Here is a 144,179-nt window from a genome sequence, read left to right on the forward strand (position 1 = left end):
AAAGTACAGTAGTAGTGGTGTTTATGTTTATCCACGTCATGGACCTCAGCAGAGACCTTTCTTCACGTGGCTTCCATCTATTGTGCCACCTTTTCCTTTTAGCTGGCAGGATGCTCCTCAACATCTCCTGTAGGGCCCTCAGCTTTTATCTGGGACTATCTTAATCTCTCCCCCACTTATAAAATATTTTAAACAGTTTTATTCACACATCATACAATCCAACCTAAGTAAAAAAAAATTACTAGTTCCCGGTATAATCACCACAAAAATCTATATGAGGACACTTCCTTTTTTTCTTCAAAGAATCCCACAGCCCGCCCCCATGGCCCTGCTTATTCACATTTAGTTTGGCATGTTGCCTTTATTACATTCAGTGGAAGCACACTGCGATGCCACTGTTAACTAGAGACCTTAGCTTATTGTGTTTTTTCCCCATAAGCCATTCCCCTTTTCAATACCTTGCCATACTAACACTCCTTAGTTTTCCCTCATGCAAAACATTGTTATATTGGTCCATTTAATCACCACCAGTGTCCACACACCTCATTTGTTTTTATTTGCTTACACATTTAGTTTTATTGGAACAAAGCAACTTAGATACTTTTAACATTTAAAACTGAGCATCATCTTTCCTTTCCAGTGAAACAAAAAGGAAATTTAAAAATAACAGGAACAAAATTACAATAGAGAATGTTAATTCCAAATGAGATTCTATAGGTTCTGCTAATTATCCCATCAAGTGGCAGGACTCAATCATCATTAGGAGAGAATATTTTTTAAAAGTGTCACCTTAATCTGAAAGGATGTCTGTTAAACATCACAATTAAACATGACAAAGGAGAATCCATGTTGTCAAAACATCCACTTAACTTACCCAAACACCTCAAACCCACCCTTCGCTGACTTTCTATAATCCCGTTAAAAAAAAACAAATCTTTTTTATTGTATAGTATAACACATATACAAAGCAATGAAAGAAAAATGCAGTAGTTCTCAAAGCACTCTTCAGCAAGTAGTTACAGGACAGAGCCCAGAGTTTGTCATGGGCTACCATACCATCCTCTCATGGTTTTCCTTCTAGGTGCTCCAGAACATAGGAGGCTAGAAGTTTTTATCATCACAATCGACTTCTTTTTCTTTTTTGAGAAAAATAACATATATACAAAAAAACAAATTTCAAAGTACAGCACAACAATTAGTGGTAGAGCAGACCTCAGAGTTTGGTATGGCTTACAATTCCACAATTTAGGTTTTTACCTCTAGTTGCTCTAAGATACCTGAGACTAAAGGAAATACCAATTTAATGATTCAGCAATCATACTCGCTTGTTAAACCCTCCCTTTTCTGTTTAACTCCACCTCACCTTTGATCTTTCTATCCCACTCTTTACGGGTATTTGGACTATGCCCATTCTAACTTTTCCATGTTGGAAGGGGCTGTCGATAATATAGGGTAGGAAGAGAGAACTGGCTGATGTTCTGGAGAGGCTGGACCCTCTAGGTTTCAGGCTATACCCCCATTTTTTAAAACATTTTTTTTCTTTTTTAACAAAAGAGTGTAGACAGATACATTTTGGTAAACGTTAACTGTTCATATTCACATAGAGACAGCATAGTCTCTGAGCCCGATATAATATACAGAGAAAGGAGGAAAAAGCTGCAATCTGCACTCCTTCACAGGACCTTGCACCCTCCGGCTTCCAGCAGACCACAGGGAGCAGAAGGTTTTTCTTTTCCCCAGAGCAGGGTGGTGTTGATTCCATTTAGATTTTGCTGAGACAGGAAGGGATAAAATTGGGTTTGGAACAGAAACGGGTAGAGATTCTTCTCCCACTGGAATCTGCACAAGGTATTTCCCCCAAACAAGTTGAGAACCACGGAGTATGGGAGAGAAAAGAAACCTCAAAAACAGGATGACTGAGCACAAAGGAAAGGAAAACCCTGCAGTAGACACCAGGGGCTGGAGAAAACTAAAGAGGGAGGTTGGACCCGTCAGTCACCTTCTCCGTGTCCCTCCTCTCCCTCCTCACCACCTTCGTGCTTGTCCCCTTCCTCATCAATGTCCTCCAACTCTTGTTCTTCATCACCATCACTGTTCTGGTCTGCCGGCTGCCGGAATGCAGCATACCAGAGACAAAATGGCTTTTAAAAAGGGGAATTTAATAAGTTACTAGTTTATAGTTCTAAAGCCAAGAAAATGTCCCAGTTAAGACAAGTCTATAGAAATGTCCAATCAAAGTCATCCATCCATGGAAAGATACCTTGGTTCAAGAAGACCGATGAAGTTCAGGGTTCCTCTCTCATCTGGACGGGCACATGGCGAACACAGTCAGGGCTTCTCACTCAGCTGGAAGGGCACATGGTGAACATGACATCATCTGCTAGCTTTCTTTCCTGGCTTCCTGTTTCATGAAGCTCCCTGGGAGACATTTTCCTTCTTCATCTCCAAAGGTCCCTGGCTGGTGGACTCTGCTTCTTGTGGCCATGTCGTTCTGCTCTGCTCTTCCTGAATCTCCCATTCTCCAAAATGTTTCCTCTTTTATAGGACTTCAGAAACTAATCAAGACCCATCCAGATGGGTGGAGACATGTCGTCACCTAATCCAGTTTAACAACCACCCTTGATTAAATCATTATCTCCAAGGAGATGATCTGATTACAGTTTCAAACATATAGTAGTGAATAGGGATTACTCTGCCTTTATGAAATGGGATTTAGACTAGAGCATGGCTTTTTCTAGGGGACGTACATCCTTTCAAACCAGCGCAATCATCTTCTCCTCCGTCCCCTCCTTCAGCACCCACACCAGGACCCCAGTAGTACTCGAGTGGATTTGGCAGATGTCACCTGTGAGGACCTTCCTAATGACCTGCGCCTGCATCAGAAGGTCACTAGCCCAGTAAGGGGCTCTCAGGTTCTCCACGCGGCCTCTTCCTGTCGCCTTCATTCTGTGTTTGACTTGAGCATTTCATCAAATCATTTCCAGATTTCCATTTGATTTCAGCCAACTTTGAGGATGAATCACCACTCTCATTCAGATGAAATTCTTTGGAGATAACTTTGTTTTCGAATAAGAATTTTCATAAAAACCTATTCTGGCATAGCCCAAATACCCCTAAAGAGTGGGATAAAGATCAAAAGTGATGGTGCAGTTATACAGAGAAGGGAAGGTTTCACAAGTTAATATAATTGCTCAACATTAAATTGATATTTCTTTTAGTCTCCAGTATCTTAGAGCAGCTAGGAGTAAAAACTGAAAGTTGTGAAGTTGTAACCCATACCAAACTCTGAAATCTGTTCTATAACTAATCGTGGTACTGTGCTTTGAAATTTATTGCTTTTTTAAATAAATGTCATTTTTCACAAAAAAAGGAAAAAAATTGATTGTGATGATAAGAAAATATTTAAGCCCTCTAGCCTCCTATATTCTGGAGCAGCTAGAAGGAAAACTCTGGGAGGATGGTATGGTAGCCCATGACAAACTCTGGGATCTGTCCTGTAACTACTTGTCGAAGAGTGCTTTGAAAACTATTGCTTTTTTCTTCCTTTTCTTTATATATATGTTATATTATACAATAAAAAAAGTTTGAAAAAATCTATTCTATAATCTGATTTACTATTTTTTTTGGTGGGGCACATGGTCTGGGAAACAAACCCGGGTCTCCTGCATGGAAGTTGAGCCTCCGGCCACTGGACCACTGTGCAGCCTGCAACCTGATTTAGCATCTTCAAATTCCGGTACTTCAACTGTTGTATAATGCAGCGCTTCTTCATCCTCCTCCCCAAGCTAGCAGACACTGGTGGATGGTTGGCAAATGTCACCCCAGAATTGGGGATTTTGGTGATCAATTCTGACTCATCCGAAAGAACGATTGGTGGAGTTTATTGCATTTCTGTTCGACTTTCAACATCTCCTCACTGGCGTGTTCATTGAGTCTGTCTACTTCATTTTGTACTTCATCAATATGTTCAACGGTCTCCTGCTGTTGTTTTTCTCCTTTCAGTAAGTCCAGAGCAGCCGATGTTTCCTCTGGCCTGGGGCAGGAAGCAGCTTCCCTTTCTTCATTTGAGACAGGAGTGAAGACTGGCATGTGGAGGCTGGTAACCAGAGCCAAAGAGAAGGTGTTCTAGTCTTCCAGCTGCCAGAACACACTATACCAGAAACGGAATGACTTTTAAAAAGGGGGATTTAATAAGTTGCTAGTTTACAGTTCTAAGGCTGTGCCAATTAAAGAGAATGTGCCAATTAAAGCCAGTCTATTAAAATGTCCAAATTAAGGCACCAACACTCAGGAAAGGCTGATGAAGTTCAGGGTTTCTCTCTCAACTGGAAAGGCACGTGGTGAACATGGGGACGTCTGCTGGCTTTCTCTCCGGGCTTCTTGCTTCATGAAGCTCCCCCAGGGGTGTTCTCCGTCTTCATCTCCAAAGGTCGCTGGCTGGTGGACTCTGGTTCTCATGCTCTCTCTTTTGGACTCTCAAAATGTTTCCTCTTTTAAATGATTCTACTAAACTAATCAAGACCTGGAATGGGCGGAGCCACATCTCCATGGAGGTAATCTAATCAAGCTTCCAATATGCAGTGCTGAACAAGGTTTAAAAGAAATGGTTGCCTCCACAAGATTGGATCAGGATTAAGCCAGGGCTTTTCCAGGGTGCACAAATCCTTTCAAACCAGCATAGAAGGGTTTGCCTGGAAGAAGCTCATAAAATGGACTTGCCCTTATTTTTTGAAAGACAGTTTTGCCAGATACAGATTTCTTATTTGACAGTCTTTTTTCTTTCAGCACTTTAAATATGTCATCCCATTGCTTCTTTTTATTTTTTCTTTTAACATGGGCAGGCACTGGGAATCGAACCTGGGTCTAGGGCATAGCAGGAGAGAACTCTGCCTGCTGAGCCACCGGGCCCACCATCTCATTGCTTCTTGCTTCCATGGTTTCTGATGAGAAATAGGCACTTATTCTTATTGGGGATCCCTTGTACGTGACATGTTGCTTCTCTCTTTGCAAAGGCTTTGGCCTTTTCAGAATTATCATTTACTCTTTTGCATTTGACAGTTTGAATATAATATATGGTGGCATGCATCTATTTGGGTTTATCCTCTTTGGAGTTTGTTGAAATTTGTGGATGTGCTGGGAAAGAGTCATGTCTTTTGTTCAATTCATTAACTTTGGGAAGGTTTCAGCCGTTATTTCTTTGAATATTCTTTCTGATCCTTTCTCTTTCTTCTTCTAGGACTCCCAAAATGCATATATTGGTATGCTTGATCATGTACCCTGGGTTCCTCAAGCTTTGGTCACTTTTTTTTCATACTTTCTTCTTTCTGCTTCTCAGACAGAATGCTTTCAATAGTCTTATCTTCAAGTACGTTGATTCTTTCTTCTACCAGCTCCAATCTAATGTTGAACCCCTCCAGGGAATTTTTAATTTCTGGTACTGTGATCTTCAGCTCTTTTTCTTTGATTATTTCAATCTCTCTACTGATATTGTTTGTTTTCATTATTATTTTTATGATTTCCTTGAGTTCCTTGTCCAAGTTTCCCTTTAGCTCTTTGGGTGAGTGGGCTGAGAGGCAAAGCTGGGTCTCCAACATAGCAGGTGAGCGTTCTACCGCTGAACCACCCATGCACCCTTCTACTGATTTTAAGTAGCTTTTTTCTTGATTCAGCATTTGTCCTGTTACTATTCTTTTAACTGTTTTCTGGGGCTTTGAGAAGGATATTTCTGCCTATTTTTGCTGTTTTTTCAAAGCTTCTCTACATTTTAGGACTTATCTGGTTCAGGGATCCATTGGAGGTTGTAGGTTTCTGGAAAGTTACCCTAGTGCATGGAACCTTTGTAGAATCTTAAATAATGCCCTAGTTGTTCTTTAGGATTGGCAGGAATGGTTTTGGTTGGGGTTTGGCAAGTTATGATTGGTAGCAATGTCTAACTGAAGCTTGTGTAAGAGCTACCTCCAGAGTAGCATCTCGACTCTAATTGAACTCACTCAGCCACTGATACTTTATATGCGATTATTGATCCCATGGTGCCAGGGCCAGGCTCATCCCTGGGAGTCATCTCCCACATCACCAGGGAGACTTTCACCCCTGGATGTCATGTCTCATGTAGGGGGGAAGGCAATGATTTCTCTTGCAGAGTTGGGTTTACTGAAAGTGAGGCCACATCTGTGCAACAAAAGAGGTCCTCCATAAGTAACTCTTAGGCATGTCTGTAGGTAGGCTAAGCTTCTCCACAGCATAAATAGGCTTCCTAAGAGCAAGCTTTGAGATCAAGGGCTTGACCTGTTGATTACAGCGGTTGATTTCTAATAAGGGTATCAAACCCATACAATGGGGAAAGAATAGTCTCTTCAACCAGTAGTGCTCATACATCTGGAAATCCACATGTAAAAGAACGAGTGTGGAGCCCTACTTCTCACCATATAAAAATTAATTCAAAATGGATCAACAATCTAAATATAAAAGCTAATACTATAAAACATAAGAAAACATGAGGAAATATCTTCAGGATCTAGTAATAGGCAATGGGTGTTTAGATTTTAAACTAAAAGCACAAGCAACAAAAGGAAAAAATAGATAAAATGAACTTGATTAAAATTACAAACTTTCTGCATCAAAAGTCAGGAAAGCGAAAAGATGTGGGCTGTGGTATCCCAGGATCCAGCCCCTCCTAAATGGGGATGAAGCCCCAAGCATATAATAGCCTGTTAATGAGGATAAAGGTCAAGAATTATAGAAAACAATGTCCCCGGAGGAAAAAGAATGTGATGACAGACGTAAAGGGATGGGAGCAGAACTGCACTGATTGTGTCTTAGTCTTACACATTAGGTCCTTGAAATGCAGAGGGCCCAGCGTCTCTAGAGCATCTTCTAGTTCTATCTCCCATCCCATATTATCAACAGTCCCTTCCAACGTAAAGAGTTAGAATGGGCATAGCCCAGACATCCCTAGAGAGTGGGAGAAAGATCAAAGTTGATGGTGGAGTTATACAGAGGAGGTAGGGCTTAACAAACAAGTATAACTGCTTAATTATTATACTGATATTTCTTTTGGTCTCCAGTTACTTTAGAGCAGCTAGAAGTAAAAACCTAAAATTGTGGAATTATAACCCTTGCCAAACTCTGAAATCTGTTCTACAACTAATTGTTGCGATGTGCTTTGAAATGTATTGCTTTTTTATATATATGTTATTTTTCACAAGGAAGAAAAAAAGTCTATTGTGTGTAAATGCACAGCTATATGATGATATTGTGAACCACTGATTGTACACTTTGGATCAGTACATAGTATGTGAATATATAATATATATGAAGAAAAAATTTAAAAAGGGATATCTACATAATGCATAAAAATAACCTAAAGGATAACCTCTCATAGCCTCTCGACTCTGAAATCTCTCAGCCCCTGAGACTATTTCGTCTCATTTCTCTCTTCCCCTTTTTGGTCCAGAAGGCTTTCTCAGTCCCGTAACATACTCTGGCTCCCTTGACTGCTGTTGCATGGAATGCTTCCCTGCTCTCCTACTCTTACTCTGATTGGGTCTTTGAGCCTAAAGTGGGTCTCCCGCGGGCAGTGACGTTAAGCACGGGGCGGGAACGGGGTCTAACATGTCAACGCATTACCCAGAGTTCCTAGCCTGTCACTACTGAGGGCACTGGGTTTTTTCCCATTAAATTACCATGTTTATTTATGTCAACACAAAAATACAATAAAACAACTCATAAAAAACCATTTCATCTTCATGTCACATAACTCTTCAGTGAATAGAAGCACTACTGTTAATGTTTTGGCGTTTTCAAGGTCCAGCCTTGGGTCAAAACAGCATTCAGAGAAATACCAGATTCTTCTCTACCTTCCCCAACAGCCACACAAAGGAGGAATCACATTTTCTAGCCGCCCCCGTTCCACTGCTAACACAGGCGATCACAGAAAGCTCCACATACAGTTGAATACTGCGCTGTACATGTGTGGCTGCAGATTCTCCCCAGTCTCTGGGCTCCCCTCTGGAACAGAGGGGTACAGCCCCCTTTCAGGCTTCTAAGGGGACTTTTTTTTTTTTTTTTTAAATACATGGGCAGGCACCGGGAATCAAACCCGGGTCCTCTGGCATGGCAGGCAAGTGTTCTTGCCTGCTGAGCCACCGTGGCCCGCCCTCTAAGGTGATATTTTTAGTAATTTTTTTAATGTGTCAGGGTACTCTGCAAGTTGTCTGATTTACTCGAGTTATTTAAAAACAGAAAAAAAACACAACAGAACGTCTCTGAGTGACATTCACACAAATGTGTACAGATCTCTCTAGCAGAAGTGAAGAGATGTATCAGAGATTACTCTGTGCAATTCCGTGGATAAACATGAAACCTTCATCACACAAAGATCTCCCCACCTAGGAACAGGCTTCCCACTACATTTTTTGTTATTAGTTTTAAACCTAACAACACACAAACACAAATATTCTCAACATATGAACATTTCATACTTGGTGTGCAGTCAACGGCTCACAATATCATCACGGAATCGTGTATTCATTGCCATGATCATTTCTCAGAGCATTTGCATCACTCGGAGGGCACTGCTTTTGATTTGACTCTGTGGGAACAGCCCATATCCTTGGTAGGAGCAGCAGCAGGGAGTTAGAATTCGGGGGTAGCAATCTTTTTAAATTCTTAATGGGCTCATCCTTCCTTTCGACCACATTAAGCAATGGAAATCTGGACCTGTGGTGTGCACTTGTCAACCGAGCTGGCTTTGTCTGCAAATATCCTCATTAAGACAATGCCTTTTGGAACTCAGTTTCACAAGGCAACGCGCTTCGCCTACATCACATGGTTCAGCCATACAGAGCCAAAGCAGAACTCTCTTAAAGGGGAAAATAAATGTTGACCTTTTTTTTTTTTTTTTTAGCTCATCTGGCAGCATCAGGATGAGGAAAAGTCAATACAGATGTTGGATCTCAGCAGGCATTACCAGAGGGGCGCCTTCTTCCTAGCCCATGAGATATTCCTTCTTTCATTAAAAAAAATGTCCAGAAATGTCATTGGTGGGATTTAGTTCAACTAAACCGAGTCAAGCCACACAGCAGGTGTTTGTAGTTTAAGAGACGGTGCAGGCTTGTAGCTTCAACAGCACGCCCTGTACAGAGATGTTACACCTCTGTGCTCTGCGAACATCTCTACTGCTCCAGATAATTAAATCAGACACAGTCTGAGGTCAGCTTGGAAAACCAGACACTAACACTTCATTTCTGCAAAGCAGATCCTTTTGAGTGTCATTTTTGCCAAAAGCTGTGATCAAATTTTGTGACAACTAATGTCAGCAGTCAGTGGTAGTTTCAGAGTGGGCAGGTGCCTACTTCAAAATGACAAATGGGAAAAAACACCCAGAATTTTTGTTTTCAAAGAGGCCTATGTCTACGTAGTTTCCACATTCAGTGTTCCTTCAGGAAAAGTACAATTACAAAATGACAGTTTCACCAATGCCAACACAGGTTGCGTTGATAAGAAATGCTAATCGGGAATGCTATGTGTGTGAGAGATGTACATGGGAACTCTGTACTTTCTGCCTGACCTTCTTATAAACTTACAGCTGCATTAAAAAATTAAAAAAAAATTCTAGCCACAGAGTCAGAGCTGTCTCAGGCTCCCGTGAAAAGCTCTCTGGGAGAAGATAGGCATGCAGGGCTTCTGGCTGCTGTGGGGTGATCCCCTGTGGGGCACGGCCTGCGGGAAATCAGAGGAAAACAAGTCTCTTTTACTGAATTTTTCTTTTTTTGGCATGGGCAGGCACCCAGAATCAAACCCTGGTCTCCAGCATGGCAGGTGAGAACTGTGACCGAGCCACTGTCACACTGCCCACAAGCCTCTCTTTTTTGAGAAAACAGACACAACTCCTCTCCTGGAAGGCATTTCCAGAATTGGGCCTGAAACTGAGCTGTTGTGGCTCTTTAGCAGTTAATGGATGAGAAGCTGTGCCTGGATTTCACAGGCTCCCTCTTTTTTGCCCCTTCAATATCTCGGCATCCAAATCACATTTCTCAGGAAGCATCTTGCTCTCAACAAGCAGATAGCTTTCATGAATCTGAAGATGCATTCTGACTTTTTATTCCAAAAATATCATCCTACTGTGGTGCCCTAACTTTTATAACCTTTCTCCAAAACTACCTAGAGCAAAAATAAGTATTTCTACCCAACTTTCAAATAAGATGCGCCTTCAGCAAACCTCGAAGGACATCCTTTTAGGGACACATGGTGGGGTTTGGGCGGGTGTTTTCTGGGTGAAGGGCCTCGCACACTCCGTGTGGAGCGCGCACGCGGGCAGTCATTCCCCTTCGACGTGACTCATGGGGTGTAGGGCGCTGTCTGCTCAACTACTCCATAACTCCAAAACTGCTCTAAAAGTCCAGTCTGTTAATTAAAGAAAGAGCCACACAGCAGGATTGTAACACATTTTGTGCTGCCCCGTGGCTCTGATCACTACTCCTCCGGGTAGGGGCGGCAGTGAAAGGGCCCAAAGCAGTATGCAAACCTGGTAGATCATTGCCTTCAGTGCACATTCCTGCATGGAGCATTTGGTTATATATAAAAATGCTGGAAAACTTTCAATCCCAAGTGATAGGGAAAAGTTAAAGTCAAAATATGGGGCTGGCATGCGTGGGAGCGGCCCTTCGCTAAGAGGCCGCTGGGGGTGACAGCATGTGCCAGGGGCAGCTGGCAGGGCCCAGTGAGAGGGTCACTGACAAGGCCAGGATGAGGCATCTGTTCCTGGAAGACGAGGCGGATGATCACTCACAACAAACAGCCGATTAGAGAGAAAGAATTTTAATCAACAGGTTAAAAAATTCACATAACTGTGTTGAACATAATACATGCAACAGCAAATTCTGTAGGAATTATTTTCTCTACGTGGGAACATCTCACTTGAGCAAACCTGATACACGGCAGTCTTGACTGATCATTCACTGCTAGAAAGCTTTTCACACAGAATCGTTTTGTACGGTGCACACCCAGGGCATGTTTAAAACAGAGTTTGATCTTTTAAAATTGTTTTGCACATAATTGCAGGGAGAACCGCTATTGGTTAAAATAAGGTATTACCTGTGCTGCAGTTCCACGAGCAGACACTTCAGTTTCTGGTAAGGAAGCTTTTCTCTACATTGTAACAACACCTCATTTCATGAAAGAACAATTCCTGAGGCGTGCGTCTCTAGAGTGTGCACAGTGTAAGGTGAGTGTGTGATAGACGCACAGCACAGCGGCGAGCGGGTGCAGCTCCCACTCATACAGCTTCCTCATTACGAATGTGTCTGCCCCCAAACGCCCCAAGGAGCGTGTGTGGCATGGCCGCTACGGGTACGTGCACACGTGCAGGGACAGGTACGCCGGCACGGCAGTGCGGCCTCTCCTGGCTGGCAGGTACCTGCTCCTGGGCCAGTGCGGCTTCACACCTGGAGCTGGCTCCTGGTTGGCGTCTGTGCTTCTCTTCGGAGAGCATCCTACTGCAAAACCTGGCTTCTTGCTCTGTGCAAACAAGATACAAAAGTCCAAATTCACTCTCTGTAACAATTTCTAAAGTCACTGTTAGAGCCAGGGCAGGTTTCCCAGTGAACTGGAGAGACATTTGTATGGCTATCCCAGCCTCACACCATCCAGTGCCGAGCAGAAATGAAGGAAGAAGCTTTGCCCTGAGCCCTAACACAGCCAAAGAAAGGCTCATGGCAGCATTTTAATTGCCTCCAGAATCCGAGGGACTGCATTTTACGAGCTGTCTAGAAATATTACATAAAGGAAGAGAAGAAACTGATCTATCCGGGCAGGAGGGTGCCTCATTTTTTCCACTCTGCCTAGCTGAGACGCCATGGGAGTTCAATGCCCACATCTGTGCTAGGGAAAAACTAGACTAGAAATGTTAAGAAAATGAAGTAGAGGTAAAAGTGTGGATAGTAACCACCACATTGTACTTATGCGAACCCATCATTACAAGAACAGCCTAACGCGTGTTTCAGCTTGTGGGATGTGGTTTTCTCCACTCATCGAATCCCTGCCACGGGGAGAGGACAGGGTCATTTATCAGTCTTTCAGGACAGAAATCCTCGGATTTGATTCCATTTAAACCTTTCTCAGCATTGCTCTCCAGCTCCTGCCATACCCTGGTGATCTCACATCACGTCCTGGCACTCCTCATGGAGGCTGCCAGCTCAAGGCGGGGACTGTGGCTTCACGGCCTCCAAGGGAGGGACCGTGGCTTCACGGCCTCCAAGGGCCCTGCATGGAGGTTCTCCAGACGACATCAATGGACAAATGAGAGCAGCAGCCAGAGGGCCTGGGGAGACAGCAGGGCTTCACCTGGGGAGCGTGGCCACTCTGCACCGGGCCACCCGCAGTGCTGGCAGCCGTCTGTGGCGGCGAGCCCAAGGGGAGCACCCTCCCCAGGTGTGCTCAGGGCTGCTGAGATGACAGCTCACCAGTTACCTCTCCACTCGTGTTCCTCCCATTTGGAAAGGATGTGCAAGTGCAAATGAGCAAGGTAGGCTCAGTGAGGGATAAACATAAATTCATTTTAACTTATTATTTTTAAAAAGCAAATAATTCACAAATGCTGGTACTGAACAATTGCTGGCGACACTGGATGAAGGCACACCTAACAATGAAGGTGACAACCTACCACGGCTGAGAACACGGCATTAACCACTGATTCACCTGAAATATTGCCATGAAGGTATAAAACAGTAGCAGCCTAGCAAATGTCTGTCAAAATTAAATTCTCAATGGCAAATTTTAGCTCTGGGTGGGCATCCTTTGGCCCCTTGTAGGCTGTGTCGCAGAGTGGTCAGACACTTCTGGTTCAAGACACAAACACCTTGAGCTCAGGCAGAAGCAGGGCCGTGGGGCCCCTAGCCCTCCCAAGCACACTCCGTATGGGAAAACCAAATAAAATTAATTGCTGACATATATGTACATGCATTAGGTGAAATACCTGCATCAGGTGAAATACCTGCATCAGGTGAAATACCTGTATCAGGTGAAATACCTGCATTAGGTGAAATACCTGCATTAGATGAAATACCTGTAGTAGGTGAAATACCTGCATCAGGTGAAATACCTGCATTAGGTGAAATACCTGCATTAGGTGAAATACCTGTAGTAGGTGAAATACCTGCATCAGGTGAAATACCTGCATCAGGTGAAATACCTGCATCAGGTGAAATACCTGCATCAGGTGAAATACCTGTAGTAGGTGAAATACCTGCATCAGGTGAAATACCTGCAGTAGGTGAAATACCTGCACTCTGTCTTTAGTCTCACTCAGATTCAGGGTGGTCGTTGTTGGGTCCGAGGAGATGCCTTTCTCTCTTCCACTTGACTGGGTATAAGAGAAAATGAGCATATTCTCACTAAATTTTCCACTTTAACGTATGATGATATTGAACAGACATTATTTGTGTGATTTTTGTTCACGCATGTTGATTCATTACAATACTCTGGCGCGAAAAGAGAGGTAGTACACAAATAAAAAAAACAAAAAAAAGAAGGGGAGGGAGCTAACACTTATTTAATGGCTACTATATACCAGGCACTTTTTCACACAGTTTCTCATGTAATCCTCACAACAGTCTTATGATGTAGCTATCAGTACCCCTATTTTTCAGAAATGGAATTCCAGGGTGGCTAAGGAACTCAAGGAATATTAAATAGTGATGCGGGAATTTGGACTTACGGCAGACTTGCAAGCTCGTGCTCTCGCCACGCTCACACTGCACACCAGCATCCTTGGTGCTGCGGGACCCGCTGACCCTCCATGGGAAGGAGTGGGCCTCGGTCTACCGCTGCTCAGCCCGGCGCAGCACCCAGCCCCAGGGGGACGTTTCCTGTACCCTGTGCACTAGGAATTAGCTACTACTGTACCAGACATATTTTTATATATAAAAGAATCAAGGATTTTATAGCCATGAGACTCCATGGCACTAAAAAATATCCAAAGGTGGCTGGGTGTTTCTCCTCTGTGTCTCCATTGTATTCTACTCTGTGATGTGACTTCCGGACTCTAAGGTCCCCAAGGTAGGGAGTATTTTTGTTCAGTGTTTTAGTCCCATATCCTGTAGAAGGTCTGGCATGTAGTAGGTATACAATAAAATGTGTTGGATGGATGGATGGATGGATGGATGGATGGATGGATGGATGGATGAGGCAGCCTGTTCTTCTATTCTTGGCTTAAAATTAAAATCACTAATAATTTCTGGTGTCAGATTCCTGCAGTGCCTGCTCTCCGTGGCACTGCCGGGTAAGAGTGACACTGACAGCTAAGGCACTCTTCAGCCTGCTGGAGAGATGTATTACTGGAGAAATGAGAGAAACTGTGTGCCAAAGAGTCAAGTAAAAACTGTTACCTCATTCAATCTTGGGTTTTCATTTTTCATTGTTGAAGAACTGGGATTCTCTGATTTTTTTAAAAAGGTAGGCTGCTTTGGCAGAGTAGAAGCAAATCCCCCCGTTTCCTAGAAGGATTGAATGCAAACAGAGTATTTCTCAACTGATCCATTGCACTTGATCTATTCATAATACTTGACCCAATTAATCTAACTCCCACCTCTGACAGCATTTTTATCTTTAAAAAGTAGAGGGTGAGTTCGGGTGTGGCAGTGGGGAGAACGATCGGGAAGGAGCTGTCCAGGTGTCCTTAGCCTGGACCAGGCTTGGTTCCTCAGCCCCGCAACCAATCTGACGAGCAACAGCTACCAGTTTCCCAGCACCATCTCTTTCTTCTGAAAACCCACACATGCTATGCCAGAGTGTAGTAGAAGATAAGTGGGCCAGGGCCAAAACCTGCTCAGAGATTTCCAGAAGACCTAAGGAAGGGGTCGGAAGTCAAAATAGAAACCCTGCTCGTTCCCCACCCATTTCCCACCCCTTTGTGGGGTCAGTAAACCTTAACCCTTTTTCACACCCCCTCTATGGAGTATTCTGGTAACCAGGAAGTGGAAGTAGGCAGCAGGGTTTTCTTACAGGTGCATCTTCTGTAAACTTTAACTCCTGCATCAAATTATTCTTCTGATACTGCTCATTCCGCTGTTTCCTAGTCTGGCGTGGCTTCTTTTTCTTCTTCTTATACGTCCTCTTCTGATCCAGCTGCCCCAGAAAGCACAGAGAACACAGTCACTGAGGAGCCCACGGCCCTGACCGCCTGCAGGGGGTGCTCTTCCCACTCGACGCCCAAGGCACCGCAGCTAACCCAGTCCGGGCGCTTTTACACGCTGAACTGCAGTTGACATGGAGGATAAACAGTTCAGTAACCTCTCCTCAGAGCCTGCTCCCCATATAACACCCCCAAAGCCCACTACTGTAGACAACACTGCTAGGAATCACAGATTCTTATGTGACTTAGAGTAGGAAACCAGATTATGTATGGCAAAGCCACCAGGTGCCGAGAAGACTCATTATTAGATGTGTAGCTAACAGCGTCACGGGGCAGCAGTGACCACAAGGCGGCTCTAGCAGCTTATGAAGCATGATTAATTTTCCAGGTACCACTGTGTGCTGAAGTTCATCTAATGTTGCTGCAAATCCAGTAAAAGAAATTGCAGGGTCCGGTCTACAATCAAGGCTCCTCCTGAAACAGTCCTAATCTCACCGTATGAAGGAGATATTTCTTAATACAACTAGGAAATCATGTGTAGAGTAACTACAACAACAATTTGGAACCCATGCAAGAAAAAGTCAGTGAACAAATAGGGCAAAAAAATTAGTTAATATACAGAAGTGAAAAAAGTCTATGATTAAATGAAAAAAGAATCATTTTTAAAAATGTACAGGTCATTTTAATAACCTCTACCTCTTAACATGGTTTTCACTGTTAGTTAAAACTATGGAATAAATATGGAATCTGCCTTTGTTTTTCCTAGATTTTTAAAAGCAAATTGTAAAGGATGAAATGAAAAATTCCAGGGCAGGGGGGCCAGTTAGTACACTGTTACTATATGTTCTGACTGGAGAGGAAGTTATAATCTTGCTTGCTCTCTGCAGACCTTAGGGTGGCTGGAAAACCTTACCAAATTACCCAGGAGTTTTGGGATGTTTTTCAGGCTGCTACATGCCTGGGCGGACGAGTCGCTATACTCTCACCTCATCTGCTATGCTCAGCAGATGAACAGGGAGACCATCTGAGAGGGAGCTGTCAGACCCACTGGTGCTGTTTCCAAAAGGAAAGAAAAAAGGGAAATGACGTTACTAATATGCTTATACATATAACATTTACCAGACTAGCCTTATAGGATTCGGATATCTAGCTCGTATTTACCTGCATTGTTTATATTTAATTACTTAAGTATTCTCCACAAACATATTCACTCATTCATTTGTTCATCCCTCCTGAACTCCCATTCCACGCCAAGCAGTGAGTGAGGCCCAGGGAACAAAGATGAATGAGGCAGAGCTCCCGGCACCAAGAGATTCACAATCCATGTGGCCAGATGGGCAAAGCTGTCCCCGACAGATTCTCAATGTGCCCTAGAGGGGATGGGGCTGAGACTTGTTCGCGAGCAGGGCGCTTGTCTCACTCATTCTTGTCTGGCTAACACCCATTAAGAGAGCCAGGAACCTACTAGGTACTCTGCAAATATCTGTTGAATGTATAAATAAATGAATTTAATACCAAAGAATCTGAAGGTCAGAGTCCGAGAGTATTATACTTAGTCTCCTTTCAAATGTGTTGGCCGCACACCTGGGCCAGTGTCAAGCCCTCCCCCACAAACTGTCCCGTCCTCCTTTCTGCAAGGGTGAGAGTGAATGCGGAACCAGGCGGTTCCCCTTCCCTGCCTCGCCTGGCCTCGCTCCAGAGGCCTGCTCTACTTTGCCCCTCGTTGGGGTTTGGTTGGCTAGAACTGCGACAGGGGCTCCATTTGTAAGAGTTCGTCTTAACCACAAAACTCAGATCTCCGGGAAAAGACAGCACCAAAGGCCGAGCCCTTTCGCTCTGCCCACGACCCCTCCTGCCCCTCGGTGTGCAATGCGGCCCTACGGCCTCTCCCTGCAGATCTAACTGCTAATCCCACATTCTCACAAGGCTTTTCGGGTCTGAGGAGAAGACCTCCTTCGTGGCCCCTGGAAAATAATTAGGAAGTGATGATTTTGAGTATTTGTGTTTTAAATACAATTTATTTAAATAAGTATACATAACTTAATTTTAAAGAGTGGCTGTGTCTAACTGGCTCACAAAGCTTCCTGAAAATTTAACAGTCATCCTCACAACCCAGGGGGAGCTTTCTTCCCAAGCGCTCTCAAATCCCCTGCGATCAGGCCTTTGCCTCCGCACCAACGAAAATGCTCCTCTGACTGGTCGCTCAGGCCACTCAGTTCAGTGGAGACTCCCTGTGACCATCTTCCTTGACTTACCCTCAGCATCTGACACACTGCTCCCTCCTTCCTTCTCATGATACTCTCTCTCCTTGAGTCCCAGGGCATAATCCATGAATTCAACAACTCTTTAGTGAGCCCTCCCTCTGTAGTAATACTCTTCCAGGTGCCTAAGATGCAGAGCTGAGCAAATAAAGGCCTCCACCCTTGTGGAACCTACATCGGTGTGTGGGGTGTGTGCAACTACAGTAAACCACAGACAGCCAAGTCATAAATGGTTCCGAAGAAGAGAAGGGGTAAGTGCTATGGAAAAAGGAGAAAGCAGGGCAGGGTAAGGAGGGTGAGGAATGGCAGGAGGGTGAGGAGCACAGCTGAGAGTAGGGAGGGTGGGCTAAAGGAGTCAGCTGGACGGCCATCTGGGTGAAGAGCATTCTAAGCCGGTGAAACTGCTAACGCCCAAGTGCTATGGCAGGACAGGGACTGGCCAGTCTGGGGAAGAGGGAGGAGGGCAGGGTGGCTGGAGCAGAGTGTGGGAAGGTGAGGTAGAGGTGAGAGAGGTGTCAAGTGGCTAGGTCCCATAGTCTTGTAGGCCGCAGTTGAGTCTTTGGCTTTTTATTTGAGTGAATTGGGGAGCCACTGAGGTGTTCTAAACAGAGGAATGACACTATTTGATTTACATTTTAAAAGAATCACTCTCGGGCAGGCCATCGTGGCTCAGTGGCAGAATTCTCCCCTGCCATGCCGGAGACCCAAGTTTGATTCCCAGCGCCTGCCCTTGCCCACCCCCTCCCCCCCACCCCCAAAAAAAGAATCACTCGTTTTTTTTCTTCTTCCTTCTTACTCTCCTTTGCTGGTGCCTATCCATCTCCCTGACCTCTTAATGGTGTGGTGCTTAGGGTTCAGACTTGGATCTCTCTTTGACTTTATCTATACTTATTCCCTTGGGATTTCATCTAGGCTTGGAACTTTAAATCTCCCAATGATGAACTCCAGACGCAAATATCCTATGTCTATTCAATTTCTCCATTTGGATGTCTAATAGACACAAACTTAGCATGCCCAACACCAGACTCCCGATTTCACACACACACACACACACACACACACACCAAAGCTCCTCCCCTTCCTTGAGCTTCCCCATCTCACTTAAAGGTTACTGCATCCAGCCAACTGTGGAGATATCCTCTTTCTCTCATGTCCATACCCAACACATAAGCAAATCCTAATAGTTGTAACTTTAAAAGTGTATCTGGAATCTAACCAATTCAAACCACCAATACCACCACCCCACTCTGATCTAAGCTATGATCACCTTTCATTTACATTACTGCATTAGCCTTCTAGTTAGTCTCTCTGCTTAGACCTTTCCCCTTTACAATCTATTTTACACACAGAAGACACAATGTGTGCCCATCAAGACTAAAATCTAAGTCAGAGCATGGCAGTTCTCTATTCAAAGCATTCCAATGGCTTTCCATTTCCCTTGGAGTAATTGCCAAAACCTTTACAGTGGCATACCAGACATGATACAAACTGCCTGTGCCACTCCCACCACCTTCCAGTGCCTAGAATACAGCATGGCAGAGAACAGGCCCTCAGTACACAGCTGCTGACAAATGAAGTGCACATAAATGTGCCACAAACTCAGAAGTTTGATTTATTCAACTTTTTTTGAAAAATCTAAAACCAACCAAATGACCAAAACCAAAACCCAAACAAAAACATAGAGCAAAGTAAACAACAACAAATGAACACATAAATAAAAGAACTTCTCTTGTTTTTCTTTGCAATGAAGTTTGTTACCTGGATTCAATATCAGACAAAGAGATGTCACTCCAACTTCCTTCTATATCCGTAGCTCGTGCAAGTTCATTGAACTTTTTGTGGATTTCCTGTTGTAATAGTTCTTTAAGCTCTGCTAAACACTGTGTGAACTGAGGGAGTGAAAAAAAGGATTTTTAAAACAATATTTTTATTGGCAGATCTTCACACACATACAGTCCATACATGGTATACAATCAATGGGTCACAATAACATCACATAGTTGTGAATTCATCACCATGATCATTTTTAGGTCATTTGCATCACTCCAGAAAAAGAAATAAAAAGAAAAAAGAAAAATTTATACATCCCATACTCCTTATCCCTCCCTCTCATTGACCACTAGAATTTCAATCTACCCAATTTAGAAAAAAAGGATTTTTGATAATCAATTTATTTATTCATCAAATATTTACTAAGTATATTCTAAAAGACACTTTACTTATTGCTGGGAACACAAAAATGAATAGTCTATAGCCCCTGCAACTAAGGACATGCTAATAGATACATTACGTGAGTCATTTTTTTAAGGGCAGAACATCAACAAGTGTTGCTTTAGCTACTTTTTTCCTGGATAAAGCCTATGATAAACTTCTTTTAAAAAATGGAATGATCTGATTTATTCTATTATTATTTTTGAGTAGCAAGGAAGGAAAAGTTAGAATGTGGTTTGTGCTGTTTTCAAATGGTTGTGTACAGCAGAAAAGCCATGCTCTTTAATCCTCATTCAATATTGCTGGGTGGGATCTTTTTTGATTAAGTTGTTTCCGTGGAGATGTGACCCACGCAATTGTGGGTGGGACCTTTTGATTAGGTGGTTTTCATGGAGATGTGTCTCTACCCATTCAAGGTGGAGTTACTTACCAGAGTCCTTTAAGAAGGAACCATTTTGGAAAAAGCTTCAGAGCCCACACAGCCAGAGACCTTTGGAGATGCAGAAAGAAAATACCCCGCGGAAGCCATTTGAAGAAGTCGGGAGAGAAAGCTAGCAGATATCACCATGTGTCTTCCTAACTGAGAGAGAAACTCTGAACGTCACTGGCTCTTTCTTGAGTCAAAGTATCTGTGCTGATTTGAAAGTACTGTGTACCCTAGAAAAGCCACGTTTTAATCCTGACCCAGTCTTGTGGGGGCAGCCATTTCTTTTAATCCTAATCCAATATTGTTGGGTAGAACTTTTGATGAGATTAACTCCAGAGGGATGTGAAGTGCCCAATTTTGATTAGGTGGAGATGTGACTCCACCCATTCCAGGTGGGTCTTGATCAGCTTACTAAGACCTTTAAAAGGGGCGACATTTTGGAGACACAGACACAGATGTTTGGAAGAGCAGATGCAGACCCTTGGAGGACAGTTGCTTCAGAGCTGACAGAGCCAGCATGAGACCCAGATGTTTAGAGATGCAGGGCCCAGCAGATGTCGCCGCGTTACCTCCCATGAGATGTTAAGCAAGCCAGAAACCAGAAATGTGTCCTGGAGAAGCTAAGTGAAGGTCCACAGATGCCAAGTGAGGAACCCCACAGGAAAAAGGGGCTGAAAGCAATGGGGCCCAGGAGCAAGGGACGAGTACATGCCAGTCACATATCTTCCCAGCTGACAGAGGTGTTCTGGATGGCGTTGGCCTTTCTTGAGTAATGGTAATGCCTTGTTGGTGCCTTAGTTTGGACACTTTCTCGGCACTAGAACTGTAAACTTGTAACTTATGAAATTCCCTTTTTAAAAGCCATTCCATTTCTGGTATATTGCTTTCTACCAGCATTAGCAAATGAAAACAGTATCTTTCCCTGGATGCCTTAGTTTGGACTAAGTTTACTTGCAACTTCATAAATTCCTCTTTTAAAAGCCATTACATTTCTGGTATTTGAATTCTGGTAGCATTAACAAACCAGAACATGGTTGTTCAGCTTTTTGCTACGGCAAGTATGATTTATAGGCCATAATGTGGTCAAATTCTCCTTTCAATATCTTTTATTAGCTACTGCATCCAGGGCGGTGCATGTCGAGTCCTTCCATGGCCAACATTTCTGACGGGACGCGAGAGATGAGTTGGAAACCATGAGTACAAACTCCCTTTTTAAAATGCAATTTTACTGACATATATTCACATACCATATAATCACCAAAAGTATAAAATTGATGGCTCACAGTATCATCAAATAGTGGTAAATTCATAACCACAATCAATTTTAGAACATTTTCATTATCCCCAAAATAAATAAAGTAAAATTAAAAATAAAAATAATACCAAAAACATCCCAAATCCCTTAATCCTCCCATATTTATTTTTTTGTCTTTATTTTCTTACTCAACTACTGATATACTGGATAAAGGGAGTGTCAGTCAAAAGGTTTTCACAATCACATGGACACAGCATAAATGTGACCATTCATGATGATTCATCATGAATAAAGGCTACTGGATTTCAGTTCAACAGTTTCAGGTATTCCTTCTAACTATTCTCATATACTAGAAACTAAAAAGGAGTATTTATATAATGCATTAAGAATAACTTCCAGGATGACCTCTTAATTCTATTTGAAATCTTTTAGCCACTAAAATTTAATTTTGTTTCATTTCATTTCCCCCTTTTGGTCAAGGAAGCTTTCTCAATCCCACGAAGCCAGGGCCAGGCTCATCTCTGGGAGTCATGTCTCACATAGGGGTTAGGTATTGAATATATTTGCTGAGTTGGCTTAGAGAGAGGGGACACATCTGAGTAACAAAAGAGGTTCTCTTGGGGTGACTCTTAGGCATAATTATATGTGGGCTTAGCTTCTCTTTGCAGGATGAGTCTCATAAGGGCAAGCACCTAGATAGTGCATTTGGCCTATTAATTTGGTACCCAGTGCTTGTGAGAATATTGGGAATTCTCCAGGTGGAGAAACTTAATATTTCTACATTTTCCCCTAGTCTCTCAAGGGAACTTTGCAAACTTTTTAAAATTTTCTGCCCAAATTACTCTGTGATGTATCAGGGTAGTACATTAACCTGTACAAAATAGCCAGATCTCATTCCCTATTCAGGATTCCACATAATTACGTTGTTTGAATAAATTAGCCAAAGAAGTTAAATTAGCTAGTTTGCTACGAAAATATAAATTTTGTACAAAATAAGCGTCTCTTCCTTTGGTCTCACAAAGAAGTTGAAGTTTTAAAATACAGTTAATATCACCCTTTACCTTGTATTTTGATTGACCTTAGTCTTAACCAGATCACCTTCATTCACATATCTAATTGGAGTCCAATCTATTCTTCAGCATCTTTAACAGCTGCTGTATAGGGTAATGCTGACTTTCAGAGTGGCGGAACTCTAACTCTGCAGACTTCCTTTTAAGAAGTTGAGTGATGAAGGGATATAGAAATGACTTGCTGGAAAAAAACAAGGCCAAAGGAAACCTTTGCTTGTTTCTTAATACAGGGGTAGCCTGAGAACATCTGCAGTTGAGGGGTAGGAGTAGGATGTCCAGAAAACTGAGGACACAGAAGAGAGGAACATAATTAGTGAGGCCAGATATCAGGGTGCTAATGTAGGGTTGTCAAGTGCACAAAGGGCAAATTTGGTTTCAGAGAAGAGAAAGGACACCTGATTTTCTGAAATCAGAGACAGGGAAGCAGGAACTGGGGCTGCCATGGGTAATCCTAGAAATGAATGAAGGTGTGAAGCAAAGCTTGTGTGCTGGTTTGAAATGATGTATGTACCTTAGAAAAGCCATGTTTCAATCCTAAAACAAGCCTTTCGTAAAGGTTGCCATTTCGTCTAGTCCCTATTCAGTATTGTATGCTTGAAACTGTAATTAAATCATCTCCCCGGAGATGTGATTTAATCAAGACTAGTTGTTAAACTGAATTAGGTGGAGGTGTGTCTCCACCCATTTGGGTGGGTTTTTTTTTTTTTTTTAATTAATTAAAAAAAGAATTAACAAAACAATTAGAAATCATTCCAATCTACATGTACAATCATTTGGGTGGGTTTTGATCAGTTTACTGGACTCCTATAAAAGAGGAGACATTTTGGAGAATAAGAAATTCAGAGAGAGCAGAGGAGAACAATATAGCTGGAGACGTACAGTCTGCTAGCCAGTGACCTTTGGAGATAAAGAAGGAAAATGCCTCCCGGGAAGCTTCATGAAACAGGAAGCCAGGAGAGGGAGCTAGCAGATGACGTCATGTTTGCCATGTGCCCTTCCAGATGAGAGAGAAACCCTGAACTTTGTCGACCTTCTTGAACCAAGGTATCCTTCCCTGGATGCCTTAGACTGGACATTTCTATAGACTTGTTTTAATTGGGACATTTTCTTGGCCTTAGAACCGTAAACTAGCATCTGATTAAATTCCCCTCTTTAAAAGCCATTCCGTTGCTGGTATATTGCATTCCAGCAGCTAGCCAACTAGAACAGTTTGCACAATGGGCTCTAGCCTCCTGCTAAATTATGAGGTCTTACTATTTGCTGAGAGTGTGCAGGCTGGGGGCTTTAATATTTTCTTTAGTAATAAAAACTTCAGAAAAATATTAAGAAGAAAATACAGTTCACCTGTAATACCACTGGGCAGATTTTGGACCCATCTGAAACTGATCACAGCAGTATCACCATATTTCTTAAAACTCCATTTTTTACCTTGGTTTGGTCAGGATCGCAGAAATCCAGAAGTGTGTCACAGACATGATAACCTAGGGATTTCAGATCCTCAGTGGTAAAGTGAGTATCTCTTTTATTGCCTGGAAAGAATCCACAAATATTTCTTATTAAATCCTAATGACCTAATGCAAATCCAATTTATGAATTTCTTTTAAAATACCATCTCTGATTTTAAAACTATGCTTCTAGATGGAGCAACTTGCCTTTTAGTTTTAGTTTGGTGAGAAGAACCTTTGACAAAGATAAAGTTTAAAATCATAATGGCTTTAATTATTGTGGTGTTATTTTGTGGTAGGCACAATGCCAAGTGCTTTATATGCAGTCTCATTAAATAGTACCTATACTGCAAAGCCTAATAAATTTCACATTCATATTTTGGGTATTCAAATTTAGCCTATGTCATGGTCAGGTTCATGTGTCAACTTGGTCAAGTGGTGGTACCTGTTTGTCTGGTTGGGCAAGTGCTGGCCTGTCTGTTGCGATGAGGACATTTCATAGAATTAAATCATGATCACGTCAGCTGCATCCACAGCTGATTCCATTTGTAATCAGTCAAGGGGAATGTCTTCTGCAATGAGTGATGCTCTATCTAATCATTGGAAGCCTTTTAAGGAGGATTCAGAAGAGGCAGGCTTTTTTCCTGCTTCGGCTGGTAAGCCTCTCCTGTGGAGTTCGTCCAGACCTTCCATCAGAATCGTCGGATTCACAGCCTGCCCTGTGGATTTTGGACTCTGCATTCCCGCAGTTACATGAGACACTTTTATAAATTTTATAATTGCGAGTGTTTACTGTCGATTCGGATTCTCTAGAGAACCCTAACTAATACAACTTGGTACCAGGAGTGGTTCTTAAGAAACAGAATCTTAAAATGGGTTTTTATGAATGGTTTTCTACTCTGACTAGACTCAAAGGCACTAAGGACTCTGATTCCCATAATCAGAATGACACTCCCAATCCATGGAGTGAGTTGACAAAAGAGGTAGTCAAAATATCACCATTCAATTCTCCTAATGCTTCACTTGTATGAAGCCAGGCTCTGGGGGATAATGTTTTTGACACCTTTACAGAGTTTTGTGGAAATAAGAGGTATAGAGATGTTGGCTGATTGTTGTTAGATACACTGGATACATTAAGGAGTGAAAGGGATGGGCTTAAGGCTTCAAACGAGAAGTTTAAGTGATGTCTGGCAGATGTAGACGTTTCTATGAGTATCCTGAAGGAAAATCTTATTTCCTGTAGCCACAGACTTGAGATCTCTGAAAATCAGACTCAGAATCTTATTGTTAGAGTAGCAACTTTACAATGTAAACTGAAATCTCAATGTTGCATGGTGTCTGCCATTAAAGTGGGGGCATTGATTGGAAAGGAGTGGGACCCTGAAAAATAGGATGGTGACATATGGATTGATAATGATGTCAGTGGTGAGGTTGAAACCCTAGGTCATGCTGAGTCTTCTCTAGATAACTCTGTAATAGTTTGCCCTGAGGACATAACCGCCCCACCTCCAGTCTGCCTTGAGGAGTTGGCCACCCAACCTCCTTCTGAAGGGATTAGCCCTAGAGTGATTAATCCTGTTTCACCATATGAAACTGCAAATGAATGCCCTGAAGCAAATGGCTAGGAAGATATTTCTAATTCTTTTCATGAACCACCCACACCACCCGTCATTTTCTCCAGACCTATAACTAGACTAAAGTCCCAACAGACCCCTAAAGGTGAGGTACAAAGTATCACACATGAGGAGGCATGTTATACTCCAAAAGAACTGTGTGAGTTTTCCAATTTATATAGACAGAAATCAGGGGAATATGTGTGGCAATGGATTTTAAGGGTTTGGGATAATGGTGGGAGGAATATAAGGCTGGATCAGCGAAATTTATTGATATGGGCCCACTAAGCAGAGATTCTGCATTCAATGTTATAGCTCGAGGGGTCAGAAAAGGTATTAACAGTTTGTTTGGATGGTTGGCTGAAACATGGATCAAAAGGTGGCTGACATTACATGAGGTTGGAATGCTGGAACTCCCCTGGTATAATGTAGATGAGGGGATCCAGAGGTTTAGAGAAATTGGAATGTTAGAATGGATTTATCATGCAAAGCCTGCTCTTACACCCCAGGAATGTCCAGAGGATGCACCTTTTACCAGAACAGTGAGAAATAAATTTGTGAGACTAGCACCATCATCCCTCAAGAGCTCTGTGGTTGCACTTCTCTGTAGGTCAGATATTACTGTAGGAACTGCTGTCACTGAGCTGGAATCCTTAAACACAATGGGGATGTCGGGATCCCGAGTTGGCAGAAGCCAGGTGGCAGCACTTAATCACCAAAGACAGGGTAGACGTGGGTATTATAATAGACAACAAACTCAAAGGAGGCATCAAAATTATATGACACGCAGAGATTTGTGGCATTGGCTAGTAAATCATGGGGTACCTAGAAATATGATAGAAGGGCAGTCTACTAAATTCTTGTTCAAGCTGTATAAACAAAAGAGTTCTAGGTCAAGTGAACAGAAGTCTAACCTGAATTACAAAAACAGAGTCATGGCCCCTTAATCAATTTCCAGACTTGACACAATTTACAGACCCAGAGTCCCTTGAATGAAGGGGAGGCCCGGTCCCTTTGGGGGAGAACCCTTACATGCCACAAATTTATACTGTTAATCTTCCTCCAAGCCTTCCCCAAGGAGACCGACGGCCTTTTACCAGGGTACCTGTGCATTGGGGAAAAGGAAATGATCAGATATTTTGGGGATTATTAGACACTGGTTCAGAAGTGACATCAATTCCAGGGGATCCAAGACGTCACTCTGGTACACCAGTCAGAGTGGGGGCTTATGGAGGCCAGGTGATCAATGGAGTTTTAGCTCAGGTCCATCTCACAGTGGATCCAGTGGGCCCCTGGACCCATTCTGAAGTTACTTCCCCAGTTCCAGAATGTATAATTGGAACAGACATACTGAGCAACTGGCAGAATCCCCACGTTGGTTCTCTAACTCATGCAGTGAGGGCTATTATGGTGGGGAAGGCCAAGCGGAAGCCACTAGAACTGCTCCTACCAAGCAAAATAGTATATCAGAAGCAATACCGGATTCCTGGAGGGATTCTAGAGATTACTGCCACTCTTAAGGACTTGAAGGATGCAGAGGTGGTGATTCCTACCACATCCTCATTCAACTCTACTATTTGGCCTGTGCAGAAAACAGATGGGTCTTAGAGGATGACAGTGGATTATCGTAAGCACAACCAGGTGGTAACTCCAATTGCACCTGGTGTTCCAGATGTTGTATCATTGCTTGGGCAAATCAATACATCTCCTGGTACCTGGTATACAGCTATTGATCTGGCAAATGCTTTTTTCTCAATAGCTGTTAGTAAGGACGAGCAGAAACAGTTTGCTTCAGATGGCAAGGTCAGCAATATACCTTCACTGTCCTACCTCAGGGGTATAGCAACTCTTCAGCCCTATGTCATAATCTTGTCTGCAGGAACCTTGATCGTTTCTCCCTCCCACAAGAAATCCCACTGGTCCATTATATTGATGATATCATGTTGATTGGACCTAGTGAGCAAGAAGTAGCAACTACTGCAGATTTACTGTTAAGACATTTGCATGTCAGAGGATGGGAGATAAATCCAACAAAAATACAGGGACCTTCCACCTCAGTGAAATTTCTAGGTGTCCAGTGGTGTGGGGCATGTCGAGATATCCCTTCTAAGGTGAAGGCTAAGTTGCTGCATCTGGCCCCTCCTATGACCAAAAAAGAGGCACAATGCCTAGTTGGTATCTTAGGATTTTCACGACAACATATTCCTCATTTGGGTGTGCTACTCAAGCCCATTTATTGACTGACCAGAAAAGCTGCTAATTTTGAGCAGGGACCTGAACAAGAAGAGGCTCTGTGACAGGTCCAGCCTGTTGTACAAGCTGCTCTGCCACTTGGGCCATATGATTCAGCAGATCCAATGGTGCTAGAAGTGTCAGTGGCAAATAGAGATGCTGTCTGGAGCCTTTGGCAGGCTCCTATAGGAGACTCACAACACAGACCCTTCAGATTTTGGAGCAAAGTCTTACCATCTGCTGCAGATAATTACCCTCCTTTTGAGAAACAGCTTTTGGCTTGCTACTGGGCCTTAGGAGAGACTGAACGCTTAACCATGGGCCACCAAGTTACCATGAGACCTGAGTTGCCTATCATGAGCTGGGTGTTGTCTGACACATCAAGCCATAAAGTTGGGTGTGCACAGCAGCACTCCATTGTAAAATGGAAATGGTATATACGAGATAGGGCCAGAGAAGGTCCTGAAGGCACAAGTAAGTTACATGAGTAAGTGGCCCAATGTCCATGTCTCCACTCCTGCCACATTACCTTCTCTTTCCAAGACCAGAGCTATGGCCTCTTGGGGAGTTCCTTAAAGTGAATTGACTGAGTTTACAGATGGTTCAGTACGATATGCAGGTACCACCTGAAAGTGGACAGCTGTAGCACTACAACCCTTTCTGGGGTGTCCTTGAAAGAGTAGTGAGTGGTAATCCTCCCAGTGGGCAGAACTTTGAGCAATGCACCTGGTTGTTCATTTTGCTTGGAAGGAAAACTGGTCAGAGGTGTGTTTGTATACTGACTCATGGGCTGTTGCTAATGGTTTGGCTGGATGGTCAGGGACTTGGAAGGACCATAACTGGAAAATTGGTGACAAAGAGGTCTGGGGAAGAAGTATGTGGATAGACATTTCTGAGAGGGTTAAAATCAGAAGATATTTGTGTCCCATGTGAATGCACACTGGAGGGTGACTTCAGCAGAGGAAGGTTTTAATAATCAAGTGGATAAGATGACCTGTTCTGTGGATACCAATCAGCCTCTTTTCCCAGCAACTCCTGTCATTGCCCAATGGGCTCATGAACAAAGTGGTCATGGTGGTAGGGATGGAAGTTATGCATGGGCTCAACAACATGGACTTCCACTCACCAAGGCTGACTTGGCTATAGCCACTGCTGAGTGCCCAATCTTCCAGCAACAGAGACACATACTCAGCCCCCGATATGGCAAAATTCCCCAAGGTGACCAGCCAGTTACCTGGTGGCAAGTTGATTACATTGGACCACTCCCTTCATGGAAGGGGCAGTGATTTGTTCTAACTGGAATAGACACATACTCTGGATATGGGTTTTCTTTCTCTGCACACAATGCTTCTGCCAAAACTACCATCCGTGGGCTTACAGAATGCCTTATCCATTGTCATGGTATTCCACACAGCATTGCTTCTGATCAGGGAACCCACTTCACAGCAAATGAAGTGTGGGAATGGGCACATGCTCATGGAATTCTCTGGTCTTACCATGTTCCCCATCATCCAGAAGCTGCTGAATTGACAGAATGGTGGATTGGCCTTTTGAAAATTCAATTACGGTGCCAAGTAGGTGGCAATACCTTGAAGGGCTGGGGTTATGTTCCCCAGGAAGCTGAATATGCTCTGAGTCAGCATCTGCTGTATGGTGCTGTTTCTTCCATAGCCAGGATCCATGGGTCCAGGATCCAAGGGGTGGAAATGGGAGTGGCACCACTCACTATTACTCCTAATGATCCACTAGGAAAATTTTTGCTTCCTCTCCCTGAGACCCTGAGCTCTCCTGGTCTACAGTTTTAGTTCCAGAAGGGGGAGTGCTTTCTCCAGGAGAAACAACGATTCCATTGAACTAGAATCTCAGACTGCCACCTGGTCACTTTGGGCTACTCATGCCCCTGGATCAACAAGCCAAGAAGGGGGTTACTTTACTGTCTGGGGTGATTGACCCTGACTATCAGGGGGAAATGGAACTGCAACTACACAATGGAGGTAAAGAAGAGTTTTCTCTGGAATATAGGAGATCCCCTAGGGTGTCTCTTAGTACTACCATGCCCTGTGATTAAAATCAATGGAAAACTGCAACAACCCAATCGAGGCAGGACCATCAATGGCTCTGAAACTTCAGGAATGAAGGTTTGGGTCATCCCCCCAGGCAAAGAACCAAGGCCAGCTGAAGTACTTGCTAAGGGTAAAGGGAACATGGAATGGGTAGTGGAAGAAGGTAGTGATAAATATAAACTACGAACACATGATCAGTTACAGAAATGAGGGCTGTTTTGTTCATGTTATACTATTTAAGTTGTAAGATATGAAGTTTAAGAATGAATATTACCCAAGGACTTGCATCCTATTCTGGAGAGATTTAATGTGTTTCCAGTTATATGCAGGACAGTTGAGTATTGTTAGGTGAAAGAAAAAAATGTGTTTTATTGTTTTTATTTAGAAATTAGGTATGGTTTAAGGTGATCTGTATAGCTGCCAAATTGACAAGGGGTGGAATGGCATGGTCAGGTTCATGTGTCAACTTGGCCAAGTGGTGGTACCTGTTTATCTGGTTGGGCAAGTGCTGGCCTGTCTGTTGAGATGAGGATATTTTATAGAATTAAATCATGATCACATCAGCTGCATCCACATCTGATTCCATTTGTATTCAGCCAAGGGGAGTGTCTTCTGCAATGAGTGATGCTTAATCTAATCACCAGAAGCCTTTTAAGGAGGACTCAGAAGAGACAGGCTTTCTTCCTGCTTTGGTCGGCAAGCCTCTCCTGTGGAGTTTGTCCAGACCCTTCATCGGAATCGTCAACTTAACAGCCTGCTCTACAGATTTTGGACTCTGCGTTCCCATGGTTACGTGAGACACTTTTATAAATTTTATATTTGCAAGTGTTTCCACTTGATTCTGATTCTCTAGAGATCCCTAACTAATACAGCCTAAGTCACAGACAAAGAAATCCTCTAAATCAGTAATCTCCCCAACATTCAAAGGGATTTTTTCTCCCCACATGCTTCACTTGAGTTTCCCTTGCCTATGACGTCCAAGGGAGAGCTTACCCAGGGTGGACCCACCAAAAGTAGACTCCATTGTATAGCTGTTTAGGATTCCCATCCGCCACATCACAACTCGTCCTGTTCCTTCTTTGCACTTTTGGACCTTGAAATTACAACTACGAAAAGCAAACTATAAAGAAATCCAAATCTTCTGTTAATCATAGATTGGCAATGTAAGAGAGCTCAGATTCATTAATATGATACAAGAAGAGTTCCTATGGGAGTCTCTATATTAACATCTGTTTGGGAATGCTGGCTTACTCTGGCATTCAAGGCACTAGCCAACCTTTCTAGAGTTATTTTCTACCAATTCTTGGATCTAGTTGGGTTTATTCCAACTGGCTGCATATCTCTCACTCCCACAATCTCTCCTGGATCTCTGTCTCCCTCATGCTAATCATCTTGGCTCAAAGTCCAATATCCTCCATTGTTTTTCGTGACCAACTCAGCCCTATTTCTCATTTGGAGTCTGTACTATACATTTGGCATCTATTCCAATCTATTCTACCCTGCTGAAAATGCTTTACAACTGGAAGTTATCTTACCACCTAGTGATATCAAAATTTTTATGTTCTGTGGAATCTAGGGGTTGTACTGAGAAACCTCAGGTCTTCCCGCCTCAAGGGGATTGGAGGAGGAGGCTGAGTAGGCAGAGTTCTAAGCCTTTTCCTCCTCTTCAAGGATCTCTGCTAAGGGTTGTTCTGCTTTTAATCATTTTATATGCTGGGTTCAGCATGTGATTTCATTTGAAGAAAGAGATCACTGGCAAATACAGACGGATTTAGCAAAAAAAATAAAAAAAAGAAAGAAAGGAAGGAAAGAAGAGGGAGGAAAAGGAAGGAAGGGAGGAAGGAAGGAAGGCAAGGAGGAAGGAAGGAAGAAAGGAAGGAAGAAAGGAAAGCCCAAGTACCCTCTCTTTTTACAAATAAGGGCAGCAGATACGAAATGTCTCATATACCGTTATGTGTGAAAATTTGCAGTATCATTTAAATTCTTTTCTAATTTCAACCTAACTTCTTCCTTCTAATGACAGTTGCAGTTCATGGATTTATTATTTATGATGCTGAAAACCAACGTAGATACTCTGTATATGCTTAACTGTCATAGAGCTGTTATTCAGCCAAGTAGGAAAATTTTTTAAATTGTTCCCATTACCTGTCAATATCTTAGTTATTTGTGGTCCTGTATTACATAAACTGTCTGTGAAGGCTCATATTACATTAGCATTTTGTTTGTCCTTCAATCCCTTCTTGCACTGCCAACCACAGGATTAAAGATGTTGGAAAATTCTACTTACTATGCTTGTGCCCAGGCGAAGTAGCCAGAGCAACTTTTTTAACCATCATCATTGAGATATAATGCACATACCATAAAATTCAATTCACCCATTTAAAGTTCACATTTCACTGGTTCAAGTATATCACAGAGTTCTGTGACCACCACCACAATCTAAGTTCAGAACATTTTTTTAAGATAAATTGGACTCTATCAAAATTAAAAATATTTGTGCATCAAAGAACTTCAAAATATTTGGAAATCACATATTTGTCAAAGGTTTAACATCCAGAATATACAAATAAATCCTTCAACTCAACCACACAAGGTCAAACAATCAAATTACAATTGGGCAATAGACTTGATAGATATTTGTCCAATAAAACACAAAAATGGCCAAAAATCACATAAGATTGTCACCATACTTAGCCACAGGGAAATGCAATCAAACCATAGTGAGTTATCATCTCCCATCCACTAGAATGGTCACTATTAACAAAACACAGAAAATAAGTGATCGAGAGGATATGGAGAAATAGGAACACTGGTTCATTGTTGGTGAGAATGCAAAATGATGCAACCACTGTGAAACACAATCTGGCAGCTCCCTTGAAAGTTTAGAACCACCATATGGCCCAGAAATCCCACACCTATATGTGCATTCCCCAAAACTGAAACCAGGACTCAAACAGACATTTGCACAGAAATGTTCCTTGTAGCACCATTCACAATCGCCAAAAGATGGAAACTGAAATGTCCCTTAATTGATGAATGGATAAGCAAAATGTGGCACATAAACACAATGGAATATAATTCAGCTGCAAAAAGAATGAAGTTCTGATACAATCAACAACATGGGTGAACCTCCAAGACACAGTGGTGAGTGAAACCAGCCATGCACATCAAGGATACATAATATATGATCCCACTGACATGAAATATTAGAATAAGCAAATTCATAGAGTCAGAAACTAGAGTACAGGTTACCAGGGGATGGGGTGGAGGAGAAAATGGGGAGTTAATACTTAATTGGTAAAGAATTTCTGTTTGGGATGACAGGAAATGGATGATGGTGATGTCAGCACAACGTTGTAAATGTAATAAACACTACTGAAATATATATATATATCTGAATATAGTTAAAAGGGGAATTTTTAGATTGTATACATGCTACTAGAATGAAAATTTTAAACATGGCACTGTACCACATAATCAGTAAACTTAATGTAAGTTATAGTTAATAGTATACTTATTCAAATATTGTTTTGTCATTTGTAAGAGAAGTAGCACATTAATATAAAATATTACTAATAGGGAAATTCTGTGTGTGGGCTGGTGGCTGTGGTGGTGGTGTATGGGAACTGTATGTTTATTATACAGCTTCTATAATAAAAAGCTGCAGCTTCATAACAAAGACTGAGGAGCTAGAGAAGCACTGAAGAAAAATTCCATATTACCATAAACTCAACACTCAGAAAGAGCCCTTGTTATTTTGCTAACTGAAACTGATATCATATGTGTATATACTCAGGACTAGACTGCTCTGTTGCACATAAAATTGAGATCATCCTATACTCAATTTTTAAAAATCCTTCTTATTTATTGTTTGTTGTGGTAGTTAGATTCTGGTGTCTACTTGGCTGGGTGAAGGCACCTAGTTCTGTTGCTGTGGACCTGAGCCAATGGCATGTGAACCTCACCTGTTCTTGATTACATCTGCAGTCGGCTAGGAGGCGTGCCTGCTGCAATGAATGATGTTTGATTTAATTGGCTGGTGCTTAAATGAGAGACTCAACGTAGCACAACCCAAGCAGCTCAGCATACCTCACCTCAGCACTCACAGCTCAGCCCAGGACTTTGGAGATGCAGAAAGGAATCACCCTGGGGAAAGTTGTTGGAACCCAGAGGCCTGGCGAGAAGGCCAGCAGAGATCACCCTGTGCCTTCCCACGTAAGAAAAAACCTCAGTCAAAAGTTAGCTGCCTTTCCTCTGAAGAACGAATGAAATAAATCCCCTTTTATTAAAAGCCAATTTGTCTCTGGTGTGTTGCATTCCGGCAGCTAGCAAACTAGAACATCTATCATATCATGGTTATCTCCAAATGTCTTTAGCTAGTGTGTGGTAACATGATTTTTATGGGAGCATAGTGTTCCACTACACAGAATTGCCATAATTTAATTTTTTCCTTATTGTTGGACATACTGATCATTTCCAAGTTTTTTTCTATTATAAATAAGGCCCCAATGAATATACTTATAATCTTTTTATGCTTCCCGACTTATTAACTCAAAATGGATTTCTATTGGTAGAATTGTTGGATTTAGAGCAGTACAGACATTCTCACTCTGTGTGGTCCTGATGTGAATGAATTTCAAATAATGGCACTGTGCAGATAAGGCCTTCCTGTATTTTTAAGGCTATTGACTCATATGGCCACACTGATCTTCCAAAAGCCCTCCAGTTAACATGTCCTCTATCAAGCCATGCCATGCCCTAAAAATATTTCCTAATTTGAGAGGGAAAATCGTGGTATCTGTGAATTTATTTTCCTTTTATTATGAGAAAGGCTTACCTTTTGTCAAGTATTTCTTCTTTTGTGAACTGTAAATTGCTTTAAAGTTTGAACAACCAAAATATCCCATGAAGATGAAATGGAATTTTTATTAAGCTATATATCTCTATAATAATCCCTCTATTCTCTATAAAACTGTCAAATCTGTTGAGTCACCACAGCATAAGATTTAAACCATCCTGGATGATATTAGCAAAGATGGAAGCAGAGAATAAATGGTCTGCAGTAGACAAATGCTGCCAGAATAGCAATAAACAATAAAAGGACTATAACCCCCAATATCTGCTTCAGTTTAATTCAAATTTTTCAAACCCATAAAGTTTGATTGCACTCAGAATTCTAAATCAATCCACTCCTTAGCCATACCATTTTCCATTTCATATGACAATTACTACATTTCATTTTATATTCTAGTTTTAGTAAGAGAAATGTTTTATGTTAATAGTGTATTTATAATATGTAACTTTCCACTATTCATGCAACAAATACCTGTTTGAAATGATGAAATTTGTCATTTAGGAAGGATTTATTTTAAGATGACAGGACACATAGTGCCAAACCAAAACGGTCTTGTAGCTTGAGGGCTCAGCACATAGTAGACACTCAACAATTAACCAGGTCAATGAAAATAAGTGAATAACTAGATGAATTCCATTCCTACTTCCTTAGGATTTTGTCCATATCTCACAAGAAACATAATTTACAGACAATATATTGTACAAGACTTAAGTATTCGGTCTAATGAGTTTTGACAACCATCGTTTAGAACATTTTTATCACCTCCAAAAGAAACCCAATGCCCGTTAGCAGTCACTCCCCTTTCCCCTCCCCCACCAGCCCTAGGAAATCACCAATCTACTTTTGGTTTCTATAGATTTACTTATTCTGGATATTTTAAATAAATAGAGACATACAATATGTGATCATTTGTGACAAGCCTTTTCACTTAGCATAATGTTTGAAGGGTCATCCATTTCATATCAAGTCTCAGTACTTAGTTCCTTTCTCTTTTTTTGCATGCTACATGGTGGGGGTCACATTTCATTCTTTTTGCATATGAGAATCTTATCAATGCAGCACTATTTTCTGATTTTTTTGGTGGTGGGGGAGGGCGGTGAGAATCCAACCTAGGTGTTCCACAAGGCAGCCGAGAATTCTACCAGTGAACTACCCTTGCACTCTCTTAATTTCTTTTTATTGCTAAATAATATCCCATTGTGTGGCTATACCTCATTTTATTTATCCATTTATCAAATGATGGATATAGAAGAATTCATTCTTTTTTTTCAAACTTTTTTATTGTATAGTATAACATTTATGCAAAGCAAAGAAATAAAAAAGCAATAGTTTTCAAAGCACTCTTCATCAAGTAGTAACAGGACAGATCCCAAAGTTGTCATGGGCCACCTTACCATTGTCTCAGATTTTTCCTTCTAGCTGCTCCAGAATTTTTCTTTCTAGTTGCCTCAGAATACAGAAGAATTCTTAAAGACATCTTACTAAACTCTTGAGGTCTAGATTGCTGGGATTTACCCAAGGTAATGAAAAGAGAGACAATGTAGCAAATAAACTACATATAGGAAGCAGTGAATTTCTTTCTCCCTTAGTCAATGGTAAGAAAACTATTTTATGTGCTTACCTTATCTGGAGCATTTTTGCTTAACATTAAAGGAAAGACTCGCTCATGAAGCCAGAACCTGCGATCGTTGTTATTACAGCCATACAGGAAGATATTATTTTTCCGGCTGTGGCCATGGAAGTCACAATACAAGAGAACTTCTCTTTCTTCAAGAAGCCTATGGGAAAAACATGAATGAATGTTTGAATGCATGAATAAAGAAGTCTACAGAGGGGGTAAAGAAAGGACCCAGTGGATACTCAAATGCATGTGAATAATCAAGGCTCTTTTGGAGATCTTCCTTAAGTATGAGTGTTGACACCTCACTAAGAAGATTTCAATTCACAAAGGCCTTCAGTATGTATCTGCTTTAGACGGAACGCCCTTTCTAGATAGCAGTTTACCTTTCTGCGCCCCCACTTCAGTGCTCCACACAAGCCCCTTCCCAACTCTGCGGCCTTGGTCATACGCCTTTCCCTGCTGAAAGGCCTTCCTCTCTGGGGTCTCTGCCTCCCCAAGACCCCTTCTCAGGGACCCTGGGCCCACTCTCAGCTGTTGTTGTAAACATGTCACCAGCATCTCTGGCCCCGCCCGTCAGAGGGACTTGAAAAGGAGTAGTCCTGGTGTGGAAAGGGTCATGTATAAACTATAAGGAGTGGAGGAAGCTTACTGAAAGGAAGGCACCCTGGTGCAGACCTGTGGAGAGAGACTGGGAGACTTTAATTGCAGGGAAGAAAAAGACTTTCTTTGGTTAAAGAAGGCATTAGCTTTCCAGGCTAGAACTCCTTCTCTCCTGATCGCTTGCTGTAGTCTAAAATTAACTGCTTTACTAGAGCTAGCTCAAGGGGCTTCCTATCTTCTGAAATCTATTAAAGAGCCTGCCTAGGATACCTGTCCTGACTACCAAGGGCATTCCCTTTCTCCGTGATGATGATGAAGATGGGGGGATGAGGATGACACAATCATGTGCTGGGTATTATATAAAGCAGACTACCTGGGTTATCTCATTTAGTACTCACAGAAACCATAGAAGGCTCATGTTAACACGGGCATCCCCCTCACGAAGGAGCTGGAGCTCAGAGAGTTTAGATCACTCGGCCAAGGCCACAGGACCAACCAGTAGTAAATCCAGTGTCAAACCCAGGCCTGTTGGACTCCCAAACACACACTCTCGGCCACCTTGCCCACCAGCCTGGCACAGATCCTAACTGCTCACACACAGAGGTTAGAAGGTATGCCTCCACATATTCTCCCAGGCTGTGTTTTCACTTCCAATGAAATGGAGCTCCTGTAAGGTAGGTGCTCTGTTACATCACAGCCCTCAAGTGCTTTTACAGAGAGCTTGAAAGATAGTAAACTGAATTATTTTTCTTTCTCCAGAAGAAACAATATAAGATGATGATAAGGAACTCAGACCTTAGAACCAGACAGCATGTGTTCAAATATCCATTCTGTCACTTTCCAATTGTATGACTTGGGCAAATGATCTTTTCTATGTTTCAATTTCCTCATTACATATAAAATGAGAGTACTGATTGTGTTTACCTCATAGGGCCAATACAAGTATTAATGGGTCGTATATGTCTAGCACTGAGAACAGTGTCTATCCCTTCATATGTAAGCATGAGTAATTGCCAACTACTATTATTATTACACAAGTGCCATCATGGGACCCGTGAACTCCCCTAATCTCTGATCTTTTTCATTCACTCCCTTCACTTATCCATGAAGTCACTCCCATTGAAGTGTCACATGTTCAGTTTCAACCCAAACATAGACATGGCTTAAAGATTTGAAAATGAACAAACCCAAGACTGCAAAGAGAAGGATAGAGACATCGGAGGCACACTCGATTCTTAGTGTCAGAAAAGACTTCACACTGTATCAGAAGAGGGTAGCTGGCATTAGTGCTGACAGCATTCACGGAAAGGTCAACAGATAAAGAATCTCACCTCTTGATCATGTTCCTGGTGTACCAGATGCAAGGGAAAGACTCCTTCAGAACGGTCTTATAATGCCTGTTCAAGTCCCTTCCAGCCAACGAACACCGGTAATTCCCCACAATCACTCCGTCTGGATTTAACATGGGCACAACCTTGAAGACAAACATATCTCTGAGGAGTTGGGCGTCTGGGGAGTTGCTAAGGATAAACTCCAAAAAGCCTTTCATAATCCAGGAGCTATTACTTTCCCCAGGGTGGACTCTTGCACTCAAGACCACGGCTTTCTTTGCAGCGGCCTCTTGAGGGCTTCGGGACGGGTTGGTGATGGTGAGCAGGTAGACAGTATTTCCTGCTAGGCTCCTGCATAAAGTTCGGAGCTTGCAGAACTGAGACTGGATGGGGTTGTTTGCCACGGATAAGAGGTAGCACTGCAGATCAGTGTATGTATAGGGGTAGAAGTGTGCAAAGAAGCAAGTGTCCTGATTGTGTGGAAACTGAATGGTCCATGTGAGACAGTAGAAGGGCTGCTGCCCATCACCCATGTTATTCTTATAGTACTTGATTTCATCTCCTTCTCTCCTCCAGCCAATGTTGTGAGTGTCGGCATCCAATTGGGAGTACATGAGCGGCTTCATTCCTATGGTGTAAAGACTCTTGGGTTTCAGCAAGTTGACAATGGTGAAGCGATAGGTAACTTCTTTCCTGGTGTTCTGAACTCGAAAATAAAACCACTGAGTGTGTTTATTTGTGTAAAGATCAGTTCTTAAGGTGAGTTCATACTCATAGGTGTCTCTGTAAAAGAGAATATTGAAGAAAATTTCTTCAACTGATACACTCCTAGAAAAAAATCTGGGAAAACATTATTTTCCCTGGCAAAAATAGATCTTATTATAACAGAAAAACCTGAGATGTCAATATTTGTTTTCTAGTTTACCTGGTTCTCCAATCCATTTCCTAGGCTAGCAGAAATTTGGGGAAGAAAAGTTTATTGGGGATGGGATAAGAAAAGGCCCAAAACTCACGCTGTGGCACAGCCCTTTTAGGAGTTCTGTGGCTGCCTGGATCTCTCTAGCACCCAGCTGTGGTTCCTAGGAACTTTAATACATTTATCTGAAACACACTGAACAGTAGCTGCATCCTGGAGCCTACCATGTGGAGGAGACCCTCTTGCCTCCTGTGTAATTTTTATTTCTGATCACCAATTGTTTGAAGATGAGGGGGCATCTCTGGAATGCATTCACCTTGTTTAAAAGAAGTAGGACTAAATTGAAGAAGAGGAAATACAATAACCATGTGAAAAGATATCCACCTACTATATAATTAAAGAAATGCAATTAAAATCAAATGTCATTTTCCTTGCTGTCTGCCGTTCCAACACTGGGAAACAGGCTCTCTCATAGACTGCTGATGGCACAGAAGTCATGGTGGAGGGCAACTTGCCAACAACTAATAATACTCAAAGTGCTCAAATCTTCTGAATGAACAATTTTATTTGTAGGACTTTATCCCATAAAATTGCAAACACTTAAAAATGTATAAGGTTCCCGGTCCATGCACTTTCCCCAAAACAAACAAAGAAGCAAAACAAATTAAAAAATGGTGCTGCAATAACAGGATACGCACATGGAAAAGTAATGAAATGTGACCCCGCCACACAGCATACCAAAAAAATGCATATGGATGTGAATTCTATTAATTCATTAAAGCAAAAATTTGTAAACATCTCAATTTCTTATCAGTTGGGGTCTGGTTAAATAAGGTATGGAATATTCGTACAACAGAAAAACACGCACTATTAAACATGAGGCATATCTGTGATATTAACACAGAAACACACCTGAAATTATTAAGTGGACAAAGCAGTTAGCAAAACAGTATGTGTAACATCATCCTGTTTTTATTTTAAAAATATATAATTAGTTTATATCACAGATACACACACAGAGAAAAACTGGGGCATATATACCAGTTACTGCATCTGGGAAGTACGATCATTGGACTTCAACCTTTCATGTTACATACTTTTATAAATACAATTTTTATATGAGTACTAATTTCCCTACAAGCAGAAAGAACAATTTTTATAATTTTTTAATCTGGGAAAAAGATGAATCACAATTATTTCGCTCTTCTTCATCCTCGTAAGCATTTGGTATCACTTTTCCTTTTTAGCAAGCGTTCCTGACTCCAATACAATTTCTAAGACAACTCTCAGGTGCTTCTCCATCATGAACCATTTGGGAAAGGCCTCTCAGTTACTCACACTCTGACAGCTTTCTGCAGGTTCCCACTCTCAAACCTTGACTCAAACAGCAGAGTCTTATCTTCTGGTCCTTGCAACATGACAGCAAGTTCCTTGATAATTCCTCGTTTGCCTCCCACTCTGGAATTGGTGAAATAGGAACCTTCTGTGGGCACTGCAGATAAAAGAGACATATTGAGGCCAGGTTCCAATCAGAGTCTAGTCATTAAACAAATATTAATTGAGCTCCTCTATGTGGTGGGCACTATTCCAGTTAACAAAAATGAATATTCAAATTTTCAGTTGTCCTTGATGGAACTTTTAATTTCTAATAAATATTTCTTGAAGTCCTTTAGTGGGTTAGCGCATTTCCTTTTTTAAAACAAACATGTAGTAAAATATATATAACACAAAATTTGCCATTTAAACTATTTCTAAACTATTTTTAAGTTGCAATTCAGAGGTATTAATTACATTCACCATCACTACTAATTCCAAAACTTTTTTGTCAATCCAAACAGAAACCCCTGAAGCAATAATTCCCTATTCCTCTTTCTTCCCCTTGCCAGTAAATTCTAATCTCTTTTCTTTCTCTAGGAATTCGCCTATTCTAGTTATTTCATATGAGTAAAATCATACAATATTTGTCCTTTGTGTCTGGCTTATTTCACTTATCATAATGTTTTCAAGGTTCATCCACGTTGTAGCATGTCTCAGAACTCCATTCCGTTTTTATGGCTGAATAATAATCCATTGTGTGTATATGTTGCATTTTGTTCACCCATTTGTCTACTGCCGATCACTTGAATTGTTTCAATACTTCGGTTACTGTGAATAATAGGTGTTCTGAACGCTGATGTACAATTATCTGATTGAGCCCATTTTCAGTTCTCTGGGGTAATATATCTGGGAGTGGAATTGCCGGTTCATATGGTAAGTTTATGTTTGTTTGTTTTTCTTATGAATCGCCAGACTGTTTTCCAGGACAGCTGCACTATTTTACATTCCCAACAAAGTACAAAGTTTCCAATTTCTCCACATCCTCATCAATACTTGATATTTTCTGTTATTAACCCTAACTCTAACCCTAACCCTAACCACTGTAGCATGAGGTGATACCTCATCATGGATTTGATTTGCATTTCTCTAATAATTATTTGTGTTTAGCATCTTCTCACATGCTTACTTAGCATTTGTATATCTTCAGAGAAATATCTATTCAAGCCTTCGATCCAATTTTTTAATTGGACTATCTTTGGTTGTTGAGTTGTAGGAGTTCTTTATATGTTCTGGATATTAAATTCTTATCACATGTATTGTTTCCAAATATTTTCTCCCATTCTATAGGTTTTCATTCACTTCCCTGAGAATATTTTTCGGTGCACAAAAGCATTGTTTTTTTTTTTTTTTTGCATAGGTAGGCTCCAGGAATCGAATCAAGGTCTCTGGCATGGCAGATGAGAATTCTGCACATAAGCTTTTTATTTTCATCAAGTTCAAATTACTTATTTTTTCTTTTCCTTCTCATGCTTTTGGTGTTATAGCTAAGAATCCACTGTGAAATCCAAGCTCATGAACATCTATTCCTATGTTTTGGGGCATTTTTTTTTCTGCATCATTATCCTTGACTTCTCAGATACTGCTTGTACCCACTGAAACCCTAATTTAAAAGAGTATTGCTGAAAAATGATATTTTAAATGTACGCCCTTACAATATTTTAGTATATCCTTCTAGATTTAAATATAAGCACAACTTAATGCTTGCATAATGAATCAAGTATTGATTCTTTTTTGGGTAGGGGTGTTAGCAATTTCTTAGATAAAATTCAGTGAGAGTGCTATATGACATCTTAAATTTTAAAAAAATATATATATATATTTTTTAACATAATAATATACAAATATGAACATTCTTACCATATGATCATCCATTCTTGATATATAATCAATAACTCACAATATCATCACATAGTTGTATATTCATCATCATGACCACTTCTTAGAACATTTGCATCAATTCAGAAAAAGAAATAAAAAGAAAAAAGAAATAAATTCATACATACCATACCCTTTACCCCTTCCTTTCACTGATTACTAGCATTGCAATCTACTAAATGTATTTTAACATTTGTTCCCCCTATTATTTATTTTTATTCCAATTGTTTTACTCATCTGTTGGTAAGGTAGATAAAAGGAGCATCAGACACAAGGTTTTCACAATCACACAGTCACAGTGCAAAAGCTATATCACTATACAGTCATCTTCAAGGAACATGGCTACTGGAACACAGCTCTACATTTTCAGGACTTCCCTCCAGCCTCTCCATTATACCTTAACTAAAAAGTGATATCTATATAACACATAAGAATAACCTCCAGGATAACCACTTGACTCTGTTTAAAATCTTTCAGCCACTGACATTTTATTTTGTCTCATTTCTCTCTTCCCCTTTTTGGTTGAGTTTTTCTCAATTCCTTGATGCTGAGTCCTAGCTCATTCTAGGACTTTTGTCCCATGTTGCCAGGAAAGTTTACACCCCTGGGAGTCATGTCCCATGTACAGAGGGGGAGGTCAGTGAGTCTGCTTGTTGTGTTGGCTGAGAGAAAGAGGCCACATCCGAGCAACAAAAGAGGTTCTCTTAGGGGTGACTCTTAGGCCTAATTTTAAGTAGGTTTAGCCTATCCTCTGTGGGGATGTTTCATATGAACAAACCCCAAGATAGAGGGGTCGGCCTATTGCTTTGGTTGTCCCCACTGCTTGTGAGAATATTAGGAATACTTCACATGGGAAAGCTGAATTTTCCCCCTTTCTTGCCATTCCCCCAAGGGGACTTTGCAAATACTTTTTTATTCACTGTCCAAATCACTCGGGGATTTATCGGGACATCACTACGACAAACATACAAGATCTCATGCCCTACTCAAGGTTCCATGTACTTACGGCATTCAATTAAACTGTCCACATAAGTTATATTAGGAAATGCACTAGTCAAAATATAAACTTTGTACCAAATAAACATTTTTTTGCTTTAGTTAAAGCTCCAAAATCTGAATTAACATCTATTTTCAACACCCTGAAGTACTGACATTCCTTTGTTCTTCCTCATGCAAAAACATTTTTAAATTTGTACATTTAGTCACTATCATTACATACTCTAGGCATTCCTAGATTATACCATCTCAGTCTTTACCTTCTGATTTCATCTGTGCCCCCAGTCTTCCTCCCTCTACTATTCTCACATTCAGCTTTATTCAGTGAAGTAACATTATTGTATTACAGTTAGGTATTATTGTGCTATCCACTTCTGAATTTTTACAGTCAGTCCTGTTGCACAATCTGTATCCCTTCAGCTCCAATTACCCAATATCTACCCTATTTCTATCTCTTGATGGCCTCTGTTCTTAACTGAAATTCTCCAAGTTCACTCATCAATGTTAGTTCATATCAGTGAGACCATACAGTATTTGTCCTTTTGTTTCTGGCTAACCTCACTCAGCATAATGTCCTTAAGGTCCATCCATGTTGTTACATACTTGATAATTTTATTCTCTCCTACAGTTGCATAATATTCCATCATGTATATACCACAGCTTGTTTAGCATTCGTCTGTTGATGAACATTTGGGCTGTTACCATCTTTTGGCAATTGTAAATAATGTTGCTATAAACACTGGTGTGCAAATGTCTGTTTGTGTCCTTGCCCTGATGTCCTCTGAGTAGATACCTAGCAATGGTGGGCTGGATCACATGGCAACTCTATACTTAGATTTCTGAGGACCTGTCAAACTGCCTTCCACAGCAGTTGTACCATTTTACATTTCCACCAACAGTGTATAAGTGTGCCTCTTTCTCCACATCCTCTCCAGCACTTGTTGTTTTCTGTTTTATTGATAATGGCCATTCTGGTGGGTGTGAGATGATATCTCATTGTGGTTCTGATTTGCATTTCTCTAATAGCCAGGGAAGTTGCACATCTTTTTATGTGCCTTTTGGCTATTTGTATTTCCTCTTCTGAGAAGTGTCTGCTCATGTCTTTTGCCCATTTTGTAATTGGGTTGTCTGTCTTTTTGTTGTTGAGTTGAACATTCTCTTTATATATTTTGGATACTAGACTTTCATCTGATATATCGTTTCCAAATATTGTCTACCATTGTGTAGGCTGTCTTTTTACTTTCTTGATGAAGTTCTTTGATACATAAAAGTGTTTAATTTTGAGGAGTTCCTATTTCTTTCTTTCTTTCTTCAATGCTCATGCTTTGGATGAAGATCTAGAAAACTGCCTCCTATTATAGGATTTATAAGATATTTCTCTACATTTTCTTCTAAAAGTTTTATGGCCTTAGACCTATGTTTAGGTCTTTGGTCCATTTTCAGTTAATTTTTGTGTAGGGTGTGAGATATGAATCCTCTTTCATTCTTTTGCATATGGATATCCAGTTCTCTAGGCACCATTTATTAAAGAGACTGTTCTGTAATGCAGTCTCTTTAATAAATGAGTTGGTTTGACTGCCTTATCAAAGATCAATTGTCCACAGATGAGAAGGGATATATCTGAACACTCTATTCAATTCCATTGGTCAGTATATCTATCTTTATGCCAGTACCATGCTGTTTTGACCACTGTAGCTTCATAATATGCCTTAAAGTCAGGTAGTGTGAGACTTCCAACTTCATTTTTCTTTCTCAGGGTATTTTTAGCTATTTGGGGGCATGCTGCCCTTCCAGATAAATTTGGTCATTGGTTTTTCTATTTCTGAAAAGTAAGTTTTGGGATTTTAATTGGCATTGTATTGAATCTGTGAATCAATTCAGGTAGAATTGACATCTTAACTATATTTAGTCTTCCAATCTATGAAGACAGTATGCCCTTCCATTTATTTAGGTCTTCTGTCTTTTAGTAATTTCTTGCAGTTTTCTTTGTATAGGTCTTTTGTATTTTTAGTAAAATTTATTCCTAAATATATTATTCTTTTGGTTGCAATTGTAAATGGATTTTTTCTTGATTTCCCCCTCAGATTGTTCAATATTAGTGTACAGAAACACTAAAATTTTTGAGTGTTGATCTTGTAACCTGCCATTTTGCTGTACTCATTTATTAGCTCGAGTAGTTTTGCTGTGGATTTTTTGGGGTTTTCAACATATGTATCATATCATTTGCAAACAGTGAGAGTTTTACTTCTTCCTTTCCAATTCTATGCCTTGCATTTCTTTTTCTTGTCTAATTGCTCTGGCTAGAACCTCCAACACAATGTTGAATAACAGTGGTGATAGTGGACATCCTTGTCTTGTTCCTGATCTTAGGGGGAAAGTTTTCAATTTCTCCCCATTGAGGATGATGTTAGCTGTGTTTTTTTCATATGTTCCCTTTATCTTATTGAGGAAGTTCCCTCCTATTCCTATCCTTTTAAGTGTTTTCAACAAGAAAGGGTGTTGAATTTTGTCAAATGCCTTTTCTGCATCAACTGAGATGATCACGTCGTTTTTCTGCTTTGTTGATATGGTGTATTACATTAATCGATTTTTTCTTATGTTGAACCAACCTTACATACCTGGAATAAATCCTACTTGGTTATGGTGTATAATTCTTATAATGTGCTGTTGGATTAGATTTGTGAGAATTTTGTTGAGGATTTTGCATCTATATTCATTAGAGAGATTGGTCTGTAGTTTTCTTTTCTTGCACTATCTTTGTCTGGCTTTGGTATGAGGATGATGTTGCCTTCATAGAATGAGTTAGGTAGCCTTCCCTCCTCTTCAATTTTTTTGAAGAGTTTGAGCAGGATTGGTGCTAATTCCTTCTTGAACATTTGATAGAATTCACATGTGAAGCCATCTGGTCCTGGATTTTTCTTTCTTGGGAGCTTCTTAATAACTAATTCAATTTCCTTACTTGTGATTAGTTTGTTGAGGTCATCTATTTCTTCTCGAGTTAATGTTGGTTGTTCGTGCCTTTCTAGGAAGTTGTTCATTTCATCTACATTGTCTAGTTTATTAGCATAAAGTTGTTTATAGTATCCTCTCATTACCTCCTTTATTTCTGTGGGGCCAGTGATTATGTTTTCTCTTCCATTTCTGATTTTATTTATTTGCATCCTCTCTCTTCTTCTTTTGTCAACTTCGCTAAGGGGCCATCAATCTTACTGATTTTCTCATAGAACCAACTTCCGGTTTTGTTAATTTTCTTGATTGTTTTCATGTTCTTAATTTCATTTATTTCTGCTCTAATCTTTGCTATTTCCTTCCTTTTGCTTGCTTTGGGGATAGTTCTTTCTCTAGTTCTTCCAAGTGGACAGTTAATTTGTCGATTTTTGCTCTTTCTTCTTTTTTGATATAGGCATTTGGGACAATAAATTTCCCTCTTAGCACTGCCTTTGCTGCATCCCATAAATTTTGATAGGCTGTTTTCATTTTCATTTGCCTCAAGATAGTTACTGTTTTCTCTTGTAATTTCTTCCTTAACCCATTGGTTGTTTAAGAGTGTGTTGTTGAGCTTCCATATATTTGTGAATTTTCTGGTCCTCTGCCTGTTATTGATTTCCAACTTCATTCCTTTATGATCTGAGAAAGTGTTTTGCATGATTTCAATCCTTTAAAATTTATTGAGTCTTGCTTTATGACCCAGCATATGGTCTATCCTTGAGAATGATCCATGAGCACTTGAGAAAAAGATGTATCTGCTGTTGTGGGGTGTCATGCTCTATAAACGTTAAGTCTAGTTCATTTACTGTATTATTCAAATTCTGTTTCTTTATTGATCCTCTGTCTAGATGTTCTGTCCATTGATGATAGCAGGGAATTGAAGTCTCCAACTATTATGGTAGAGTGCCTATTTCCTTTTTCAGTTTGTTCAGTGTTTGCCCCATGTGTTTTGGAGCAATCCAGCTCGGTGCATAAATATTTATGATTGTTCTGTCTTCTTGTTGAATAGTTACTTTTATGAATACATAGTGTCCTTGTCTCTTTTCATTGTTTTACATTTGAAGACTAATTTGTTGGATACTAGTATAGTTACTCCTGCTCTTTTCTGATTGTTGTTTGCATGAAATATCTTTTCCCAACCTTTCACTTTCAACCTATGTTTATCGTTGAGTCTAAGATACATCTCCTGTAGACACCATATAGATGGGTCCTGTTTTTTTAATCCATTCTGCCAGTCTAGATGTCTTTTGATTGGGGAATTTAATCTATTAACATTTAGTGTTATTACTGTAAGGGCAGTACTTTCTTCTACCATTTTGTCTTTTCGATCATATATGTCATACCTACTTTTCTTCTTTTTATCTTTACTGATAGTCTTCATTTCTACACTCTTGTCTTTTTGTATCTGTCTCTAGTGCTCCCTTTAGTGTTTTTTTGCAGAGCTGGTCTCTTGGTCACAAATTCTTTGAGTAATTTTTTGTCTGAATATGTTTTAATTTCCCCCTCATTTTGAAGGGCAATTTTGCTGGATGTAGAATTCTTGGCTGACAGTTTTTCTCTTTTAGTAACTTAAATATATCATACCGCTGTCTTCTCACCTCCATGGTTTCTGCTGAGAAATCTACACATAGTCTTATTGGGCTTCCCTTGTATGTGATAGATTGCTTTTCTCTTGCTGCTTTCAGGATTCTTTTACTTTGACATCTGACAATCTGATTAGTAAGTGTCGTGGAGTACATCTGTTTGGGTCTATTCTGTTTGGGGTATGCTGTACTTCTTGGATCCATAATTTTAAGTTTTTCATAAGAGTTGGGAAATTTTCAGTGATAATTTCCTCCATTAGTTTTTCTCCTCCTGTTTCCTTCTCTTCTCCTTCTGGGACACCCACAACATGTATATTCGTGTGCTTCATCTTGTTATTTGATTCCCTGAGGCTCTGCTTATATTTTCCCATTATTTTCCTTATATTTTCTTTTACTTGTTGTGTTTCAGATGTCCAGTCCTCCAGTTCACTAATCTTATCTTCTGCCTCTTGAAATCTAATATTGTAGGTTTCCATCGTTTTTTTTTCCATCTCTTCTACTGTGCCTTTCATTCTCATAAGTACTGTGATCTGTTTTTTCAGACTTTTGATTTCTTCTTTTTGTTCATTCCTTCTCTTCTTTATATCCTCCCTCAATGCACTGATTTGGTTTTTGATAAGATTTTGCATGTCTGTTCAAAAATACTGAATTAATTGTTTCAACTCCTGTATATCATTTGAATTATTCATTTGTTCCTTTGACTGGGCCATATCTTCAATTTTCCTCAGATGATTCACTATTTTTTGCTGGTGTTTAGGCATTTAAATTCCTTAAAGTTTATCCTGGAGATTGTTTTCACTTTTTTTTACCTAGGATTTTCTTGCTGGATGACTTTGTTGTCTGTCTGTTCTTTGACATTCAGTTCAACTTATTCCAGACTTCTAGCTTAGGTTTTGTTTAACAGATCAGACTTTTTCAGTTCTTGTTTCTTGCCCTGCCTGTATGGTGCCTTTCCCTCACCTTAGGAGGGTCTACTTAGGTATTATAGACCCTAGCCAGATTTTCCCAGACCAAACTGGCCTCCTGTCAGGAGGAAAGAGTCACCTGCATCAGTTTTCCCTGTGGGTGAGAAACAGCAGGTTGGTAGATTTTCCTATGAAGTTTTTCCTATCTTGCCTGGTATGTGGCGCTTGTCTGCCTGCAGGTCCCACCAGTTAAAGGTGCTGCAGTGCCTTTAACTTCAGCAGGCTCTCCCTGCTGGGGGTGGTTGAGACAGAGGAGAGGTTGTATGCTGGCTTTAATCACTTCACTTTTCCAGACCCTGGCGTCTGACTTCCTTGAGGGAGGATTCCACCTGAGCTGGGCCCCACCCCACTCCTGGGGAAGGCACAGGCTCCAGACATACACTCAAATAAGCTTAATTCTGCCCATGCCTGGGGCAGCTGGCACCTGAGAAGCCTTGCAGTTGTATCCAAAAAGTAGTCAAGCTGTTGAAACAGCCACAGGAAAAAAAAAGAAAAATCCTTTTTAGAGTAGGACCCCCATTCCTCAGGTTTGCTAATCAAGAGCTTAAGTTGGTATGTTGCGAAGTGGTGTGTGTTTCTCAGACCTCTTCGCTGCTGAGCCAGTCTGCAGTCAGTATGTCCACCAGGAATAACAACAAGCTGCCCAACAATCTGCCGCAGTTGCAGAATCTGATCAAGCGGGACCCACCGGCTTACATCGAGGAGTTTCTGCAGCAATACAATCACTACAAATCCAATGTGGAGATTTTCAAATTACAACCAAATAAACCCAGCAAAGAACTGGCAGAGCTAGTGATGTTTATGGCACAGATTGGTCACTGCTACCCAGAACATCTGCGTAACTTTCCTCAAGATCTGAAAGATCTGCTCTCTTACAATCACACTGTCTTGGATCCAGATCTTCGAATGACATTTTGCAAAGCTTTGATCTTACTGAGAAATAAGAATCTCATCAATCCATCAAGTTTACTAGAACTTTTCTTTGAACTTCTGCGTTGCCATGATAAACTTCTGCGAAAGACTTTGTACACTCATATTGTGACTGATATCAAGAATATAAATGCAAAACACAAGAACAATAAAGTGAATATAGTATTACAGAATTTCATGTACACCATGTTAAGAGACAGCAATGCAACTGCAGCCAAAATATCTTTGGATGTGATGATTGAACTCTACAAGAAATATCTGGAATGATGCCAAAACTGTTAATGTTATCACAACTGCATGTTTCTCCAAAATCACCAAGATATTAGTTGCTGCTTTGACATTTTTCCTAGGGAAAGATGAAGAGGAGAAAAAGGACAGTGACTCAGAATCCGAAGATGAAGGACCAACAGCAAGAGACCTGCTAGTGCAGTATGCCACAGGGAAGAAAAGCTCCAAACACAAGAAAAGGTTGGAAAAAGCAATGAAAGTGCTCAAGAAACAAAAGAAGAAGAAAAAGCCAGAAGTGTTTAACTTTTCGGCTATTCATTTGATTCATGATCCCCAGGATTTTGCAGAAAAATTACTCAAGCAACTAGAGACCTCTAAGGAGAGGTTTGAAGTGAAGATGATGCTCACGAACCTTATCTCGAGATTGGTGGGAATTCATGAGCTTTTTCTCTTTAACTTCTATCCCTTTGTGCAGAGGTTTCTGCAGCCCCACCAAAGAGAAGTAACAAAGATCCTTCTGTTTGCTGCACAAGCATCTCATCACCTGGTACCCCCAGAGATCATTCAGTCATTGCTCATGACTGTGGCCAACAATTTTGTTTCTGACAAGAACTCTGGCGAAGTCATGACAGTTGGAATCAATGCTATAAAAGAGATAACAGCTCGATGTCCTCTAGCCATGAATGAAGAACTTCTCCAAGACCTGGCCCAGTATAAAACACACAAAGATAAGAATGTGATGATGTCTGCTAGAACTTTGATTCAACTCTTCCGAACACTAAATCCTCAGATGTTGCAAAAGAAATTCCGGGGTAAGCCTACAAGAAGCCTCAGTTGAAGCAAGGGTTCAAGAATATGGAGAATTAGATACTAAAGATTACATTCCAGGAGCGGAAGTTCTGGAAGTTGAGAAAGAGGAAGAGAATGCTGAAAATGATGAAGATGGGTGGGAAAGTGCCAGTCTCAGTGAGGAGGAGGAGGAGGCTGACGGTGAGTGGTGGACGTCCACCACTCTTCTGATGAAGAACAGCAAGAAATTTCCAAGAAGCTGAATAGCATGCCGATGGAAGAGCAGAAAGCCAAAGCTGCAGCCGTCAGTACTAGTCGGGTTTTAACTCAGGAAGACTTCCAGAAAATCCGCATGGCTCAAATGAAGAAAGAACTCAGTGCTGCTCCTGGGAAAGCTGAAAAGAGGAAATATATTGAAATAGACAGTGATGAGACGCCCAGGGGCGAGTTACTTTCACTTCGGGACATTGAGCGCCTTCATAAAAAGCCAAAGTCTGACAAGGAGACAAGACTAGCAACCGCAATGGCTGGTAAGACAGACCGAAAAGACTGTGAGGAAGAAAACCAAAATGAACCCATTTTCCAGTTCCACAAATAAAGAGAAGAAGAAACAGAAGAACTTCATGATGATGCGGTATAGCCAGAATGTCCGATCAAAAAATAAACGTTCCTTCAGAGAAAAACAGATGGCCTTACGAGATGCACTTTTGAAAAAGAGAAAAAGAATGAAGTAACTGCCAAGCAACTTTTCCATTCCCAGAAAAATGCTGTTTTTGTTTCACTATTCTGAAAACTAGTAAATCAAGAATGTTTGTTTACATTAAAAAAGTGCAGAAGCTTTTGGAAACTATAGTATTTTAGAAACTATAGTATATTTAATAGTAGTTTGACATTTTTATTTTTAATTTATGGCAGGAATGTTTAAAATGTAAGCAGTAGCAATATTGTAAAATCATTTCTTTAGCATCCATGCAAAAAAATTAGTGAGTGCCTACTGTGTTACTGTGGGCAAAAGTGAATGAGCCATAACCCCTTCACTCAAGGCATTCATAGCCTAGTGGGAGGCAGTGTGTATATGTGTGTTTAGAGTACAATGTAAATAGTTCTCTAGTAGAGATAGGTTCATGTTTCTGTGGGGTCATAGAGGCCTTACAAATCGACCCTGTGGGGGATGGGGTTTAAGAAAAAAAAAAAAAGTTGGTATGTTGCTCTGTGTATATCCAGGTCCTATGTGCCCCCTCCTTTCTTTCAGGGCCTAGACCCTTTCAAGTATTATTTACTGTCTGATCCAAAAAACCTCTACTGTTTTGTTTTCTTTATTCTTTTTCTGTCAGCCCTGCCCTCTCTGCGCCAGGGCAAAAACCAGCAACCCTTTGACTTGAGGTTCAGCTGAGCTGGGGGCCTATATTTAGTAGTCAGAATTTTAAAATTAATTTCATAATTGGAGCTTGGTTGTACTCAGCCCCTGCTGGTAAAGTCTCTTTCCTTTCCCCGCTTGGAAACAGCCTGTGGGGGAGGGGCGCCAGCCTCAGTGGCTTGGGGAACTCATGGGTCTGGGTGTGATCGCAGCTGGTCCAGCTTGTTCAGACTGGGGTATGCTGTGTGTCCAGTCACTCATGTGGCCCCAGAAATTGTTCTGTACTGTTTCTGGCTATTTATTCGCTGCTCTGGAGGACGAACTAAATCCCAATCCTCACTAAGCCGCCATCTTGACTGACATCTTTAGTTTTTGCAGTTACTTTCATAAAACTATTTTAAGATTTCATAGTTTCCCCAAAGAATTCACTTTGACCCACAGTATTCATATCCGTGTCCAGAAAAGTGATTTTGTCATATTTTGTTGATTTTTTTTTAACTGATGAAAAATGTCTAGAACATCATTTAACAATGAACTTTCAATAATATATGTCAAGCAGTTCTTCAACATCCATCAGCTTCATAAAATACTGCTTCTCTTGTAAGGATTACAATTTCACTTTGTAGTTAATCTTTATTGTAGTTGCATTATATTGTCAGATGTCAACAATGTCCATCAATCAGCAAGTGACCGACACCAACAAAGGTGAAGCAGGATTCAAGCTAGCATTAAACAAATAGTAACATTTGGGGTCTACTTTTATAGGTAGTCAGTTCATTAGTGAATATGCTCAGATGATGACTTTTGCTTCTGTATGCAAATAATCACGTGGACAATAACTGAGAGCAAGGGAGAAAGCAAGCACATAAAGAGCTCAGTGAAAGAAAAAAACAAGCAGCAGTGGAACTAGGAGCAGAAACAGAAGCAAGAGCATACGTAATCTGATTAAAAACTGAGGCCCCATACAGTTCAACCTCTTCGTGTAGTTGCAATTAAAGCACAGGCAAGCAACCGAAAAGTATAGGAATTGTAGTATTTTCTTGATATTCTCAAATACAATAAAGAAGATCAAATTCAAAACCCACACCTCCATTTCACAAAAAGTCTCTTTCCTTTTCCCCCCAATTTTCTCATAGCATGTACTTGCACTGGAGCCCTTAAACTGACTATTTTAGTTTCCTAGGCCATTCAAATCAAACACCATGAAATGGTTCGGGTTAAACAATGGGAATGTATTTGTTCATGGTTTTGAGGCTGGGAAATATCCAAATCAAGGCATCATCAAGGTGATTCTTTTCCCCCAAGACCAGCTGCCAATGATCCTCGGCTCCTCTGTCACATGGCAAGGCACATGGCAGTGTCTGCTGGTCTATCCCTTCTCTTCCAAGTTTCTTTGATTTCAGCTTCTTGCTTGCATGGCTTTCTCTGTCTGAATTTCATTCCACTCATAAGGACTTCAGTAATAGGATTAAGACCCATCCTAATTGGGGTGGGCCACACCTTAACTGAAGCAGCTTCATCTAAAACTCCCATTTACAATGGGTTCACACCTGTAGGAATTGATTAACTTTAAGGACATATTTTTCTGGATTATGCACAGCTTCAAACTAGCACACTGACAAACTCCTGAATTCCCCTTGAAGTCTCATCTTCCCAGATTATTGTTTCCTCATTCCTCCAATAGTGTGGGGCTCAACTCTCCTTGTTAAATCCAAGGACAGGAAGATCAAAGCAGCTGCCGTAATTGTGTCTGACAGGACAATTCACAAAAGCTGCCGTATCAGGAGAATGAGTTCTATCATCTTTCAACCCGAGGGTTTCCTCCTTTACAATAATAACTCTGAATAGAACAGATGTACAGTGTGGATTCTTGGTCATCAGGTTAATTGAAAATGACTACAACAGGTCAAGAAGAAGTAAAACAGGCTTATACTACTCAAGAATTTCTTGAGGTTGCAGGGACAGTATATATTTTTTATTTACACCCAAGCCCATCTACTTATAACTTTGTACATTGTTCAGTGTCTCCTAAACCACTCTTCAGACATCCCATAGGGTGGAGTGAGGTAGATTATGAGTTGCTTCACCTTATTTACTTTATTTGCATGTGGCTTTTCCACTGTAATATTATTCACATGAGGAGAGCTCCTAATCACTGCAGTGGGGAGGAGCAAGTGCAATTACATTCCAGTTGGTCTCTCAGCTATAAATGGCTCTTCTTATAGGGTGGGGATATAAACATCTCAGACCCTTCCTCCCATTCCTGTTGTTATCCAGGAGTTGCCCTTAACTTCACTCATTTAACAGATTTCATTTATACTAACTACACTTGGTACATATCCCTTCTCCAATAAAATTTCCTTTCTGATAATTTTCATTTAAACAGAGATTGATTCATTTTTTATGTTTTGTCTTAATTTTCTTCCTCATCTGTTCATACCCTGGATAAAAGGAGTGCTGTGCCAGTTTGAAAGTATTATGTACCCCAGAAAAGTCATGTTTTAATCCTGATCCAATCTTGTAGGGGCAGTTGTTTCTTTTAATCCTGATTCAACACTGTAGTTGGAAGCATTTTTTTTATTAGATTGTCTCCATGGAGATGTGACACACTCAATTGTGGGTGTGATCTTGTGATTAGATGGAGATGTGACTCCATCCATTCCAGGTGGGTCTTGATCAGTTTATTGGGATCCTTTAAAAGAGGAAACACTTTGGAGAGTCAGAAATGACAGAGCCTACAGAAACTTCAGAGTAGAGCTGACATAAATGCCGACACTTGGAGAACAGATACTTGATGTCTGGAGATGCCTGGAGCCCAGAAGACATTGCCATGAGTTGTCGAGTAAGTCAGAACCTGGAGAAAGCCAAGAGAAGCCAAGAGAAGCAAATTGAGGAACCCCCACAGGAACAGAGGCTAAAAGCAATGGAGCCCAGGAATAAGGGACCAGCAGATCCAGCCATGTGACTTCCCAGAGGTGTTCCTGACCCATGGGCCTTCCTTGAATGAAGGGAACCTCTTCTTGGTGCCTTAATTTGGACACTTTCACTTCCTTAGAACTGTAAACTTGCAACTTGTTAAATTCCCCTTTACAAAAGCTGCTCCAGTTCTGGTATATTGCAACCCGGCAGTTTTCAAACTAACACAAGTGTCAATCACAAGGTTTTCATAAGCACACAGTCACACCATAAGAGCTATATAATTAAAAATTGAAAACGGGTATCTATATAATGGGTAAGAATAACCTCTACAATGCTCTCTCGATTCTATTTGAAATCTCTCAAGCACTGAAATTTTATTTTGTTTCATTTCTCTTTCCCCTTTTGGTTAAGAAGTCTTTCTCAATCCCATGATGCCAAGTCCCAGCTCATCCTGGGAGTTCTGACCCATGATTCCAGGGAGATTTACTCTCCTGGAGTCATGTCCTACATAAATGGGAGAGCAGTGAGTTTACCTGCAGAATTGGATTAGAGAGAGAGGCTACACTGAGCAACAAAAGAGGTTCTCTGGGGGTGACCCTTAAGCTTAATTATAAATTGGCTTAGCTTTTCCTTTGCAGGAATAAGTTGCATAAGGAATAAAGTGGGAGGAGGTTTAATATTTTCCCTCCATACCTCAAGAGGACTTCACAATTACTTTTAAATTTTCTGCCCAAATTACCTGGAATATATCAGGGTATCACTCTAACCTGTACAATACAACAAGATCTTACTTCCTATTCAAGGTTCCATGTAATTATGGTATTCAAATAAACAGACTATACAACCTAAATTTAGACAGTTTGCTACAGAAAGCTAAATTTTGCACCAAATAGACACCTCTTCCTTTGGTCTCACACAGAAGCTGAAGTTTTGAAATATAGTCAATATCATCCTTTACTCTGTAGTCCGATTTACCTTAGTCCTAATCAGATTAACTTCATCGGTATCTCTAATTGAAGTCTGATCTCTTTTCAGCTTTTTAAATAGCTGCTAAATGGGGTAATGATGACTTTCATAACTGCAGAACTCCACATTTTCTCTACAATTTGTATCTTTATTTTTAAACAATTTTATTCACACACCATTCAGTTCATCCTAAGTAAATAATCATTGGTTCTTGGTATAATCATACAGTTATGCATTCACTAACACAATCAATATGAGGACATTTTCATTTCTTTCTAAAAGAAAGAAAAAGAGAGAAAAGAATGAAAAATAAAAAATAAGAGAAAAAAGAGAAACACCACCATCACCAAGAATCCCATATCCCTTCCCTATATCCCCCTCTTATTGAAATTGAGCTTTGGTATATTGCCTTTATTACATTCAATGGAAGCACATTACAATGTTTCTGTTAACTATAGACCCTAGTTTGCATTGATTGTATTTTTTCCATATTCCATCTCATTTTCAACACCTTGTGCTGTGGACATTTATTTTGTTCTCCATCAAGTAAAGACATTCCTTTATTTGTACATTTAGTCCACATCATTGTTCACTCTAGGTTTTGCTAAGTTTTACAGTCCCAGGCTTTATCTTCCATCTTTTCTTCTGGTGTCATACATGCTCCTAGCCTTCAACCATATTCACACTCAGCTTTGTTCAGTATACTTACAATATCGTGCTACCATCAGATAATATTGTGCCATCCATTTCTGGCTCTTTACAATCAATCCTATTGAATATTCTGTTTTCCTTTGGTATCCAATGCCCAATCTCTACCTTCTATCTCCCAATACCCTGTGTTCTCAACTTTAACTCTCAAAATTCACTCATTGATATTAGTTCATATTAGTGAGACCATTCAGTATTTGTCCTTTAGTTTCTGGCTAATTTACTCAACATAATGTCCTCAGTGCACATCCACATTCTTGCATATGTCATGCTAATCTTCACTTCTACACTCTTCTCTTTTCCTATCTGCCTGTAGTACTCCCTTTAGCATTTCTTATACAGCAGGTCTCCTGTTCACAAACTCTCTCAGTGTCTGTTTGTCTGACAATATTTTTTCAAGTCATTTTCTTTAATTATCTTTTTAATTATTTTTGATATATATATTATATATTCACATACTATGAAATCATCCAAAGTGTACAATCAATGGTTTGCAATATCTGATAATATTTTAAACTCTAATTCTTGAAGTACTGTTTTGCCAGAAATTGAATTCTTAGTTGGCAGTTTTTTGCTTTCAGAATCTTAAATGTATCATACTACTGCCTTCTTGCCTCCATGGTTTCTGCTGAGAAACCACACACAGAATTATCGAGCTTCCCTTATATGTGATGGACTGCTTTTCTCTTGCTGTTTTCAGAATTCTCTCTTGTCTTCGACATTTGACAATCTGATTAGTTGAGTGTCTTGGAGTAGGTCTATTCAGACCTATTCTATTTGGGGTACATCATGTTTCTTGGATCTGTAATTTATGTCTTTCATAAGAGTTAGGAAATTTTCAGTGATAATTTCCTCCATGATTCTTTCTGCCCCCTTTCCCTTCTCTTCTCCTTCTGGAACACCCATAACACAAATATCCATGTACTTCATATAGTCATTCCCTGAGACCCTACTCATATTTTTCCATTCTTTTCCTTATCTGTTCTTTTGTGTGTAGGATTTTAGAAGTCCTGTCCTCTAGTTCACCAATCCTTTCTTCTGACTCTTCTAATCTGCTGCTGTAGGTCTCCATTGTGTTTCATCACCTCTTCTCGTGCCTTTCATTTCCATAAATTCTGCCATTTGTTTTTTCAAGTTTTTGAGTACGTATACAGTGAGCATCAGACGATTTCAGTAATGACAAAGGGTGTCATTCTTGGCAGCTTTCCACCTCTCCATGCATGCTCCTCCCCCACCCCCCTTTTACCAGCTGATCATCCTGCAATAATTGATTCAACATTTACCTCCCTTCCTGGAGGTTATTATTTCATTCTTTGGCTCACTGTTCTTTAACATTAAACTCCCCTTCCTTCTATCTTAAATATTACTATTACCACATGCTCCACATCCTCACCAACACTTGTCTTTTTTCTAGTGGGTGTGAAGTGATATCTCACTGTAGTTTTAATTTGTAATTCCCTAATGACTAATAATGTGAGCATCTTTTCATGTGCTTACTAGCCATCTGTATGTCTTTGGCAAAAAGCCTATTCAAATCTTTTGTCCACATTTAATTGGGCTGTTCATCTTTTTATTTTTTGGGTGCATGGACTGGGAATAAAATGCGGTCTCTTGCATGGCAGGCAACATCTTCTTGAGTTGAAGGATCTGCAAATATTTTTTTGGAGTCTCTGGTTTGTCTATTCATTTTTAAAATGGTGTCTTTTAAGACTAAAAATTATTTGGATGGAGTCAACTTTACCAATTCTTTTTTGTGGAACACATTTTTGGAGTTGTATCTTAAAACTCTTTGCCTAATGCAAAATGATGTTTTCTCCTAAAAGTTTTATAGTTTTAGCTCTTACATTTAGGCTCATAATCTGCTTTTTAATTTAATTAATTGAAAAACTTTTTAATTGTATTATACATATACAAAGCAAAGAAAGAGAAAAGCAATAGTTTCCGAAGCACTCTTCAACAAGTAGCTACAGGACAGATCCCAGAGTTTGTCATAGGCTACCATATGATCCTCTCAGATTTTTCCTTCAAGCTGCTCCAGAATATAGGAAGCTAAAAGGAATAAATATTTTATCATCACAACTGACTTTTTTTGTGAAAAATAACATATATACAAAAAAGCAAATTTCAAAGCACAGCACAACAATTAGTTGTAGAATATATTTCAGAGTTTGGCATGGGCTACAATTCCACAATTTTAGGTTTTTACTTCTAGCTGCTCTATGATACTAGACACTAAAACAGATATCAATGTAATGGTTCAGCATTCGTATTCATTTGTTAAATCTTATCTTCTCTGTATAACTCCACCATCACCTTTAATCTTTCTATCCCTCTCTTTAGGGGTGTTTGGGCTATGGCCATTCTACCTTTTTCATGCTAGAAGGGTCTGTCACTAATATGGGGTAGGTAGATGGAATTATCTGATGTTCTGGAGAGGCTGGGCCCTCTAGGTTTCAGAACTTATCTGGTCCAGTGACCCAGCTGGAGGTTGTAGGTTTCTGGAAAGTTACTCTAGTGCACAGAACCCTTGTGGAATCTTATATATTGCCCTAGGTGTTCTTTAGGATTGGCCGTAATCGTCCTGTTTGGGGTCTGGCAGATTATGACAGGTAGCAATATCTAACTGAAGCTTGCATAACAGCAACCCTTCAGAATAGCCTCTTGACTCTATTTGAACTCTCTTTGCCACTGATACTTTATTAGTTATACTTCTTTCCCCCCTTATTGTGAGGATGGTATTGTTGATCCCATGGTGCCAGGACTGGACTCATCCCTGGGAGTCATCTTCCACACTGCCAGGGAGACTTTCACTCCTGGATGTCATGTCCCATGTAGGTGGGGAGGGCAATGATTTCACTTGCAGAGTTGGGCTTACAGAGTGAGGCTGCATCTGAGCAACAAAAGAGGCCCTCCAGAAGTAACTCTTAGGCATGCCTACAGGTAAGCTAAGCTTCTCTACTATCTACATAAGTTTCACAAGAGCAAGTCTCACGATCAAGAGCTTGGCCTACTGATTTGGGTGTCCCTAAAGTTTGACACAGTATTAGGGGATTCCCTGATAGTGAAGTTTAATAGTTCCATATTTTTTCTCCCATCCCTCAAGGGACTTTGCCAGTACTTCTTGATTATCTGCTTAATATACTCCAAGATGTATCCAGGCATTACAATAAGCTATACAGGATTAAAGGACCTCTTTCTTATTCTGCGCTTCCTGTGTTTCAACTGTTCAAATGAGCTATACAGATAGGTTGAATTAAATTATGTGCTACAGAAAATCCAGTTTTCAGACCAAGTAAATCTTTCTTCCATTGTTTGAAAGAGTATGTGCAGTTCTAAAATATAGACAATGTCTTTCTTATCTGTTTTCTGAATTAATGAACCCCAACCTGATTGGCTTTGTTCTTATTTCTAAATACCAGGTTATGTAACAGTCTCTCAAAATACAAGGAATAGGGCCAGCCATGGTGGCTCAGCAGGCAAGAATGCTTGCCTGCCATGCCAGAGGACCCAGGTTCGATTTCCGGTGCCTGCCCATGTAAAAAAAACAAAAAAATTGGGAAAAAAATCCAAGGAATAATAATTACCACTCCAGACTAAATGTGTCTGCTATAAGAGCTTACAATCTAGGCCCCTGTATTCTTATAAACATTTTTCTAAAAGATATACCGTTTTCAATTAATTTTTATTTATTTACTTATTGTGTTAGGTAATGGTATAATTTTTTTTTGGCATATGATATCCAATTGTCTCAGCAACATCTGTGGAAAATGGTATCATTTCCTCATTACATTGGCTTGACATCTTTGTATATAACAATACATATACGGATTGACATAAACGCAAGGGTTTACTTCTCAACTCTCAGTTCTGTTTCATCATTATATGCGTCTTTCTTTATGCCAGGATCACACTGTCTTGATTTACTGTAGCTTTGTGGTAAGTTTTAAAGAGTGAGAAGTGTGAGTCCACTTGGGTTTTCCTTCTTTTGCAAAACGAGTTTTGGGACATCTGCATGTCGATTTAAAGTTGAGGTCAATCTGTCAATTTCTATAAAAAAGCCTGCTGAGATTTTGAAAGGACTGTGCTGAATCATTAGATAAATTTGGGAAGAACTGTATCTTAACAACTGAGTCCTCCAATTCATGAACAGGGAAATCTTCCCATTTATTTAGATCTTTTAAAATCTTAAATAGCTCTGTTTTCTCTCAGCAGTATTTCTCAGTTTTCAGTGTTCAAGTTTCATTATCTTTATTGCCAAGCATTTTATTTTTTGATGCACATATGAATGAAGTTTACTTAATTTCATTTTCAGATTGCCAATTGTTAGTGTATAGAATAAATAACATTATTTTTTGTATATTGTATATTACAATTTTGCTGAACTCATTCATTGAGTTTTTTTTCTATAAAAATACTAGTAGATTTTTGTGGATTTTGCAGAATTTTCTATATATAAGATCATGTCACCATGAACTAAGTTTCAGGTCTTCCTTTTCAATATGAATGCCTTTTGTTTTTTCCTGCCTGGCTGCACTGGCTACTACTTTCATCATAATGTTTAATAGAAGTAGTAACAACAGACAACCTTGCCTTTTACTGATATTAGTGGGAAAATATTTATTCTTTCACTAAAAAATTAGCTGTAGGTTTTTTTTATTAATTAAAAAAAGAATTAACAAAACAATTAGAAATCATTCCATTCTACATGTACAATCAGTAATTCTTAATAACATCACATAGTTGCATATTCATCATTTCTTAGTACATTTGCATCGATTTAGAAAAAGAAATAAAAAGACCACAGAATAAGAATTAAAACAATAATAGAAAGAAAAAAAAAAACAAAAAACCTGTACCTCACATGCAGCTTCATTCAATGTTTTAACATAATTGCATTACAATTGGGTAGTATTGTGCTGTCCATTTCTGAGTTTTTATATCCAGTCCCGTTGTACAGTCTGTATCCCTTCAGCTCCAATTACCCCTTCTCTTTTTTTTTTTTTAATTAATGGAAAAAAAGAAATTAACCAAACATTTAGAAATCATACCGTTCTACATATGCAATCAGTAATTCTTAACATCATCACATAGATGCATGATCATCATTTCTTAGTACATTTGCATCGGTTTAGAAGAACTAGCAACATAACCGAAAAAGATATAGAATGTTGATATAGAGAAAAAAATAAAAGAAATAATAATAAAATCAAAACAAAACAAAGCAAAAACCTATAGCTCGGATGCAGCTTCATTCAGTGTTTTAACATGATTACTTTACAATTAGGTATTATTGTGCTGTCCATTTTTGCGTTTTTGTATCTAGTCCTGTTAACACTGTCTGTATCCCTTCAACTCCAATTGGCCATTATCTTACCCTGTTTCTACCTCCTGCTAGACTCTGTTACCAATGACATATTCCAAATTTATTCTCGAATGTCTGTTCACATCAGTGGGACCATACAGTATTTGTCCTTTAGTTTTTGGCTAGACTCACTCAGCATAATGTTCTCTAGGTCCATCCACGTTATTACATGCTTCATAAGTTTATCCTGTCTTAAAGCTGTATAATATTCCATCATATGTATATACCACAGTTCGTTTAGCCACTCTTCTGCTGATGGAGATTTCGGCTGTTTCCATCTCTTTGCAATTGTAAATAACGCTGCTATAAACATTGGTGTGCAAATGTCCGTTTGTGTCTTTGCCCTTAAGTCCTTTGAGTAGATTCCCAGCAATGGTATTGCTGGGTCGTATGGCAATTCTATATTCAGCTTTTTGAGGAACCGCCAAACTGCCTTCCACAGTGGTTGCACCATTTGACATTCCCACCAACAATGGATAAGTGTGCCTCTTTCTCCGCATCCTCTCCAGCACTTGTCATTTCTTGTTTTGTTGATAATGGCCATTCTGGTGGGTGTGAGATGATATCTCATTGTGGTTTTGATTTGCATTTCTCTAATGGCCAGGGACATTGAGCATCTCTTCATGTGCCTTTTGGCCATTTGTATTTCCTCTTCTGATAGGTGTCTGTTCAAGTCTTTTTCGCATTTTGTAATTGGGTTGGCTGTCTTTTTGTTGTTGAGATGAACAATCTCTTTATAAATTCTGGATACTAGACCTTTATCTGATATATCATTTCCAAATATTGTCTCCCATTGTGTAGGCTGTCTTTCTACTTTCTTGATGAAGTTCTTTGATGCACAAAAGTGTTTAATTTTGAGGAGCTCCCATTTATTTATTTCCTTCTTCAGTGCTCTTGCTTTAGGTGTAAGGTCCATAAAACCGCCTCCAGTTGTAAGATCCATAAGATATCTCCCGACATTTTCCTCTAACTGTTCTATGGTCTTAGACCTAATGTTTAGATCTTTGATCCATTTTGAGTTAACTTTTGTATAGGGTGTGAGAGAGGGGTCTTCTTTCATTCTTTTGCATATGGATATCCAGTTCTCTAGGCACCATTTATTGAAGAGACTGTTCTGTCCCAGGTGAGTTGGCTTGACTGCCGTATCAAAGATCAAATGTCCATAGATGAGAGGGTCTATATCTGAGCACTCTATTCGATTCCATTGGTCGATATATCTATCTTTATGCCAATACCATGCTGTTTTGACCACTGTGGCTTCATAATATGCCTTAAAGTCCGGCATCGCGAGACCTCCAGCTTCGTTTTTTTTCCTCAAGATGTTTTTAGCAATTTGGGGCACCCTGCCCTTTCAGATAAATTTGCTTATTGGTTTTTCTATTTCTGAAAAATAAGTTCTTGGGATTTTGATTGGTATTGCATTGAATCTGTAAATCAATTTAGGTAGGATTGACATCTTAACTATATTTAGTCTTCCAATCCATGAACACGGTATGCCCTTCCATCTATTTAGGTCTTCTGTGATTTCTTTTAACAGTTTTTTGTAGTTTTCTTTATATAGGTTTTTTGTCTCTTTAGTTAAATTTATTCCTAGGTATTTTATTCTTTTAGTTGCGATTGTAAATGGGATTCGTTTCTTGATTTCCCCCTCAGCTTGTTCATTACTAGTGTATAGAAATGCTACAGATTTTTGAATGTTGATCTTGTAGCCTGCTACTTTGCTGTACTCATTTATTAGCCCTAGTAGTTTTGTTGTGGATTTTTCTGGGTTTTCGACGTATAGTATCATATCGTCTGCAAACAGTGATAGTTTTACTTCTTCCTTTCCAATTTTGATGCCTTGTATTTCTTTTTCTTGTCTAATTGCTCTGGCTAGAACCTCCAACACAATGTTGAATAACAGTGGTGATAGTGGACATCCTTGTCTTGTTCCTGATCTTAGGGGGAAAGTTTTCAATTTTTCCCCATTGAGGATGATATTAGCTGTGGGTTTTTCATATATTCCCTCTATCATTTTAAGGAAGTTCCCTTGTATTCCTATCTGTTGAAGTGTTTTCAACAGGAAAGGATGTTGAATCTTGTCAAATGCCTTCTCTGCATCAATTGAGATGATCATGTGATTTTTCTGCTTTGATTTGTTGATATGGTGTATTACATTAATTGATTTTCTTATGTTGAACCATCCTTGCATACCTGGGATGAATCCTACTTGGTCATGATGCATAATTCTTTTAATGTGTTGTTGGATACGATTTGCTAGAATTTTATTGAGGATTTTTGCATCTATATTCATTAGAGAGATTGGTCTGTAGTTTTCTTTTTTTGTAATATCTTTGCCTGGTTTTGGTATGAGGGTGATGTTGGCTTCATAGAATGAATTAGGTAGTTTTCCCTCCACTTCGATTTTTTTGAAGAGTTTGAGGAGAATTGGTACTAATTCTTTCTGGAACGTTTGGTAGAATTCACATGTGAAGCCATCTGGTCCTGGACTTTTCTTTTTAGGAAGCTTTTGAATGACTAATTCAATTTCTTTACTTGTGATTGGTTTGTTGAGGTCATCTATTTCTTCTTGAGTCAAAGTTGGTTGTTCATGTCTTTCCAGGAACCCGTCCATTTCCTCTAAATTGTTGTATTTATTAGCGTAAAGTTGTTCATAGTATCCTGTTATTACCTCCTTTATTTCTGTGAGGTCAGTAGTTATGTCTCCTCTTCCATTTCTGATCTTATTTATTTGCATCCTCTCTCTTCTTCTTTTTGTCAATCTTGATAAGGGCCCATCAATCTTATTGATTTTCTCATAGAACCAACTTCTGGTCTTATTGATTTTCTCTATTGTTTTCATGTTTTCAATTTCATTTATTTGTGCTCTGATCTTTGTTATTTCTTTCCTTTTGCTTGCTTTGGGATTAGTTTGCTGTTCTTTCTCCAGTTCTTCCAAGTGGACAGTTAATTCCTGCATTTTTGCCTCTTCTTCTTTTCTGATATAGGCATTTAGGGCAATAAATTTCCCTCTTAGCACTGCCTTTGCTGCATCCCATAAGTTTTGATATGTTGTGTTTTCATTTTCATTTGCCTCGAGGTATTTACTAATTTCTCTTGCAATTTCTTCTTTGACCCACTCGTTGTTTAAGAGTGTGTTGTTGAGCCTCCACGTATTTGTGAATTTTCTGGCATTCCACCTATTATTGATTTCCAACTTCATTCCTTTATGATCCGAGAAAGTGTTGTGTATGATTTCAATCTTTTTAAATTTGTTAAGACTTGCTTTGTGACCCAGCATATGGTCTATCTTTGAGAATGATCCATGAGCACTTGAGAAAAAGGTGTACCCTGCTGTTGTGGGATTTAATGTCCTATAAATGTCTGTTAAGTCTAGCTCCTTTATAGTAATATTCAGATTCTCTATTTCTTTATTGATCCTCTGTCTAGATGTTCTGTCCATTGATGAGAGTGGGGAATTGAAGTCTCCAACTATTATGGTATTTGTGTCTATTTCCCTTTTCAGTGTTTGCAGTGTATTCCTCACATATTTTGGGGCATTCTGGTTCGGTGCATAAATATTTATGATTGTTATGTCTTCTTGTTGAATTGTTCCTTTTATTAGTATATAGTGTCCTTCTTTGTCTCTTTAAACTGTTTTACATTTGAAGTCTAACTTGTTGGATATTAGTATAGCCACTCCTGCTATTTTCTGGTTGTTATTTGCATGAAATATCTTTTCCCAACCTTTCACTTTCAACCTATGTTTATCTTTGGGTCTAAGATGTGTTTCCTGTAGACAGCATATAGAAGGATCCTGGTTTTTAATCCATTCTGCCATTCTATGTCTTTTGATTGGGGAATTCAGTCCATTAACATTTAGTGTTATTACTGTTTGGATAATATTTTCCTCTACCATTTTGCCTTTTGTATTATATATATCATATCTGACTTTCCTTCTTTCTACACTCTTCTCCATACCTCTCTCTTCGGTCTTTTCGGTTCTGACTCTAGTGCTCCCTTTAATATTTCTTGCAGAGCTGGTCTCTTGGTCACAAATTCTCTCAGTGACTTTTTGTCAGAGAATGTTTTAATTTCTCCCTCATTTTTGAAGGACAATTTTGCTGGATATAGGAGTCTTGGTTGGCAGTTTTTTCTCTTTTAGTAATTTAAATATATCATCCCACTGTCTTCTAGCTTCCATGGTTTCTGCTGAGAAATCTACACATAGTCTTATTGGGTTTCCCTTGTATGTGATGGATTGTTTTTCTCTTGCTGCTTTCAAGATCCTCTCTTTCTCTTTGACCTCTGACATTCTAACTAGTAAGTGTCTTGGAGAACGCCTATTTGGGTCTAATCTCTTTGGGGTGCTCTGCACTTCTTGGATCTGTAATTTTAGGTCTTTCATAAAAGTTGGGAAATTTTCAGTGAAAATTTCTTCCATTAGTTTTTCTCCTCCTTTTCCCTTCTCTTCTCCTTCTGGGACACCCACAACACGCATATTTGTGCGGTTCATATTGTCCTTGAGTTCCCTGATACCCTGTTCAAATTTTTCCATTGTTTTCCCAATAGTTTCTGTTTGTTTTTGGAATTCAGATGTTCCATCCTCCAAATCACTAATTCTATCTTCTGTCTCTTTGAATCTATCATTGTAGGTATCCATTGTTTTTTCTATCTTTTCTACTTTGTCCTTCACTTCCATAAGTTCTGTGATTTGTCTTTTCAGTTTTTCTATTTCTTCTTTATGTTCAGCCCATGTCTTCTTCATGTCCTCCCTCAATTTATCGATTTCATTTTTGAAGAGGTTTTCCATTTCTGTTCGTATATTCAGCATTAGTTGTCTCAGCTCCTGTATCTCATTTGAACTATTGGTTTGTTCCTTTGACTGGGCCATATTTTCAATTATTTGAGCGTGATCCATTATCTTCTGTTGGCGTCTGCGCATTTAGACAGATTTCCCTGGGTATTGGATCCAAAAGTTTGGAAGATTTTTCTGTGAAATCTCTGGGTTCTGTTTTTCTCATCCTGCCCAGTAGGTGGCACTCGTGGCACACGTTTGTCTGCGGGTCCCACCAGTAAAAGGTGCTGTTGCACCTTTAACTTTGGAAAACTCTCGCTGTCCGGGAGGTTCGCTAGCCGAAGCGGCTTGAGCCGGCCCGGGGTCCGAATGCGGGGAGGGTTGCAGTCCGCCACAGCCCAGGAAAGCGCCCGTCCGAATTTCCTAGTTGGCCCGGGGCGACAAGCGTGGCGGGAGGGAGCCAGCGGCAGAGGCCTGCCCGGGAGAGTGAACGTTCCCGGGGAGTCACGGGTTTGGAAGGGGCCTCCCCCACCCGTCACCGTTCTCCGCGGCCTGGGGATTTCCGATCCAATTCTCTCAGTTGGTCTGGGGGGGCGCGCATGGTGTGTGCGCCAGCCGCCGCGGTTTCAGGGGACCGCCTCTCCAATTCTCCCAGCCGGCCCGGGAAGGGGGAAGGGAGTAACTCCGGCCGCTTGCCTCCCCGCCCGGTGAAGCCCGCATGCTTCGGCGATCTCACCCGAGCGGCTTCTCTCAGCCAGCCAGCCGTTCCAGGATGGGGTACGCTGTCTTTTTTATCTCTGTTGTGGCTTTGGGAGCTGTTCTGTGTCGTTTCTACTCCCCTAGTAGCTGTCCTGGAGAAGAAACTAAGATCCGTGCGTCTTACTAAGCCGCCATCTTCTCCGGAAGCTGTAGGTTTTTTATAGATGCTCTTTATCAGTTTAAAGAAGTTCCTTCTATTCCTGTGTTTGTTAACAATTTTTGTTATGAATGGTGTCTCATTTTGATGAATGCTTTTTCTCCATCACGTGCTTTTTGCCCTTTATTATATTAAAATAGTATATAACATAATTGGTTTTTAGATGTTAAGGCAATCTTTTTTTTTAATAACAAATAATGTTAATAGAGACTTAATTCGAAACATGCATTTTTACAGAAAAAGAAACTGAATACTTCTTGGCATAAAAAAAGTCACTTTAGCTGATAAACCAGTGTTTTAAATAGTCCCCCCCACCACCACAAATATATCTCCGCCTTTTCTGGGTAAGGCTAAAAAGGCCATACACGTTGCCCCTGGGGCAACCCTCTGGGTACTGCTTTATATTCAGAGACACACACAGAGTACATCACCACCACCACCTAGCCCTCCAAAAAATAAGTATTTACTATTGTCTTTTACAAAAAGTACAAGTTCAAGAGTCCATTAAGAAAAGTACAACATCCTAAAAAGATCTTTCTTCATCTCTTGAATTCAAAGTAGCCATTTAAAGGTGTTTTTGTTTATTGACAAAACAAAACATACAAACAGGACATTCCTACCATACGAACATTCCATACTTGGTGTATAATCAATGGCTCAAATATTATCACATAGTCGTGTATTCATCACCATGATCATTTCTTAGAATATTTGCATCACTCCAGAAAAAGAAATAAAAGAAAAAAGAAAAAACTCACACATACCACACCCCTTACCCCTCCCTCCCATTGATTACAGTATTTCCACCTACCTAGTATATTTTAACCTTTGTTCCCCTATTTTTTTCTATACCCCTTTCAGTGATCACTAGTTTTCAATCTACTCAATTTATTTTAACATTTGTTCCCCGTATTATTTATTTTTAATCCATATTTTTTACTCATGTGTCCATACCATAGATAAAAAGAACATCAGACACAAGGTTCTCAGAATCACACAGTCACATTGTGAAAGCTGTATCATTATACAATCACCTTCAAGAAACATGGCTACTGGAACACAGCTCTACAGTTTCAATGTTAAGCTAATCTTATATTCCAAGAATAATACCATTTGGTCATGGTATGTAATTTTTTTTTATATTACTGAATTAGGTTTTGTTGAGGAATTTCACATCTATATTTATGAGGACTATTGGCCTGTAGTTTTCTTTTCTTGTGACATCTGTGTGTAGCTTTGTATCACGATAATATTGGCCTCAAAAAAGAATTGGGATTACATTTCTTCCTCCTTGTCTTCTTTGTTTGTGAAGGACTGGTATTATTTCTTCTTTAAATGTTTGATTGAATTTACAAGCCAAGTCATTTAGTCCTGGATTTTGTTTGTGAGAATACTTTTAACTATTAACTCAATTTCTTGCTATAATCCACCAAGATATTTTATTTATTTCTGAGTCACTTTTGGTAGTTTGTGTCTTTCTAGGAATTTGTCCATTTCATCTAAATCTATGCTGGCATAGTTGTTCATAGCATTACTTTATAATCCTTTTGATTTTTCTAGGGTTGGTGGTTATATACCTTCTTTTATATTCCAGATTTTGATGATTTGTGTCTCCTTTTTTTTCTTGGATTAAGGTTTTGTCAATTTTATTAAAGTTTCCAGAAGACCAACTTCTGGTTTGATTTTCTCTATTATTTTACTGTTTTCTATTTAACTGATGTCTATTCTTACGTTTATTTAATTTCCTTCCTTCTGCTAGCTTTGCGTTTAATTTGCTCTTATTTTCTGTTTTTTTTTCTTTACAATAAAAGATTAGGTAAATTTATTTAAGATCTTTCTTCTCTTCAAACATGGGCATTTAAAGCCATAAATTTCCCCAGAGTGCTTTAGTTATATACCATAAATTTCAATATATTGCGATCTTATTTCCATTCAGTTCAAAGTCTTTTCTAAATTTTTTCTTTAATCCATAGGTTATTTAGAAATGCGTTGTTCAATTTCCAAATATTTGTGAATTTCCTAGACTTTATTCTATTGTTAATTTCTAATCTTATTTTGTTGTGGGTTGGAGAATATACTTTATACAACTCAGTCAATTTAAATTAATTAAGATTTGCTTAATGACCTGGTATATGGTCTGTGTCAAGTCTGAAGGATTTGCGTACCTTGAAAAAGCAATGTCTTAATCCTGAACAATCTTGTGAGAAGAACGGTTTCTTCTAATCCCTATTCAGTACTATAGGTTGGAAACTGGATTAAGTTATCTTCACAGAGATGTGACTCAGTCAGCTATGGGTATTAAACTTGATTAGATGGAGACATGTCTCCACCCATTTTATGTGGGTCTTGTTAGTTCACTGGAATTCCATAAAAGAAGCATTTTGGAGAACGCTTCAGAACACTGCAGAACCGTGAAGCAGAGAGTCCACCAGCCAGCGACTTTTGGAGATGAATAAGGAAAACACCTTATGGGGAGCTGGAAACACAAGCTAGTTGTGTTCGCCATGTGCCTTCAGAGAAACCCTGAACATCATCAGGCTTCTTGATTCAAGGTATCTTACCCTGGATGCCTTAGATTGGACATTTCTATAGACTTGCTTTAATTGGGACATTTTTATGGCCTTAGAACGGTAAACTTGTAACTTATTAAATTTCCCTTTAAAAAAAAGGCATTCCATTTCTGGTATATTGCATTCTGGCAACTAGCAAACTACAACCTGCTCTATCTTGGAGAATCTTCCATGTGCTCTTAAAAAGAATGTGTACTTCTTTGATAAAAGATAGAGTGTTCTACATATTTTTATAAAATACATGCATTCTATCCCCAGGAAGCTTGCAACCAATTGCAGGAAACCACCAAGTAAATGACAGACATGCAATACAACATATTTTCTCCTCCTCTATGCAAGAGGTGGAGAAAAGAAAAGCAAGCTCCCCAAAGATGGTCCAACATTTGATTTTCAGGAAAGGGAAGAACAAGGGAGAGGCTGTCAATGAACTTAAGACATTAAGAAAAATGTACTGCATTTTAAAAAACTAGTGAAGTTTTTTAAAGTTGAATGGTCATGAATATCAGGGCTCCCACTCAGTTTGGTCTGGAAAATAGAGTTAATCACTCAATTATGAACTATCCATTTGTTATAACTTGTCATGAGTAATCACTCACTGTTCAGTGTAATGACAATACCTGAATATAATTCATAGACAACTGTGCCTTTTTCCTCTCCTACAATTTCGGGTACCTTTTCATTCCCTGTAGGTTGATAGAAATATTCTGCATGAGGAGGAACCCACTCTGAAAGAAGACACACATACAAAAAAAAAGAAAGAAAGAAAGAATAAAAAGACATGATGAGAACTGATATAAAATTAAAATCCTAACTATTCAAAAGCACAGTCTGGCTGTATTAATACCCAAATTCCCACCCTGAGTTTCTAGTTTATTTTTAAAGTTAATTACGCCTTGATTCTTTCTATTAAGAATATGAGAAAACTTTTAACAAAAAGCATATACAACAAAATAATAAAATCTAAAAAGAAAACTGAAAAATAAGCTAAGGAAAAAATGCCACCAAAAAGGTCAACATAGTTGCTGCAACAGCTTTTCAAAATTTAGTCCTAAGCTTCCTTAAAGTCAGGAAAGTAGGGTCAGCTAAAATTTTTTATTACTATAGAGAAGCAAGTATATCCAATTGTTCCAGAGGAAACAAGCACTGAATTCTGACAGAGATTCCCAACATCACTATAAGCAGAGTGGATACTGAAGGGAGCCGAGGGCATATAAAGATACAACTTAGTAAAAGATGATGTCAATTTCCTTTTTCTTAAAGGGATGGGGAGTGATGCGACTTTGAGAATTTGGTTCAAACAATAAGGTACTTGTTATTAAGATTCCTTGAAATTAAAAAAAAAATTATAAATAAAAGATCTGGTGGCTTAGTGGATTATTATGACAACAACTTTAATATTATATTCTAGTTTCCCACTCTCCCCCCACCACTCTTTTCTATATCCTTGGGACCCAGTCCTAAACCTCACTGTCTACTATGACAGAATAGCAAAAGCCTATCGTCTGGGCAGATCAACTTGTACTTTCATCTAAAATCTATAAAGGAATCCTCAGTCACTGTCAACTCAACATGCTCCTATGCATTTCCAAACGTCCTAAAAGCAGTTCTGTCCTTTAGGTGAGAACACTGAGCCCTTCCCTACATTTTCAGCATCATTTCTTTTCTTTCATGCTCTATGGAATACCTTTATTTGACCCAACTCTTTAATTGAATCACTTCTAACTCATCCTTCAGACCTCAGCTTGCATGTCAGCACCTCTTAGAAGCCCTCCCTGACGTTCCAGACTGGGCTAGGGATTCTCAGACAGATAAAACTCTAGGCAATTGTCCAGTTATTTCTCTAACTTTCCTACTAGTCTTAGAGCTCAGGCTACCTCCATCTTTCTCATCACATTATCTCTAGCACTAGGCATTGAACTTAGCATATGATAAATGCTTAATAAATATTTATTAATGATTAATTATAAAAGGGGACTTAGAAAATAAGAAATACTCAGTTGTTTATCTACCACAATCTAGAGACATAATGTTTGGTAGGCATAAGTATTCCAGTAACTGGAAAAGTCCCCATTTTTCCATGCAATTTACTCTTGCCAATGCTGTATAAAATGGGTGTCAAAGATTGTGCTTGCACTAAGAGTTCATACCTATTACCAGCAATGTCATAAAAAAAGCTTCCACCATTTTATAAAAAGTTCGAATAAACTTGAACTATAATTAAAAACAGTAAAAATCATTTTCCAAAACTTCCAAGACTGGCATCTATTTATGGTCTTCACTAATTATACCAAGGCTGATAAAAATACAACTCTTACAACGCTCAACCAAACCTATTAACACTGCTATGGGAATAATCTAGAAGACAGAGATATTTATATATTTTGGTTTCTAGGAAGGTGTCTCCTCATCTCTATAAACTCAGAAGCATTTTAGCTTACACACTGGCCTCCTTGGAGTCTGATGACTGCATACTGGTTTCCCAGAGCGCAATCATTTCAGAATGAGCTAACACATGCTGAATCTGTCCTGCCTCATCCTTCAGCAGGCAGGACTCAGAGGTCTCATGACAGAGCCCACCAGAAGAGAAAGAGCACAGCACATAGGTCACGTTACCGATGTGATGAATGTTTTCCTTGATGACCTCACATTCTATTGGCCATCTTGGAGCCTGAAGTGGCCCGCTGCTAGAGATAAAGGCAAAAAGATCTTGTGGTTCTCGAAGACGTGGGTTTACTCCACCCAACTCATCATAAAGAAGCTGTCTGCTCTTAAGAAGTGGTGAATTCAGCATAAGTGAATCTGCCAAAGAGAAAAGGAGTAAGTAAAAAGCTTTCTTTTCCTCTTTGAGGATTTACTGCTGAACTAGAACAACTGAGTAATTTTAAGTGCTGCATTGTAATATTAGCACAGACATACTAATCCTATGATGTGTTTCTCTTTCAAGAAGATTAGTCCAGAATGGCAAATTCAACGTTATCAAAATTTAAGTTAAAATTCTGTGTACTCTAATGATTGAAAGGTGTTGTATAGACCCATGTGTTCCACCAATTAACACTACAAATATTAATAAGTTCTTGCACGAATTACTGCAAACGTATGAATCTTGTACAGACGGTGGGGTATAGGGGGAAATCTGCTGCTGCATCCTATGAGCTATGTTTAACAGGAAAACATCAACAGTACTGCAGCAATACCAGACGTACATAATGGGGGGAGGAATAAGAGTGAAGGGGAGGTTTGGATTTTCTGTTTGGTGAGGATGTATTTATTGGTTATCTTTCTCTTGAAAACAATGAAATTACCTAAAATTGAGAGTGTTGATGGACTGCTGATTTTGGACATTAAAAACGATGCCCAGTGAATGGAGGTGCCTGTAGGATGCACTGACTGAGGAGTAGATTGGCGCATGTTGGTGTATACATATGTTAGAATATTGTGCTGCTACAAAAAGGAACAAAGTTGTGAGGCATGCAACACTGTGAATGAACCTGTGGGATATTTGGTGAGGCAAAATAAGCCAGAAACAAAAGAGCAAATACTGTATGGTCTCATTTAGAAAATGCTTTTAAGAAAACAGGGGTCTAGGTTGTAAACTCTTATAAATCACATTTAGTCTGGGATGGTAATTGTTATTTCTGGATTTTGAGCAGCTGTTTTACATATCTAATATATGCATAACCTGGCACTTAGAGATAAAACAAAGCCGATGAAGTCTGGATTAAGGTAATTCAGAACACAGGGGTAAGGAAGATATTGTCTATATTTTAGAACCTTATCTACTTTTTGAGAACAAAGGAAAAAAGGTTTATTTTGTCCAGAGCCAAACTTTTCTGTAGCATGTAATCTAACTCAAATCCTCTGGATGGCTAATTTGAAATCCAAACACAGGGAGCTCAGAATAAGAATGAGGGCCTTTAATCCCATATAGCCTAATGTAATACCTGGATACATCCCAGGGTATACCAAGCAGATAATCAAAAAGTATTGGCAAAGTCCTTTCAGGGACGGGAAAAACAATATGGAACTATTAAACTTTACAACCGGGGAAAACCCTGATACTGTGTCAAACATTAGGGACATTCAAATCAATAGGCCACGCCCTTGATTTTGAGACTTGTTCTTATGAAGCGTATGTATATAGCAGAGAAGCTTAGCCTACCTATAGATACGCCTCAGAGTTACTTCTGGAGGACCTCTGTTGTTGCTCAGACACGGCCTCTCTCTCTCTAAGCCCAACTCTGCAAGTGAAAACACTGTCCCCCCCGCTACAGGAACACAACATCCAAGGGTGAAAGTCTCTCTGGTGGCGTGGGAAAGGACTCCTGGGGATGATCCTGGCCCTGGCACGTGGGATCAACAATGCCATCGTGACCAAATTGGGAAAAGAAGTGTAACTAATAAGATATCAGTGGCAGAGAGAGTTCAAATAGAGTCGAGAGGCTACTCTGGAGGTCGCTCTTAAGCAAGCTTCAGTCAGACATTGCTAACTATCATAGCTTGCCAAACCCCAACCAAAATCATTCCAGCCAATCCTACAGAATACCCAGAGTGTTATATAAGATTCTCCAAAGGCTCCATGCACTAGCATAATTTTCCAGAAACCTACAACCTCCAAATGGGTCCCTGGACCAGATAAGACCTGAAATGCAGAGGGACCAGCCTCTCCAGAACATCAACAAGATCCATTCCCCTATCCCATATTACTGACAGCTCCTTTCAATGAGAAAAAGTTATAATGGGCATGGCCCAAATACCCCTAAAGAGTAGGAGAAAGATTAAAAGTTTAACAAATGAGTATGATTGCTGAATCATTATATTGATATTTCTTTTAGTCTCCAGTATTTTAGAACAGTAAGAAACCTAAAATTGTGGAACTGTAAACCATACCAAACTCTGAAACCTGTTCTAATGTGCTTTGAAATGTAGTGCTTTTTTTGTATATATGTTATTTTCATAAAAAGGAAAAAAAAGTCAAATGTGATCATAAATGCACAGCTATATGATGACATTGTGAGCCATTAATTATACACCTTGAATTATTATGCAGTATGTGAATATACAGCATATATTAATAAAAAATAAATAATTAAAAAATTCTGCGTACTCTACTGAACATTTAAATGTAAAGTTATAGTAAAATAGAGGAAGTTTTTTTTTTAATTAAAATTAATGGGTCCAAGATATTTTAACAGTGGGTCACAAATGAATACAAGGTTACTTAATGTGTTTTGCTATTTTTCTTTTGAGAGGCAAGAGAGGGAACTTTCAATTCACTCAACAGTTTAGAAAAATGTACATAAAACTTTATTAACTACAGAAAGACAATCTACAAATTAAACTTCCGGTCCATAAAGTAACCATTCAAAGGACAGAGAGACTTGACAAAACAAGGAGAATAGGAAGGGGACAGACAGAGGAGGAGAGGAGTAGATGAGATGAAAGAGGAAGTCCTTGGGAAAGACAGAATTAAAAAAAAAAAAAAAGGGAAGGAAAGTAAGACTTTTATGGGAAGAAACAAGGAGGAAAATGAGAGAAGGAGCCAAAGGCTGAAGGCCCCATTGGTTCTCATCAGCTGTAAATACTAGGCTGTCTGGTAACATCGGCTGTGGTGGGGAGAGCAGGGGGCGAAGACATGCTTCCAAGAAAGAGTGAGTGTTCTGGTCTAGACAGTCACGGGATGTCTCTGTGTGTCTGTGCACAGCTGAAGCTAAATAGACAGGTCCTAGGAAGAGGAAGGAGGCAGCTTGCCAACCGGGTTTTTGTCTTTCCTTTTTTCTGTCCACTTTTCCCCCACCCCTTTCCACCTCCATTTATGCCCCTGCAATTCTATCTAAATCTTCTCCCCACGGTTTCACAAAAAAGAGGAAAAAGGCAATAAACATTTGGAAGGAGGATTAAGCAGCTCAATCGCACTCATAACTAAAGAAATGTAAATAAAAATGACAAGAAGATAGATACCAGTTTTTCACCTAATCCGCGCTTTCCCACTTCTCCTGGCAAAGGTCTGAGTAACAGGCTGGCAAGAGGGCAAAGCGGCACAACCTTTCTGGACAGCAATTCGGCAGCGCCTATTAGGATTCAAAATCACAAGCCTTTGATCCAGTAACCCCGTGGCTAAGAATTTTTCCTTTCAGATTTTCTCACTAAAGTTCATCAAGAGAGATATACAAACATGCTCACTGCAGCAATGCTCAAAGTAACAGAGAGTGGAAATAGCCAAAGCATCTACCAAAAGGGGAGTTATAATAATTATAATACATTAAGGAGATGAAACTCTACAGGTGCCTTTCAAAAGAAATAGATCTTTTTGTGTTCATATGGAAAGGATCTCTATGATAAATTAAGCAAAAATACCAAAGCAAAAAAGAGCATGTATAGATTCCCCTGTGAGGAATAGACAGATGCGTACGAGGATATATTATCCTCAACTCTCCCCTTTTTTTCCTGAAGGGATTTATAAGAACAGTGGTTATATTAGGGGTGGACACGGAGGCTATAAGTTTTCATTTTATGCCTTTTCCATACCATTTGGATTTTCTAACCTTATACACAAGTTCTTTTTTTTTTTTTTCCCTATAAACAAACATTTTAACCCATTCTTTTTTCTTTAGTACTACTCTGGTGAAAAGCTTAATAAATGCTTAACTAGAAAGATAAAAAATCTTCCTCATTCCAATGATCAACACAGAAAAAAAAAAGATGTCAGATTATCAATTATACTCTGACTGAAACTCATTCACACTGTTGCATTACCTCTACCAGTTGTGTTTTCATTTTACATGTTTTATTATATAAGGACTGTTCTTATTAATGGCATTTTGAGGACCAGCAAAGGGGGTGGGAGAAGACGGGGTGGGGGTGGGGGGCGGTCAGGCTGCTCCTGAGCGGCACCACCCTTGGTCAGTGTGCTCCGCCCTGACTGTCCACTCCCTCCCAGGAGCTCCAGCACAGAGGGGAAGGCCTCTGGGCACTGGCGTGCACAGACACACATAACAGCACAACACATATTTGGAAATGGAGCTGCTATAGAGGCTAAACAACATTTTTTTCACAGATTCTGACCTCCTAGTACAGTCAATTAACATTCCCAACAGCTTCTAAGAGAGCGTGTTCCCCTGTACGCTGGTATAACACTAGGCAGAATTAAAAAAAAACTTTTGTCCAAATCTCATATTTTACAAAGTGATACCCTGACATTTTGATTTGCATCTTTAATTAGCAGTGAAGTTGAACATCTTTTCATAAGCTAGTGACCATCTGTTTTTTGTTTTTTTTTCTATGAACAGCTTGCTCATGTCTTTTACCCATTTTTCTATTTGGTTATCTTTTACTTACTGATTTGTAAGAGCTGTCATATGTTAAAGAAGTTATATATGGGCTGTAAAATTTTTCCTTTTCAGTTGTCTTCTTTTTAATGGTACTTTTTCTGTACAGAAGCTTAATTTTTGCTGTAAAAATCATCAGTACTATACTTGATGGCCTTTGGATCTTGTGACATTCAAGGATTTTAAGTAGAAAAGGTACACAATCAGATTTGCTTATGAAAAAGAACACAGCTAGGTGGTACATGGATTTGGGGGTGGGGGGCAGTGAGGAACAAGGGGAGAAGCCAGGATACAAATCAGGAGGCTCTTTCAGTAGAAACATGATGGTAGTTTGGACTTGAGGAGGGGCAGAGGTCAAATGTGGAGAAAGAGAACCGTGTTGATGTTTGGTTAGATGTGGGCTGAGGGACAAATTGAGCATTCCTACCCTTGAGTTCGGAGGAAACCTGTATCCTTGCCATAAGTTATTTTTGTTTAAGCTAGCTGTAATCAGTTTCCACTAATCTCATGCAAACAGCCTTAACAAATATATCCATCAATGTGTGTGAAGGATCAATGTGCTATTCTTTACCACAGATTCTTAATGAATTTTCCATAATTTCAAGAAAGATAATCCACAGTGTAGAGTATTTTCATTTAAACCTACCATCTAAAATCCAAGGTGGAACTTGGGAGAATGTGTGAGTGATGGCCAGGGCTGCTCCCAGGTTCTTCCCGTGCCAGGTCGCATTTCCCTGGGAGCTGGGAAGCTGCATGCAGCAGGGACAGTTCTAGAGGTCACATATACTGAAGATTACTCACAGAGAAGCTTCTCCTTTGGCAGGGGGTCCGATATCAAATCATCTCTTTCCCCCAAAGAGCGATTCAACAGGAATCGAGGGTTATCCTTCCCAACACGCTGGAGCGTAGCAGAGCTCGGTAAAGCGCCTCTCTGAGCTAAGAACAGGCAGTGTCATTAAGACTGCTGGAGGGCTGGCCCACCGCCTTTGACATGTAGGTCAGTACTGAAACTACACCTACCCACACCACAACTTCTCTCATCACCCACCCCCACCACAGCCTTCACAAGCAAAAACTCCCACTTTTCAAAGAGTGTTCACACTTCGAATATTCCAGTCCAAATGAGTTGAACCTAATTATCCCCATTTTGTGGCTGAAGAAACAGAAGGGTGAGGAGGCTTCAGAAACAGCATGGCTTAGTTGAAAGAAAAGGGTTGGGGAGCTAGAAGGATCTGGTGGCTCTCAAGGGTGCCAAGAGAGCAGATGCTGGTGGAGACAGGAGCTTTGCTGCCCAGGCCACTTGGTTCTGAGGGTACCTGCTGAATCCGGCAAGCTGGCAATTCAGGTTTCAACACATTAATAATCACTTAGAAGATGAAATAGTAAGGAAGTTTAACAAGGTCAAGCAATACGATGAACATAAAAACTCCATTTTATTTCTATACCAGCAACAAAGTTAGTATCAAATTGTAAAAAGATACCACTTATGACAGCATATAAATTTGAAGCACTATGGAAAAAGTATAAATCTTTATTGGGAGACATTAAAGAAAATCTAAATAAACAGAGAAAATATTCGTATAGTGGTGGACCCAGTATTGGGAAATGATCATTTCTAGTGAAATTTCCTCTATAGATTAAAATCCATTCCAATAATTTTGTAAAACATCACAGGCCAATTTTTTTTCTTGTCTTTTAAAGACAAAGCAGGTGTGCAAGGGTAGTTTAGTGGTAGAATTCTCGCCTGCCACGCAGGAGATCTGGGTTCAATTCCCGGTCCATGCACTTCCCAAAGAAACAAAGAAGCAAAACAACAAATGAAAAGCCAAACAAACAAAAATTCAACAAATGGTGCTGCAATAAGGGGATACTCACATGGAAAAAGAATGAAATGTGACCCCTGCCATACAGCATACAAAAAAAAAAAAGACAGCAAGGTGAGAAGACATGCCTTTCTAATAGCAAGACTGTGTTAATGCCATATAGTAATTAAGAGATGGTGATTTTGGTGCAGGGATAGATAAACAGACCAATGGAAAAGATTACTCATAACATTCAACATGGGTGGCATAGCACATTAATGGGGAAAATAAGTACTTTTTACTAATGGTGCTGGAAAAATTAGTTAGGCAGAAGAAGGAAATTAAATTGAATCCCAATCTCATATGATACAGAAAAGTCAATTCTAGGTAGACCAAATACTTAAATGTGAAAGGTGAAACAAAAAAGCTTTTAAAATATAGGAAAACATTTTCATAATCTTGGAGTAAGGATAAAAAAGGAAAAATTAATAAAGTCAATTACATTAAGAACCTCTAGTCAACAAGAAACCATAAATGGACTGGTAAAATGAACTACACAGTCAGAGATATTTACAACATGTATGATCAACAAACAACTAGTATCCAGAATAAATGATGAAACTCTTATGAATCAATAAGAAAAAGACAAAGAATCAAATAGAAAAATGGGTCACAGACTCGAAAAGGCATTGCACAAAAGAGGATTTTCATAGTCAAAAAATATGTCCAATCTTATCAGAAATTAGGGAAATGCACATACAAACTACAATGAGATATCAATAATACCCATCAGGTTGAAAAATTTACAAGTCTGATAATACCAAGTGTTGACAGGAATGGTAGACAACGTAAACCCTCTTACTGGTGGGAATGGAGATTGATACGACCATGTTAGAAAAAACTCAGATGCTTGTGGTAGATTGTATTATGCACCCCAATTCAGATACGTTCTCAATCTTAATCCACATTCTTATAGGTATGAATCCATTGTAAAGAAGAGCTCTTGAAGATACTATTATAAATTAAGGTGTGGCCCATCTAAATAAGGGTAAATTACTGGAGTCTGTATAAAAAGAACTGGGAAGTCACATAAGCTAGAAAGGAGATGGCATAGCTCTGTAACAGGAGAGCCAAGGAACCCTAAGGATTGCCAGTAGTCAGCAACAGACTGCTAGTTTTTGGGCAGAAAGAAGCCTTAGCAATATGATTTTGAACTTCCTCCAGCTGCAAAATGATAAGCCAACAAATTCCCATTGTTTAAACCAACCTATTATTTGTGCAGCCTGGCAAACTAACATAGTGTTATTTGGTAAAGTTGAAAATGCACAGGCTCTGTGTATGATACAGCAATTCCATCCTAATTACAAACCCTAAAGAAAGTCCTGCACATGTTCCCCAAGAGACATGAATGTCACAGCAACCAGTCGTGTGCTAGAACTAGATCATACCAGCATGTGAGAGTCAACCATTAAAGTTTTAGGATTTTGTCAGCCGGTTGTTAATCTGTTATTTTACTACATTTTATTACTATCTAGGCTCTTGAGGTTATCGATGTCTACTGTAGCTATAAAATGGAAACACTAGATAATAGTGTTTTACTGCATATCTCTTCCAAATTCTGTGTTCAGTAACTTCATGTGGTATGGTAATTTGAAACTGTTATGTACTCTAGAAAAGACCATACTCTTTAAATCCATTCCTGTGGGTACAGCTTTTGATTAGGTTATTTCAACTGAGATGTGAACCACTCCATTCAAGGCAGGTCTTAATCCCCTTACAGGAGTTCTTTAGAAGAGGATAAAGGACAAACAGAAAAGACCGAGAGAGCTTGGAGAAGCCCCAGAAGAGACAAGGACACCTACACAGAAGCTAGAAAAGAAGCCACTAACGCCGAAAGCTCAAAGCAATGAAACCCAAGAGAGAAGGGCCAGCTGACATGGACCATGTACCTTCCCATGTAACAGAGGTGGTCCCAGATGCTGGCAGCACTTTTTCAGAGAAGGCACGGTCCTGTTATTGCCTTAATTTGGACATTTTCATGGCCTTACAACTGTAAATTTGTAAGCCAATAAATCCTCACTGTAAAAGTCAACCCATTTTTGATATATTTCATTCTGGCAGCTTTAGCAAATTGAAACAGGTGGTAGCTTAAAACTGACCAAGGTGGGAGAATTTACACCATGAAAATCAGTCAAAGCTACTAATCAGAGCATTTTCCCTCTGAAGAGCTAGTATCCCACTGACTGCAACATTGTTCATAAAGCCCCAAACCGGAAACAAATCAAACCTCCAACACCAATGAAAGAGAGAAATAAAATTGTGGTATAGCCATACAAGCGTACACTCTAAGCAGTGAAAATGTATGAACTACAGCTATAAATAAAAACATGAACAATCTACAGATATAATGTTGAGCATTGCCTGAATTTGTAGCACATTTGTAAGAAGGCAAAACTAGAAAGTATTTAAATGCAGAAAGCAAGGAATTAGTTAACTGAGAAAAAGTGAGGGAGAGGTATATGATGGGAAGAGGCCCACGGGTAGGATTCTGAACGTGATATTTTATTTTCTACCTGAGTGCTGGTTACTACTTGGAAAGCCAGTACTGTTTAAACTGCATATGTATGTTTTCAACACTGTTCTGTATGCGTGTGATATTTTCCACACTTTAAAAAGAAAAAAAATATGCTACCCGGTTGTCAAAAGCTCTGATCTAGGACAGTGGGGTTTTTAACTTTTTTTAAGAATTACATTTTAGAAGAATACATGAAGAGTTGATAATTTTTTCCCCAATTTATTACCTTGAAATGAAAAAAAAAGACAACTTGTGTTTGAAGGCTTGTTTAGATGAACACTTAGAGTCATAACACCCATGATTTCTCTACCTTGTTTACCTAGTTTTTGGCAACATTAAACAGGATATCAGAAGCCCTGAATTCAATTCCAACTTGGCCAAGAAACTGAGGCAAGCCATTTAATTATTTCTTGCCTTGGCCTATTCAAGCGCAAAACAGGCGAACTCTCCCAAGTACGCAATTAATGAAACAGTTTACTGAGCGGTGCTAGATGAGAACGTGGTTAGTACCTTTAAAATAGCCGTAGTACCGGAGGTGATGGTACATAAAGTCCTCATAGGGGTCAGGAAGGGCCTGTGAAGGGAGGAGTACCGAGTCAGGAGAGTCTTTCCGAAGACCACGGGAAGACTTTTCACGGTGGCTGCACAGGCCCTGGCGAACACGACGTACCTTACAACTGCCGTACGCCGAGCGCTGACACACTTGCCTGCCCGCTAGGCTACCTTTGGGGTCCGCGTCTCCAGCAGAAGAAGGTGCCTCGGGCGCCAGCACTGAGCTCCTGCGGGACGGCTGCAAAGGGGTGGGGCCAGCCTCCGGCCTCGGCTCCGTCTCCAGGCCCGGGAACATGTCACTCCGGCATGCTGCGCTGAAGGCCGTCAACGACACGGGCCCTGCCCGACTCCGGATCGACGGCCGACTACGCACTGGCAGCTGGGGGACCAGGGGACAGCTGCGGAGGCCGCGGCCACCCGCGCCCCGCCCTCGGCCCCGCCCTCGGCCCCGCCCCCGCCCTCGGCCCCGCCCCGTCCCTCCGCCCCTCACCCCGCCCCACTCCTGGGCCCTCCGCCCCTCCCCTCGGCCCCGCCCCGCCCCAGCCCCTCCCCGCCGACCGCGGGCGCAGCGCACCGGGTCTCCTCGCCTCCTCTTCCTTCGCGGGTCCCATGCGTCCGTGCTGAGGAGGCGGGCGCGCACCACCAGGTCGCCGCAGGAGAGGGAGAGAAGTTGGGGTGGGCGAGAAGTCGTCTCAGGGGGGTGAGAAGGGCCAGGGCTCGGGGTGGGCGCTGACAGCGGGAATCCGGGACTTGGAGGTTCCCGGCTGCGGGGTGGTGGCGAGGGGCCGAGGACGGGGCTCGAGCGCCCCACACCGGGCCGACGCGGCAGCCGAGGAGCCGCGGCAGAGCGCACAGCGAAGCGCGCGGAGAACACGCCGGCGGACCGCGGCCCTGGGCGAAGCCCGGTAGCCTAGCAACGGCGGGGCGGAAGCGGGGGGCGGGGCAGCCCGCGCTTCCGGCGGCCTCAGGCCCCGCCCCCGGGCGTTCGGATTGGCCCAGGCCTGAAGGCCGGGCTTAGCTATTAGGTCCGGTCACGACTGTGCTGGGCTTCCGCGCCCCGCGGCCGCGTTGAAAATCACCGTCTCCGCCAGGAAGAGACTGTCAAGTCAGCAAATAAAAACCAGACTTTTTCTTTTCAGAGCGATGAAGATGTTTTATTTTTTCAATTTTGTTGAGATATGTTCGCACACCCCAGTCGGAGTATGCGCTGGCTCACGTGGTCTTCATGACTCCACGACAGAAATAATAAATAAAACCTCAATTGTCCCTTCCCTCTTCTACCCCCATTGGTGACCCAGAGTATTGGTGTTAGTACATTTGTTACTGTTGAAAATATTAAAATATTACTATTGCCTATAGTCCAGTTAAAAATAGTGTTTTTATCTCATATATATATTTTTTACATTTGTATAGCGGTTCATGGGAGAACTTATTTACATACATGACTTTAAAGAACCACTATCACATTCACCTATGCCACCGTTTCTTATAATCCCAAGAATGAGCTACAATCACACCTCTTTTCATTCGTACACGTTTAAGTGCAACCTCGTTTACGATTCCGTACATCCTAGGCAACTGCTCACTCTTCTCTAGCTTCTGTCTCTCTCTCTCGGTACCCTATATTCTACATCCCCCATGCGTGTCTTTATTATATTACTCATTTAACCACAGACTGGATAAAGGGAGGTATCAGTTACAGGATTTTTACGATCATATAGTCACAATATAAAAGCTACGGTTATTTTCAGATATATGGGCAAAGACCGATCCAAATTCTTCATACTGAAAGGGTGTCAACATTATGGGATAGAGTGCAACTGGTTAATATTCTTGGAGAGACCAATACCTCTAGGTTTCAGGTTGTCTGGGATATGGACAATCTGAAGATTTTAAGTTTCTGAAAAAAAGTTAACGTAAAGTAAAACTTTTGTGGAGTCTTAGAACCCAGGGAATATTGCTGTAAAGCCACATGTTTTGATGTATCAAATCGGCATATATTAAAACAGTGTTGTATTCTGAAGATGATCTGGATAGGACTACGGTATACCAGAAGACTGGGTAAAGGATAATCTTAGTATTTTAAAACTTCAACTTCTGTGTGAGACCAAAGGGAGAGAGGTTTATTTGCTGTAAAATTTATATTTTGGGAAGTGCATTACCTTATTTAACTTGTATGGTCAGTTTAGTTAACACCTTAAGTACGTGGAATCTTTAATAGGGCATGAGATTTTGTTGGTTTGTCCAGCTCAGTGTGATGCCCAGAGTGATCTGGACAGTGAATAAAGAAGTATTTGCAAAGTCCTCTTGGAATGGGGAGAAAGGAAATATTCAACTTTCCCATTTGGAGAATTTCTGATATTCTCTCAAGCAGTGGGGAGAACCAAATCAATAGGCTGAGCCCTCAATCTTGGGATTCGCCTTTATGAGACTTATCCCTGCAAAGGATAGGCTAAGCCTACTTAAAATTAGGCCCAAGAGTCACCCCCAAAGAACCTCTTTTGTTGCTCAGGTGTAGCCTCTCTCTCTCAACCAACATGACAAAGCAAATACACCACCCTCCCCCTCCCTACGTGGGACACAACTCCCAGGGGTGTGGACCTTCCTGGCAATGTGGAACAGAAATCCTAGGATGAGCTGGGACTCAGCACCAAGGGATTGAGAAAACCTTCTCGACCAAAAGGGGGAAGAGAGAAATGAGTAAAAATAGTCAGTGGCCCAGAGATTTCAAACAGAATCAAGAGGTTATCCTGGTATAGTTTACGGTGTATTGGAGAGGCTGGAGGGAAGTACTTGAAACTGCAGAGCTATGTTCCAGTAGCCTTGATTCTCGAAGATGATTGTATAATGATATAGCTTTTACAATGTGACTGTATGATTGTGAAAACCTTGTGTCTGATGCTTCTTTTATCTAGGGTATGGACAAATGAGTAAACAATATGGATAAAAAATAGGGGGTCAAAAACTAAAATACAGTAGATGGAAATACTAGTGGTCAATGAAAGGGAGGGGTAAGGGCATGGTATGTATGAGTTTTCTTTTTTTACTTCTTTTTCTGTAGTGATACAAATTTTCAAAAAACATGATCATGGTGATGAACACACATTCATCATACAGACTGGGTAAAGGGAGGTATTGTAAGCCACTGATTGTACACCATGTATGTTAAGAATGTATGCTGTTTTATCAATAAAAATATTATGAATAGGGTGATCATATGGTAAGAATGTTCGTTTGTTATGTCTAAAAAAATTAAAAAAAAACGAACTAAAGAAGTTCTATTCTCGGAGGATAGTGAGAAAGGCAGTGGTGTTGTGCAGAAATTCTACAAGTTAGGCAGTTAAGGAGAAAGCTTTCAAAGCTAGTTGATAGCTTTAAATTCATGTGCAAATATTTATGGAATTAATCAGAACAACTTATGTAGAAAAACTGTCACTCCAATATTAACATAATAGTAAATAAAATCCAAGCACTGCTATACATGATGCTGGTCAGATAAAAATTTTAAATTTATGCACAAAAATATCCTGAATAAAATTAAAACTTGTCTCGGGGTAACTTTATATGAATGTAATTATAAGCATACATCACTCATTCACAGGAAAAAATGTATAAAGCACATCCCCCCCTAAATGTTAACAATATTACATCACTCCAGGATTTAATGGTAGAGGCCTGTCACTCCCCAGACTTAAGATCCTGTTGGTCTTCTTTTTACTGACAGCTGTTTTCCAGTGTTTGCACATGATTTGCACTGTATTTGAGTATTATTTAACTTCATTAATGAAATGACTTCAAGTAAGTCAAGGTTACATAACCACAGGGTAATGAGGTTAAAATAGCAAAAGGACAACCAATCAGAAGTATAAAAAAAGCTTTATTAGTGAATATATACAAATTTACAACATCAGAAACTGGAGAAATACAAACAACTTTAAAACACAATTTGCCTTTTCTTCAGTTTAAAGTGACTTTTACCTGATTGCGATACAAGAGAAAGTACAGAACAGTAAACTGCTTTTTAAAATACTGGAAATTTATGGAGAATACATTTACACATAGAAGGGAGGTGAATTTTGGAATAGGATAAGACAATGAAGACACATTAATACATACAGGGGCTCCTGTTTCATCTACTGCCACACATTTCAGGGGAAAATTCTCAAAATCAAGGACATGAACACCTGTGGCTCCTGCCTTATTTAATTTTAAATATGCCACCTAGTTTGGAAATGACTGAGCTCTCAGTTCTAGAATTTGTGAGAAAGTACTACTGTAGAGTGTGGCCATTTGTCAGCACAGGGAAATAACCTGACAGACTCCAGGACTTCAGGGCTGGCAGTAAAAGTCAAGAAAAGATCCCAATTAAGGAAGAACTGCCTTCTTAATTGCACTTGTTTTAAGGAGAAGTTAATGAGAGTGTGCCACACTAAGAACTAAATTCTCTTCTATTAGGGAAAGCCTTCACTTTTCTCACCAAATCTTCTACAGAGGTGTCATTCTTATGACCCACATGTTCAAAATTGATGAGGTTAATATAGCCCAACATGCTGAGCTTGCCATGGTGAAAGGAAAGGCTGTCAGGTTAAAGCAATTTCAGTCACCTCACCCTTTAGTGAAACAGAAAAATTGTACTTCACGAACATGAAAATTTTGTACGTGTATGCTCTTGGTCCAGGAAATGCTTATCTTCTCTCCTATAACATTTATAGTTTATAGTAAGACTCTGAAATGAATAAAAAAACACAAATATTGAAAATAAAAAAATAATTTAAAAATTATGTATTTGGAGCCATTTTCCTTCTTTTCAGTCTTGCTCGCCAATCCTCAGGAAGGGCTTCAAAATTAGCATTTCTTTCTGCCATGCCACTGTGAAAACAACAAACAGATTACTTCAATGAAAAAAAAAAGCACAAAACTTCATTTCCCAGCAAATAAGAACCTGTTAATTGAAACGAAATTTTATCACATTTATGTTCACAAAAATGTGAAGTTTTAAAGCCAAATAAATTCAAGCACATAACATACTTTCTATAATTTTACGTATGTTTAAAGTGTACACAGATATATATATATGTAAGATTATGCACCTCCAGTCACCATTAAAGGCTTACTGAATGTAAACTAAAAAGCTTTTACTAAAAGCTTTTCTTAGCCCACAGGAATTATAATTTTTCAAGGAAGGATATATTTTAACTCTCAATATACGATAATGGATCCCTGGACCCAATTTTAGTTTTTGAGTAGTTCTATTTATAAGGATTGATATTTCAAGACTTACTCAATCATTAAAAAAGATTAAAATGCATTCTGTCTTGCAATTATCAGAATGTGTGTATTATATACATTTATAAATCTAAGATAATCTAAGATACGTTACAGGATCTTTATGGTCCTTGCCCCCTCCCCCAAATATCACAAAACAGATAGTTATTTCATCATCATAGCAATTTTTAAATCATTACTCGTTAACTCCAAACTACACTAAAAAAGACTGGAATAATAAAAAAGAATAAAATAATTGCCAGCAAAAATGATGCAAAAGTGAAATCACCACTAATATACCACTCCTCAGTTTTCTTACTGTGTTGCCTAGAATATGACATCACCGTTCAAGGAAGTAAAACAAACAAAAACAAAAAACACATGCACCAGAAGATAAATGCATAGAGAAAGATAGTAAAGATTCTACAGACTATGAGTGTTAAGAGATGATATCCCAGGGGAGACTTCTGGGCCAAGATGGTGGCTTAGCAATGCGTGCATTTTAGTTCGTCCTCCAAAACAACTACCAAATAACCAGAAAGAGTACAGAACAGCTCCAGGGGCCATGTCGGTGACTGGACACACAGCATACACCAGTCTGGACCAGCTGGACTGGCTGTGAGCGCCCCCAGAACCATGAGATCCCCAAGCAGTAGCAGCCGGTGCCCCTCCCTCACAGGCTGCTTCCCAGTGGGGAAAGGAAAGGACTTTACCAGCAGCAGGGACTGGGCACAATCAAACGCCAATTGTGGAACTAATTAACAAATTCTGACTACTAAAAATAGGCCCCCAGCTCAGGTGAACCTGGTCAAAGCAGAGGTCATTCATTTTTGCCCCGGCGCCAAGGGGGCATGGCTGACGAAAAAAGAAAAGAAACAGAGGTTTTTGTGGCTGTGTTTCTACACAGGCTTGACTGCCTTTGGATACAGCGGGAGGACTTCTCAGGCTTCAACTGCCCCAGGCACAGGCAGAAACAAGCTTGTTTGAGGGCTTGTCTGGAGCGTGTGCCTTCCCCAGGGGAGGGGTGAAGCCCAACTCAGGTGGCATCCCTCCCTCGAGGAATTCAGACCCCAGGACTTGGTAATTTGAAGCCATTAAAACCAGCAGGGAGAGTCTGCTGAAGTTAAAGGTACCACATCACCTTATGCTGGTGGGCCCTGCAGTCAGACAAGCACCACATACTGGGCAGGATAAGAAAAAGAGAGCCCAGAGACTGCACAGGAAAGTCTTTCAACCTGCTGGTCTCACCCTCAGGGAAAACCGACGAAGGTGACTCTTTCCCCCTGATAGGAGGCCAGTTTGGTCTGGGAAAATCCAGCTGGAGTCTATAATACCTATGTAGACCCTCCTAAGTGTGTGTGGGGGGAAAGGCACCACACAAGCAGGACAAGAAACAAGAAAACAAGAACTAAAAAATTCTCCTCTGTTAAACAAAACTTTAGCTAGAGGTCCAGAAAAAGCTGAACTGAATGTCAAAGAACAGATAGACAACAAATTCATCCAGGAAGAAAACCCTAGGTAATAGAAGTGAAAGCAATCTCCAGAATAAACTAATTAAGGTAATTAAATGCCTAGATGCCAATAAAAAATAACAAATCACACTAGGAAAACTGAAGATACGGCCCAGTCAAAGGAACAAACCAACAATTCAAATGAGATACAGGAGCTGAAACAATTAATTCAGAATATACGAACAGACATGGAAAACCTCATCAAAAACCAAATTATGAATTGAGGGAGGATATAAAGAAGACAAGGAATGAACAAAAAGAAGAAATCGAAAGTCTGAAAAAACAAATCACAGAACTTACGGGAATGAAAGGCACAGCAGAAGACAAAAAACAAAAACAAAAACAATGGAAACCTACAATGGCAGATTTCGAGAGGCAAAACATAGGATTAGTGAACTGGAGGACGGAACATCTGAAATCCAACAAGAAAAAGAAAATATAGGGAAAAAAACAGGAAAAATATGAGCAGGGAATCAGGGAATTGAAAGACAATATGAAGTGCACGAATATACATGTTGTGGGTGTCCCAGAGGAGAAGAGAAGGGAAAATGAGGAGAATAACTAATGGAGAAAATTATCACTGAAAATTTCCCAACTCTTATGAAAGACTTCAAAGTTACAGATCCAAGAAGTGCAGCGTACCCCAAAAAGAATAGATCCAAACACACGTACTCCAAGACATTTACAAATCAGAATGTCAGAGGTCAAAGAGAAAGAGAGAATCTTGAAAGCAGCAAGAGAAAAGCAATCCATCATGTACAAGGGAAGCCCAATAAGACCATGCATAGATTTCTCAGCAGAAACCATGGAGACGAGAAGACAGTGGGATGATATATTTAAATTATTAAAAGAGAAAAACTGCCAACCAAGAATTCTATATCCAGCAAAATTGTCCTTCAAAAATAAGGGAGAAATTAAAACATTTTCAGACAAAAAATTACTGAATTTGTGACCAAGAGACCAGCTGTGCAAGAAACACTAAATGGAGCACTAGAGACAGATATGAAGACAGAAGAGAGAAGTGTGGAGAAGAGTGCAGAAAGGAAGACTATAAGTAAAAAGAAGGAAAAGCAGATATGACATATAAAATCCAGAAGGCAAAATAATAGAAGAAAGTACTACCCGTGCAGTAATAACATTAAATGTTAAAGGATTAAACTCCCCATTCAAAAGACATAGACTGGCAGAATGGATTTAAAAACAGGACCCATCTATACACTGTCTCTACTCAAAGGACATGAGAGCAAGGACACAAACGGACATTTGCACACCAATGTTTATAGCAGCATTATTTACAATTGCAAAAAGATGGCCAAAGCCAAAATGTCCATCAACAGACAAGTGGCTAAACAAACCATGACATTTACATACGATGGAGTATTATGCAGCTGTAAGACAGAATAAAGTTATGAAGTATGTAACAACATGGATGGACCTTAAGGACATTATGCTGAGTGAGATTAGCCAAAAACAAAAGGGCAAATACTGTATGGTCTCACTGATATGAACTGACATTAGTGAATAAACTTGGAATATTTCGTTGGTAACAGAGACCATCAGGAGATAGAAACAGGGTAAGATATTGGGTAATTGGAGCTGAAGGGATACAGACTGTGCAACAGGACTGTACATAAAAACTCAGAAATGGACAGCACAATACTACCTAACTGCAATACAAATATGTTAAAACACTGAATGAAGCTGAATGTGAGAATGATAGATTGTTCTTCTATCAATCTAGAAGGGCTGGGGGCATAAATGAAATCACAAAGAAAGACAATAAAGACTGAGATGGTATAATCTAGGAATGCCTAGAGTATATAATGATAGTGACTAAATGTACAAATTTAAAAAATGTTTTTGCATGAGGAAGAACAAAGGAATGCCATTACTGCAGGGTGCAGGAGCCAAGGGTTAAAACAAGACCTGCAGGTTTTGTTGGGAGCAGTTGGCCTCAGGATGGCGGCAATAAACTGTGGAGATTGTTATGTAGAGCAGTCTGGGAGGAAGAGAATGTTTACCCCAAATGGTTATGAAGAACACTGAAAGATAAGAACTTTGTTCCCTCAGGAAATGCATGCATGCCTATTGACATCCTGTGGTATATAACCAGGATCTGGTTAAGAATACAGTTGTCTGATGTCTGATGTAGAGTTAAGCTTCAGACCCCCTGAACCCATTTGTGTCTGTCTTTCTTTTCTTCCTTTCTTTCTCTCTTTCTCATCATTCCTTAATATCCTTCGAGCTCTGTTTCAACAGGAAGCAACAGCAGGGTGCTGAAAATAGATGGTAATTAATATTTTAAAATTTCAACTTATGTGTGAGACTAAAGCAAAAAAGGTTTATTTGGTACAAAATTTATATTTTGACTAGTGCATTTCCTAATATACCTTATGTAGACAGCTTAACTGAACAGCATAAGTACATGGAACCTTGGGTAGGACATGAGATTTTGTTGGTTTGTCCAGAGTGATGCCCCGATGAATCCCATAATGATTTGATCAGTGAGTGGAAAAGTATTTGCAAAGTCTCCTTCGGAGAATGGTGAGAACAGGGGAAAATTCAACCTCCCCAAGTTGAATTCTTGATATTCTCACAAGCAGTGTGGACAACCAAAGCTACAGGCTGAGCCCCCAGACTTGGGGTTTGTTCATATGAAACTTAATCCCACAAAGGATAGGTCAAGCCTCCTTAAAATTAGGCCTCAGAGTCACCCCCAAGAGAACCTCTTTTGTTGCTCAGATGTGACCTCTCTCTCCAGCCAACACAGCAAGCAAACTCACCACCCTTCCCCTGTCTATGTGGGACATGACTCCCAGGGGTGTGGATCTTCCTGGCAACGAAGGACAGAAATCCCAGAACCAGCTGAGACTCAGCATTAAGGGACTGAGAACACCTTCTTGACCAAAAGGGGACAGAGCGAAATGAGACAAAGTGTCAATGGCTGAGAGATTCCCAACAGAGTCGAGAAGTTATCCTGGAGGTTATTCTTACGCATTAAGTAGATATCACCTTGTTGTTCAAGATGTAATAAGAGGCTGGAGGGAACTGCCTGAAAATGTCGAGTTAGGTTCCAGTAGCCATGTTTCTTGAGGATGATTGTATAATGATATAGCTTTCACAATGTGACTGTGTGGTTGTGAAAACCTTGTGTCTGATGCTCCTTTTATCTACCTTGTCAATAGATGAGTAGAACATATGGAATAAAAATGAACAATAGGGGGAACAAATGTTAAAATTAGTTTGAAATGCTAGTGATCAATGAAAGGGAAGGGTAAGGGATATGGTATGTATAATTTTTTTGTCTGTTTTCGTTTTATTTTTGTGTTGTGTTTTTCTGAATCGATGCAAATGTTCTAAGAAATGATCGTGATGAATATGCAATTGTGTGATGATATTGTGAATTACTGATTATATATGTAGAACAGAATGATCATATGTTAACAATGTTAGTGTTTCTTTATTGTAATATATTTTAATTTAAAAACTAATTAAAAAAAAAAGAGATGATATCCCAGCTGAATTTCCTGAAATTCAAGACTGATGATTGAACAATATATTTCTAAGTACAAAAAGGAAATAATAGGATTCTAATTCAAAGTACTATACTTTGAAGATGCAAATGCAAGAACTAGAAGTAATGTTAGAACCTATTAGAGATGAATTTGAAATCTTGCATCAGCATTTATTTTTCTATTTTATTCATGATAGTCAATGATTAGTTAGTTGCATTCGAGCAATGTTGCCCAATTCAGTATGCATAAGTTACCTTCAAAACTAGGAAAATACGCAAAAACTTGGGTTTACTGTGTTTAAATTCCTACTAAAATTCCTAATCAAGTGTCCGTCTTTTCCTTTTTTCTTACTTTTGCAAATTATTTGTAAAATAAATTAAAAATATGAAGAAAAAAAAGTCTCTCGGATCTAGATGGTCAATGGTGATGATTATATTTCCTGGTACAGGGTTAAGACAGCTCTTTGCCAAAGAACAACAATCAGTGGGAGAAAATATTGTAACAGTGATATTTCTGATTTTAAAAAGGGTAGACACTGATTTTTATAGGAAAATAAGCATTACGAATTAAAATTTTTTATAGATAATAGTTTATCAAGAACAGCAAAAATTAAGGATTTTAATGCTAAGAATATGACTATTTTAAAACCACAACAATGACAACCCATCCTGATCTGTCATCTCTTTTCTTTACCTGACCAGTTGCTGCTGTTTCCACTCTTCAATTCGTTTCTGTGTGGTGGATTCCCGGTCCTCTTCACTGGAACTAGAGTTCTCCTCTTCATCTAACTCACGCTGGATACTCTGCCACTTTTTTACCAGAGACGGCATTTTTGTTTTACTCTTCTTTGCCTATAACAATAGATAAAGGTCAGAGGGAACATAAAATAAGGAAAGTAGAAAGATTCAGTCTTCCACACTGGAGATCCTAAGTTCTAAGGAGTAAAGTGGACTTTAAAATTCAAAGAACAGAAAAACAAAAAATGAATCTCATTCTAAGAAATTTTTGCCAAAATCAAAAAGCTTCATCAAAATTCTAAAGAACTATAAATGTGATGTTTTAGGAATTTAGGTCAGACAATTTCCTTGAGCCTTTCTATTCTGTTACCTTTAGCTCATCTCCTTCAAATTACAGCATTTCTTTTCAAACTTTAAACATATACGGTATTCCAATCATGTGATAAAGAGATCTGAGAAACAGTGATCCAGTCCTTTTAAAAAAAGTGACAAAATCAATGGCAAGTACTAAAAATAAAGAAACAATGAGTTCTTTCTTTTGGGTCTCAATAGTCCATAATAAACATACACTTTTACCCTTTTTTTTTTGCACGGGCAGGCACCAGGAATCAAACCCGGGTCTCTGGCGTGGTAGGCAAAAACTCTGCCACTGTGGCCCACCCTAAACATACACTTTTGTAGTTAGGTAGCTTTGCAGCCTATCACAAAAATATGTGACAGCTGCAAAACTGGAACTATATAAAAACTTTAGAGGAAGTATGTTACTGCTTTTTCACTCTGCACTTACTGTTGCCTCTTCCACGCAATCTCCAGTATATGCAACGTGGCTTGCTTGTTTCACTAGCTCCAGGCCTCTGAGCAGTCCCTTTAGCAGAGGCCTTCCCCGACTACCTTATCTGAGAGCACCATCTCTCCAAGACCTCTCTGTTCTCTTACAGTACTTATTTTCATCACCGCCCTAAAAAGAATGCAGCATATATTTATTTGCCTATCTATCAACTCCTCACCCCAACAGGGAAGCACTAGTGAAGTAGACATTTTGTCTGGCTCCCCGCTGAATCCCAAGCTTCTAGGGAGAACACCTGACACACAGTATGCATTCCAAATACACTTCTTGGTATCTGTTACCATTTACATGAAATTTGACAGCCACACATTAGACACTGATAAGACCAATTTTTATCCTTGGTTGCTGAAGAGCAGCAGGGCTCTGTGCTTGAAGATATGACCAGGTTACACTGTATGACAAGCAGGAGTTGTAACTGAGTCTTGTGCTTATGTGGGTGTCATGGTCAGGTTCATGTGTCAACTTGGCCAAGTGGTGGTACCTGTTTGTCTGGTTGGGCAAGTGCTGGCCTGTCTGTTGTGATGAGGACATTTCATAGAATTAAATCATGACCACACCAGCTGTATCCACAGCTGATTCCATTTGTAATCAGTAAAGGGGATTGTCTCCTGCAATGAGCGGCGCTTAATCTAATCAGTGGAAGCCTTTTAAGGAGGATTCAGAAGAGACAGGTTCTCTTCCTGCTTCGGCAGGGAGACTCTCCTGTGGAATTTGTTCAGACCCTCCACCAGAACCATCAGCTTCACAGCCTGCCCTACAGATTTTAGACTTTGCATTTCCATGGTCAGGTGAGATGCTTTTATAAATTTAATATTTATGAATATTTCCTGTTGATTCTGTTTCTCTAGAAAACCTTAACTAATGCAACTTGGTACCAGGAGTGGGGTAATATTGACTGTCATGGCTTGAGAGCTCTAACTCTGAGTCTCAGGTGTCACATAAATTCCCAAAGTTTCAGGTAGCGACTAGGTATGCACAAGTAGCTCAGTATTTCAGAATTTAGAAATAATAGTTACAGATCCAGAATAGATGTGAATGCTGTAAGAGCTTACAATCTAGGACCCTTTATAACAGGTCCCAACTTGATAACCCATGCTCTTGACTTCAGTTCTCTGAGTTTGTATAATACAGTTAGTCCATATGAGTGAGGGAGGCATAACATTATTAGTCTTTTTGTTTCTGACATTTCATTCAGGATACTGTCCTCAAGTTTCATTCACCTAGTTGCATGTCTCACAACCATATTTCTTCTTGCAGCCACTCAGTAGTCCATTGTATACATATACCACAGTTCCCCTTTCCATCCCTCAGTCGTTATATCCTTAGGCACTTTCATCCATTATAAACTGCATACACTGCCAATGTAAACACTAGTGTGCAAATGTACATTTATGTGCCCATTCTCAGTTCTTCCAGGTATATACCTAGCAACAGTGTTGCAAGATCACATGGCAAACCTATACCTAGCCTCCTGTGGAACCACCATACTACCCTCAAGAAGAGTTGTGGGTCTCAGCTTGCCTACCAACAGTGAATAGGTCCATTGTTTCTTCCACAAAACTCTGTAAAGGTGTCAAAAATATCACTCCACAGAGACTGGCTTCATACAAGCGAAGCATTAGAAGAAATCGAATAGTGATATCTTGACTATCTCTTTTGCCAACTCACTCCATGGACTAGCACCGTTATTCTGATTATGGGAATCAGAGTCCTTAGTGCCTCTGAGTCCAGTCAGAGTAGAAAACCAGTCATAAAAACTCATTTTTAAGATTCTGTTTCTTAAGAACCACTCCTAGTACCACGTTGCATTAGTTAGTTGCATTGTATCATTGCTTGAGCAAATCAATACATCCCCTGGTACCTGGAATGCAGCTACTGATCTGGCAAATGCTTTTCTCTCAATAGCTATTAATAAAGACCACCAGAAACAGTTTGCTTTCAGCTGGCAAGGTCAGCAATATACTTTCACTGTCCTACCCCAGGGGTATATCAACTCTCCAGCTCTATGTCATAATCTTGTCACAGGGACCTTGATCATTTCTCCCTCCCACAAGACATCACGCTGGTCCATTATATATTGATGATTTCATGTTGATTGGACCTAGTAAGCAAGAAGTAGCAACTACTCTAGATTTATTGGTAAGGCATTTGCGTGTCAGAGGATGGGAGATAAATCCAACAAAAATACAGGGGCCTTCCACCTCAGTGAAATTTCTAGGCGTCCAGAGGTGTGGGGCATGTCGAGATATCCCTTTGAGGGTGAAGGATAAGTTACTGCATCTGGCCCCTCCTATGACCAAAAAAGATGCACAACGCCTAGTTAGTCTCTTTGGATTTTGGTGACAACATATTCCTCATTTGGGTGTGCTACTCAAGCCCATTTATCGAGTGACCAGAAAAGCTGCTAATTTTGAGCAGGGACTTGAACAAGAGGAGGCTCTGTGACAGGTCCAGCCTGCTGTACAAGCTGCTCTGCCACTTGGACCATATGATCCAGCAGATCCAATGGTGCTGGAAGTGTCAGTGGCAAATAGAGATGCTGTCTGGAGCCTTTGGCAGGCCCCCATAGGAGACTCACAACACAGACCCTTCAGATTTTGGAGTAAAGTCTTACCATCTGCTGCAGATAATTACCCTCCTTTATGAGAAACAGGTTTTGGCCTGCTACTGGGCCTTAGGAGAGACTGAACGCTTAACCATGGGCCACCAAGTTACCATGAGATTTGAGTTGCCTATCACGAGCTGGGTGTTGTCTGACCCACCAAGCCATAAAGCTGGGTGTGTGCAGCAGCACCCTATTGTAAAATGCAAATGGTATATACGAGATAGAGCCAGAGCAAGTTCTGAAGGCAGAAGTAAGTTACATGAAGAAGTGGCCCAAATGTCCATGGTCTCCACTCTTGCCACATTACCTTCTCTTTCCAGGACCAGACCTATGGCCTCTTGGGGAGTTCCTTACAGTGAATTACAGTAACTGGAATAGACACATACTCTGGATATGGGTTTGCTTTTCCTGCATGCAATGCTTCTGCCAAAACTACCATCCGTGGGCTTACAGAATGCCTTATCCATCATCATGGTATTCCACACAGCACTGCTTCTGATCAAGGAACACACTTCACAGCAAATAAAGTGTTGGGACTGAGGAAGAGAAAACTCGGACCTGGTTTACAGATGGTTCAGCACAATATGCAGGTACCACCCAAAAGTGGACAGCTGTAGCACTACAACCCCTTTCTGAGGTGTCCTTGAAGGACAGTGGTGAGGGGAAATCCTCCCAGTGGGCAGAACTTCAAGCAGTGCATCTGGTTGTTCATTTTGCTTGGAAGGAAAACTGGCCAGAAGTGCGTTTGTATACTGACTCATGCTAATGGTTTCGATGGATGGTCAGGGACTTGGCAAGGTCATAATTGGAAGACTGGTGAAAAAGAGATCTAGGAAAGAAGTATGTGGATAGATCTTTCTGAGTAGGCTAAAAAACGTGAACATATTTGTGTCCCATGTGAATGTGCACCAGAGGGTGACTTCAGCAGAGGAAGGTTTTAAAAATCAAGTGGATAAGATTACCCATTCTATGGATACCAGACAGCCTCTTTCCCCAGCAACTCCCGTCATTGCCCAATGGGCTCATGAACAAAGTGGTCATGGTGGTAGGGATGGAGGTTATGCATGGGCTCAGCAACATGGACTTCCACTCACCAAGGCTGACCTGACTACAGCCACTGCTGAGTGCCCAATCTGCCAGCAGCAGAGACCTACACTCAGCCCCTGATATGGCACCATTCCTCGAGGTGACCAGTCAGCTACATTGGTGGCAGGTTGATTACACTGGACCACTCCCTTCATGGAAGGGGCAGTGATTTGTTCTAACTGGAATAGACACATACTCTGGATATGGGTTTGCTTTTCCTGCATGCAATGCTTCTGCCAAAACTACCATCTGTGGGCTTATAGAATGCCTCATCCATCATCATGGTATTCCACACAGCACTGCTTCTGATCAAGGAACACACTTCACAGCAAATAAAGTGTGGGAATGGGCACATGCTCATGGAATTCTCTGGTCTTACCATGTTCCCCATCATCCAGAAGCTGCTGGATTGATAGAACCATGGAACGGCCTTTTGAAAACTCAATTATCTTGAAAGGCTGGGGTAATGTTCTCCAGGAAGCTGTATTTGCTCTGAATCAGCATCCACTGTTATGGTGCTGTTTCTCCTATATCAGCATCCATGGGTCCAGGAACCAAGGGGTGGAAATGGGAGTGGCACCACCAACTATTACCCCTAGTGATCCACTAGGAAAATTTTTGCTTCCTTTCCCTGTGACCCTGAGCTCTGCTAGGCTGCTGGTCAAAATGGGAAGTGCTTTCATCAGGAGAAACAACAATGATTCCATTGAACTGGATTCTAAGACTGCCACCTGGTCACGCTGGACTACTTATGTCATTGGATTAACAAACCAAGAAGAGGATTACATTATTGTCTGGGGTGACTGATCCTGACTATCGGGGGGGGGGGGGGCAGGGGACTGCAACTACACAATGGAGGTAAATAAGAGTTTTCTTAGAATATAGGAGATCCTGCTAGAGCGTCTTTTAGTACTACCATGTCCTGTGATTAAAATCAATGGAAAACTGCAACAACTGAATCCAAGCAGGACTACCAATGGCTCTGAAACTTCTGGAATGAAGGTTTGGGTCACCACACCAGGCAAAGAACCACGGCCAGCTGAAATGCTTGCTGAGGGTAAAGGGAACATGGAATGGGTAGTGGAAGAAGGTAGTGATCTTCGACCACGATATCAGTTACAGAAACGAGGACTGTAATGCTGTTTTGTTCATGTTATATTATTTAAGTTGTAAGTATCAAGTTTAAGAATGAATATTACCCAAGAATTTGCACCCTATTCTGGAGAGATTTAATGTGTTTCTGGTTATATGCAGGACAGTTGAGTGTTGGCAGGTGAGGAAAAAAATGTCTTTTTTTTTTTTCTATTTAGAAATAAGGTATGGTTTAAGGTGATGAGTATACCTGCCAAGTTGACAAGGGGTGGACTGTCAGGGTCAAGTTCATGTGTCAACTTGGCCAATTAGTGGTACCTGTTCGTCTGCTTGGGCAAGTGGTGGCTTGTCTGTTGTGATGAGGACATTTCATAGAATTAAATCATGATCATGTCAGCTGCATCCACAGCTGATTCCATTTGTAATAAGCTAAAGGGGGGGTGTCTTCTGCAACGAGTGATGCTTAATCTAATCACTGGAAGCGTTTTAAGGAGGATTCAGAAGAGACAGCTAAGCTTTCTTTCTGCTTCGGTCAGCGAGACTCTCCTGTGGAGTTTATCTAGACAGACAACTGTCAGCTTCACAGAATCGTCAGATTCACAGCCCGCCCTGAGGATTTTGGACTCTGACATTCCCATGGTTATGTGAGACACTTATAAATTTAATATTTACGAATGTTTCCTATTGATTCTGTTTCTCTAGAGAACCCTAACTAACGCAGTGGGCAACCAAATGTTCGTTCTACTTGAACTTCAGACAAACAGATTTTGTGCATGAGGCCCCCAAAGATCTGAGAAAAAAAGAGTTCAGTCTTTTTATATTATTTGATTCCCTGCTTGATACCATTTTCACTGTCACTGAAAGTTAATTTTCTGGGGAGATGAATGCCTGCTATTCTGCTCAGTCGTACCTTCAGCTCTGCATGCCCTCCCACATTCCATTCTGTCATTTTATCTGCAGCACAACTTGAACCACTGCATACACACTCCTCAGACAAACCCTAGCACAGCTCATTCTGGGTTAGCCTGACACCAACTGAGCAAAAATAAAAAGGACTAATAATGGCCGCGTGAACATGGAGGGCTCACTGGAGTATAATAGCTCCTTTAACACCTGCAAACAAATGGTTAAAATCACACCTAAATTCAGTCAACGCTGTTTCACTGTGACTTTCTGTAGAGTTAGAATTTTTAGCACATTTGTGTGATTCCTATCATGGAAAAACCATTTATGTTCAGAAGTTATGTATTAGGAGTCTTATTACATTTGAAATTTTTACTAGGAGAACAGTGAAGTCAGAGGAATAAAGAGTGAATAGCTAGAAACTCTTCCTAGTAAGCTGCAGAAGAAACTCTGGGGGAAAAACTTAAAATATATATTGGTCCCAAATAATACATTAGCGGTATTAAGGGTATATTTTATATTCCTTCAAAAAGGCCTTTAACACATAGTTTTCAGATACCTGGTATGCAGAAATGATGTGTTATCTCAGCACTCTGGAGTTTCAAAACTATTATTTATGAGCAGTAAGAACTTTTACTGGAATAAAAATTATATGTTGTCCAGGGGTGAAAGCCTCCCAGGGAGTTCGGGAGATGACTCCCAGGGATGAGTCCAGCCCTGGCACCATGAGATCAACAATTTCATCCTGACCAAAATGGGGGGAAAAAGGTTAATAAATTATTAGCGGCTAAGAAACCTACAACCTCCAGTTTGGTCCCTGGTCCAGATAAGTCCTGAAACCTAGAGGGCTCGGCCTTTCCAGGACATCAGACAGTTTCATCTCCCTACCCTATATTAAATCACAGCACCTTCTAATATAAAAAATTTAGAATTGCCATAGCCCAAACACCCTAATGAGAGGTATGGAACAATCAAAGGTGATGGGGGAATTATACATAGAAGATAAGACTTAAATGAATATGACTGCTGAATCATTAAACTGGTATCTCTTTTAGTCTCCAGTACTTCAGAGCAGCTAGAAGTAAAAACCTAAAACTGTGGAATTGTAACCCATGTCAAACTTTGAAATCTGTTCTACAACTAATTGTGGTGTTGTGCTTTGAAATTTATAGCTTTTTTGTATACGTTCTTTCTCACCAAAAAAAAAGTAGATTGTGAGGATAAAAAAATATATTCTGGAGCAGGTAGAAAGAAAAATCTGAGAGGATGGTATGTAGCCCATGACAAACTCTGGGATCTGTCCTGTAACTACCTGTTGAAAAGTGGTTTGAAAACTATTGCTTTTTTTCTATGCTTTGTATATATGTTATATTACACCATAAAAAAGTTTCAAAAAATCACTTATCGAATGAAGGGACGAGGGGAATCTCTTTCTACATAGCAGCACATGTAAAGGCATGGAACTGTTCAACAGAATGGTAGGCGCAGGAGAACTGTATATGCAACTGTAGGCATTCCAACAACAATCTGTTCAGAATATTGTTCTAAATATCATTCCTGATTTTTATAACATTTAATTCACTGCCAGATAATTTTTGGAACCACCATATCAAAAACATCTCTTCTTTTTTGTGATCAAAGAAATACAGGGACTTAGGTCTAAGGCCATAAAACAGTTAGAGGAAAATGTAGGGAGATATCTTATGAAACTTACAATTGGAGGTGGTTTTATGGACCTTAAACCTAAAGCAAGAGCACTGAAGAAGGAAATAAATAAATGGGAGCTCCTCAAAATTAAACACTTTTGTGCATCAAAGAACTTCATCAAGAAAGTAGAAAGACAGCCTACACAATGGGAGACAATATTTGGAAACGACATATCAGATAAAGGTCTAGTATCCAGAATTTATAAAGAGATTGTTCAACTCAACAACAAAAAGACAGCCAACCCAATTACAAAATGGGAAAAAGACTTGAACAGACACCTACCAGAAGAAGAAATACGGATGGCCAAGAGGCACATGAAGAGATACTCAATGTCCCTGGCCATTAGAGAAATGCAAATCAAAACCACAATGAGATATCATCTCACACCCACCAGAATGGCCATTATCAACAAAACAAAAAATGACAAGTGCTGGAGAGGATGCGGAGAAAGAGGCACACTTATCCACTGTTGGTGGGAATGTCAAATGGTGCAACCACTGTGGAAGGCAGTTTGGCGGTTCCTCAAAAAACTGAATATAGAATTGCCATACGACCCAGCAATACCATTGCTAGGTATCTACTCAAAGGACTTAAGGGCAAAGACACAAACGGACATTTGCACACCAATGTTTATAGCAGCGTTATTTACAATTGCAAAGAGATGGAAACAGCCAAAATGTCCATCAACAGACGAGTGGCTAAACATACTGTGGTATATACAGACGATGGAATATTATGCAGCTTTAAGACAGAATAAACTTATGAAGCATGTAATAACATGGATGGACCTAGAGAACATTATGCTGAGTGAGTCTAGCCAAAAACTAAAGGACAAATACTGTATGGTCCCACTGATGTGAACCGACATTCGAGAATAAACTTGGAATATGTCATTGGTAACAGAGACCAGCAGGAGTTAGAAACAGGGTAAGATAATGGGTAATTGGAGCTGAAGGGATACAGACTGTGCAACAGGATTAGATACAAAAACTCAAAAATGGACAGCACAATAATACCTAATTGTAATGTAATTATGTTAAAACACCGAATGAAGCTGCATCTGAGCTATAGTTTTTTTTTGTTTGTTTGTGTCTTTTTTTAATTATTATTTTTATTTTTTTCTCTATATTAACATTCTATATCTTTTTCTGGTGTTTTGCTAGTTCTTTTCCTAAATCGATGCAAATGTACTAAGAAACGATGATCATGCATCTATGTGATGATGTTAAGAATTACTGATTGCATATGTAGAATGGTATGATTTCTAAATGTTGGGTTAATTTCTTTTTTTCTGTTAATTAATAATAAAAAAAAAATGAATACAGTCTACTGATACTTCTTTTAGTCTCTAGTATCTTAGAGTAGCCAGAAGGAAAACTTAAAATTGTGGAGTTGTAACCCATACCAAACCCTGAAATCTGTTCTATAACTAAAAATTGTTGTGGTATGCTTTGAAATTTTTTTTTTTAATATGTTATTTTTCCACAATCAAAAAAAAAATACAGCCTTGAGACCGTGTGATACCAACAAATGTAATAAAATAGGCAAATCAGGAGTTTCAGGAGAGGAGAGGGGAGAAAGAATATTTGGATAAATAATGCTCAAAAATTTCCAAAATTTGGGTGCATGGGTGGTTCAGTGGTAGAATGTTTGCCCGCCATGCAGGAGACCCAGGTTCAATTCCTGGCCCATGTACCAAAAAAACCAAACCAAGACAAAAAACCTTCCCAAATTTGATGAAAGACATGGAATCTCAACAAACTCCAAGAAGGATCAACATAAAGAGACCCACACCAAGACACATAATCAAACTGTGAAAAACAAAAACAAAGAGTATCTTGGGAGCAAGTAGAAATAAATGACTGTTACTACAAGGGAGTCACAATAAGATTTAACTGCCAATTTTTCATCAGAAACCCCTCTAGGCCAGAAGGCAATGTGAAGGTGCTAAAAGAAAAATTTGGCAACCAAGAATTCTGCATTAGGCAAAACTACCCTCCAAAAATGAAAAAGAAATTAAGACATTTCTGGATTAATTGCTAGTAGACCTGTCTGAAAAGAAATGCTAAAGGGGATCCTTCGGGCTGAAATGAAACACTCAACAGTAACTCAAAGCCATAGAAAGAAATAAAGAACTCCAGTAAAGATAACTGCACAGGTAAATATAAAAGCCAGAATTATTAGTGTGTAACTTTTTGTTTCTCATATAATTAAAATCAGAAACACGTAAAATAATAATTGTACATCTATGTTAGCAGGCATACAATAAATGAAGATGTAATTCGTGACAATAACAAGATGGGGTGGGAAGGAGCTATATAGTAGCAGTTTCATATGCTTAGTGACACACTAAGTTGGTATCAGTTCAAATCACATTGTTATAAACCAGTATGTTAAGTGTAACCCCATGGTAATGACTACAAAAAATAACTAAAAATCATACATAAAAAAAAAATTAAACACAACAGGCAATAATGGAGGATAATAAGGAACAAAAAAGTATAAACGTACAGAAAATAGCAAAATGGCAAAAATAAATCCTTCCTTAACACTAATTACTTTAAATGTAAATAGTTAAACTTGTCACTCAAAAAGCTGAAATTGGCAGAATGAATAAAAAACACCTGATCCAACTATACGCTGCCTATAAGAGACTCATTTTTTAGATCCAACAACGTAAAAAGGTGGAAAGTGAAATGATGGGAAATGGTTTTGCATGTGAACAGTAACCAAGAGAGCCAGGTGACCATACTAAAATCAAGACAGAATAGTCTATAAGCCACAATTATTATGAGATAATGAAGATTATTATATGTTGATAGAGAGTCAATTCATCAAGAAGCTATAACAATTATCAATATACACACACCTAACAAAAAAAGTACGTAAATTTATAAAGTAAATTTTGAAAGAATTAAAGGGAGAAACAGTTTTATAATAATAGAGACTTTAAAAAACTTTAATACATCACATTCAATCATAGAATATCCAGAATGAAGATCAATAAGGAAATAGAAGACTTAAGCAAAGCTATAAAATCCACTAGACGCAACAGACATATACGGAACACTTCATCCAACATCAGTAGAAAATACATCCTTCAAACCCACATGGAACATTCTCCAGGACAGACTATGCGTTAGGCCACAAAAGAAGTCTCAATAAATTAAAAATATTGAAATCATGCATAGTATCTTCTCCAACCACAACAGAAGGAAGCCAGAAATCAGTAACGGAAGGGAGACTAAAAAATTCAGTTATCTGGAAACTAACCACACACTCTTAAATAACCAATGGGCCAAAGAAATGAGAAAACACTTGGAGATGAATGAAAAGGAAAACACAGAACTTATGTGATACAGCAGAAGCAGCGCTCAGAGGGAATGTTATAGCTGTAAATGCCTACTTTAAGAAAGAAGAAAACTTTATACCTCAATGAATAGAAAAATAAGAGCAAATGAAACCCAAAGCTAGTGGAAGGACATAATAGATTAGAATGTAGATAAACAAAATGGAAAATAGGAAAATGATTTAAAAACCACATCAACAAAACCCACAAACCTTTAGCTGGATTGACTAAGAAAAAGAGTGAAAAGACTCACTAGCTAAAATTACAAATGAAGGTGGGACATTTTAAAATTAAAAATAAGAGATTTTCTATACCTTATCTTTTTTCCCTTTTTTGGTCTTCTCTGGTGGTGGCATTTTGGGAGCTGGTGGTGGTGGCGGTGGAGGAGGAGGAGGAGGTGGTGGTTCTATGATGGTGGTAGTAGCAGGGACAGCACCTCGGGCTGGGACTGGCTGCAGTGTGGGAGCAGTCACTCCAATGGGGACAGAACATTCAGAATAGCTCATAATTGCAGGTGCTGCTGCAAGTCCTAAGAAATTTGACTGTAGGCCCATTCCTCTGGCCTGATGTCCAATTCCTGTTGCTGGATGGCTAACTGATATTGTCTGGTGTCCAATTCCTGTAGGCTGGTGACCAATTCCCGTCACCTGGTGACCTAACAAAGACACAGTATAAAATGATACTACAGCCAGCCTCTCCAAGAACATTGGCTGGGTCCACCCCCCCTTCCCAATATGAAAAAGCTGGAAAAGGCAGAGCCCAAATACCCCTAAAGATCGGGAGAAGGATCATAGGAAGAGGAGTTAGAAAAGATAGCATTTAACAGATGAGTACGACTGCTGAATCATTATACTGATAGTTCTTTCAGTGTTCAGTGTCTTAGAGCAGCTAGAAGGAAAAACCTGGAAGTGTAACCCAAACCAAACTCTGTAATCTTTTCTATAGCTACTTGTTACAATGTACTTTGAAATGTATTGCTTTTTTGTATATGTGTTATATTTCATAATAACAAATATTTAAAAAATGATATATAAAAAGGACACTATCACAAGGTCAGAAAAAGAAGGAAAAGCGAATTGGGGTTTGCATCACCTACAAAATCATTCCAATACAACCTTTCCTCAAAAAAATAAAGCACATTTGGCTGGTAGAAAATATCGATCACCGAATACGTTAGCATTTAGGTACTTATGAGATTAAAATTGCTGATGCATGTAAATACAAAGAAAAAAAAAAAGATGTGGAAGGATACGTGCCTGTTAACAGTGGTTTTTAGTAACTGAAAGAAATACATGTAAAGAGATGTTGCAATCAAAAGCCTTTAACATTTTTCCAATTTATAAGTCCTAATACTGGACACAAAAATATAATACATTGAGAAAAACACTTTAATCATGATGCTTACCTGTAGTTATAGTTGACTGGGTATAGAGGACAGGAGAACTGCCAATGGTAGCTGATCTCTGAACTACTGCGGTACTAATTTCTGCAGCTTTTCTCTTCACTGCTTTAGTTGAAGGAGAACTGGAGATGCTAGAATCAACTGAACTCTGAAACACAAACATTCTGGTTAGTGACTAAAAGCCCTGGTTTAAACATCTTCTACAACAAAAGATGATGTCAGTCATGCTCTGATCCCCTGAAAACTCTTTACCAAATGGTGTCACTCACCTGGCTAGTCACAACTGCAGGCTGTCCAGATGTCAGAGGAGTGTCCTCCTCTGTTCCAGGGGCAGGAGGCTCCTCACTTCCCTCATCTTCCATCTCTACCTCCTGGATCTCACTATCTTCTACAGGAGGAGGTGGGGGGGGGTGGAGGAGGAGGGGACTCAGGGGGCGGAGGTGGGGGTGGTGGCATTTCCAAGGGTAATGGAGGTTGAAGCACCGGCATGTTTGACTGAAGGAGGGTCCAAAATGGAGTAAGTGGCATGAGCGATGAAGAAGAAACTTGGCCAGAAAAGGACTCTTTACAAAGAGAACCTATGAAAACAGAGAGGAGTCAGGGAAAAAGCAAAACAAAAACTAAGAAATGTTCAATTGATCAGTGAAACAAATACCAACAGAATGGGAACCTAATACAGTGTGTACGAAACAGTTTCAAACAACAGAGACTGGCTCCCTTTCCCCTAACAAAATTTCATGCACAGGTAGGTACCTACTCTACACTGATGCCATAGCTAAATTCAGAAATGACTCCCACAGAAGGATGGAATCTCTTTTATGAGCTTCATGGTGAACACTCCTCCCAAGCTGTTCTATACAAGTCTTGTTCTCTGGGCACAAATTTTGGATGAGATGCACATCAACTCAATGAGAAGTTTGAGAGGTCATCTTTCAAACATCCAGTTTAAACATATACAACTAGAAGACAAAACTCTGGGGTCGTTTTTATTTCAAAAGTGAAAGGGTGAATGAATGATGTCCTTTTGTAGTATCAATTCCATGTACTTTATTTCTTAGTGAACTAGATAAGTGATTGCGGATGATGCAGAGAAGTACCCATTCAAAACACACAAATTTCACTCATTTTAATTAATTTGGATCACTAACTTTTAGAAAAACCATTTGTAAGGAGCTACGGTCACTCTTATCACTCCTTCACTTCACACCCTTGTGTGAATTACATTTATTTGCTAAATCACAGAAACACAAATGGGGGGGTAATTTTTATTTTGCAATGAGAAAAGTGAAATTTAGGAGGACAAATTTTCAAGGTAAATGAAACCTATGGCACACACATATAACGTGTGTGAAGATGCAGAGGAGTTTAAATTGTAGTTGGGACATTTGAATTTAAGTTAAGAAATCCGGGCTAGTCTGAAAAGCTACATGATCAGCTTTCTTCAAATTCTGCAAAAACCAGTTATCTGTTGCCCTTTCCCTGGTAGGAACAGCTTAAAAGATTAGAGAAAATAGGAGGATATACTTACTTGTAGCCTTCCCCAGCCCTCTTTATCGTCAATAGGGAAGTTTCACAATATTTGGGACTATTAGATATATATCTCAGGAATGCTGAATGGGATTTTCTCCCTAAAAATCATAGAATTTAGGAGTAGAAGAGACATGAGAAATCGCCTAGTTTAACCCCCTCATTTTAAAGGTAATGAAACCCAGGAGGGAACTGACTTGCCCAACCACTATTAATGGCCAGGCCAAGGCCAGAGGCTAGGTCTCACTGCTAATCTAGTGCTTTTCATTTTACCAGTATGTTCTGGTGAAAGATCAGGAGTCCAAGAGCTTTAGAAATCACAGTCAAATAAATCTCATCTCTCATGGAATAGAGATCCAGATGTAGTCACCTGTTAAATTTCATGGTCAAAAATGGTGGATTAAATAAGGGGTCAGTTATAAAAGACTCTACAGTAAGGAGAAGGCCTTTTACAGTTCAAAGTAAAGCACACTGGTATTGAAAAAAAGTAAAGCCAAAGTGAACAAGAACCATTTAGCTTTTATAAGCTTTTATATGGAACAGATAAATGAAACATTGTATAAAAGACTTTAAGAACATGACTCACATGGTTACCTTAACTATTTTGAGAAATTGCTTAATGCTAAGGAAAAGGGCGCTGAAAAAAATTCACCAGAAAACAAGAATGCAGCTTTCCAGCTGTAAAACTTCAAACTCATTATATTTTTATATTTGGCCATATCTAATCTGAATTTATATACTAAGTTTTAGATAAGTCTGCATATGGCCAGGCAGTCAGATTATATACTACATCAAGATTATTTCAGAACTGTAGTAAAACAGTGAGGATTAACAAAGCACTAAACTTCTTTCCACTAAACCAACCACAATATATGGCAGGTAAATAAATATGTCGGGTTTTCTATATTAGTAGGTTTCTCATCTAGCAGCATAATGCAACATCAATAAATTTATGGTAGTGACAGGCTACTACTATGCAGAGGAAGTCAAGGTAATACAGTAGGTTTGAGGTTAACTAATGTGGTTTACAATCTTTAGCAAAGCTAATGAGAATTAATCTTTGTGTAAATATGGTGTTAGCTAGATATGATAAATTTAGCAGCAAGCAAGAGACACTTTCAGAGTTAATACTTGAATCATAAGCATAAACCCGTCTTAATATTGATAATTATCTCCTTTAGCTTAAAAACAAAAACCTTTAAGACATCCTAGTTTGAATATTCATTACATCGTATTAAAATCATGTTTCTCCTTATTTCTAAATTTAACCTGGTTGGTATTTTTGCCATTTAAGACTATTTAAGTCTGAAGTCTGAGTAGAGATTAAAATGGCACACACAGCTTTCCTCATACGCTAAAAGGCGAAAAACTACAAGCTTAGCTTAGTTTTAGTTTAGTTTAGAAAACAATGTGGGGATACAAATTTTGAATTCTTCTACAATCTTTTTTTCCCTATTTATATGCAATTTTCCCATATCGTTTTCCTATATTCCTCCAAAGAGAAAAGTTATCATTTGATGTTTTGACTCGAGGCCAATTTACAAGTCATCAAACAAACAGTCCTATAGATAGATTAAACAAACAAAAAAGAGCAGCTCGGATCCTGAGGAGGCTAAATATAGAGCTGCCATATGATCTGGCAATCCCACCACTAGGTATATACTCAGAAGAACTGAAAGGAGGGACTTGAACAGACATCTGCACACTGATGTTCACAGCATTATTTATAATTGCCAAAAGATGGAAATAACCCAGGTGCTCATTAACAAGTAAATGAAAAAAAAAGAGGTGGTATAAACATACAGTGAAATATTAGGCAGCTCTAGTAAGAAATTAAGTCATGATGCATGTAAATACATAGAAGAACCCTGAGGAAACTACGTTGAGTGGAGTCAAGACAAAAAGGACAAATATTGTAATGACCTCATTAATATGAACTAGCACTCATGGTGTTAATAGCTAGAACACAGGTCACCAGAATGAGGGCAGAGGACAGGGTGCTGTTGCTTAATTGGTGCAGAGTATGTAAAAAGGCTGACTGTAAATGTTTGGAAATGGAGGTGACGGGAACACATTATAGTAGGCAGTGATATGTGGGTGCGGCTATGGTTGAAAGGGAAAGAGTTGGAAGGAAAGCCAAACCATGAAACTGCGACTGCATAACAAAGTGAACCCTCTTCAGGTGAAACTGTTCTAGGATTGTGGCAATGAATAAACAAGTCTGTGACTACGAGAAGACACTGACTGCACACTTGAAATGGACTGTACTGAGATTTATCTCAATAAAATTGCTTTAATACAAGGGGAGGCTAAATTTAATCTAACTGATGAAAGCCCAACTAGACAAATATGTTGGGTATTTTACAATAGCACCCATCTTTAGAGACATATTACATAAAAAAAATGAATATAGATTAAAAATGATTTAGAAAAATGAATAGAATTTTTGAAACTCTTCCGCTCTACACAGTGTTTTGAGCTTGAACAGAGGGGCTCTTCATAGATTTTAGCCACTACTGGGCTAAAAGCATGCGTGTATATACACATACATAAACTCTCCTTAAAGGTTTAAAGTAGTGGTCAGTATTGCTCTTAAGTCCCAAAGAGCTACATGATTTGAATTTTATTTAGATCAAGTTTATTGTGCGGTTTCAGGGGCTTTCAATAAGAAGGTTTAAGAATATTAGCTAAACAGTGACTTTTTCCTACATCACAACTACTTTTAAGAAAAGCGTGTTGTAGATAGGAATGTCTCAACGTCTTCCTTTTAACAGACAGTACCAACTGTGTGTGTCATCAACAAAGGGATAAAATAGCTTAATACTTAATCCCTAAGTGTTCACAGTACCACTAAAAAAATTAAGAGTTGGTAATTTTAGAATATTCAGCTTTGGAACAGAGGAGAAAAGAAAAAAAGGCATTACTGCTATTCATCAGACGGTGGCGAGATGTGGACTCACCTCCAAATCTCTTCAGTCCACTAAAAGCAAACAAACAAACCAACCAAAAAACCCAACCCATTATTACGTCTATCACTGCTACCAAAAGGGGGAAAAAGTATTCAAAAGAAAATCTCTTTATGAAAAAGAGACGTGAAATACGCAGTAACTTGAAAATATACTTACGAAATGTGGAGCAGTGTAAAACCACACTTTTGCTATGTTCTAAATTATCACAGAGGTCATATACATTTAGGGTGACCTGATGAAGATTTCTAGGTCATTTAAGAAGTTAACAGAATTATTTGGTACATTATCAAAGTTCTTCTACTGGGATCTGGGAGCCAGTAGAGTATAAAGCAACATTTTTGATAGGCAGAGAACAAAAGAATTCAGCTCTTCACTCCCCGTTATTAACAAATTTCACATCTCCAAAGGCCTGTTCAGAAACCACTCCATAGACCCTTGCCTTCATATACCATTACTTTAACAAATAGCTACCAGTTTTTGAGATCAAAATGTTGTTAATCATAACCTTGACAGTATTTCATTTTTCACTTTGTCAAGGAGGAAAAAATTTTTCTTCCGTATATACATGAATGTACAAAATAGCCTCTAGCTTCTGTGTAAAAGCTAAACACTTCAGAATTACTTATCAAATTCTTAGACACCCATAATGTGGCAGTCAAGTTTTGGCTCTTCTGAAGAGCTATCAAATCCTCAGAAGTAAAGGAGGAGTTATGAAAACCCTACTTAAAAATACAAATGTGCATAACTAAATCGAGTATCTCTACAATACCTTAAATGGAATAAGCCATCCTATATCTGATTGTTTTATATTTATATTGTTGGTAATTTTTAATAATCAATTATTTGAGTCTCAAAGAAGAGTGGTCCTAGTTTGGGAGCATTTCTTCAGATCATTCTGATTTGTGAAAACCATACTTAAGCAGAGCAAAAAAATGAGATTGGAATAGCAATAGACTAAGTGTCCTATAGAAATGCAGAACAAATTTCATACTATCACTCCACGCAGGTATGGGCAATTCACCTATTTAGTTCCTTAGGAATGATCACTATTCCTGTTCATAGACACGCACAGCTTTGCATGTAGCAGAATAGAAAAGTTACAGGATGGTATTTTAAAGTACATATTGGCTCATCATCCCATTTTTGAGCAGTCTGATAGGACAATAGTATGCTGGTTACCAATCAGTTGTTAATCAGTTGTAGTGTTAGTTTCTTTCTAAACTTTCTTTCTAAACTAACTAGTGTTAGTTTCTTTCAGTATAATTCATGCAATTCATTTTTCAAAAACCTTTTTTAGGTCAAGCCACTCTTTTTCAGTCAGAAGCCTCTGTTGTTTAGAAGCTTCTCACGATATAAATTTATACATGTCTTTTTTTCTCCAATATCATTTCTCTCCATTAGGTCATAGGGCAAATTGTCCCACCTGTGGAATTGTCGGAGGCTTCTGCAGAATTGGAGTCGGCGCCACTTTTGTCTTTCAGAATCTGTTTAGGAAGAGCCTCGTCTTTATTTTCTTGTGCTTGGCTTTCTTCCTCTTCCTCCTCGCCGTCGGGGAACTCCCACTGAGACGCGCCCGAGTGCTCGTTTACATAGAAATACCGTCTATGATCCCTAAATTACAAGAAAGAAAACACACGTTTTAAGACCCATTCTCCTATAAAGACACTTCCGTTTGGTCCTGTCCCAGGACAGCAGTCTGCTCTCACAGGGACGAACCTCTTCTTAATGGACTGCTATTCACAAAGGCAACAAAGAGCTTTGACAACTGAGAATGGAGAGCCAAGGATAATTCAAAGCTATTTGCACTGCCAGCAGCTCTGTGAATACAGCCCTGAGCCCTCTAATTCCAACAGATGACTTAGAAAACATCTCTCTCTTTTTTTTTTTTTTTTGCCAATGCTTTACAGGGTTTCAAGTTTCATTAATGAAGGGACTCAGTCGCCTAGAACACTAATTTCCCTTCCAAAGAAGAGAACAATGAAGTTTGTGAAAGGTGAATCTTCCCCTCTTGGACCGTGGAATTCACAATTCATACTCTTGATATCAAACACAGTGAAAGCTAAAGAGAGGGAGAGGATCTGGGAGCTGAAAAATAAAAGAGCAAAGATTTCAAATAACGAAAAAAAAAAATCAAGAAAAGCCAAATATAAAAAGAAATGTTTTCATCTGACCTGCCGGCAGAAGATAGTAATCTTGTTCTTCATTCACATCTTCAGCCACGAAGTTTTCCTTAACTTCACCGAGGTTAATCAGGAGTAGTTGCTTCCAGAGGTCCTGTAAAGCGCACAGAGCTCTCGCATGCGCTTAACCCCAAGCCCGCCCTACTCCGTGCAACAACACTCTGGAGAGTAAAAACCAGCTTTGTCCAATCTTGGGAAAAAATCCGTTACATGGAACACTTTAAACATTGCTTTTGTTTCTCCAATGTGTGGCTGGCCCAAACTCTGTAAGTGCTTGTGGTGCTGTGCTGCCCAGCACCGCTAACTGCAGCCGCTCTCAGTCTCCAGACAGGCTGTCACGTCGTCAGGTGGTGGTGATCACAAATCATGTCTGAGATGTCAAAGGTGAAAGGTGAAAAGGGGAGAAGAGTGCGTACCTGTCCCAGTGGCAGGACCAGCCTTTAGGAGTGGCGTTTATTTCATACTGTTTTAGTTGTTCTGCTGCATCCTGAAGTTTTCGTTTAAGGTAGTTTCCATTAAGAGCCCCTTCCCGCCAGTCTGCAATCCGAGTCTAGAATTAACAAAGAAACAAATAAGTTAAAGACTTATTATTTTGTCAGGAAACATAGTGGAAAGGGACACACAAGTCTTCTGTTAATACTGTATTGCTATATTCTGACAGAAAGTGGGTGGACTAAAGAGAAAAAGAAGTCATATTTTAATTTCATGAAGTGATCTTGTTTGTGCTGCATAGTTATAAAGATGAGACTGGGCCCCAGTATGTTTTTGCACTGCCAACAATCCACTATCCACGAAAATAAGTATACTTCCCCCCCATCATGGACCATATTTTACTTTCTTTGGGGGGGGGATGGTGTGTTGACTATTCATTTTAGTACTGTCAGTTTCACACAGCAGTTTCTTACCTAATTCTTCTCTGCCATTTTGTAATGTATATAGTTTACAAGTAGGACTCGAAGCTTTCCTTTTTGCATAGATTCACAATGCTTTTTAACACTTTTAAAGCACTTTCAATTTTATATGGTCTTGTTTACTGATTACAAATAGAATTTTAATTTGTTAGAAAATCTATATTAAAATATACGTTTACTGAAGATGGTATCATCATTATATACAAACTCCCAGTATTTTGTCTTGGCTAATATATAACTTTATGCCCCAGGTTGGTGCTTCAAATATATATCAAGGTTAAAAATTAAAATTTAGAATTAAAATCGAAACAAGACATATACCTCACATCACAGCATTTTAATCAAACATTGACTATTCATACCCAAAATGGCTAAATTACCTCAGTCTGTAAGAGTAGCACATGAAAGTTGGAGATGGACTGTCTATTAATGCCTAGAAATTCAAATTTACTGGTCAGGGTATTTGCCAGTTCTCCAATCTGAAACTTTAATACAGGAAAGAAAAAAAAGATAAACAAAAAACAGAATCAGTATTATGTGAAACCTTTCATTTATTGTCACAGACACTAAAAATATGAGCCTGTCTTTAAATAGCCTTCCTCAAACATCTGCATTTGAAACAGCTAATGCATACAAAAAACAAATTTTAATTTATACCAAGTAATTCACAAAACAAAGTGATAATGATAGAAGGGCTATAGGAACCAAATTCAGATCTACTCAAGCCATCATAATGCATTCTAGCAAAACATGGAACTCAATGGTCAAAAACAGATTCTGATCAATGTAACTCACAATACTGTCCTTTAACCATTACTAATACAAGCCATACGCTGAAGCCTGAAATAAAATTAATTCTCTTAGTCCCTCCTACAAGATTGTACACTAGCTAGTAAGTGGATAAACTACCAGCAGTTCAAAAGAATATGCTAATTGGCTTTACCAACAGACTGCCCTTAAGTAGTCACATTATTTACTTGGACCAGTTATCCCCATAAGATTAGGCTAGAAATGCAACTGGAACCAAATTTGTCTGTGCGTAAAGACAAGTAGCTCATGCAGGAATTAAAATTGAGACTGAGTTTCTTTAGAACTTTCATTGAAACTAGTGAAGCCTGTTTGATAAGTTATTGTGTTTCAATGAAGAAAACCTGAAAGAAAGCAATTAATTCAAACATTTATAATATATTTTTTGACAATTTCTGGCCATTCAAGCCAGTCTGAGACTTCCTTATTTTGGCCTCAAATCTGCCCTATTCCTAATCAAGTAAATGGCTTATGTTCAGAAATAGTAAAAAGTTTTTACTACTTAATATGAAAAGAAAGCATTTTTATGGTTGGCCAATTTTTAATTTATCAAGTGTCAATAATACACATACTTTCAAATCCTGTTCTTCTTCTACTTTAGGTGCTGTTTGTGCTTTTATTTTCTCTGTGGATTCTTCTACTTCTACCTCTTTATCTGAATTCTCATCCGTTCTTTCTGAATTTTCAGCACCAATTACTGCAAAAAAGAAAACATGAAATTAAATCAAAGGACCAACTCAAAGTCCCAAGTGTTTTCTTTTTCCCGTAGCAGTTACTGAAAACAGTAATCAGTTTTCTCTCCTTTGCCTCTTTTCTCCTTAGGTGTTACAGAATAACTCTTTGACTTACTGTTCACATAAAACAAACCTGACAACATATCACGAGAAATCTTATACTGTAGTAATACTTTAAAATGCTCATTTACTTCTGTATGCAGAAGTGTTTTACGCGTACTTTAAAAAGTTGTGTATTCAAGGTTTGAGATTTAATAAAATTAATAACTTGTACTATTTCAAAAAAATATGTATCAGGATATTTACAATAGCAGTTTTATTATGAAATATCTTTAAAAAATGTTAACACTCAAGTAACAACAGTTTAACAGAAAAATATTCCTAGCCGCCCTGAAGCTCCTGTGCTTGTCTGTCCTCACCATCGCCATTCACCTGCACCTCAAGCCCAGAACCTTCATCCTGACAACCAGCCATGACACTGCTTCTGTGTCTGTACATGGGTCAATCTTTTCTTTTGGGGGGTGGGGGTGGTAAGTGGGGGGTACAAGGTCTGGGAAGTGAACCCAGGTCTCTGGCACAAAACGTGAGCATTCTACCAGGGAACCACCGTGCACCCTGCATATGGATAGATTTTTAAGCACAATATTTTTGCCTATATTCTAACTTGTATACATAGAACATTAATGTATACATTCTGTGACTTTTTTCCTTCAATATCATGTTTTTGAGACTAATTCATATTGATGCATGTAACTATGGTTCATTCATTTTTTACCGAATACACCACAATCTATCCATTCTACCTGTGATGGACATTTGGGTGGCTAGCAATTTTGTTTTGTTTTTTTTTTAGTATAAAGTGTTATTTTTAACACTGTTTAAAAGGAAAAACTCAAACAAGGATGTTTGCATTCATTAGTACTTATGCTTTCATTTTTTCTTTAAATTGTGACCTATGAGGTATCTTCTTCTAGGTATACTCAAGTAAGGTTTGGGGCCCAAATCTTAATTTCATTTGGAGTCCTCTGAAGCAGACTGGAGAAATGAAGCATGGCGTCTACTACCTGACCCTGAACGAAGATAACCTGTATTCCCTTGATGGCCTAAACCATCTACCAACCCAACCAGAGGATGGAAAACTTGTTCACAGAAAGAAACGAGGCTTGCTTAACAACTAGAGAAAGAGAGCAAAGGAGAGCCCATGGTGCTTATAAAGGCAATTACTGTGGCAAGCAATACAAAAAGGAGTGGGGTATGATTATTTTCTGCTTGTGAGGGAGAAGTAATCCTCTCAGTTGCGAATACATGACCCAATGAAAGCCAGTCTCTAACACTTATTCCTCCTCTAGAGACTGAACAAGGAAAAGGCGGAGAGATGTGAAGAAAACTTCCTTCCCAGCACTTCCTCAAAAGGATCAAAGTGCTACTTTCTTCTGTTTTGCTGAAGGGGTAAAAAAAAACCCTTCTACAGCTTTCAACTTCAAGTTTAATGGAAAGCACAAATTACCAGTTTCTCCATTTTCTGGAGTCTCTCGTCCAGTTTTGCTAGAACTCCGGCTGGTGGATTCTGGACTGGTAGCTCGAACAAACATCTTCCATTTTCCTCTTTTAGACATAAGTCTACGCATTCCATCTTGAGATGCTGGCTGGCTAATATCAGAACGTGGACTAGACCCTGACACACTACCATCTCCTTCCTCCAAGGCTCGCAACTCTGCCTACAAAGAATATGACAATAAAATTAAATTTCATTAACTGCTTATCAACATTAAAGTGACTAGCAGAAATGGTAGCCATGATTATGTTCTTGCAATTTAAATCCCCTGAAGGAAGTTGTTCTTTCTTAATACATTTGTCCATCAGAGCTGAGCATTATTGCTCCATATTCTGTTACTACTCAATAAACGTTTACTCATGATTACAGTATCAATTTGAAGGGGATTTGTGGTCCAGAGATGCACAAAGAGACAAATTTTTCGATGTGTACCAACAGAATAAGAGAAAGCTTAGTTAGCTATTCTCTCTCTACAGCTTTACTTTGATATTATCAAATATTGAAAAGTTTTAAGGAGATATCACTGTCTCAATACTGTCAAGATTTTGCATATGGATTTCTGGGAAGACAGTGAAATAGGATAGGCTAAGTTCACCCATGTTCTGTGGAACAATTAGAGAAGTAACAGAAAAATGACTGAGACAGGGTGTGAGTGACCAGAAAGGACTTCAACAAGATATAGGGAGATCCTGGATGAAAAAAGCAGAGAAATTGGGAGGCAGAGAACAGGGCAAGTGTGCTCAGTTGTGATTCCACCAGCTGCAGGCAGAGGCGTGCAGGGAGAGTGGTTCTTAAGGAGCAGGGCTAGCCCCTGCAGTTAGCTTGGCAGCTCTTTTCTTTCAGCTCCACAGGTGGGACTTGCCATTGGGAGCATGGAAGTCAGCAGACTTGTTTGCCTATACTGAGTCTGATGCCAGACAGGCTGCTGTGGAGCCTGGTTTGTGGCAGACACTGAGGGGACCCCTTTTGGGAGGAGGGGGAAATGCAGAGTAGAGATGGTCTGACAAAATTGGCTGGCAAAAGAGACTCGTCGATTTCCGGATCTTGCTTTCCTTTCCCCACGGAGGGCTGAACCCTCAAGCATGCATGAGCAGGGAGACACAGCCTGAAGCCCTCAGGTGTTCACAGATAGAGAGGTGCACTTGAGGAAGTGAGCTGGCTACGCCACACCACCAGGCTTTCCTGGGTTGGCTGAGGGCAGGGGCACTTGAAATAATAGTCCCATAGCTCAAGGTCATCCCAAGCAGGAGCCTGGCAACCATCAGACCCATCAGACCCACAAGTGGATTTTCCACATTACATACTGCCCACCCTCAGCCCTGGGGTATGCAGCTTTCAGCATATATCAAGACTAGCGGCCTTGGCTGGAATGGCACCAGGTCTCCATCCTGCTCAGCTAGCTGTAGCAACTGAGGAGAGGCAGGCCATAGGGGAAAAGGAGGCCCCCAGTGTGTGATGTGCTGGGAAGACACAGAAAGTGCAGTTTGGAAAACTGCCTAACTCTCAACAGATCTTGAAGTAGAGCTGCAGCTCCTGCATGAAAACTGGGTCTTGGTTTGACAGGGAATTACAGACAAACCAAGAGCAAAAGGAGACCTTCAATGCAAACCCAAGCAAAAACAAAATCTTAGACGAATAATGGAAATCAACTTCCAAAATAACCTCATCAAGATAATCAAACGCCCTGAAGCCAACAGAAAATCACAAAGCACATGAAGATGCAAGGAAATATGGCCCAGCCAAATGACCAAATTAAAATCTGGCAGAGACGCTGAATTTGGAACAACTGATCAAAGTCATTCATATAAATCTCTTAAATAAATTCAAAGTGTTGGCTAATGACATAAAGATAACAAGAAGACACTAAAAGAGCATAAAGAAGAACCTGAAAGAATAAACAAATAATGGATTTCACTGAGATGAAAGATACTGTAGAACAAATTAAAAATATATGAGACACACAAAAGATTTGAAGAGGCAGAAGAAAGAATAAGTGAACTAGAGGACAGAACAATTCAAGCACACAAAGAAACAAATGGAAAAGAAGATGGAAAAACTGGAATTGGATCTCAGGGAAATAATGGACAACACGAATTACACAAATGTAACAATCATAAGAAGAAAAAAGGGCTAGGAAGGCTAGTTGAGATAATTTAAAAGCTTATAAAAGACATAAATATGCAAATCAAAGAAGACCAACAAACCCAAATAGAATAAATGCAACTAGATCCACTCAAGACACATAATAATCAAACTCTCAAACACTGAAGAGAAGCAGAAAGAGAAAAAACAATTTACCATACCACATACAACAGAAACCACATAAGACCAAGTTCAGACTACTGAACAGGCACCATGGAGGTGAGAAGCAGTGACATGAGAAAGAGGAAGACTTCCAGCCAAGAATTCTTTATCCAGCAAAGCTGCCCTTCAAAGGTGAGGAAGAGATTAGTATCTTCAGAGATAAACGCTCAGAGAACTAGTCCACAAGAGACCTGCCCTATAAGAAATACTAAAGGGAGTCCTGCAGGCTAGGTAAAAAGGAAGAGGGAGGTTTGGAGGAGGGCACAGAATATCAGCAAGAGTAATCTAAAGCATAAAAAGAGAGAGGGAATAAATCTGACAAAAACCAAAGGATAAGATGGTAGATTTAAGAACTGTCTTTACAGTAATAACTCTGAATGTTAAAGGACTAAATTCAGCAATTAAAAGATACAGGGTGACAGTAAGGATTAAAAAATATGATCCATCTATTTGCTACCTACAAGAGGCTCATCTTAGACCCAAGGATACAAATAAGTTGAAAGTGAAACGATAGAAAGAGATGTTCCATGAAGGCTGTCACCAAAGAAAGCAGTAGCAGCTACACTAATCACAGGCAAAATAGATTTTAAATGTAAAGATGCCATAGGAGACAAGGAAGGACTCTACCTATTACTAAAAGGGATAACTCATCAAGAGGAAATAACAATCATCAGTGCTTATGTTTCCAATCAAGGTGTTCCAAGTACATGAGGCAGACACTCGCAAAACTGAAGGGAGTGATAGATGTTTCGACAATAATAGTGGGAGACTTCAGACCACTCTCCTCTATAAAGTGAAGAACCAGACAGAAGATCAATATGGAAACAGAGAACCTAAAAATGTGATAGACGAATTAGACCCAACTGATAAATACATGTCATTATATCCCAAAACAGCAGGATATTCATTCTTCTCTAGTGATCATGGAATGTTCTCCAGGATACACTAGGGCACAAACAGGTCTTAATAAATTAAAAATGATTGAAATTATTCAAAACACGTTCTCTGACCACAATGGAATGAAACCGAAAATCAATAATCACCAAAGAACCAAAACTTTCACAAATATATGGAGATTAAATAACACACTCAGACAATCAGTAGGTCAAAGAAGAAATTCCTAGAGAAACTGCTAAATATTTGGAGACGAATGAAAATGAGAATACACAACATACCCAAACTTTAAGGGTGTGGCAAAGGCAGTGCTGAGCGGGAAATTTACTGCTCAAAATACCTATATTAAAAAAGAAGAAACAGCAAAAACTGACTCACTGCTCACCTGGAAGAACTAGAGAAAGAAAAGCAAACTAACCCCAAAGCAAAGAGAAGAGAAAGCAAAGATTAAAGCAGAAATAAATGAACAGGAAAACAACAACAACAACAAAAAAACAGTAGTAAGAATAAATAAAACCAAAAGTCAGTTATTTGAAAAAAAATCAGTAAAACTGATGGTCTCCTTCTAGACAAAGGAAAGAAGGAGAGGATGCAAATAAAATCAGAGATGAGACGGGGTCACTATCATGGACTGAAGAAATAAAAAAATCATAAGAGGACTGATATGAACAACTATATGTCAACGATTAAGACAATGAAGGAAAAAATTCCAATTAAAATAGCAACTAAAAGAATAAGGTATTTAGGAATAAACTTAACTAGGAATATAAAGGACTTGTACACAGAAAACTAAAAAACATTGTGAAAAGAAATCAAAGAAGATCTAAACAGGTGAAAAGTCATTTCATGCTCATGAACAGAAAGGTTAAATATTGCTAAGATGGCAATTCTACCAAATTGATCTACAGAATCAACACAATACCAACGCAAAACTTACTTTGAAGACTTGGCAAAGCTAGTTATCAAATTTATTTAGAAGGGAAAGAAACCTCACTCAAACAGCCAAACATATTCCAAAAAAGGATTCTGAGGATTAACACTTGCCAATTTTAAAGTTTATTATAAAGCCACAGTGGTCAAAACGGCATGGTTCCAGCCCAAAGACAGACACGTTGATCAATGAACTAAGAGTGCAGAAATAGACCGCTAAATCTATGGTCAACTGATCGTCAACACGGCCCCCAAATCCACTAAATTGAGACAGAATAGTCTTTTCAATAAATAGACCTGAGAGAACTGGGTATCAATAGCCAAAACAATGAAAGAGGACCCCTTACCTTACACCCTATACAAAAATGAACTCAGTGGATCAAAGACCTAAATGTAAGAGCTCCATAAAACTCCTAGAAGGAAATAAAGGGAAATATCTTCAAGACCTAGTCATAGGAGGTAGTTTCTTAAAATTTATACACAAAACTCAAGCAGTGACAGAACAATGCTGATCTGATTAGGACTTAAACCAAATCAAAATATAGGGTAAAGGATGACACAGTGTCTGTGTTTTAGAGCTTCATCTACTATATGAGGCCAAAGGAAGAGGGCTTTATTTTATCCAAAACCTAATCTAATTCAAATTGTCTGGACAGCTCATTTAAACAACCCAAATACACTGAGCCCAGAATGAGAAAATGAGAATGAGGGTTTATAATTCTGTATAGCTTAATGTAATTCTTCAACATATCCCAAAATATGTTGGGCAGATTCATCATTGTTAAAGTTCCTCGAAGGATGGGAGGAAAAACATGGAACTATTAAACTTTTCCACCTGGGAAATACCACATACTCTCTCAAACATTAGGGACTCCCGAGTCAATGCACCAAGTCCTTGACCTTGATGCTTGCTCTTACAAACCTTTTCTCTGTTTAAGCCTACCTGTAACTATAGCCTAAGAGTTACCTTCAGAGAATCTGGTTGTTTTTGCCCAGATGTGGCCTTCTAAGTCATACTCTGCAAGGAAAATCATTACTCTCCTCCCTATGTGGGATATGATGTCCAGGGGTGGGAGTCTCCCTGGCAACATGGGACATGATTCCCAGGGATGAGCCTGGCCCTGACATGGTGCAATTGACAACACCTTCCTGAACAAAAGGCAGAAAAGAAATGTAACAAAATAAGGTATCAGTAGCTAAGGGAGTACAAACAGTGTTGAGAGGCTCTTCTGGAGGCTACTCTTATGCAAGCTTCAGCTAGATATTGCTAATTGCCAAGGTTAGCCAACCCCCAAACATCACATTCCTGTTAACCCTAAAGAACATCCAGGGCGCTGAGATCCAACAAAAGTTGCACGCGCTAAGCTTTTCAGAAACCTAGGCCAGAAAAAATTTGAAACCCAGATGTATCAGTCTCTCAAGAACATCAATCAGCGCCATCCCTCCATCCTGTATTGTTGACACCCTCTTCCAACAAGAAAAATGTGAGCATCGGCATAACCCAAATATCCCTCAAGACTGTGAGAAGGATCAAAGAAGAAGGGTTATAGCAGAGAAATTAGAATTTAATGAATGAGCATGACTACTCAATCAGTATATTGATATTTCTTTTCATTCTTCAGTGTCCTGGAGCACAGCAGGAAAAACCCAGTCTAGGAAAAACCTGAAATTGTGGAACTGTAAACCATATCAAATGTGAAAATGTGCTCCATAACTAATTCTTAAAATGTACTTTGAAATTTATTGTTTTGTATATATATTTTACAATACTTTTAGTTAAAAAAAAAAAAAGATTCTGCATTATATTAAAGGTCCTTTTAAGGCAACAGCAGATGCAACAGTTTGAGGAGGGAGGGTGTCAGAAAATAGGTACAAACTAAATCCTTAAGCAGGAATGCTTCCTGTGGACCGTTTTTAAAAGGGAAGCACATGACATTTTAGGTTCTTCTTAGTTCTGTTATCTTGCAAGGTCCACCTGTTATCCAAAGAAGGCCAAAGCTGATCAATGGACGTTAACTTGCAGTTCAAGGGTTGGGTTAAAAATTGAGTTGTCAGAAGAATTTACAAATGTTGACTGGTTAAGAAGCTAAATCAGTTTCATTACTCACTCACTGCAGCTACTCTTAAATCAGAACAATGTCAGTCTTTTTTGGTTAACTGCCAAAAGCATCACCAGGGAGCAGAACCACAAAACTCTGTAGATAAAGGTTTTTATGGCAGAACTTAAAAATTCTCTGCCAAAGGGGCCAAAACCAAAATTCCGATGATGGTTTTAAGCTGAACATGATGACCGCTGAGTATGACAGTACCAAGGGGGGAAAAGTGTACTTCAACTCCTACTACATCTTCAAAAACTTACCTTTTTCCTTTCCAAAACTAGCTCCAGCTCAAGGGTATCTTGTTCTTCTTCCTCCTCACTTTCTCCAGACTGAACCACACTGCACAGATCCTCCTGAGAAGGGTCTTCTATACTGTCCATCATAATCTCCTGTGGCTTTACTGTTGTTACTGCTTCTTCCACTGCTGTACTTGTTTCCTTTACTTCTGAAAGGGGCTCTACTTCTTTACAAATTACTTTTCTTCTCCATCTTTCTTCTTCCTCTTTTATTCCCTCAGGTAATAAAGGAGCAATCAGGGATGCTGCTACCCCTTTCTTCTCCTCTTCGTTATTTGCAAGAGCCTGAATTCCTTCGTTTACTTCCTGTAAAGAATAAAATAATTTAATTTCACGTAATTTGCAAAGAAATCTTGCCTGTATTTAATTCAATTGCTTGGGTTAACACTGGCTGAATTTTTCATTCACTGACGTGCTCCCACTTTACTCCCAATGGATTAGTATGTATGCTTCTACCATTTTGCTCGCACGTACGTGCACACTGGACACATTGTTAGTTATGAAGGCAGCAGCTGAACCACAGCCTAGCTCTGGGTAGGATTCAAATATTTCCTCCCTCTGTTCTTAAGAGTTAAATGGCAGACTAGTAAGAAGCAAGAGACAAGCTCAAATAAGACCATAGTTCAACACATGACTGGATAAATTGTCACCTTCTTCACCGAAGAAAATAACTTCACAGGTATGCTGTGAACGTGGTTTAGAGGAAAGTGAAATGCTTCGAAAATGAAATGTGTGATTATATATAGTGATTTCTCCTATCGGCATTATTTGTCCTACCTCCATTCTGGAGTTGTAAAGATTAAATTGTTCTAAAAATATTCTGACACACAAAAAAATTTTCACATAAAAATTCAAGATAAATTAAAATTCAAGACAAGGTTTCTGAAGAATAAAATTTACTTAACTTACTAGGGATGCTATAGAAACACTTAAGTTTCACTAATAATAGTTTTTAACTTTAAGGCAGCTAACCTTTTTATTTTAAATATCTTAGGCAGAATCCCTAAATAATAGGGCTATTCTACTCAGGTAGAGACGGGGATCCAGAAACTGCCTGCTATGATGGAAGGGGCCTCTACAGTACCTAAAATTCCAAAAGAATCACTGGACTAGAGAACTGCTGTAAATGCCAAGTGAAACTTTAAGAAACAGAATTTATCCAATTTTACATTTGTGTCCTAAAATATCAACAAAAGGTTGTACTGCCAGTGCTCAAAGTTAATATTCAAGTTCTGTGGTTCTGAAAATGTGGTAAGTTGAAACACTGACCTTTTTAACTTCTCGCTTGGCTGTGACTGGTCCACTTTTACTATTGGAAACAGAAATAGTTTTCTCTTTAGTATATACATCTGTGTTTACCACAAAACCAGCTTCAGCACCTGTTATAGAACTAAAAACACATACATAATTAGCAAGAGAAAGAGCAAATATTCTCAGCAAAAGAATAATTTTCTTCTAGGTAATTTTACTTTCAATTTTCATTCTTACCTGGGCTGGTAATGTTGTAATCCCTGCACTTGGGTAGCAAGATACTGGGGTAACTCCCAAGTAACTTCATTTGTTTGTGTGTTCCAGTAATAATAGCATCCTGTGTTCTCATCCCAGACTTCTTGCCAATCTCCCATTTCAATTCCAACTAGAAGAAAACAAAACAAGATCTAAGAAAGACAAAACCCTTTATTCACAATTCAGACCTCATACTCCAACTTTAAGCCCACAAAAATCAAACACAGGATTTTTCAACTTTGGCACTATTAACATTTTTGGCTAAACTGTTGTGAGAGCCTGTCCTGTGCATCGTAAGATGTTCAGCTGCACCTCTACTCATCAGATGCCAGTAGTATTGTTCCAGTTATGAAAATCAAAAATGTCTCTAGATACTACCAAATAACCCTTTGGGAACACTCCTTTACATTGAAAACCACTGAGCTAATACCAAACATTATGTTCTCAATAGACACTGAGTCACTTTTGCATATAGGGTTAAAGATAATCTATTCTGAATCCCGAAATACTTTTAAAGCAACAAACAGCTCTCATTATTTACCTGGCAGCATCTGCCATTGGTTAGAAGGACAAGAAATTACTTTTCAAAAGACAAAGCATTTCAGGGCATGCCATGGTGGCTCAGCAGGCAGAGTTATCGCCTGCCACGCCGGAGGCCCAGATTTGATTCCTGGTGCCTGCCCATGCAAAAAGAAAGCTGAAATGCTTTATCTTTTATCTTTTGGAATCTCAATGCCCAGAATACCTTCAAGGATTACACTTTAGTTTTCTTTAAAAGAAAACTAAGGAAAAAGAAAAACCTAAGAAACAAGCTTACCTCCTGCCAGTGAACACTGAGTGTTGTACTGCCACCCTGAGGTCTGGGCTGAGTCTGTTCCATTTGATGCAGTGGAACCAAGAGCAGATGTTGCTGATTCTTTGGGCTCTGGTCGAGGTGGAGTTGGAGGTGGAGCAGAAGCTCCTACAGGTGCTGCAGGCTGAGGGGCTGTTATGGCATCAATCTCCTTTTCAATGAAAACAGTAGCACGTCCATTAATTACATCAAACCCAGAAATGCAGGGACATGGTGATTATTAAAAAAATATCTTTTACATTCAGTTCTCTCAAGTTCTCAATCTACCAATTATATGAGTTCCTTATACCCTTCCATTCTCTATTCTTCCTTTTCTTATAATCTTTACAAAAACGGAATAGAGAGGAATAAAGATAGAAAGGAAGGGGGGAAAAGGCAGGATGGAAACATCGACACTGAAAAGGATGCTTTCCAATAACTACAATCCCAAACAAAAGCACCACTGACCGCTAAGAAGTTGGCCAATGTACTGTCAATATCAGATGACTGGTTTCCATTGGCCTCTTTTGATGGTGCTGGTTTTTCTGCAATATCACTCTCATCATCGTCACTGTCAGCATATGCACCAAGTAAGCAGAGTCCGCCTAGAAACAAAAAGGTAAACATATTGGTGACAATAAAGTCAATATGCCCAAGGAAGCACAGAAAAGAAAACAGAACATGGTTCTTTCACTAAAGAATTTACTTGCAGAATATAACAAAACCTCTAAGCTAATCACTGCTGAACTACCTCAGAGAGGTATAAATTACCACACTACATAGTTAGAGCTAATAAAAAAACGAATTCACATAGCTACCTGACATCCTCCCCAAAATGCATGCTCAATTATTCAACGTCATTCTCTCTCTTGCCTGCTGAGCCACTGTGGCCCGCACAAGTGTGCCCTTCTTAATGTTGCTATGCCATTTCCTTTCGGATCACGTGGTTACGTTACTCTAATGTTATAATTAAACCTCTCTCTATAACTTCATTATGATAGTTACATGAAATGTTATCTAGTTAGACTTTTCAACTACTATTAATAAGACTAAATTTCACCGTGACTGGGAATGTCTATGATCTCAGTAAATACCTGGTAAGTGAACTTATTTATCAGGAAGTAAAATCTTTCTTTGTTTTCTTTCATAAATTTCATAAATGAACTAATGGGCTCACCTAAAATTAAATATAAATTGTTCCATACAACAAACAATGCTTCAGTCACTTGATCTTGCCTTCACCATTTTTTACTATACGGTTAAGTTCTCATACTAAGTAAATTTCCAAAATACTATTTTATACTGACTAGAATGATTTTTAAGGACACATTTCTTTATTTGGCAGTGTTTCAATTTCCCTAATTTTCTGAATAAGATGTATTAAATCTGAGGAAAATTTTCCGTATGGGAAAAACCTGCATTTTAGTATTCAGCATTGACATTTTCTGGGGAATTTATAATTTCGTATTAAAAATACTTCTAGTTTAGAGACAATCATAGATACAATCATCTAGATCATTGACCTTAATTCTGTTACCTTTGGTGAAAGGTTCCAACCAATGAGCTGCATGTAATTTTATTAGAACACAGCACCAGGGCAGAAATTTTTGTTTTGTTCACAGCTCTATTTCTGGTGCACAGAAAAGTAGCGAGCACATAGGAGGTGCTCAATAAATCTGTTTGAGTGAAACAACCCCAGGAATTCCTCTCACTTGCCTATGAAACCATTCTGAATTTCTTGTCTCTCTCTTGTTTCTCCATGCAGGGGTACTTTCCTCAGGCTCAGAATGGGTTTCAGAGGCAACAAGTTTAGGTCCATATATTCTTTTTACCATCATCTCAGAACTTTTCATAGTATATATACGAAACCATTAGCAAGGTAAATGAAAATGATTAAACCTAGTATTTGTGGAAAATCAGCATACTTCATACCGTTAGAGATATCATAAACTCTTAAGAACAATCTGTTAGTTAACATGTACCATGAGCTCCTTCACATGACTTTTAACTAGATAATCCCCTCTCAGAGCATATGATCCCAGGAAATAACTCAAAATTTTTTTGTGCAAAGCTTCTAACAGCATTATTTAAATAACTGAAAGGTGGAAATAACTCAAATACTCCCACGTAGAGTACTGGCAAAACAAACTACTGCATAGTAACTGATGAAATACTATTTTATCATGAATTCGTCTATTACAGGATGACATGAAATAACAATAAGGAGATAAAAAATAATACTAAAGGAATAAAAGCAAGATAAGAGCAAAGATATAAAATGCATGAACATTCTAGATATACCCATGAATTTAGTGGATCAACTGCAGATAATTCTTAACACTGTAAAGCTTGTTACACAGATGAAATTTAAAATTTAGTTAACATGGATAAGGAAACATTTTGTGTTTAGAACACTGAAAACAAATATTTACAATATTATGTAAAATTACTTAATCTTAGAAAATTTTTAAAAGTGCTCTATATAAACATGCCCTAGACAACTGAGATTCGTTGTCATGTGTGGAAACCAAAGGAAGCAAGGCTATTCTCCAGAGTCACAGTTGTCAGCAGTTTTTTGGAATGGGGCTGCCTCCTCAAATCTCAGTATGCTTTCTTAACCACTTGGAAATCAACTAATTACAGCAGGTTATAAAACTATTTCTTAGATTACCTTCCAAAGATGCTTCTAGAACATAGTAACTGTATTCTTATACTTCTAGCAAACATCTTAAACATTTTGGGTCATAGACTATTAACAACCAATATAATAAAAGCTAAAGACCATCTCCTGAAAAAGACATTTGAGTGTACAATTTCAAAAAAAAAAATTGAGTGTACACTCACCTGTGGCCCCTTCTTTCCAGAAGATGCTTAACAAATACTGCTGACTATTGTAGTAGTCTATTGATCTATTTTAATAGAGTTTATTCTGAATGTTCCCTTAGATAATTTCACATGCATACACCCTAATATTTTTCAGCATAAAGGTACGAGATATGTTTGCTCTACTATACTACAAAACATACTTTGACAACTCAACGTTTTTATTTCATCTCTCCAAAGCTTCCGTCATTATTCCAGAAAGAAATCTGGCATGTTTCTAGTATAAAATCCTTTAACAAAAATCACCTTAAGAAGAAAAAACAAGACTAAACAATCAAGTCTTAATTATCTACCCTAACAGCTAAATATAGTCAAGCAAATAATGGAAACGATGATTTCCTTTGGTTTTTGTCTGATACGCTTTCATTATACAACTGGGGGAGTAAGAAACGAGTAAAGCTAATACACAGCGGAGGATGGAGTCACACTGAATGAGAACACTTCTGTTCACAAGGTATACAAATGTCTAAAGAGCTGACTGAGGCAATCAGGGAAATTCTTCCTAGGAAAGACTATTTGCCTTACACAATTCTTAGAAAGCTCAAAGGAAATAATACACATAGTTGGTAAACACAAGATGGTATTATGAGTAGTTATGCAATTTTTCTCACAACTAAGTTTATTAGCTTTACTAAATCAACACATTGGGTTTTTCTTTTTATAAAAAGTGGCAAACCAGGGGTGGAGAGAGAAGCACCTAATAATATAATCATCAAATAATCAAGTATTTCAAACTGAAAGAACAAAATTACTACTAACTATAAAGTATTTAAGTGTAAAACACATTTTAATCTTTCAAGATAAAGTAGAGAAAAAACAACATTTTGGCTCTGTACACCAGAACTTTACATACATTATTCAATTTAATCGTCATTGTAACTCAAGGCCATCAGATTGAGATCTAGTAAAATGAAGAACTGTCCTAAGGTAGAGCAATGATTTGAACGCTACAAAACCACCATTGCAAATGTTCTTTCAGCGCCACAAACACATGATAGGAACCATTCAAGGTACTTTAGATAAGGGATAAAATAAGACAGGTCAGTGATCTTAAGGAACACCAGCCAAGTGGGAAGCCAAAAAACGAATTACAAAATGGGGGCAGAAGAAAGAAACGTACTTTCAGTTTGTTTTTTTTTTTGCACAGGGAGGCACCTGAACTGAACCTGGGTGGCAAGAACACTGCCTGCTGAGCCACAGTGGCCTGCCTCACAACGTACTTTTGAGTGGAGAACAAGAACAAATTTTGCACTGGTCAAAGTGGATATACCAAACAAGCCCAAGCCCTCAGAAAGTATATTTCTTCCAGAAAATGGGAATTTAAAATAAGTTAGCAACACTGAAAGATTCAACAAAACATTCTAGTAAAGATGGAAAACAAATCTAACCTGTTGCTTTAACAGCTGTGGGTCTGGTGGTCATGACTGGTTTTGGAGGAGTCTGAGCAACGCTGGGAATCTCCACCACCACTTCCTGTTCATCTGCATTTTAGAAATGAGCAAAGAAATGACAATCAAAAGATGGACCAGCCAACATACTAGAGGTAACACAAGCCTAAACTGTGTCAATTGAAACTCATTGACACAAATACTTGAGAGATGATAATCATAGGATAGTTAGATCTTCCAACTACCTATGTACTTTAAAAACTGAACAATGTATATAAAATTTAAAATTTTTAATATCTCTGTAGCATATTTTAAGGTAGTTTCATTTGAAAATCAACACAGCTCTATAATCCCACATCTAAATATAAACCTTAGATAAGCTCTCAAATGTACAAGCAGGTAGGGTATTCACTGCAGCACTGCCCCAAAATAACCTAAATTAAATGTCCTATCAACAGTGGAATGACTGAACTGGTGTATTTTTCAGACCATGGAACATGACATAGTTCAATTAAACAAAGCAGAAATAGTATGAACACACATCACGAAAATAAATTCCCACAAAAGGACCTGTACGGTCTGATACCAATTACAAAAAATCCTATAGTATAAAAATAGGTAAAACAGACAGAAGAGTATACACACCAACTTAAGGATATTTTGAGAAAATTGGGAAGAACTGATATTTGGGTAGTGGATGGATTTAGCTCTGTAAAGTTTCATGCCTTTAAATAGAAAAAAGAGCTAGTACAACGTTATGAAAATACTTCACACCACTGAGTTTTATACTTGCCATGGTTAAACGGGAAATGTTACGTTGTATATACGTTCTGACAATGAAATAAAAAAAGAGAGGCAAAAACGGCAAAACGCTAACATTGGCTCAACCCGGGATCAGGCCCGTATCTACGCGCGCGTTCTCGCACGTGAAAGCCCTCAGGCGCAGGCAGAGTCCTTCCCTCCCGCAGGTCCCCAGCGGGTCCCGACCGCAGAGCCCGGCAGGGTCTGCACGGGGTCAGCCGCCCAGGCCCCGAGCGAGCGCGGATTCCCGCCGCGCCAGGCCCGGGGCAGAGGAACAGGGCTGGCCATTCTAACGACGTCTCCCTTCACAAAGCCGGGGAAGAGGTCTCGCAGGAAAAGTCGGGGGTGGCTGTCGCGGGGCCTAGAGAATGCCCACACCGTCCACCACCCTGTGAATGGAGGCCTGGGCCGTGGTCGGACTTCCAGCGCTCCGGGTCCAACCCAGCAACGGGGACGGCGCCCCGGGCCTCGGCGCGCTCCCTCCACGGCCCGGGTCTCGGCCCCCTCCCTCCACGGCCCGGGTCTCGGCCCCCTCCCTCCACGGCCCGGGTCTCGGCCCCCTCCCTCCACGGCCCGGGTCTCGGCCGCCTCCCTCCACGGCCCGGGTCTCGGCCCCCTCCCTCCACGGCCCGGGTCTCGGCCCCCTCCCTCCACGGCCCGGGTCTCGGCCCCCTCCCTCCACGGCCCGGGCCTCGGCTCCCTCCCTCCACGGCCCGGGTCTCGGCTCCCTCCCTCCACGGCCCGGGCCTCGGCGCGCTCTCTCCTGCCCTCCCTCCGTCCCTCCACGGCCCGGGTCTCGGCCCCCTCCCTCCACGGCCCGGGTCTCGGCCGCCTCCCTCCACGGTCCGGGCCTCAGGCTCCCTCCCTCCACGGCCCGGGTCTCGGCCCCCTCCCTCCACGGTCCGGGCCTCGGCCGCCTCCCTCCACGGCCCGGGTCTCGGCTCCCTCCCTCCACGGCCCGGGTCTCGGCCCCCTCCCTCCACGGTCCGGGTCTCGGCTCCCTCCCTCCACGGTCCGGGCCTCGGCGCGCTCTCTCCTGCCCTCCCTCCGTCCCTCCAAGGCCCGGGCCTCGGCTTCCTCCCTCCACGGCCCGGGCCTCGGCGCGCTCGCTCCCGCCTCCCCCAGGCCGCACGCACGCAGGCCCGAGAAGCGCCGCCGCCCACCCGGGCTTCTCTGCTTCCCAGCGTCCCGCCGGACGGCCTAGGCGGCCTAGGCCGCAAGCCCCGAGCTCGAGTTTCGCACGCCTCGACTGGGGCGGGGCTCCTCGCGCACCCTCACCTTCCGAAGCCGCGTCGTCCGAAGCGGCGGCAGCGGGCACCGAGGTCGGCGGCGCTGCCGGGACGGGCTGGCTGGGGGTCGCAGCCGTCGAGTCCGGCTCGGTGTCCGGCTCCGGCTCCGGGTCCCGCCCGGGCGTGCTGCTCCGAGGCCCCGGCGGGGAGAGCTGCAGGATGGGCCTGCGGCCGGGCACCGCCCGGGACTTCTTCCCCATCGCGAGCTTGAGCGCGAGCAGCCGGCGGCGGGCAGCAGGGGGCGGCGCGTGGCCACTTTTCACACGCCACGACCCGCCTCCCGCGAGCCGCCGCTTCTAACTGGCGGAGCGCGCCGCGCGCAAGCGCCTTGTTGCGTGGCGCGCGGAAGACCCCGCCTCCCCCGGGTGGGGGGGCGGGCTTTACCCACGGCGCTAGGCGATTGGCTATTTCCACACAGAGACGGGGCGGGTATCCAATGGGAGAGGAAAAAGGCGACCGTCGCGCCAATAGTACGGAAGGGCTCGTCTGCGGCCCAACGCCCGGCCTTCGTCGGTTTCCACCCTCCCCGGCTGTGGCCGAGTCCTTTATCTGCCCTGTGGGCCTCCATTTTGTGGCCGAGTCTGGTGGTCGGATATGTGTCTGTAGTGTGTGCTCTCAAAGGCTGTGCGCTTCCCTTGCCCGCCGCCAGGTCTCGCCCTGATTTCCGTGGCCTACTTTGTGGTCCGTGCGGTGACTTAGGCTACCGGGTCTTGCACGCTTTAGTAAATTCTGAGGACACAAAGAGGACGCCGCCGGTGCCCCTCACGGCTTGGAAGCCAGTCCGCCGACGCCCGAGCGCCGCGCGGTAACAGCGTCCAGCCTGGGGGCCGCGCCAGCTGTCGGCACGCCCGCCTCCCACGGCGGGGACGGGCGGACACGCCGCGCCTGAACCGCCCCTGGAGGAGGTGCTCGTCTGCTACCCGCGTGCAGCTCAGGGAGAAACCCGCGGCCTCCCTGGCGCACCGCGCAGGCGCAGTCGCAGCGCCTGTGCCAGGCCGAGCGGCCCCGCGCGAGCCCCCGAGCGGCCGTGTCCAGCGGGGCGCCTTGCCCGCGCTCTGCGAACGCTCCCCAGGCCAGGAACGCAGCGACCTGTCTGTTCCGTTCTCTGTAGGTGCCGTGCCTGCAGCACTCTCTGGAAACAGAAGTACTCAGGAAATGCTCTGAGTTTTGATTCAAGTATATGAATATACATAAACTTGAAATAAGGAGCAGTGTTGGTTTCTTTTCCTTACTCGAGGGGTATCTGGTTTAGGGTGTCCCGAGATTTCTGCAGACTTGAGTACAAGCAGATGGGGATTTGCTTCTGGAAGCGGGCAGCGGCCTCCTGGTTTGGTTTGGACCCTGGAAGGGGCAGTAGAGAATGTGGTCGTCCGCAGGCGCCCGGAAGGGCACCGCTCTGGACTCCGAGCCTGGCTACAGCGCCTCGGACGGATGACTGCTTAACATCCCTAAACTTGTTTCTGCAACTGTCAGGTGTTAGTGACTAGGTCCACAGGGCCGTTGTGAAGCATAAATTAGACTGCGGTGTTTTTTTGCGTGGGCAGGCACCAGAACCGAACCGGTGCTCGGGCGGGACCTCCGCCGCGGAGCCGCCATCGCGCCGCCCTAGATGGCAGCTCCAAGCTCTGTGTTGAGCCTGGAACAAAATAGCCACTCATTATTTGGTAGCTTTTCTTTATTCCTATTAGCAGTGAACTTTTTGTTTACACTATAATCCAGATCCTATTATGAAACTGGCTGGACCCGAACTGGCACCAGGAACTTAACTTCAATGCATAGAAATGTGAAAAGCTGCGTTTCCTGGGGAAACCTTACATTTCTGAAGGTGACTGTTATGTTTGTAACCAGGATTCTCAACCCCGGCTGTTCGCAGAACATTCTGGAGAGCATTAAAGCAGTATAAACTCTCAACATATAGAATCAGTTGGACTGGGGGTGGAAGTGTGGGGCCCGTGTCGGTATTTGAAGCACTTAAGACTTTGCTGTTTGCCTCTGAGAAGGTAATTAAGATTTCTAAATGTTGGGTTAATTCATTTTTTTTCGTTAATTAATAAAAAAAAAAATAAGAAAAAGAATCTAAGGCAGGGGAGGGCAAACGAGGCCAAATAACCCACAGTAGGAATGACATTTACATTGCTGATGTTGTAAAAGGAAAAAAACAAAGATTATGGGACAGAGACTTTTCGGCTGCCAGGATGCAATATACCAGAAATAGGCTGGCTTTTAACAATGAGACTATTAGCTTACAAACTTACAGTTCTGAGGCCATGAAAATGTTAAAATCAAGCCGTCAACAGGTGATGCTTTCCCCAGAAGACAGGCTGCTGCTCCTCTGCCACGTGTCAAGCCACGTGGCACGTCTGCTGGTTTCTCCCTTCTCTCCGGGGTTTCCTTGCTTTGAGCTTCTGGCTCCTCTGTCTGAATTTCATACTTCTATAAAGGACTTTGTTAATCATTAGGTGTGACTGAATTTATTTTGTGGTTATTAAAAATCTCATTATTTCTGAATCTGCAAAATAAAGCTTTTTTTTAAAAAACTAATCCATTGCTGTGGGTGTGGATGCATTGTAAGTAGACTCTTTTGATGAGTAGGACCTTAAGATGTTAAACGCACCTCATACAGGGTGAGTTTTAATCCTTTACTTTCAGCAATGGATTAGTTTTTAAAAAAAGAGCTTTATTTTGCAGATTCAGAAATAATGAGATTTTTAATAACCACAAAATAAATTCAGTCACACCTAATGATTAACAGAATGTCACAGTGGTATGTTATCTAAACAGAAATCGTGCTGATGTGCCATAATAAACTATTAGTAAAAAAAAAATACACTGTAGGGCACAGTATTGTACCACAAATTACAGTAGGGATACATTGCAAGAATTTAATTGAACTAGAGAATTCTGAATAACTTATCTTTTAAATGCAGTACTTAAAAATGTAGTGACTCTGTGCATTCTTTTTCTTAAAAAAAGACCTTGTGTGTGTCATTGAAATGCTGCTTTATTGCTGCAGAGGTCAAAGTTCAAGGCTCAAGTGGTACAGGAGAGAATATAAAGGTAGCCTTATGAAACTTGGTTTTGTTTATGTATAAAAAAGGTCGAGTTTATAAAAGTTAATTTACAAATCAAGACCAAAAGTGGTGTGCATGCATTATGTACAAGCATTCTTAAAACATCTAAATTTTCAAACACATAGCTAAAAAGAATAAATAACAACCACTGCCATTTGAAAAAAAATCTCCAAATCACACCATTATTTCCTTTCAGGTGATTATGCATTTCAGAAACCACCAATCCACAACGAACCACTTAATCACTTTCATGATACAGTATTTAGATGTGCACAAAAGCCATAAAAATTTATTAATAAACAGAATGATCTAAAAACATGAAGGTTAGGCTTTCTTACTGGTTAGTACACCTGTGGTGATACGGCCCATCTGTAGATTCAAAGAGGCCGCGGAACCAGTCTCACGTGTGGAACCAGTCTCACACGCGGTCCAGTCTCACACGCGGAACCAGTCTCACACGCGGAACCAGTCTCACGTGTGGAACCAGTCTCACACGCGGAACCAGTCTCACGTGTGGAACCAGTCTCACAGGCGGTCCAGTCTCACACGCGGAACCAGTCTCACACGCGGTTCAGTCTCACACGCGGTCCAGTCTCACACGCGGAACCAGTCTCACGTGCGGAACCAGTCTCACGTGTGGAACCAGTCTCACAGGCGGTCCAGTCTCACACGCGGAACCAGTCTCACACGTGGTTCAGTCTCACACGCGGTCCAGTCTCACACGCGGAACCAGTCTCACGTGTGGAACCAGTCTCACACGCGGTCCAGTCTCACACGCGGAACCAGTCTCACAGGCAGAACCAGTCTCACACGCGGTCCAGTCTCACACGCGGAACCAGTCTCACAGGCGGAACCAGTCTCACACGCGGTCCAGTCTCACACGTGGAACCAGTCTCACACGCGGTCCAGTCTCACACGCGGAACCAGTCTCACACGCGGAACCAGTCTCACACGCGGTCCAGTCTCACACGCGGAACCAGTCTCACAGGCGGAACCAGTCTCACACGCGGTCCAGTCTCACACGCGGAACCAGTCTCACGTGTGGAACCAGTCTCACAGGCGGAACCAGTCTCACACGTGGAACCAGTCTCACAGGCGGAACCAGTCTCACACGCGGTCCAGTCTCACACGTGGAACCAGTCTCACACGTGGAACCAGTCTCACACGCGGTCCAGTCTCACACGCGGAACCAGTCTCACACGCGGAACCAGTCTCACACGCGGTCCAGTCTCACACGCGGAACCAGTCTCACAGGCGGAACCAGTCTCACACGCGGTCCAGTCTCACACGCGGAACCAGTCTCACGTGTGGAACCAGTCTCACAGGCGGAACCAGTCTCACACGCGGTCCAGTCTCACACGTGGAACCAGTCTCACACGCGGTCCAGTCTCACACGCGGAACCAGTCTCACACGCGGAACCAGTCTCACACGCGGTCCAGTCTCACACGCGGAACCAGTCTCACAGGCGGAACCAGTCTCACACGCGGTCCAGTCTCACACGCGGAACCAGTCTCACGTGTGGAACCAGTCTCACAGGCGGAACCAGTCTCACACGCGGTCCAGTCTCACACGCGGAACCAGTCTCACACGCGGAACCAGTCTCACACGCGGTCCAGTCTCACACGCGGAACCAGTCTCACACGCGGAACCAGTCTCACGTGTGGAACCAGTCTCACGTGTGGAACCAGTCTCACAGGCGGAACCAGTCTCACACGCGGTCCAGTCTCACACGCGGAACCAGTCTCACACGCGGTCCAGTCTCACACGCGGAACCAGTTTCACACGCGGAACCAGTCTCACACGCGGTCCAGTCTCACATGCGGAACCAGTCTCACACGCGGGACCAGTCTCACGTGTGGAACCAGTCTCACAGGCGGAACCAGTCTCACACGCGGTCCAGTCTCACACGCGGAACCAGTCTCACACGCGGTCCAGTCTCACACGCGGAACCAGTCTCACGTGTGGAACCAGTCTCACAGGCGGAACCAGTCTCACACGCGGTCCAGTCTCACACGCAGAACCAGTCTCACACGCGGTCCAGTCTCACACGCGGAACCAGTCTCACACGCGGTCCAGTCTCACACGCGGAACCAGTCTCACACGCGGTCCAGTCTCACACGCGGTCCAGTCTCACACGCGGTCCAGTCTCACACGCGGAACCAGTCTCACACGCGGAACCAGTCTCACGTGTGGAACCAGTCTCACACGCGGAACCAGTCTCACATGCGGTCCAGTCTCACACGCGGAACCAGTCTCACACGCGGTCCAGTCTCACACGCAGAACCAGTCTCACACGCGGAACCAGTCTCACACGCGGAACCAGTCTCACGTGTGGAACCAGTCTCACGTGTGGAACTAGTCTCACACGCGGAACCAGTCTCACGTACGGAACCAGTCTCACACGCGGTCCAGTCTCACACGCGGAACCAGTCTCACACGCGGTCCAGTCTCACACGCGGAACCAGTCTCACACGCGGTCCAGTCTCACACGCAGAACCAGTCTCACACGCGGAACCAGTCTCACATGCGGAACCAGTCTCACGTGTGAAACCAGTCTCACGTGTGGAACCAGTCTCACGTGTGGAACCAGTCTCACACGCGGAACCAGTCTCACACGCGGAACCAGTCTCACGTGTGGAACCAGTCTCATGTACGGAACCAGTCTCACACGCGGAACCAGTCTCACACGCGGAACCAGTCTCACACGCGGAACCAGTCTCACGTGTGAAACCAGTCTCACGTGTGGAACCAGTCTCACGTGTGGAACCAGTCTCACGTGTGGAACCAGTCTCACGTGTGGAACCAGTCTCACGTACGGAACCAGTCTCACACGCGGAACCAGTCTCACACGCGGAACCAGTCTCACACGCGGAACCAGTCTCACGTGTGAAACCAGTCTCACGTGTGGAACCAGTCTCACGTGTGGAACCAGTCTCACAGGCGGAACCAGTCTCACACGCGGAACCAGTCTCACACGCGGAACCAGTCTCACGTACGGGACCAGTCTCACACGCGGAACCAGTCTCACACGCGGAACCAGTCTCACGTACGGGACCAGTCTCACACGCGGAACCAGTCTCACGTGTGAAACCAGTCTCACGTGTGTAACCAGTCTCACGTGTGGAACCAGTCTCACGTGTGGAACCAGTCTCACACGCGGAACCAGTCTCACATGCGGAACCAGTCTCACACGCGGAACCAGTCTCACACGCGGTCCAGTCTCACATGCGGAACCAGTCTCACACGCGGAACCAGTCTCACACGCGGTCCAGTCTCACAGGCGGAACCAGTCTCACACGCGGTCCAGTCTCACACGCGGAACCAGTCTCACACGCGGTCCAGTCTCACACGCGGAACCAGTCTCACGTACGGAACCAGTCTCACACGCGGAACCAGTCTCACATGTGGAACCAGTCTCACGTGTGGAACCAGTCTCACACGCGGAACCAGTCTCACGTACGGAACCAGTCTCACACGCGGAACCAGTCTCACACGTGGAACCAGTCTGACGTACGGAACCGGTCTCACACGCGGAACCAGTCTCACACGTGGAACCAGTGTCACGTGCGAAACCGGTCCCAAGTGCGGAACTGGTCTCACATGCTTCGATGTCCTTCCCTAAGAAAAATGTTTTTTTTTTTGTTTGTTTGTTTGTTTAATTTTTTTATTAATCAAAAAAAGAAAAGAAATTAACACAACATTTAGAAATCATTCCATTCTACAAATGCACTCAGTAATTCTTAGTATCATCACATAGATGTATGATCATCATTTCTTAGTACATTTGCATCGATTTAGGAAAAGAACTAGCAAAACAGCAGAAAAAAATATAGAATGTTAATATAGAGAAGAGAATTAAAATAATAATACTAATAATATATATATATATATAAAGGAAAAAGAAAAAAAACAAAAACAAAAGATACAAACACACAAACAAACAAACAAAAAACCATATTTCAGGTGCAGCTTCATTCAGTGTTCCAACATAGTTACATTACACTTAGGTATTATTGTGCTGTCCATTTTTGAGTTTTTGTATCTAGTCCTGTTGCACAGTCTGTATCCCTTCAGCTCCAATTACCCATTATCTTACCCTGTTTCTAACTCCTGCTGGTCTCTGTTACCAATGATATATTCCAAGCTGATTCTCAAATGTCGGTTCACATCAGTGGGACCTTACAGTATTTGTCCTTTAGTTTTGGGCTAGACTCACTCAGCATAATGTTCTCTAGGTCCATCCATGTTATTACATGCTTCATAAGTTTAGTCTGTCTTAAAGCTGCATAATATTCCATCGTAGGTATACGCCACAGTTTGTTTAGCCACTCGTCTGTTGATGAACATTTTGGCTGTTTCCATCTCTTTGCAATTGTAGATAATGCTGCTATAAACACTGGTGTGCAAATGTCCATCTGTGTCTTTGCCCTTAAGTCCCTTGAGTAGATACTTAGCAGTGGTATTGCTGGGTCGTAATCCATTCTGCCATTCTATGTCTTTTGATTGGGAAATTCAGTTCATTAACTTTTAGTATTATTACTGTTTGGATAATATTTTCCTCTACCATTTTGGCTTTTGTATTATATATATCATATCTGATTTTCCTTCTTTCTACACTTTACTCCATACCTCTCTCTTCTGTCTTTTCGTATCTGACTCTAGTGCTCCCTTTAGTATTTCTTGCAGAGCTGGTCTCTTGGTCACAAATTCTCTCAGTGACTTTTTGTCTATAAATGTTTTAATTTCTCCTTCATTTTTGAAGGACAATTTTGCTGGATATAGGAGTCTTGGTTGGCAGTTTTTCTCTTTTAGTAATTTAAATATATCATCCCACTGTCTTCTAGCTTCCATGGTTTCTGCTGAGAAATCCACACATAGTCTTATTGGGTTTCCCTTGTATGTGACAGATTGTTTTTCTCTTGCTGCTTTCAAGATCCTCTCTTTCTCTTTGACCTCTGACATTCTAACTAGTAAGTGTCTTGGAGAACGCCTATTTGGGGCTATTCTCTTTGGGGTGCGCTGCACTTCTTGGATCTGTAAATTTAGGTCTTTCATAAGAGTTGGGAAATTTTCAGTGATAATTTCTTCCATTAGTTTTTCTCCTCCTTTTCCCTTCTCTTCTCCTTCTGGGACACCCACAACACGTATATTTGTGCGCTTCATATTGTCATTCAGTTCCCTGATTTCCTGCTCAAGTTTTTCCATTCTTTTCCCTATAGTTTCTGTTTCTTTTTGGAATTCAGATGTTCCATCCTCCAGTTCACTAATTGTAGCTTCTGCCTCTTTAGATCTACCATTGTAGGTATCCATTGTTTTTTCCATTTTTTCTTCTTTGTCCTTCACTCCCATAAGTTCTGTGATTTGTTTTTTCAGATTTTCTATTTCTTCTTTTTGTTCAGCCCATGTCTTCTTCATGTCCTCCCTCAATTTATTGATTTGGTTTTTGAAGAATATATCCATTTCTGTTCGTATATTCAGCATTAGTTGTCTCAGCTCCTGTATCTCATTTGAACTATTGGTTTGTTCCTTTGACTGGGCCATATCTTCAATTTTCCGAGCGTCATCCATTATTTTCTGCTGGTGTCTGGGCATTTGATCAGATTTCCCTGGGTGTGGGACCCAGCTGGTTGAAAGGTTTTTCTGTGAAATCTCTGGGCTCTGTTTTTCTTTTCCTGCCCAGTAGGTGGTGCTCGTGGCGCTCGTCTGTCTGCACCGCAGTCGGCCCGGGAAACCGCGCGTGGAGGTGGGGGTCACTGGCCGCCGCGGCTTGGGAGAGTGCCGGTCCTAATTGCCCAGCTGGCCCGAAACGCCAAGCGTGACGGGAGGGCCCCGCTATCCAACGTTCCCAGTCAGGCCGGTGAGCCACGTGCGTGGAGGGGACCCCAGTCGCCAGCCGCCCTGGCCGGGAAAACGCGTGCCCCTCGGGTAGCTCACCGCAGCAGATTCTCCCTGCCCGTTCAGCTGTTCCAGAATGGGGTACGCTGTCTTTTTGGTCTCTGTCGTGACTCCGGGAGCTGTTTCGTATTGTTTCTGTTTCTTTAGTTGCTTTTCTGGAGGAGGAACTAAGACCCGCGCGTCTTACTAAGCTGCCATCTTCTCCGGAAGTCCAAGAAAAATGTTTTTATACATAGTAACTAATTGTCTTTACTTGACCAAAAAAAAGAAGAAAAGGTTATAAATTTCCATTGCTGTACATTTGTTAAATCCACTACAATGGTTACATATTTCAGGTGCAGATTAAAAATGTGCATATTACCTCATGTATAATAAATGGGGTCATAGTAAAATTTGAAACAGTGCACTTTCAAAAGAATAGAACTCAAATATACCCCATTTACTGGCTGGTAATTAAATGGAAATACGTGAAGTTAGTGACCATAAAAAAGTACAAAAATCATTACAAAGCAAAACATCTTTGAATCTCTAGTCAAATGCTAATAGTTCTTCTATCACAAACACACAGTTTGTAGCATGTTTCCTAACCATGGTTCTGGCATGCTCACAGCCTTCAACAGTTCATACAAAACGCATAATCCTACAATTGCAGTATCAATTCTATGGAAAGTATCATCGGATTAGCTTTTTTTTTTTTTTCCATATTCCCAACATATATTTTCCTGCGATGTTTTTTTTTTTTTTAACTAATTAACGGAAAAAAAGAAATTAAACCAACATTTAGAAATCATACCATTCTACATATGCAATCAGTAATTCTAAATATCATCACATAGATGCATGATCATCGTTTCTTAGTACATTTGCATCGGTTTAGAAGAACTAGCAACACAACAGAAAAAGATATAGAATGTTAATATAGAGAAAAAAATAAAAGTAATAATAATAGTAAAAACAAACAAACAAAAAACCTATAGCTCAGATGTAGCTTCATTCAGTGTTTTAACATGATTACTTTACAATTAGGTATTATTGTGCTGTCCATTTTTGAGTTTTTGTATCTAGTCCTGTTGTACAGTCTGTATCCCTTCAGCTCCAATTACCCATTATCTTACTCTGTTTCTAACGCCTGCTGGACTCTGTTACCAATGACATATTCCAAGTTTATTCTCGAATGTCCGTTCACATCAGTGGGACCATACAGTATTTGTCCTTTACTTTTTGGCTAGACTCACTCAGCATAATGTTCTCTAGGTCCATCCATGTTATTACATGCTTCATAAGTTTATCTTGTCTTAAAGCTGCATAATATTCCATCGTATGTATATACCACAGTTTGTTTAGCCATTCTTCTGTTGATGGACATTTTGGCTGTTTCCATCTCTTTGCAATTGTAAATAACGCTGCTATAAACATTGGTGTGCAAATGTCCGTTTGTGTCTTTGCCCTTAAGTCCTTTGAGTAGATACCTAGCAATGGTATTGCTGGGTCATATGGCAATTCTATATTCAGCTTTTTGAGGAACCGCCAAGCTGCCTTCCACAGTGGTTGCACCATTTGACATTCCCAGCAACAGTGGATAAGTGTGCCTCTTTCTCCGCATCCTCTCCAGCACTTGTCATTTTCTGTTTTGTTGATAATGGCCATTCTGGTGGGTGTGAGATGATATCTCATTGTGGTTTTGATTTGCATTTCTCTAATGGCCAGGGACATTGAGCATCTCTTCATGTGCCTCTTGGCCATCCATATTTCCTTTTCTGGTAAGTATCTGTTCAAGTCTTTTTCCCATTTTGTAATTGGGTTGGCTGTCTTTTTGTTGTTGAGTTGAACAATCTTTTTATAAATTCTGGATACTAGACCTTTATCTGATATGTCGTTTCCAAATATTGTCTCCCATTGTGTAGGCTGTCTTTCTACTTTCTTGATGAAGTTCTTTGATGCACAAAAGTGTTTAATTCTGAGGAGCTCCCATTTATTTATTTCCTTCTTCAGTGCTCTTGCTTTAGGTTTAAGGTCCATAAAACTGCCTCCAATTGTAAGTTTCATAAGATATCTCCCTACATTTTCCTCTAACTGTTTTATGGTCTTAGACCTAATGTTTAGATCTTTGATCCATTTTGAGTTAACTTTTGTATAGGGTGTGAGATATGGGTCTTCTTTCATTCTTTTGCATATGGATATCCAGTTCTCTAGGCACCATTTATTGAAGAGACTGTTCTGTCCCAGGTGAGTTGGCTTGACTGCCTTATCAAAGATCAAATGTCCATAGATGAGAGGGTCTATATCTGAGCACTCTATTCGATTCCATTGGTCAATATATCTATCTTTATGCCAATACCATGCTGTTTTGACCACTGTGGCTTCATAATATGCCTTCAAGTCCGGCAGCGCGAGACCTCCAGCTTCGTTTTTTTTCCTCAAGATGTTTTGAGCAATTCGGGGCACCCTGCCCTTCCAGATAAATTTGCTAATTGGTTTTTCTATTTCTGAAAAATAAGTTGTTGGGATTTTGATTGGTATTGCATTGAATCTGTAAATCAATTTAGGTATGATTGACATCTTAACTATATTTAGTCTTCCAATCCATGAACACGGTATGCCCTTCCATCTATTTAGGTCTTCTGTGATTTCTTTAAACAGTTTTTTGTAGTTTTCTTTATATAGGTTTTTTGTCTCTTTAGTTAAATTTATTCCTAGG

The 144,179-nt window shown here is 40.3% G+C and overlaps 2 protein-coding genes, 1 non-coding gene and 2 pseudogenes across 11 annotated transcripts; 2 read left to right on the plus strand and 3 right to left on the minus strand.

Annotated features, from left to right (window-relative positions):
* Positions 1-2,831: 2,831 nt before the first annotated feature.
* LOC143645290 (protein SET-like) lies at positions 2,832-11,292 on the minus strand (annotated as a pseudogene).
* On the minus strand, positions 10,785-83,461 carry AGBL2 (AGBL carboxypeptidase 2). Of its 9 annotated transcripts, none has more exons than XM_077114644.1 (17): positions 83,165-83,461; positions 82,709-82,969; positions 82,549-82,612; positions 78,463-78,597; positions 72,950-73,135; positions 70,954-71,061; positions 40,369-40,522; positions 38,115-38,897; positions 36,184-36,340; positions 30,716-30,827; positions 23,783-23,883; positions 19,150-19,280; positions 16,117-16,183; positions 15,001-15,123; positions 14,385-14,492; positions 13,280-13,360; positions 10,785-11,517 (listed from the first exon to the last, which is right to left on the minus strand). In XM_077114644.1, exons 2-17 carry the CDS (start codon positions 82,883-82,885, stop codon positions 11,344-11,346), a joined length of 2,661 nt encoding a protein of 886 aa, XP_076970759.1. In that variant the 5' UTR covers positions 82,886-82,969; positions 83,165-83,461; the 3' UTR covers positions 10,785-11,343. The 9 variants fall into 9 exon arrangements, with proteins under 9 accessions (XP_076970759.1, XP_076970758.1, XP_076970764.1 ...); XM_077114643.1 differs by having other exon boundaries at positions 30,701-30,827; XM_077114649.1 differs by lacking the exon at positions 70,954-71,061 and having other exon boundaries at positions 30,701-30,827.
* Positions 49,383-51,957, plus strand: LOC143644964 (protein SDA1 homolog pseudogene; annotated as a pseudogene).
* A 2,992-nt stretch (positions 83,462-86,453) lies between the features above and the next one.
* FNBP4 (formin binding protein 4) lies at positions 86,454-132,781 on the minus strand. The gene is given in 18 exon segments (XM_077114654.1): positions 86,454-87,459; positions 93,575-93,732; positions 105,522-105,862; positions 106,613-106,757; positions 106,879-107,019; positions 107,021-107,187; positions 112,529-112,716; positions 113,702-113,835; positions 114,577-114,681; positions 115,576-115,700; positions 117,245-117,455; positions 123,780-124,121; positions 125,085-125,205; positions 125,304-125,451; positions 126,139-126,325; positions 126,622-126,758; positions 130,425-130,517; positions 132,504-132,781. Coding segments are annotated over 18 exon segments (3,045 nt in total). The 5' UTR covers positions 132,715-132,781; the 3' UTR covers positions 86,454-87,368.
* On the plus strand, positions 103,483-103,553 carry TRNAG-GCC (transfer RNA glycine (anticodon GCC)). The gene has a single exon. It is a non-coding gene; the product is annotated as a tRNA-Gly (tRNA).
* Positions 132,782-144,179: the final 11,398 nt, after the last annotated feature.

This window comes from Tamandua tetradactyla, chromosome 8, assembly GCF_023851605.1.
Source record: "Tamandua tetradactyla isolate mTamTet1 chromosome 8, mTamTet1.pri, whole genome shotgun sequence".
NCBI classification, from domain to species: Eukaryota; Metazoa; Chordata; class Mammalia; order Pilosa; family Myrmecophagidae; genus Tamandua; species Tamandua tetradactyla.

What these genes read in the sequence shown, in the direction of transcription:
- AGBL2 (XM_077114643.1), bottom strand. Translation starts at nt 82,885, where the DNA reads ATGTTCCCGGGCCTGGAGACGGAGCCGAGGCCGGAGGCTGGCCCCACC. An exon ending in CGGCGTACGGCAGTTGTAAG is followed by an intron (nt 82,613 to 82,708) that starts GTACGTCGTGTT and finishes CTCCCTTCACAG; the next exon opens with GCCCTTCCTGACCCCTATGA. An exon ending in GTACTACGGCTATTTTAAAG is followed by an intron (nt 78,598 to 82,548) that starts GTACTAACCACG and finishes GCCTGTTCTTAG; the next exon opens with CTCAGAGAGGCGCTTTACCG.